This window comes from Dasypus novemcinctus, chromosome 17, assembly GCF_030445035.2.
Source record: "Dasypus novemcinctus isolate mDasNov1 chromosome 17, mDasNov1.1.hap2, whole genome shotgun sequence".
Classification (NCBI taxonomy): domain Eukaryota; kingdom Metazoa; phylum Chordata; class Mammalia; order Cingulata; family Dasypodidae; genus Dasypus; species Dasypus novemcinctus.
In genome coordinates, this window is record NC_080689.1 from 62,712,879 (window position 1) to 62,857,057 (window position 144,179).

General features: G+C 46.6%; 1 long non-coding RNA gene and 3 pseudogenes across 3 annotated transcripts in view; all 4 read right to left on the bottom strand.

Moving 5' to 3' along the window:
- Positions 1-5,829, bottom strand: part of LOC131274005 (uncharacterized) — a 25,160-nt gene extending 19,331 nt beyond the window's left edge. For all 3 annotated transcript variants that reach the window (XR_011646172.1, XR_011646171.1, XR_011646170.1), the window contains exon 1: positions 5,476-5,829. This is a non-coding gene — a long non-coding RNA (uncharacterized lncRNA). The remainder of the gene's footprint in view (positions 1-5,475) is intronic.
- A 29,530-nt stretch (positions 5,830-35,359) lies between these two features.
- Positions 35,360-49,208, bottom strand: LOC131273760 (C-type lectin domain family 4 member F-like; annotated as a pseudogene).
- A 29,021-nt stretch (positions 49,209-78,229) lies between these two features.
- Positions 78,230-100,540, bottom strand: LOC131273761 (factor in the germline alpha-like; annotated as a pseudogene).
- Positions 100,541-105,409: 4,869 nt separating this feature from the next.
- On the bottom strand, positions 105,410-116,792 carry LOC131273762 (C-type lectin domain family 4 member F-like; annotated as a pseudogene).
- Positions 116,793-144,179: the final 27,387 nt, after the last annotated feature.

Here is a 144,179-nt window from a genome sequence, read left to right on the forward strand (position 1 = left end):
AGAACACGCAGCAACTGGACACAGAGATAAGAAAACTGTGGCAGGGGGGTGGGGGTGGAATAAATAAATAAATTAAATTAATCTTTTAAAAAATTAACTTCAATCCACACCTCACACCTTTACACAAACACTAACTCAAAATGAAACATTGACCTAAACTTTAAAATTTCTGGAAGAAAATGGGAGAATATCTTCATGACCTCGGGCAAGGCAAGCAGACTGAGAGAAGATATTTGCAAATCACACATTTGAGAAAGGACTTGTGTCTAGAATGCATAAAGAACTCTCAATATTCAACAAGATGACACACTCATTTTTTATTTAGACAAGAGTTTGAATGGATAAATTTTTTTTCAGTGACATATTTAACTATACGAAGTAAAATGCTCAAAATCATTAGTAATTAGAGAAAGGCAAACTAAAACCACTATGAAATATCACTCCTACCTACTTATTAGCCAGGCTGAAATGAAAAAGACCCATCATCCCAAGTGTTGAAAAGGATGTGAAGGAGAAGGAACTCTCATCTCCGTGGGTGGGACTACAAATCCTACAAACATTTTGCAACTTGGCAGTTTCTTAAAAAGTTAAACATGCACATACCCTATGACCCAGCCATTCTACTCCTAGGCGTTTACCCATGATAAAATAAAGATTATTCAATAAAAGGACTTATAGATGAATGTTCACAGCACCTTTATTTGAAATAAAAAACTGGAAACAATCCAAATTCTGTCAACAGCTAAGTGGGTAAGTCATGGCGTAGCCATTAAATGGATCACTGATCAGCAATAAAAAGGAATGAACTACTGTGCATGCCACGGCATGGGTGAAACTCAGGATAGTTATGCTGAGTGGAAGAAGCCAGAGAAGAAAAAAAAGAGTATGTCCAGTCAATCCCTTATATGTCTATAAGGAGAAAATGTGAACTAATCCACAGAGACAGAAAGTAGAGCCGCAGTTGCCTGGGGAGGAGGGAAAACTGAGCAGAGGGATTACAAAGGTTTACAAACTATGGTGCAGGTAGGGCAGGTGGTGAATGTGTTCAGCATCTTGATTGTGGTGATGGTTTCATGGGTGTACACCTATCAAAACATATTAGACTGTGCACTTTATGTGCACTTTGAGATGCACATTATACTTATAGCTACATTAAAAAGAAAAAGATTATGCCTTCCTCTAAAGAGGTCAGACTCACTGAGGGGCCTGGGGATGGCAGGGAAGAGGCTTGTCCTGGGTTCTGGGCCTCCTGACACCGGCTCCCTTCCCGCCCTCCCTCCCTTCCACCGTGGCTACTCACTGTCTGGTTCCACAGGTGGTGGCCAGGTGGTGTCTCCCAGTTGGGACTGAAACTTCTGGAATGAGGGATCTGCCTGTGTCTGTAGAACAGAAAGACCCCACTCCTGGGTCAACACCACCTCTCAGCCTGGGGCTTGGGGGACACGGTGCACACACCCCCTAGCGGTTGGATTCCAGAAGGAGGGAGTTGGCTCCAAGCCCCTCTCAGGGTCTTCCCTCACGCGCTTTGACTCTCCTTATGGGGCGCACTCCTTCCTCATGGGGCTCGCCTATGCAGGGACACCCTGAATGGCAGGGCACTCCATGCGTGCATCTGGACTGCATGTGGGCCAGCTCCACATGGGTCAAGGAGGCCCAAGGTTTGAACTACAGACCTCCCATTTGGTAGACGGACGCCCTATCCAGTGGGTCAAGTCCGCTTCCCTTTTCTAAGTTTTGACTTTGGTAATACTGACACACACCACACAAAATATGTTGTACAGGAAAATATTAACTTCAAATATGTATTTACTCCATGAAGGTAATCTCATGCCATAATGAAAACCTCTATGAAACCATCCTGGAATGACCACACAAATGATATCAGTACATATTAATGAAAATAGTGATAGGTAAGATATAGTGAACCTTACATATGTTCTACACTTCTCACACATAACTTATTAATCTCCTCATTAATCATGAAATACTGATTTACCAGAAACTAATCTCCACATTAGAAGTGAGACTGAAGAACAGAAAAGTTGAATCACTTGCCCAAAGTCTCACAGCTAGTGAGGAGAAAGCAGGATCTGAAGCCAGGCAGTCTGGCTCCCCTAAACCATTACACCAAACCACCTGCCTCAAGCTACTGGACGCAAGGTCGGTTTTGCAGCATTACTAGACCTGCATTCAATGGAGATCTAACCCATTACTATGGAAATAGCAACAGAAACTTTTTCATTATGCTTTTACTACAAAACCTGCTGCTAGGAAATTACTGCAACTTTCATCCACGTGAAGATAGAATTGGCATCAGACAGCTCCTTTCTTTGCTGATAAGGCAGTGGACACCAGGTGCAGCCTGTGCAAGCCTGGGCACCTCCTCTCCCCCACATGCCTCTATTCATACTCCTCTCCCCTTCACCCTTGCCAGTGAGCCAAGGTCACCAGGTCTGCCCCTGGCTCGACCGGGAAAATAAGCAGCAAATAGAGGCCCCAGCGTCTGCTTTAGGCTTGCCATCAGGGTGATTGAAATGAAGCCACTAATTTGAGAGAATTCACAGACCCCTCGGTAGACATATTCTCAGAACCAGAAAGGGGCTGAGAGATGCTGCCCAATCTGATGGTGCTGCAGGAGGGTAGCGGGAGCTCGTGGAGAGGGACACTATTAAAAAACAACCCTGTGAAACTAATCCTTACATCTGACAAGGAAATGACATGTACCATGCTTGGAAAAAGCATGGTCTTGGAATCAGGGATGGTTGAGCTTCCCTTAGGAAGTGTGTCTTTTTTGTTTTCATCTTCTGGAACATGGTACATTTTGTGTCTCCCTTCATAGCTATTATCACAGAATGTAATTAGAGGATCATTAGAGAGATTTCCTGATGAATGTCTGAAGTGCTATCCGAAGAGACAGTCTGTTTTCTGCCCTATTAAGTGCCATTAGGATGTCTGTCTGCTTCACTGTACCTCTCACAGAACTTGGCACAATAGGCCCTCACCAAATGTCTGTTGAATAAGTGAGTGCATGAGTCAATGAATAAATAAAACATGAACAACGGACTGGTCAATTTCCTTTTTTGTGTGCGCTGCTACAAAATTTACAGTTGAATGATTCCTGTATAACATAACAGGTGAAGAGGATCTTATCCTTGTGTTTTTGTATTAGCCTCCTTCTTAATACTATTTTGTGTCTCTACACTTAATTTCCTTCTTTCTTTTGCATCTTCTTAGTCTGGCTTGCTATATTTTATGAATCCCTATAGATTGCCTTAAAGCCCTTTAGAACAAAGTGATAAATAGATGTTTGCCAAGGTCTTACATATATATTTAAAGTCTTCACAATAAAACCTCTGCCAAACATTTGATCATCTGTGAGCTCTTAAGAAGAGTTGAGGGGAAGCGGACTTGGTCCAGGGGTTAGGGCTTCTGCCTAACACATGGGAGGTCCCGGTTGAAACCCTGGGTCTCTTTGATCCGTGTGGAGCTGGTCATGTGCAGTACTGATCCGTGCAAGGAGTGCCCTGCCACGCAGGGGTGTCCTCCATGTAGGGAAGCCCCACGTGCAAGGAGTGGGCCTTGTAAGGAGAGCCTCCCAGTGCAAAAGAAAGTGCAGCCTGCCCAAGAATGGTGGCACACACATGGAGAGCTGACACAAGAAGATGATGCAAGAAAAAGAAACACAGATTCCCAGTGCTGCTGCTAAGGATAGAAGCAGTCACAGAAGAACACACAGGGAATGGACAGAGAGAGCAGAAAACTGGGGGCAGGGGAGGTGAGAAGGGGGAAAAAAGAAATGAAAAATAAAATCTTAAAAAAAAAAAAAGAATAGTTGAGGTTTGGTAGGTCCAGCACTATGCTAATTCTTAGAGCAAATTTGCTCCAAGCCTAGAAACTACATGTGGTGTGTCATTTCAGTCACTTGTGTGTATTGTGTATGTGACAAGCCCTTTTATAGGAGATCTAGGCAACCTAGTATCTAAGAACCAACATAGAGTTATGGATTTTGGGCCAAAAAGGATCTCGCTTTAGAGGATTCCCAAATATATGGACATCCTAATAGACAGTTTGCTTTCACTTGTGCCCTATTTGGAGGGGGAATGGAGACTGGGGGCAGTGAGGCGGGCTGGGCAAGATCCTGGTCTGGTATCGAGAAGAGTCTGCTCACATTACAAAAAAGAAAGCAGGGCATCATGAAGTAAAACTATTAAATAACTTAAACCCCTTTTTAAAATCTCTACTATAAATTATTTACGTGCTAGTGGGAGGAGATACTTTCAAGTCTGAAATTCTACAATTACTTTCTTTAGCCATATCACTTCAAATCTTGACCAAGTACTTTCCCTTAAAACAATTTCAAAATCCCATAATGAGAACACCTCATGCTGCAGAAGTTAAACATTTCATATCCTCCAACCTGAGAAGAGCTGAGTGCACCCCCAGTGCATTTGCTTCTGTTCGGAGGCCAGACCAGCGCTCCTTAGTGGTTAGTCAGGAGACACAGAACGTCCATTTATGAAACTGAAGTTTGGTTTCTATTATTTATTAGGCTCATTTGAGTCAGTTAAATCTTAGACGACAAACTGGAAGAGGAGGCAGGAGTGGGTGTAAAGAAACACATGACCAATAGTCATATGTTGTAGATAAATGAGAGTTTTGGGAAGAATTGGATAGGGTGTGGGCTGGAGTTTTTTCTTTTTTAGGGGATGGAGATTAGGATCCAGAAGAAAAAAGGCAAGACAATAGGCCAGACCAGAGCGCCTGCTGAGCACCCTAAAGCTGCCTGCCCTTCCCATCCCCCTCCTGCCCCACCCCCAACACCAGGTACTGAGGTCTGGATATGAAAACCAGGAGACCTGGACCCGGACTCCCCGCTGCCTCCCTGGACGGAGGAGGGGAGGGAGGCAGGGAAAGCAAGGAAAGGAGATGGAAGCTGAGATGAACAGACTGTCAAGACCTCCTCAGGGACTGTGAGGTTTTTTGTTTCCCTCCAAAGTGGTTGAGTTGCACAAAAATCCAAATCCACTGGGGAATGGTCACCTGCCAGCTCCCTTTATCAAAATGCTGGCGGCTGCAGAACTCGCACTTGCTCACCAGCAGCTGCAACCGCTCTGCGGTGCCCACTGGGCCCCAAGGGAGCTCGCCCAGGGCGGAGGCCAAGCAGGAAGGCAGGGACCCAGAGGAAAGCCCCACCAGGCAGACGTCGTTCTCCAGACAAACCAGCCCACGGCCCCCCATGCGCAGACCAGCGCCTGGCAGCCCCGATTTCTGAAAAGCCTCCAATGTTACATGAGCAGAAATCAGTAAGTGTGAAATACATACTCTTTTGCTGGGAAGAAATGTAGTACGGATCGAACAAAATCAGAGAGGGCACTCCTCTGTCTGGACCCAGCAGCTCTGGGAAGGGGAGGAATGCTGGAAGGCTCGGGAATTCCATGAAAATTAATAAAACCAAGGCAAGCCTAAGGGTCTTACCTCCTGCGCGGCATCGCATCCATCTCTGGTCTTCGCTGTAGGACTCTCCTCTAAATCAGCTGAATAAATCCACCCAGCTAACCTGCAGGACGATATTTCCTACCCCTCCCGCAGTCCCGCGCTGGTCAGAGCGGCCGAAAGGGTTTCTCTACCCACATCTGCCTGAAATCCCCCAGCCATTCGCTGCTTCTTCAGGTCAGTGGGGATCACAGTCAACAGAGGCTGCTGCTCCTTTACAAAGGTTTCCTGCCAGCGCCTCCCTTACAGCGCTGCCATCAGAACTAAATCCATCTCCCACCCCGGGCTGCGAGGAAACGCGCTCCTCCCCATGCGCGCTGACGACAGCCCGCCCCCCGGCGCCCGCACAGCCCCCTCTAGGGGCCGCGGGGCGGGCGCCAGGAGGGCTGGGGCTGCAGTGCCCGCCCCGCGCTGCCGCAATCCCGGGCCCCCGCGGGCAGCTCCCCTGCTCTCACGCCCACCTTCACCCACTAGGGAGCCCCTCACAGCAGCCCAGAGCTAATAGCAGTAACTTACCAGCGGGAAATCTGAATCCTCCCTGGGGTGAGAAATGAAGCCTCACTTAGAATGTTTTTGTCCAGGAAGTAGGTACATCTTGCCTTGAGAAGTAAAGCTGTTAGTGATTTTCATAGGAATTTTGGACCGTTTAAGTTCAAAGCCAAGATTACCCCTATACTAATTCTGATTCCATTTTCAACTAGGACAAAAATCTTTGTCTTGCTGAGCCCTCTGGGGTTATGGGACTTGTCCAGCTCCCTAAATTCTAGTTACTAACTCGCCTCACCCCTTCATCCTCGGTGACCTCCCACTCCTCAAGAAAAGGTGTGTAGTGAGGAGGAAACTGGATGTAGAGCCAGGACACCTGGTTGCAGTCTGAGTCCTGCCATTAATTCGCTGTGTGACCTTGATAAAGCCAGGACCTCTCTGGGTCTCATCTTCAACCGGAAAATGACACTGTACCTAAAAAGGCAGCTTCGGGGTCTAATACTTGCTGGCAGTGTTTCTCAAGAGTGCCCTCGAGGAGCAGGATATCATGGGTACCTTGGATGTTAGGCCCCCAGGCCCTCTACCAGCTCCTCATATTCCCATCAGTCAGCATTTTCTCTAAGGGGCTGGAAGGCTGTGTCTGCAGGGCAAGCCCCCGTCACAGCCCCCAGATCGTCGCTCCCCAAGGATCTGAGCCACCACAGCCCTCAGACCCCACCATGGGGCCTGCCCTAGCTCAGTCTCTGGAGGTGAGACCAGGAACTGAAGTTTGGAAACAAGCAGCCCACGTGACCCCTTTGCACACTGACCAAGAGAACCCACCACAAGGGCCCCAGAACCACCAGCAGGCGGTCCCTGGCCAGTGCCAGGGAAAGCTCCTTCCTGCTCTAGCGTCCTCACGTCCACTCCTGCACCTTCTCCCCCGACCCAGGGCTTCCCACTCATTCCCATTCCTTCTCCAGAAGCACCGAGTCCACTAGCCCTTGCCCATTCTCCTGTCAAAATCTGCTAGAAGAGTCAGGTCAAACTCCGCTCCCCTCCGAGGCTCCCGTCTGTGCAAAGCAGCGAGGTGATGTGTCTGAGACCCTTCATGGGGCTGTGGCACAGTTAGTGCCAGCGAGCAACAGCAGGGGGAAGGCAGGGCCCAGGAGGCACAGGTAAGCGAAGCCCAATCACAAAATGAGCCCCTAAATGAGGAGTTTTCATTTAGTCCCGAAATACCAGGTCTAAGACTGCATGGCCACACTCCTTCAGATGCCCTCCCTGGTGCATGCAGGGCTCAAGTCACAAGCCGCTGGTGGCTCCTGGCGTTATTCTGAGGCTTTCCCTGCATTTCTACTCATTTAACCCACACAAGAGCTCTCAGGGTGGTACTCTTATTCCCATTTTTCAGGTGAAGAATCTGTGGACAGAGGTTTGGTAACTCATCCAAGGTCACACTACTGGGTGGCCCAGCCAGGATTCACTCAGGGGCCCTGGTTCCAGAGCATTCCATGGCATGGCCTCCCAGAGACAAGAGCAAAGCTGCTCTAGGTTATCTCATTTCTACATGCTGCTGTGTTTCAGATTTAAGGCTGCTACCCTAAGATTTTATTAAATGTGATTTTTTAACAAAAGCAGTGTAACACACTGGCAACACCATACTTTTCTATAAAGGAAAATGAGGGGAAAAGGGGAGCAGTGGTGGAGGAGGGAATGACTGTCCTCTAACAGAACTAGGTATTAAAAAACCTGCATCCAGGGATGCCGATGTGGCTCAAGTGATAAGACCCCTGCCTACCATACAGGAGGACCCAGGTTCACTCCCTGGGACCTCCTGGTGAAAAGAGAAAGCGTGCCTGCAGCCAGCCGAGTGCCTGCCCTACTGGGTCACGCAGCAAGACGACACAACCAGAGAGAGACAAAGGGGAGAGTCAAAGTAAAGCGCAGCAGAGACCAGGAATTGAGGTGGCACAATTGACAGGGAACCTCTCTCCACATCAGAGGTCCCCAGGATTGAATCCTTCTGAATCCTAGAGAAAGATGAGAAGAGAGCAAAGAGGAAATAGATGCACAAGATCACACAGCGAATGGAAACAGAAACAGCAGGGTGAGGGTGGGCGTGGGGAAAAATCTTAAAAAAAAAAAAAGTCCATCCAAATGCTAATACGTACCACAAAATGGGTGAACACCAAAGACATGTTGAGTAAAACAAGCCAGACACAAGAGGACATACTGTACAGTCACTCCCAAAATAACTAGACTACACATTCACATGGAACAATTGCAGGCTACCAGAGGCGGGAGTGGGGAATGGGTTGCTAATCCCTAGCACACAGCTGCTGGTTAGGGGGAGGGAAGTTCTGGCAATGGATGGTGGTGGCAGCAGCACATTGTGTAGTTACTACATACGAGTTATATACGCAGAAGTGGTTCAGATGGGAACTGTTATATGAAATGGCACGAAGTTTTAAAGTGTCCAGCTCCTCCCAGACACCACCTGATTACAGGTGCTGAGAAAGTGGCACAAGTCCATGTCCTTAGGAATTTTTCATCTATGAGACAAGAAATGAGACTTCTTCCTTCTTTGTATTAGTTTTCACACCAGAAAATCTTCCTTGAAGGTCCCATGCCCTCCCCCCGACACACAGACACATCCACCCAATTCCAAACTCACCTTGAAATTCAATGAGAACCATCACTGTTTGGCTCCACAGGGTATACCTGTGAGACCATGAAGATTCAGAGCTCCTAAAGCAGAAAGTGTGAGAGGCCTGGCCTTCAACTAGGCACAGCATAGCACAGAAAAGTAGTATCAGAACCCAAAAAGTCACATTTGACTAGCCACCAAAGGCCAGGTCAGGATTTTAGTGTTACATTTGATTGATTTGCAAGTTTTTCAACCTCCAAATCTTTTTGACAACTGTTTCTAGCCAGGAGTCACTTATGGAGAGTAGATGGAAGTACAGGAAACCCCAGCAGCACCCATGCTAGGTGGTTTCTAAGATGGCTCAGTGGCCCCCACCTCCTGCTCTTCACATCCTTATAGAATCCCTCCCGAGATGCCAGCAGGACCTGTGACTTGCTTCTAACCCATAGAACATAGCAGAGGGAATGGGATGTCACTTCTGTGTAGGTTACATAAAATTCATCATCCTGTCACACTGTAGAGCCTTGTCGGCTTGCATGCCTTGGTTAGGCCAGTGGTCATATTGGAAAGGCCGATGTGGCAAGGAACAGAGGACAATTTCCAGCCATCAGCCAGCTACAAACAGAGGCCCTCAGCCAAAGAGTCCCAGAGGAAGTGAGTTTCCCAGTTACAACTCCCGTCAAGCTTTTAGACAAGACCCCAGCTATGACTGACACCTTGAATTTTGCCTTGTGAGAGACCTCAAAACAGAAGATACAGCTAGACTGCTCAAACAGACTCCTAACCCACAGACACTGAGAAAAATATGTTGTTTTAAGTTGCTAAGATTGTGATTTGTTTCACAGTAGTAGACAATCTTGCCTAGGATCTGAGGGTGACAAGGCCCTACTCTGGCTGGCCTTCCCCCAGGGCAGGCTGGAAGTGCTAGAGGAAGCCACATGCCCTGGGATCTGGCCAAGTTCAATGATGGTCAGGCTTAGTATACACCTGGCTTCCTCATCCCTGAGTGCTGGGGGGACAACGCTGGGGCACGTTCCACAGTGCCTCCCAGAGTTGCCCACAGCAGTAGCCTGCTCAGGTATACATCTTTGACGGGCTTTTCCTCCCTCTGCCCTGTTGGTGCTTCACATAATAACTACTACTTAAAGGTCTGTCTCAGAGTCTGCATTTCAGGGAACTCAATTTAAGATTAAGAAGGCTAGAAGTGTTAATGGGGGGTAGGATATGGGAACTCTTCAGCAGGATGTAAGGCTACAACTTCTCTAATAAGAGGCAAGACAGTGCTTTCAAACCAAGTCAGTGGCTAATTCTATGTCTAGATGTCCTAGAGACACCACCCTCCAGATAAATGAACATTCAACCAACTCTGTGGTGAGGCCTGTGGAAAGAACAGAAAGTCCAGAGCCTGGAGCTCCAGACTCAGTCCCCGTGACTTTATGGCATAAGGAGAAAGGGGTAACAATGCATGCCCTCCTCCTATCCTACACCCCAGGGTTGTCATGCAAATAAAGTGGTACCCCAAGTACTTATGGTCCAATTACTGATTAAAGTGAGACAATGGGCAACTATAACTCCAGCCATACCAGAGGATAACCAACAGACTCAGGGACAGGGGAGCGGGAGTGAGGACCTCCGGATTCCAATTCCCACCTTCATGGAAGCTCTAAATGTCAAGGGCTATAGCTAGAACCGTGTTCAGCCTTGATGATACAAAAGGCTCTCATGGCATTGGGAGTGGGATCCAGGCTACATCATTATTAGTTCCTCCCTCCCAGTCCGGTGGAAGGTACAGGAAGGTTTCAGAACTTTTCCAGTGATGACTTGCCCAGCAGGACTCACTATATTCCAGAGTTGTTATTCTTGGAGTCAGTGTTGAGCCTTAGGGCTAATGCCTCTGAACAAAAGACCAGAGCATTTTGTTCCCAGGACTCTGGTTCTCTTGGTTCCCCAGTGCCCCTCAGTAGCCTAGAACCAGCAGACTGGTCTCATTCCACAGATCCCACTTAGGGCGTATGACGTCAGTAGGGGCCTCCTTGTCCTTGCCCTGAGACCCAGTGATGCACAGTCCCATGATCAAAAGAACTCCCACTTTCAACACCTTGGGAAGTTTTGCAAGTCTTTAACCAACTTAGTCTTATACCATCAGGAGCCCCTAGCCTTCCTCCTCCCTTCCTTTCTTCCGTGGATAGCACCATTTCTTCTCTAATGAAGAAAGTTGGCTCTCCCCGATCCTTCTTCCATTCTTTTCTGTTTCTATTCACTGCCCCCAATGAACAAATGCCCCAAATCCAAAAGATAGAAAGCCAAAAACCCCTCTTTAGAGGTAAGGCTGTAGGGCACATTAAATTTAAGGCAACTGTAGGTATTGCCAGAGATGAGGCATTTGGAATTTTCACCAGCAGGTAGCTGTTACCAAAGTAATTGCCACTTTCTGTGTGACCTTGAGCAAGACCTAAGCCTTTCAGCCTTTCTGTGCCAGTTTGTTCATGTGTAAGACAGGGATAGTGGTACCTACTTCATAGGATTGTAGTGAAAACAAATTAGCATGTACAAAGCATGGTGAACAAAACCCAGCGGACATTAAGTCCTGCATCATTGTTAGTTATTGTAAAAAGTGAAGACTGTCTTCATGGTCAAGGCCCTTGGGTGTCTAACTTGCACAATTGTGCCATATAGCCCTGGCTGCATATTTATTTAGAGAGCCCTAAATTCTCACTCCCTTTGGTCAAAGTGTACAACTATAGCTAACATTTTTATTCCTATTAAAGTTTAGTTTCCCCAGAAGGGTTACAGTCACTTATTCCTAAGTGATGAAAATAGAATAAGATATTAGGTGTAAGTCCTAGAGAAGATAGAGAAGCCCAAAGAGTGGGAGGGGAGCGGGGGGACACTGCAAGGGCTGTAGGCCCTGAAGCTTTTTTATTCAAGTTAGAAAGTTAAGATACAAATAGAGTTGTGTACATTTGTGATAAGCAAGGTCATTTAAAGGGTAATTATTAAATTGTCAGAGACTCTAAAACTTTGAAGACTGAACATACTTTTCTCTAGAAGGCAGCTCTGGGCCTTTTCACTTTTCATACTTGGGGAAGGCTGAAACAGAAGAAAACCAATTGTAAATGGCTAAAGGATAAAAGCAGACAGAAGAAATGTAACTAACCAAAATGTAGTACATTTACCTTCAGCAATAGATGCTTCAATTTAAAGTTACCATTTTGTACCCATTAAAGTCCCATCACTTTAATATATCCTGCTGCTGGCTAGGATGTGAGGAGGTCAGGAGCCTTTTGGTATTAGAAGGTGGTATCGTACATCAAGTCATAGGGCGTACCTACACCCCATGACTCAGGAGTTCCACTTCTCAGGATCTATCCTGAAAAACAAAAGTACAAACAGAGAAAGGGCTAACCATGTCAAGTTATTTGCCATGTTTGAGAAGGAAACAAGCCAATTTAAATGGCAGAGAACTGTCTATTTGGTGGACTACTAAAATTTGTTAGAGAGATTATATAAGTAGTCTCTGAACATGCCAATGATAAAAGAAAACAGGACACAGTGTTATGTACCCTCAGAAAACTTAATTCGGTTGTATAGGGAAAAAAGCAACATTTAGAGTTTTTCCATCAGTGGTTCCACCAGGGTGGTAAGATCACTGAGTCTTCTAAATTTTCTGAAATTTCAACTTCAAAAGTGAATCCATGATTAAAAAGATAGTCACTCAAATCATAATCAGGCAGTTCAGATATTAGAAACCATGAAGAAACTCACTGATTACAATCAAATGCTTTAACTCAAATTTCCTAGTCCACTAGTTTACATTGAGTGGAGCTTGTCAGATTAAAGTATATCAGGAGGTAACATTATTACTACATCCTTTGCCCAACACATCACTGACTCTCATTCCATCCTCTGTGTACATATATTCATCACTGGACTGAGGAAAGACAGAGGATGCTTAAGAGGCAAAGAACCCCCACAAGGATTCAGACATTGACTTTAAATTCTGAACACAGTTCTTTATTTACTCAAAGATGATGGGCCTTAAAGGGGCAAGTTAAAGGTTCCTATCATCTGAATTACGAGGGTTTATCAGGGAACTCTTTGAAAAGCTGAGGATGCTACAGAAAGTAAAGTTACATTTCTTCCCATCTAATCATGTTCATAACTGACAATCATGTTTTGGGTGCATGAAAGTCCAGCAGGAACCAGAGACCAGAACCAGGCATTGTGGCCACAGCCAGGCCTTCGCACATCCAGAGGGAAAGTCACACAAGTGATCCTTCCCCGAACCCCTCATAACAAGTAGGGGTTTGGCCATCAAGCCCGATAGAGCCTTAGTCTCTTCCTGGGCTCCTGGTGCAGATCACACAATGCTGGGGGACTCTGCCACTTGGTTCCTTTCCCCCCAATCCCCCTCAACACAGAGAACAGACAACAGGGTGGGGGGAGAGAAATTTAAAAAAATAAATCTTAAAAAAAAAAAATAGGGTAAATCTTTCCAAAGAGAAAGGAAGTAATACAAAGAGGAAAAGAAGAGTCCCTAAAATAATGTAGTATTTATAACCCTCTACTCTTCCCAGTAAGAGATCTACCATTAACATACTTCTTGGAGTCATTTTGTCCTTGATCTGTTCTGGACACCACAGCTATACCAAACGAGACATGCCTTTTATAAAGCCTCTCCTAGCGTCTCCTAGAAACATTTCCTCTAGAAGTCCACTAGGACAGATGAGGACTAACTTCAGTCAACTTAACCACCAGGCCCACGATGTCAGAAATAGAATTTGTGGCTCTTTCAAATTATGCTCAGCTCACTGACAAGCTTGGGCAGCACACACCAGTGAGAGATCTTGTCCAACATGCCAGACTTCATACCATAAACCTACTTCCACGATTAATTCAATTCCCCCCCATAGAAAAATGAGTTCCAACAAAGGGAATCTCCCTCTTAGGTTCAAGAGATAGAAGCCTGTGTTCCCTCTGACATTTTCTTATCTCAGTCAGATTCAGCCTTAAGAGTCTTCCTTGGGTGTCTGGTTTCATCACTTGCTCAGTGGCCCCAGCCTGGAGAATCCACCACTGGAAGGGGCATCACTCCAAGGTTACTTCCATCCCATCTACATGCTCTGGATCCCCCACCTTTTCAAACTGCCAGAAAAGTTCCAGAGCACATACCACCCCAGCACCAGCCCTTAAACCACCCCCAAGGATTTAGAAACAGTCAAGTCTCAGAGCCCAGTGAACCACTTCCCTCTGAGCCCTAACGTCTTTAGTCCAGGGCACAAAGTTAGATATCTGAACAAGTTAGAATGGGCTAGTGAGATATAATAAGGGGTGCGTGGGGCTCTGCCAAGCCAGAGAACATCTCCATCAAAAGCAAAATTCAGTTTGGAATACTCTTCTAGCCAATCTCCTCAGAATATGCCCTGTGAGCCTCCCGTGGTCAGAGATTCTTAACGTTTCCTGTTCCATGGACTCCTTTGCTAGTCAGGTGAAAACCACAGACCCCTTACTAAGCCCACACTATACTGTGTACTATTTAATAAATATATCACACCCACACTGACATATCCCCACAGGAATGTCTGAGGTTCAAGTTCTCCGCCCCTTGTTAAGAAGCCCTGCCCTGAGGGAACGCTGGAGCAGATGAGCTGCTCCCCAAGCAGAAGCCTAGGGCAGCTTCAGGGGGGAAATTTTCCTGTCACAAGTAGCTCCTACCTGGGGAATAGGAGAGACAGGGAGGCTTCAGGGTGTTTCCAGGGTGCTAATAAGTTTATCCCAACCGTCTAGGCCATCTCATTTCAGAGCTTAAACTGTTCAAGGAAGTTTCCCAGTGATCCAGTTTTATGCACCGATGATCACAACCTGAGGAGGGGGTTAGTGGGACTCCAGCACCCCCAGAGCAGCCTCCTCTCAGCAGCTTTCCAAGGAAGCTCCTGGGACATGCCAACACTTGAATCTTAGACTCTGCCATATCCAGGCCCCACGCAGGGTCTTCACCCATATGTGTCCCCCAGCTCTCATGGCATCTCACTCCAAAACTGAATGGCTTATTTATTTTTTTAAGATTTATTTCTTCCCGCCCCCACGTTCTTTGCACTTGCTCTGTCCTGTGTCTTTAGGAGGCACACAGGAACTGAACCCGGGACCTCTGGTATGGGAAGGCAGTGCCTAATCGCGTGAGCAACCTCCTTTTCCTGCTATGTATGTCTCAATGTTTCTTCTTCTTGTGTCTCTTCTTGCATCATCTCTTTACATCATCTTGTTGCGCCCGCCGGTCACATCATCTTGCTGTCTTGTTCATTTTCTTTGGGAGGCACTGGGAACCTCTGCTCCAAGATTTTGTTGTCTCTCTTATTATGTTTTTATTCTTCTTGTATCTCTTGTTGCATCATCCCGTTGTGTCAAAATCCCCACCTATCCATCACACCAGGTCGTGGTCTTCTACGGTCAACCACAGACCTCCCACGTGGTAGGCGGGAGCTCAGTCGCCTGGGCTACATCCACTTCCTGAGTGACCCTTTTCCAGAGACACAGCCTCGACAACATCAAAGACAATTCTGAACAAAAGTTACACTCTTGAATGATGAGACATACCTCACAGCCATGCGTGACAAAGAATAAATAAAGTGAGGCAGCAAACACCTTTACCACCCAGCAATACCCAACCCCTACACAGTAAAAGCCTCCATCCTGAAACTCCACCAGTTCTACATGAGCCTCTCCTGGACTTTTATTAATCCCCATCTCCAGCAAAACCACATGCTGTGGCTACACACAGCTCTAGTCCCTCTATCAGGACACATCCTTGCCAATTCAGTCCCCAAGTGAACCTGCTCTGGCCACACAAGTCAATCTCCATCCCCGCGATCAGCAAATTCTCATATACTTTAAGGACTTTGCCTTCCAGCGACGTTGATTTTGTACTACCTGTTTTTACCCCAAGCATCCCAAAATAAATGCCCATCCTTGCCAGCACCAGGATTCTACTTCCCAGGTCCTCTCCAAGGGCAGGAAGAGGAAACTACTCTGCAAACTGCCTCCCAAATCTTAGGCCTTTCTGCACACCAGCATTCAGTCTAATGTGGCGTATCAGCTGGCACCGGGTTTCCAGTTAGAATGTCTGACCAGGATCCTGAAAACCGTACATAGCCACCCCCTTCGGATAAGCTGGACAGGACTCTAACCAGAGCCAGGAACCTTTAGTCAAATAAAGGGCAGCCAAAAAAGACGGCAAAGCAGGAAGTTCTGAGAAGTATTAGACAGTAACTGTCTCAATCAACTATTTCCAAACTCTGGAGTCCAGTAGAATGCCGTACAGCATTCAGGGAACAATGGGGAGAAAATGCTCATACATGGAAATAAATGCCAGTGAATCACACGTGCCACACAGCTGTTACAACCATCCCACCCCATTCTCGTGGCAGGCAGCAGAGGGGTCCAGCCCTTGGCATAATTTGCTTATGCCAGAAGGGGACAAAAGCTAGTTCCAAGATCCAGGGGGTGGGAGGAAGAGAATGGTCCAAATGCTCCTTTGGATTAGCTACTTCAAACCACTAGGCACCCAGCGCTGAGAGCTGCCAGTGTTCTAGCCCACGCTGGACAGAAGCAGTAGAAGAGACTTAAAAGACGACATACTTCTCAGAGCTGCAGGAGGACAGTGGAGGGGATGCATTTGGTAGGCAAATGCCAAGTAAAGAAAGCACAGCTTTGGGGAGCCATAGAAGCAGCTCTAGGTACCCACCCTGGCTGCCCCCTCAGGACAGTTTGGAGTGAACCAGTGCTCCCTTTGTGGGGCCCTGGCCTTGCTCCAGCTGGCAAAGACCAACTTAGGATATTCCTCTCTGGTGTACCCCCTGCCTCTTCCCAGAATCTGCCCCCCTGGGAAAAGCAACTGGAGACTACAAAGGCAGTGAGAGAAACCATGGAGGCCAGGGGCCTGGGGCAAAGGCTGCCAAGGCTGGCCTGCTTTACCCCCTGAAGGGGAACATCAGGGAGAGGGAGGATGTCTGTGGCCTGAGAAAGAGAGTACAGGGAGCTTACAAACTCCATAAACAGGGAACCCCTAACACCACTAGCAAGCACAAGCCCAGCACAAGACACAGGCCAGAAAAGACAGGGAGGCCACTGCACTTTGCATTCACCACGGGCTGACCTCCCTGATCAGAAGGCTCACCCCTGCAGAGAGTCCAGCCAATGCATATCCAATTTGCAAACTGCTGAAAGGGTTTCTGCTAAGGTTTATTTGGTTTTCTTAGCTCCTACATACAAGAAAACCTGTCATATCATGAGCTGGATACAAACTCAAGAAACAGGTCAAGGAATAAGTCTGAGCTAACGTTAATATATGAGTATGTATAGTATGCCATGAGAAATCAAAGAAACTGGAAACAATGATCCACTCAAAGAAAAGAGATACAAATCCAGAAGACAATGAAGGTGACCTGACTGTGGTTGTACTAGACAGACTTAAAATGATCTTCAATTTGCACAAGGAGATGAAGGTGGGGGGCAGGGGCGGGAGAAATGAAAGGCTTCTGGGGATTTAAAAAAAAAAAAATGAACATGTGAATCTCAAAGAGTCAGAAGTTTTAAAAAGGAACCAAACAGAACTGCTGAAGACCACAATAACGAATATGAAAAATTCCCAGGAGGCTTTCAACAGCAGATCAGAGCTGGCTGAAGAATGAATCAATGAACCTAAACACAAGACAAGTGAGTCAGGTGAAGAAGAATTCAAAAAAGCAAAAAATAGTCCAAGAGACCTCTGGGATACCATCAGGCATACCAATATTTGCATTCTGGGGGTCCCAGAAGAGGGGACAAGGAAAGTTGAAAGAAACAACAACTTCCTAAACTGAGCAAGAGATGTTAATATGAACATGCAAGATTCCCAGAGAACACCAAACAGGATAAAGTGGAAGAAATACACCCTGTCACATCCTGATCAAACTGGGGAAAGCAAAGGACAAGGAGAATGTTCTGAAGCTGCCTGAGGAAAGCAATGTTATGTGCAATGGAGTCCCAATTAGATTAATTGCGCAGCTCACCAGAAATGGTGGAGGCCAGGAGGCAGTATGTTGAAATACTTTGCATGCTGCAAAACGACAAATACCAACCAAGAATTTTATATCCGGTGAGACTTCCTTTAAACAATGAGGGAGAAAATAAGACATTTCCAGATAAACAAAAGCTGAGGGAATTCACCCCCACTAGACCTGCCCTACAGGCGATGCTAAAGGGAGCTATTTAGAGTAAAAGGGAAGGACAGTAGACAGTGGTTCAAACACACAGAGAAACAGAGACTCCTGGTAGACGTAACCATAGGGGCAGTTACTCCAGTGCTGTCGTGTTTTATGGTATGCAACCCTAACTCTTACTGCAGCAGCTAAAATGCAAATTAATAAGGACAGAGAGATAGAGAATAGATACAGGAATGGTGTATGTGGATGCTAATGAAGTAGGTACCAAATTAAATGACTGTTAGAGTTAAGATGTTAAATTTCAGCTCCACAGCGTAATCACCAAGTAAACACATGAAAAATATCATCAAAGAAATGTTTTTCAAAAGGGCATAGTACCAAAAGCCAAATATGAGTGTAGGCATTAAAAGAATTGAGGGTCAAAAAAAAAAAATATATATATATATATAACTTGCAAATTCAAAATAGGAAAATGGCAAAAGAAAGTTCTGCATTATCAGCAGTTACTTGAATGTAAGTACATTAAACTCCCCAGTCAAAAGGCAGAGATTGGTAAAAGTGGATAAAGTATTACCTAATTATATGCTGTCTACAAGAGACTCATCTTAAATTCAAAAGGCATAAGTAGGTTGAAAGTGAAGTGATAGAGGAAAAAAAAATATGCCATGCAAGAAGTAATATAAAAAAAGAGGAAGGGAGGGAAATGTATGTGATTCAAGTGGTTGACCACCTGCTTCCCTCACGGGAGGCCCCAGTACCTCCTAAAACAAACAAAAACACAAGCAAAATTAAAAAATCAACTCAGGACAGCCAATGAAGCTCAGTGGTTGAGCACTGGCTTCCCCCATACAAGGTCCTGGGTTCAATCTAATACCTCAAAAACAACAACAATAACAACAACAAAACAGAGCTGGTATAGCTATACTAATAACATAAAATAGACCTTAAGTCAAAGCAACTATGGGGGACAAAGATGGTCATTATATACTGGTAAAGGGGTCAAGGCAACTAGACAGTTATAAATACATACATATACTTAGCAGCAGACTCCTAAAATATATTCAGTAAATATTGACAGATTTGAAGGGAGAAATAAACAAAATAAACAGTTCTACATTAGGAAATTTCACAATACAACTTTCTTTTTTTTTTTTTTAAAGATTTATTTATTTATTTCTCTCCCATTCCACCCCATCCCCGCCCCGGTTGTCTGTTCCCTGTGTCTATTTGCTGCATCATCTTCTTTATCCACTCCGACTTTTTATCCACTTCTGTTGTTGTCAGTGGCACAGGAATTTGTGTTTCTTTTTTGTTGTGTCAGCTCTCCGTGTGTGTGGTGCCATTCCTGGGCAGCCTGCACTTTTTTCACGCTGGATGGCTTTCATTGTGGGGCACACTCCTTGCACGTGGGCATCCCCTATGCGGGAAACACCCCTGCGTGGCACAACACTCCTTGCGCACATTAGCACTGCGCATGGGCCAGCTCCACACGGGTCAAGGAGGCCCAGGGTTTGAACCGTGGACCTCCCATGTGGTAGACAGATGCCCTAACTACTGGGCCAAGTCCAACTCCTATACCACTTTCAATAATGTCTAGATCATCTAGTCAGAAGATCAATAAGGAAAGAGAAGAATTGAACTATACTCTCCACCAACTAGACCTAACACACATATACAGAACACTTCATCCAACATCAGAGTATACATTCTTCTCTAATACAAATGTATTATTCTCCAGGGTAGACCATATCTTAGGTCATAAAAGAAGTCTCATTCAAAAATATTGAAGTCGTACAAGGTATCTTCTCTGAACATAATGGAATGAAACTAGAAATATCTGAGGGAGAAATGGAAAATTCACAAATGTGGAAATTAAAGAACCAATGGGTTAAAGAAGAAGTCACAAGGCAAGTTAGGAAGTAATTTGATGTGAATGAAAGGGAACACACATCATAGAAAAACTTAAGGGATGAACAGGCAGGGCTGAGGGAAATGTTTAGCTCTAAATGCTTAAATACAAAGAAAGATCTTAAATCAGAGACCTTACCTCAAAACTGGAGGACCTAGAAAAACAACTAATCTCTAAACAAGCAGAAGAAAGGAAATAGACATTAGAGTGGAGTAAATGAGAATTAAATAGAAATCAACCAGAAGTTGGTTCTCTGAAGGAAAAAAAAAAACCATTTATCTAGAAGGGAGAGGGAAAGGGGCCAGAGAGGGGTAGAAAGAGGGAAAGAGGGGAAGAAAATCAGAAATGGAAAAAGAATACCACTAGCCCCACGGGAATAAATAGGAAAACCTAGATGAAATGAACAAAGTCCTAGAAACACAAACTACCTACACTGACTCAAGAAGAGATAGCAGTGATCCAAAAATTAGTAAAGAAATCAGATCAGTAAGCATCTCCCAAAGAAGAGCCTACCAGCACATGGCTTCAGGGGAATTTTACCAGTGTTCCAGAACAATGAACACCAAACCTGCTCAAACACTTCCCCACACCCCAAAAACAGCTGAAGAGGAAGGAAAACTCCCTAACACGTAGGAAGCCAGTATCATCCTCATGCCAAAGCCAGATAAAGATACTGCAAGAGAAAACTATGCACCAATATCCCTTATTAATAGTGATGAAGAAATCTTCAGAATACTAGCAAGCTGAATCCAACAGCATATTAAAATTATACACCATGATCAAGTGGGATTCCTAACAGGTATGCAAGGGTGGGTCAACATAAGAAAATTAATGTAATATACCACATTAACAGAATCAAGGGGAAAGAGCTAAATGATCATCTTAGTTGGTGCAGAATAGGCGTTTGGTAAAATCCAGCACTCCTTCTTCATAAGAACACTCAAAATTACAAACAGAAGCAAACTTCAACACGAAAGGGGCATCTATGAAAAACTCACAGCTAATATAATTAATGGTGGAAGACTGAAAGCTTTTTCCCCTCTAAGATCAGGAACCTGACAAGGACGTCCACTTCCCCCCTGTTAATTCAACATTGTACTGGAAATTTTAGCTAGTGCAATTAGGCCTTAGAAAGAAAAGCCATCTAGGTTGAGAAGGAATAATTAACTTCCTGATTTGTAGATTGCATTATCCTATATAACAAAAAAATTGAGGTGGGGAGGGGGGAGAGAAGAACCATAGAGCTGCTGGAACTAATAAATGAATTCAGAAAAGCAGTAGGGTGCAAGATCAATATGCAAAAGGCAGTAGTGATTATATGCACTAGTAATGAACAATCATTCAATAGCACCACAAGGATCAAATATCTATGGGAAAGGAAAAAAAAATATCTAAAGAAGGATGTAAAGGACTTCTACAGAAAACTATAAAACATTGCTAAAAATTCCAAGATGGCCAATGGAAGGGCATTCTGTGTTCATGCATTAGAAGACTAAATGTCATTAATATGTCAATTTTACACAAAGAAATTTACAGATTCAAGGCAATCCCAGTCAATTTCAACAGACTTCTTTGTAGACATGGAAAAGCCAATCACCAAATTTATATGCAAGGGTAAAGGCCCTTGAATAGACAAAACCATCTTGAAGAACCACCAAGTTGGAGGACTCACAGTTCCCAATTTTAAAACTTATTACAAAGCTACAGTCATCAAAGCAGCATGGTACTTACAAGAACAAAGACTATGGAATCTAACCCAGTTCAGAAATTAACCCTCACATTTATGATCAACTAATTTAACAAGGATGCCAAGTCCTGTCAATGGGGAAAGAAGAGCCTCTTCAACAAATGATTCTGGGAAAACAGGATGTCCATGGTGCAAGAGAATGAAAGTTCACCCCGATGCCTCATAGCATATACAAAAAAACCCCTCAAAATGGACCATAGACCTAATATAAGAGCCAGAACTACAGAACCCCTAGAAGGAAACATAAGGAAGCATCTTCAGGACTTTGTGTTAGACGAAGGTTTCTTAGACTTTAGACCCAAAGCACAATTAATAAAAGATAAATGAGACTTCATCAAAATTAGTTTTCATACAAAGGCTTTTATCATGGAAGCAAAAACATAAACTAATCAGGGGGACAAAATATTTGGAAGCCATATATCCAATAAGTGTTTAATATCTAGAATATATAAAGAAATCCTACAACTCTAAAAAGACAACCAATTTTTAAAATTGGCAAAATACTTGAATAGACATTTCTCCAAGAAAATATACAAGTGACCAAAAAGCACATGAGATATTCAACATCACCCATTACGAAAATGCAGATCAAAACCATAATGATACACCAATTCATACCCATTAGAATAGCTACTATTAGAAAAAAGCAAAACTCAAAGTACTGATGAGCGGAAATAGGAACAAATTAATTCATTGCTGGTGAGAATGTAAAATGGTGCAGCCACTGGGGAAGACAACTGGCAGCTCCTCAAAGTATAGAGCTACCATGTGACCCAGCAATCTCACTTCTAGGTATATATCCAAAAGAAATGAAAGCAGGGACTCAGATATTTTCATACCAGTGTTCATAGTGGCATTATCGACAGTTGCCCAAAGATGGAAACAACCCAAGTATCCATCCACAGATGAAGAAAAGGGGATATATAAACAATGGAATATTATTCAGGCATAAAAAGGAAATTCTGAATCATGCCACAACATGCATAGCCCCTGAAGGCATCACGTTGAGTGAAAAAGTGAGACACAGAAGAATATTGTATGATCTCATGGATATGAAATAACTAGAATAAAACTCAGTCAATCTAGAATATCCTTTACCAGGGGATTGGGGGGGGTAGGTAATACTAGGAGTTAATGCTCAAGATGTACTCATTTTCTCTGTGGGATGATGAAAAGTTTTGGTAAAGGATGGTGGTGATTGTAGTGATTAGAGCACAACATTATGGACATATCTACATACTTGAAAGTAATTAAAAGGAAACTTAAAATTTTAAGAATATTTTTAAAAGGAGACATTTTATTTTGTATGCATGTTACTAGAATAAGAATTTTTTAAAATCCAAGGAACACAGTGAACCGCAAGTGAAATCATTGACTACAGCAAGGAGAACAATTACATAAGTGTGCTTTCATCTATTTTAAATGGATCACACCAATGCAAGGTGTGAACAGCATGGTAAATTTTCACAAAATTGTTGTAATGTTTGAGCATGGAAATAGCCACACTTCAAGTTATAGACTTTGACACCTAGATGACTTTAAGAAGGAATACTTTACCAGTCTCCTGATGGGGCAGATAACTCTAGTTGTAGACAGCATACTCTGGTGACAAGTGTATGCTGAGTCGCCACTGCCGCCCTCTGCCCAGAGCCTGTCCTCATTCTTCAAGCCCACCATACAGCTGGCAGGCAGGGTGATGCTTCTGGATGATTCTCTAACCACAGATACATGTGATGCAGAAGTATTGTTCTATAGTTCAGGTCTGGGTCTTGTTTCTAGGAAGCATATTTGGTATCGAACAGTATAATATGACAAACTTTGGTGATTTAAATCAATATATTTCAGAGGTTTAACTGACCACAGTTCATTTAAACAGTAATGGCAAAGTTGACGGTATAGAGAAAAAAGTATTACTCAGTCAACAATTCTGATATTCTATAATCTTAAGACCTTCTGTCCTGGGCATCTAAATATTACAGCATAGGAAAATCTTAAGTGCTCTGCCCTTAAGCTGAAAAAAAATCATTTCTGCTGCACAAAACACAAGGAAAACATAAGGCAGCCACCTGCACAAGTCTAAACACTATGACCACACCACAACCCAACCATTCACTTTGGCCGATAGGACAATCCATCCCCATCGCAGGATGTGTCCTCCCAGCACCACCTGACCAGTACTGGGGGACAAGCAGAAGGAAAGAACCAATTCAGCAATACATTGTACACCTGGCTGTTTCTGCCCTAACTTGATGTAATATTTCTCTTCTCTTTTTTCTCTCTCCCCATCTGTCTTTAAATACAAACCTATGACATTCACTTGACCTGACGGCTTTTCTCTTGCTTCCATTCTTTTGATCCCTCTTCTAACAGACTTACAGGTTGACTGGAACTTGAACTCCACCACTTCTCTCTGTTTGATTCCAAATCTTTACCAATAATATTCCCTAAACCCTCTCTGTACAAGTTGACTTCCAGCCCACTCCTCCACTAACAAATGCTGAATCTGGTTGCTTCCTCAGCACCCCTGTAGCTTCTCACAGCTTCCCATGGTGGCCAAAACTCTCTCGTCCTTGATCTTTTACCCCACCTTGGCTCCTCTACCTTCTTTCTCATAGCTCCTCCTTCCTCTAGCCAACAGGTGTTCCCTGGGGCTCACTTCTAAGGTCTCTCTTCTTCCCTTTATTAATCCATTTTCACACCTTCTGTGGAACAAGCCCATAAAACCAGCCCAGCCTTCCAATGCCTTTTGGACACTTCTGAGCTATGACACCCTGATAACGGCGGTGATACCCAGGGTTTCATTTTGCAAAGCAGGCTCTCTACATGCCAAGGTTCACTTAAACATTTAGCAGTTAGGATCCAGGTGCCCTGGACAGTGACAAGAACTAAGTATACAGATGGTTCGGAATGTGACCAAAGCTCATGTAAACCTGGATTCAAATCCCAGCCTTGACATTTCTTAGCTCTGTGGGCTTAATTTTAGTTGCTCCTTCTATAAAACAGGGATTGGAACTAGCCGACAGAATTGTCAGACACGAACTGGAAGTATACATCAAGTACCGGGCACACAGAAAAGGCCCATTAGATGATAGCTGGTGACATTCTGAATTCTTAAGCCTTTACCTCAGCATCTTTGGCTCCTTCCAACACATCACTGAGAATTTGAATGTATTCAGTTGCCCCTTTAAGGACATCAACTTTGCTAGGCTTCCTGCTTTGTGGAGGAATGGCACAAGTGCCTTCAGTTTGGCAAAACCACAATTGAGATTTTTTATCTGGAAAACAAAAAGGTACACACAGAGAAGCTAATTTGTACATATACCTCCCGAACCCATGGAACGGGGCTGTGAAGCTCATTTCTACAGCCCTTTTATCTGGCTGGCGAATCTAAGCAGGCATATTCTGAAGAGCAGTAGTTCTACTGGCAGACACTTTCAGGGAAAAAGGAGCAGCAAAACTCAGCACTGTGGGTGTACAGGGGGTACGTCTACATCGTCCCTTGACTGTCCCCAACCCACTGGAGAGGGCACCCACTGCCCTGTGGTAGAGAAGCACTAGGAAGTCTTTGTCAAAAACTCCAAGTCAACTACACGCAGATGGAAAACCCTCTCCCTCATTCACTACCTTATAAAGCCTGTAGGGTGTTTAATCACTCAGCCTCAGATTGTTTATATGCAAAGAAAGGAACACCACTATTGCAGCTTTTTGTGGTGAATAATGTAATGAACTCGTAAAAATACCTCACCAAGCATCGCAGACTTAGAAAGTCATCAGTAAATTGTACTGATGACTAAAATGGACACACCCTTGTCTACTCAAACACTGTGCCACCAACCCTTCAAGCTTTTATAGCTGAGCTAATGTTTTAGTAGCCAAAGAATCTGTAGTTGATGACACTTGAAATGTAGCTTGAGGTGACTCATTTTTTTTTGTCAGACAGGCCAGAGGCCCTGGGCTACCAGCACCTCATTTCTCTGGAGTGTGACACCTCACCACCCTCTTTTCCAGCTCTAAAGTCCTGGAACTCTGATGACCTTGCCCCCGGAGGACACAGGCCCTGGAAAAACTGGCTCCCCTTGGACACCACCAGGGATTTGCTTAGAGACGGAAATGTAGAGGAAAAGGTGGAAGGGGGCGTCTTTTGCCACCTGAGCACTGGACCAGCACACACGGTCGGGAAACTGAGGCTCAAAGTACATGCACTAATGAGCTCTTTAAAAGCACCTGTCCGCGAGAGACATTTTCGCAGCTTTCGCGAGCCTCCCTTGTCCTCTTCCCGGACCCCGTTCCCGCGTAAGCCCAGGCGGTGAGGAGGCCACCCGTGCGGCACCCAAAAAGCAGCCTGGGGACTGTAAGGTCACCAAAGCCACCGTCTCTCCCCCACCAACCAGGCGAACGAGGCGGACCTCAGGAGGTCTGCCGCCTCGGCGAGCGAGGCCGCCCGGGGAGGCTGAGAGGGCAGGGCCAGCCCGCCCGCGGGAAGGGGTCGGAGGCGGCGGAGCAGCGACGGCCCTGGACGCCTGCGCTCCTTGGCCTTGGCCCCGCGCCGCCGCTCCAGCGCCAACTGCACGTCCTGGGTCGCCGAGGAGTCGCCGAGGGCAGACGCCTGAGCCGGCAGATGGCAGCCAGCTGGGCAGCGGCCCGAACTGCTCCCGCAGCACGTCCTGCAGCACCTCGGCCTCCGGGGCGTCCAGGAAGGCGGCGGCGCCGGGCTGGGCCCTGACGGCTCAGGCGCAGCGTCCATGGCTGAGCGCGAGGCCGGGCCCGCCCCCCACAGCCCCTGCCCTGCTGGGGCAGAGGAGAGGCCGCGCTCAGGGAGAATTGGGCCGCCAGGGTTAAAGGCAGGAGCCCCTCTTTAACTAGCTCTAAGGGTGATTACCAGGAGCCTTGACTAAGGGCACTGGTTCCCGAACTTGACTGCACCTGGAAGGGGGCGGGGGACGGGGGGAAGCAAGTCAATAGTAGACGATTCCAGCCCTATTCCTACATGTGTATTCAAAAAGACACCTGTACATATTCATAAATTCACATGCACGTACACATATGCATAGACACAAATTGACTGCACATGCAACTTTCTAAAAATCCATTTTAACATAAATGTTGTAGAAAAGGTGAAAGAATAATAACAAAGAGCTCCTGCCTCCACTTCTCTCTACTATTTAATCACATTTGCTCCATCACCCTTTTCTATGAATTGTCCCATTTTCATTATTCTTTTTCTGAACTATTTAAGTGGCAGACATGATGTTCCAACAGGGAGGGAGGAAGGAAGAAGAAGAAGAAATCCTCATTGTGTCTGGCCTATGCTGATTCCAGAAATTCATGGGCCCATACTGATACGAATTGGAGAAGGGAAAGTGCTCTCTCACAATAGATGCCACCAATTTGGCCACAATCAGGGAGTGAACAGTGCACACCAAGGAGTTGCTGCTCACGAAATAGTTCTCAATGACAAAAGGAAAACTAGTCAGTTTAGGGTGAAACCACCTGGCAGGCACCCCTTTGACCAGGTGATCAAGGTTAGCATCAGCAGTGGGGGCACAGGTAACATCATGCAACTCCTGATTAGATGCGGAGAAAAGCCGAGCACCGTTTCTATGGGATCCCTGCCAAGAAGGCCTGACCTAAGTCTCCACATGAGGAAAGACTGGGCAGATTCAGCCTACAGAAGGCTTGTGTGCTTACACGTATACACATATATCTACATCTATCTGTGTGAATATCTCATGCATGTGATTATTTTTAAAGCCATGAGTGCACATTAATATTTCCAGTTCCAACCCAACAACTCAGATTTCTCTCTACTCTTCCCCCTTTCCTTATTTTTAATTCCCTTCTCCAACAGTGAAAATCCTGACCCCCATTATCCTCAATATATTGATTTATTTGCCCAGTGCCTGTACATAGCCAATTTCCTAACCACACCAGCCAGTCCCTTGGCTCCCTGCCATCTGCTTGGCCCCACCTCCTGCCCAGCTCCCAGCCATGCCACTCTCTAAGGGAAGGGCAAAGGAAAAAGAAAAGGACACACCAAATTGTAAACCATGGTTCCCGAGCAGTGAGCCTGGGATTGAGGTATGATCTGTGCATCACATCTTTTACATTGTTTGCATTTTTCACAGTAAACATCAGCCAAAAAGAACAAAGGATTTTTTTTAAAGAAAAACAAGTTTGTTTGGCCTAGGTACATTTGATGTTATCTTCTGGTAGGCAGACAGAAGGCAGCAGAAACCATCTGTGTAGGAATGAAGATTAAAATGGAGATAGTTCACCTATTCACTTAGTTTTCCTTGAGAACAGCAAAAATATCATTATTCTAATTTATTGCCAAACCCTTGAGTGGGCAAGCTGGTGTACATCAGGAGTCCAGTGTGAGAACCCCAGAACTTACCCCTTCTTCCTTTCTTTTTTTAAGATTTATGTATTTATTTCTCCCCTCCCCCATTGTTTTTGCATTCCCTATCTTCTTTCGTGTCCATTGGGTGTGTGTTCTTCTGTGTCTGCTTGTCTTCTCTTTAGTCGGCACCAGGAACCAATCCTGGGACCGTCCAGAAAGGGAGATGGTTGCTCAATCTCTTGTACCACCTCAGCTCCCTGTTCTGCTGCATCTTTTACTGTCTCTCCTCTGTGTCTCTTTTTCTTGCATCATCTTGCTTGCATCAGCTCTCCTGGTGGGCCTGCTATCCTACTTGGACCGGGACTCCGCTCATGCCAGCTCACCACACGAACCAGCTTGCCTTCAGCAAGAGACCCCAGGAATGGATCCCTGGACCTCCTATATGGTAGACGGGCACCCAGTCACTTGAGCCACATCCTTCCTGTTATTCCTTCTTCCTCCTGCACCAACCTCAGCTCTAACTTTTGGCCTCTTGTGTGTTAGCCATCTGTTCTGAAGGAAAGCAATCATAAACTCATTTGAGCTAACATGTTAAACATGAGAGTGACTGGTGTTGATACCTTGACACCACATAGCATTTAGTTGACACAAATATTCATCTGTGTAAATCTCATTGGTTCCTCATAATCCTGTGTTAAAGGCAGAACAAGTATAGTTACTCCTAATATATTCATTCACTCAAATATATTCATTGATGACTCATATGACAGACATTGTCTTAGGATCTGGGACATAAAGGACTATTAACTTACTTTTGGCCTGGGACTTGCCATGGAGTAGGTTCTCTGGGGTTGCTTGGCTTTGAACTACAGCAAGAATTGCTAGCAGTAGAGATAGAGCCACTTGGATGTTGTGAGTGGAAAACAAAGACCTACAAAACGGATATGTGTGCTACTTTCCTTGACTGCTTGGAATTTTGCTAAGTCCAAGGGTGGGTATCAGTGCTGTAAGAATTTTAGAGCACCGGAGAGCTGGGGCATTAGTTGGTAGAAGATACTCAAAGTGGCTCACTATAAGCGTGTGCAGATTTTCCTCTAAGCTAGTGATTTCCCTCATCCTCAAAATGCTGTTATATATTTCTCTAGAGTGTGTTTACTTTCTTTCCTTAGAAAGTGCTTCCTAGCCCTAGAAAGCCAGGCCTGAGAGGCCATTTCTGGGCAACTATAAAGACTATGCCTTCCTTCCACCATGTGAGGGTCGGTCTCTCCCCTAAATCACAATATGTGGGACCCCAACCTGCAGTCTGGGTTATTACTCTGAGAAAAACTGAAAAACAGGTCTGAGAGAAAAGTCTTGTGGACACCAGGGTGGTGGCCATTGTCCATCCAGCAATCCAGAGTCATGGAGGGGGAGAGCTGTGCAGGCTTCCCGCAGAGGAGGCAGGGCAGAGCAGGCATTCCACAGCACAAACTGACGACTTCCCTCCAGGTCAGCTGAGCAGTCACTGTCTCCTCAGAAGGCTCCAGTCAGGCTACAGAGAACTTAATTATGCCTTTCTGACATTCTTTTGGGGAATTTTCAGCATTATTCAGAAGGAGCAAAGGGGCCATTCCATGCCTGAGAAGTGGCTCTGGGCGTTAGCAGGTAGGGGGGTTACAGTGGGCGTCCCCTCAGGCCCACCTGCCTCCTACAGGCCACCTCTCCCTGTATCTTTGGAGAGGCCATGGCTAAGGGGGCTGGATTAATGATGAACAGCTGCCTGCTCCTCCAGACTGTCACACCCCCAGATTTCCAGCTCCACAGGACTCCTTCCTGTGGCTCTGAGGAGGGACTTGAGCTGCTCACTACCTCGCCTCCTTATGAAACACAGGCTTCATTGGGGGCGGGGCTTTTTATCTGTTTGGTTCACTGATGAATCCCTAAAACCTAGAAGAGTGTTTGCTACATAGTAGGGATATAATAAATATTCCTTGAATGAATGCATATTGCTTAAAAAGTACAATTCCTGAGTGCAGATTTAGCTTAGTGGTTGAGCATGTGGTTCTCAGATACGATGTCCTGGGTTCAATCCCTGGTACCTCCTAAAAAAAAATAAAGAAGTTTTTAGATTTAGTGGTTATAAATCTTTACATATTAAATAGTAACACTGAAATATATACAGCAAAAGCTATTAGAAATACAAGGAGAAAGTGGCAAAATCATCATCATATTAGGAGAGTTAAAAAAATCAGAGAAATTGACAGGTTGAGTAGACAAAACATAAGTTTTATTGTAGTCTCTTTGAATACTAAAAATTACAATCCTAATCTAATAAATATTTAGCCCATGGAGCAATTTTAGAAAATCAACATGCATTAACCACAAAGAAAATCTCAGTAAATTCCAAAAACATAGGACATGTTATTGAATACTGGCTTCTAATGATGCAAAGCAAGAAAACCCTAAAAAAAACAAAAGAAATACAGGCCAAGAAATCAATAAACACATCTCATTGACAGTTATAAATGACACAAAATAAGAAAACAATGAATAAACTATCAGGAAGTCAAATTCCAGCAACATACTAAGAAAATCATACACTATAACCAGAAAGGTTACTATTCAAGACATGCAAAGGTCATTCATCATGAGGAAATTTTTCATGTGATTCACTATGTTAACAGAGTAAAGGATAAACATTATTATTATTATTTTGATAGACATTGAAAAACCATTCAGTAAAATTCAACATTCAATTGAAATTTTAAAAATACCTCTTTTTGATTTGGAACTGAAGGGAATTTCCTGTACTTTATAAAGGGTAATTATCCCAAATCAACAAGCAATAAGCAATAGCGCAAAACTAGAAATAGTCACATTACTGTAAGGAACAAGGCAAGGATGTCTGCTATTACTGCTTCCAGGCAACATTGTTCTGGAAGCTTTACCAATACAACAACAACAAAAATGTAAAAGATGTAAATTCCAGAAAAGAACAATCATGGTGTTAGACATTTGCCATGATTACCAGGTCATCAGGCTGTGGCTCCATTCCGACTGACTGAGCAAGCTGCCTACGTGTGGAAGACAGCGTCCCCCCCAAGAATGAGCCATATCACTGTGAGTATGGAGCAGAGAAGGACCTTCCTCCCTTCCAGGACACCAAACTCTCCTGCATTCCAAGAAAACCCTACTGCCTAGCCCACCACCCCAAGCCATACACAAGAACACACTCTTACAGCCCTTTATTGACCCAAGGCTGTACTCGGACCCTAACCCCCTCCCCCTGAACTAACATTTCCCCGCCTACTGCTGTGCTGTATAAATTCACATCTGCACCTTCCACGAGGGGGCTGAGGTCTCTCTTCAGACCCCACCATGCTGGTGGGGGTCTGAGGTTTCTCTTCAGACCCCCTCTGTTGGGAGAGCTTCTCAATAAATTCTTTGCTTATGCTCAGTCAGTCTCCGTGTCCCAGTGAACACCATTTTTCTCCAGCATATGCTGCCGAAAGCCCAGGACTGGGGTCCTGTTGAAACTGATTGACTGGTGAGGGTCTCCCCTCCTCCACGGCTGAATGCCCATCCAACAGCGGACATCAGATCTCAGCTGGGTGAATTATGGATTTCTCCACCAGAGGATCCTGCTGTCTCTCTCTCTCTCCTTTCTCCTTGTCCAGGACAACCCACTGGGAAAACCTAGTGGTAGGTCAGGATCCTCACCATTCCCCAAGGGCCACGCCAGGCGGTATGCCTGCGTCCTTGTGGGAAGAAACCCCTTGGCTCCAGGGATGTCTGGCTGCAAGAGCCGTTTCCCATTTCCTTGTAGATATCTGACTGAATCTCGGGGACGCCTGTCTCTCTCAGAATCTCCCCCATTCTAGGGATCCCTGGTCTCACCCAGGCCACCTAAAATAGGGAATTCAAGTTCACCTCCCGCCAAACCACACCTCTAGGCTGTTTCCTTCATAAACTTAAAACTCTGTACCCGAAAGGAGACATGAGACCTAAAAAACTCATTTTCTATTCGACCTCTGTGTGGCCGCAATACTGATATAGGCTTTGGGTGGGGGCTGTTCATATTTTCGTAGATCACCTGAGCGATATGTTTTCTGAGCGGTGCCTTTGGAACAGTAAGAACTGCAGCCCTGCCCTTGGTAACTATGACAACAACTCCAGTCCTGGAGAAGGAGAAACAGTCTATAAACTTTAAATATTCAGGGGAAATGCAAACCAATATGCTAAAAGCTTATCTAGAATGTATAAAGTCCATGCTAAAAGCTTACCCAGGATGTGAAAGATATATGCTAATTCAAGCCTATAGAGCACTGAGACAAAGAACCATTGGCCCTTCCTCTGTATGAAAGGAACTCAAAAATCTTGTTCCAGCTCAGGTTTTGGAATGAGAAGCTCCGAGCCTGGGTGGTTGTAAATAAGTCATTTGTCCTTCCCAAAAATTATTCCTGAGTCCTGGTCTTTCTATATGCAAATACTTGACCCTCTTGACTTCTACAGCAATACCAATTGGACAATAAAAATCAATACATTTTAATTCCCAAGTTCTCCAAAACTTAAACAACTTTATCCAGACCAGTGGCAGACATGCAAGATTCCTTACGCTCAGGCCTTCTCTCATCTTATATCCTGTTCTTCTTTTACACCAAAAAACTCTTCAAAAGCTTTCTTCTTCCTTCTTTCTGCCCCCTAAATCCTCCAAAAGCCTTGACTTTGATCCAGCTGATCAGACTCCCCTGCACTTCCTCCATGTATTCCTGGGACATCACCCCCACCCCCACCCTCCTCATTCTCTGACCTCCCTTCTTCCCCTATTGTAGAAGTCAAGAGAGATTCAATTATTTGGGTATAGAAAGGCCAGGACTCAGGAATGATTTTTGAGAAGGAAAAATGTTTTATTGATGGCCGGCCAGACTCAGGAAATTTCTGTTTCAAACCAGAGCCCTGAACAAGATTTTCAAGTTCCATTTATACAGGGTGGGAGTCAAATGGTGCTTTTATGAAAGAAAATGACCTTCTTTGTTAGTTAAGTGTTTGCCTGAGTACCAGGTAGGTTTGAATTAACATATCTCCCACATTTCAGGTGAGCTTAAATTAGCATCTTGACTACATTCCCTCTAGATGCAACTTTGAAAACGCATTTACCCTTACATCCTTTCTGTACATTCACAGCCTATAGGGTTGATATCACTTAATTGGATTTCTAAAGACTAGGCACACTTGGATACAGAATTAGATAATTTTGAATTTATGCAGAGGCTACGTTATATTTCCCACTTGAGGCCAAGTCCCCTTAAGTTTCGGCATCACCACCATCAGAGTCTCCCTGGACTGACTGGTATGCATATAGAGTTTGCATTGCTAAATTACCTTCACAATTGGCATTGTTGCCATGGTTACCAAGGGCAAGGCTGCAGCTTCTCACTGTCCCACACCCACAAGTCAGGACACACAGCTTAGGTGATCTACGAAGAGATGAACAGCCTCCCACCCATAGCCCACATCAAGCAGGGAAAGCAAAAGTGTGACCAGGAAGCCCTACAACACTCTGGGTTTCTTCCTGGACACTCTTTCCAGATGAGGTCCTGTGAGAAGGGGGTTTCCAAATGGGGCATGACAGTCTCACTGAGCTGAGGCAAGGGCCAAGTGGGATGGGAGCTTCAGGAGACTGAGAGCAGTGGAAGTTGGGGCCAGAGGATACAGAGGAGGAACTTTGCAGAGGCAGAACTCCAGAAATCTGCATAGGGTTCCCTGTGCATGCACAGAATGGTAGACCTCAGACCCAGCAAAGAATGTTCTAGAAATTCTCATTGTATTGTGGTAGCAGAGAGAAGTCAGGTGTAGGTGGTATCCATGGCCAGGACGCGAGAATTCTGAGAAGGAAGATGATTTGTTTCGACTGGCCAGACTCAGCTGACTCTTGTCCTGATAAAAACGGAGACCCAAATAGAATTTTTGTGTCCCTTTTATGAAGACCCTAAGAGTGGGGAGTCAAACGGTGCTTGTATGTAACAGGACTCTTTCTTAGTTTCTTTAAGTGTCTTATCTGAGTATTAGATTATTTCCTCCAGGTCAGCTTAACAAATATCCCCCACATTCCAGGGGGGCTTGACACATTTGCTTGCATCCTCCTTGAGTATCCAAAGCCTATGGAGTTTATACTTCTCAACTGGCTTTCTAGACACATTTGGATATAAAATAAGTATGAATTTATGCACAGACTATGTAGTATGTCTTGCTGAGCTGGCAGACAGCAGAGTCCCTAGAAGGGGGAATGGGGATCATGGGAAGAGGCTGAAGCCAAATATAAATCTTGATAGAGATGAGGAAAGTCCAAAGAATAGGAAAAAAAGGTTTTTGGAGTTGGAATATTGCTAGTAAAATCCAGCCCCAGCCCCCTTTGCACACAAAGGAAATCCGGGGAACCAGAGCAATGGCTAGGACTTCCTGGGGATTTGGATACCCTACAAAGTCCCTATTGAAAAACCTCTACTGTTTTTCAATGCACTAACTAGCTGCAAACCCTGAAATAAAAAATAAAATTGTGCCTATTACAGGACAGACAGACCCTGAGGGCAGGAGAGTGGGGGGGAGGTGGCTATAAGAGAGAAACACGCAAAGGGCTTTCATTCACTCATCAAGTGTTACTGAGGACCTGCTGTGTGACAGCCTGTGCTGGTTGTGGAGGTGGACACTGAGGAGTGCACCAGGGCACACCATTGGTCCCCTGCTTATGTGGTGTCAACGTCTTGAAGTGTGATCAGAGCCAGTACTGAGGTTCTTAGCTTCTTCTTGAGAAAGAATTCAAGGACAAGCCACAAGTTAATTAGGCAAACGAACAATTTATTGGGGTGAAGAAAGAGAAGGAAAGTGCACCTGCAGGGATGCACAGAAGGGGGGAAATGCAAAGTTCTGCCCTGGGGTCCCCTGATATACAGGGGTTCAGGACTCAAGGGGGTGCCCTGATTGGCATACTTGAGACACAGCAGGGGAACTCTACTGGGAGATCCGATTCCCTTAGCAGGTTAGGGGCTGGGTTAGGGGATGCTGGTGGGGGGTGATTGGCTTCTGGCTACTGTCCCCGAACTCTGCAGGGTGTGCTGACCACTGGTGATCAGCCTCTGGTCACTGTCCATGAGGCGTGAGGTAACCTGAAAGTGGGTGGGGTGGGGGTGCTGCCCCCCTCGCCCTGTCCCTCTTTTCCGCCATGTAATGAGGTTGCCTCCTGATCACAGAGCCGCTGGGTGTGTGCTGTGTGCTGTAAGCTGCAGGGTGTGTGCTTCTTAGCTGCCCCTTCCTAATTTGCCCCTGTGCTCAGCACATTCATGCTAGCCAGCAGGCCAGTGCCTCAGTTTCTCTTGCCAGGCTTATTAGGTTTTTCTGCCCCTTCCTCCTTAGGTCCCTATCTATCCTGCCTCCAAAGGGTTAAACAACAGTTCAAGGCAGGACACCCAGGAGGCCAAGTGGAAGCCCCAGAGAGCAAGCAGAGGCCAGAGGCTCGCAGGCAGCATGGAGGCGGCCCAGAGCTGGCCGCCGGGAGGGACCCCTCGGCTCTGCTCTGCACTCAGGCCATATCGTGGCCCACGGATTTCTTCCAGACCCACTGGTAGGTGGCATCACAGTATATGTCATTGCACATCTGCTGAGTATGGACAGTCCTCCGTGTGCCCATTCCCATTGTCCAGTTGTCCAGCTGGTCTCTGCTCAAAAACCTGGAAACAGAGGGACATTATTCAGCTAGATACAGGCAGTGGCCCTTGTCCCTGCTGGGGCACATGGAGCTAAAGTGACACAGCTCCCCAGTCCCCTTGCAGCCCCAGAACAGGGACAGAGCTGCGATGCCCTGCAGGCCTGAGTCTGCTGAGGACATCCTGAGTCACTGATGATCCAAGGATGGGGAGGGTGTCTGTGAAGCAGCAAGTTGGGGAAAGGAGAGGGTAGGGACCTTTCAACTTCCATCCCAGAACTCGCACTCAGATCCCTTTCAGATAGGGCCCCTTGCAACAAGGCCTGAGCAGGTGTAGGAAGGGGGTGTTAAAGGAGAGAACAGGAGGACCCTCTGCAGCCCCAGGCCCTGTCCTGTCCTGACGTCCTCTGGAGGGGCCCAGGCAAGGCTCCGTGCCTCTGTGACACACACGCACTAACACTTACTGGGCAAGGACACACACGCAACTCCAGCCAGGCCTGAGGTGTGTGTCCAGCGGATGGACTCACCTTTGGCTCAAGGCAGCATTGAAAGGCGTCCCATCCACCCAGCGCCAGGAGCCCTCCTGCCCCTGTCAGTGAGGCCAATCCCATGGTGAGGGGCACTCGTGAACTTGGTCAGAAACATCTGTAGAGAGGAGGCAGTGGGTTGTCTGACTCTAGGTGTGAGGAGAAGCTTCTCCAAGATGTATAGAGAGGAGTCTGGGCCATCCCCAACTGGTTCCAGGGCCATGAGGCCCACGTCCCTGCAGAGCTGGATACCCCCTGCTCCTTCCCTGGTGTGTCCAGGGTCTAAGGAGCAGCCAGGGACCTTCGGGGAGGCCCAGCTTCCCATCACATGACTGTCCCTACCTAGTCTGAGCCCTGGATACGAGGTGTGCTGTCCTGGGACAACATCTGGCTAGAGCTTCAGGACGCTTCACAAAGCAGCACGGCCTTTTTCACACCCACAGAACAGTCACAGGAGAGCCCTGTGGGCTGGGTGGTCATGTCAACTGAAATACCAGAGCTAGTGAGGTCTTTTGTTAATAACCTTGACACGTCCTGAGGCCAACCCCCACCAGATGGCCACCCTGGGCCTTGATGGCCTTGGTGCTCCTCAAATCGAATATGAGTGCTTGGCCTTCCCAGGAAGCCTGGGTCTCCTGCTCACGTGCCCTCCACAGCCATGGGATTGATGGACAATAAAATTGAGATTAATCTGCACCCTGTGGACAGGGGCATGTGGGGGGGGGGGCTGGTGCCACTCGGATGCTGTGCAGTGGCCTCCTCTGCTCTCAGTGCAGAAATTCCCAGGCAAGCATGAGCAGATAACAGCAGAAAACAGTGCTGGAACGCGGGACTCGGCAGTTTTGCACAGGAAGCTCAGGGACATATTGTTTACTCTAGTCTTCTCAAAGTTGGGACAAAAGTGAACAAACGACATGAGCTGGGTGCTTCAGAAAGCGCAAAAGCTACTAGCAAACTCTATTCTCCTCTGTTAGGAGAATCAACAGAACTTTCTGAAGTTGTTGCAGAAAATCCAGGACTTGTCAACAAATCTTGGTACCCAGGTGGTTGGTGATCAAGAAGACACTGAGTAAACCTTCAGAACTTGTTCAATATTGGACTGAAGCAGCATTTGAGAAATATGTAAAATCTATTTAGGAATGAAAAGAAACTAATCTGAAGCAATTTAATCCAGAATAGTTATTTTCAATTGTGGCAGATAGAGATTTAAAATGGCAACTTTTTGCAAAATCAATGGAAAAGCTACATGTTGCAGCTATACTATTGAAATAAACTTTGAAATAATTGCACATAAACATAATACAGTATTTTTTTCACAGCACCCTGTGACTTAGGCTACAATCTAGTTATTATATTCAGAATTCACAAAATGACCTGAAAATAAAAACTACTTCTAAAAATTATGGAATTCAAGGGTAACATTGTTATCATAAGCTTTATATGATATTGTAACTATTGCTTATTATCCTACTAATAAAACATTCAACTTTTTCATTTAAAAAAGTCAAGATTGTAGAAGTCGCTGTGGCTCAAACAGTTGAGCTCCCATCTACCATATAGGAGGCCCTGGGTTCGTGTCCTGGGGCCTCCTTGTGAAGGCAGGCTCGCCCGTACCTCACAGAGAGCTGCTGGCCTGCAAGCCCTAAGGAGAGCTGCCTCAGCAAGGTGACACAGCAAAAAGGGAGGCAAGTAGAAACACAGAAAAGCACGCAGCAAATAGACACAGAGAGCAGATCACAAGCAAGCCTCAAGGGGGGGGCAGGATATACTTTAAAATAAATGAATACAGAGACCCAGAAGTACACACAGCAAATGGACAGAGAGCAGACAGCAAGCAAGCCTCATGAGGGGAGTGGGATAAATTTTAAAATGAATGATTACAAAGACACAGAAGAATGCACAGCAAATGGACACAGAGAACAGACGGCAAGCAAGCCTCAAGGGGGGGATAAAAAAAATTTCAAGCCTGATGACTGGAGAGGAAGCCCAAAGGGACCTGAGGGGCTGAGGGAAAGCATGCTCCCTCACGCTCTCAGGGTGCCGCCCCACCACCCACCTCTGCCTGCCCTGCTGCTGGCATCTCTCCACCTCCGGGAATCTCCCCCACTCATTGAGGACAGTAGGGTTTGTTGTCCAGGTTTCCGCCTCCAGTGCAAGATGCTCAGAGGAATTCAATATTGTTCCCTGCCTGACAGGAGACATGAAGGTTATGGGCTGTGCCCTCCCCTAGAGGAGGAAGGTCAAAGCACCAAAGGCCCTTGTCACACACCAACCCTGTCAGAACCACCCCAAGCCCCCAGCTCTGACCTGCCCTTCCTCAGAGGACACCGATGCCAGGTGAGTTCCTTGGGACACACAGAACTGCTCAGCCTCCTCCAAGACTTCTTGACATCAGAAAAGTAATGCAAGCTCCCCCTGAAGAACTTCCAGCCTTGCAGGAGCAGCCAGAGAAGCTGAGCTGCAGCAGAGGTGGGAGGAGAGGGAACCAGGGGCTGATGGCGGATGTCCCAGAGCTGGCCTTCCTGAGCCCACCAGCGGCTGGCTACTGAGGCCCGTGTCCTTGAGGTTTGGTTCCCCAAGGGCAGGTGCTGCTGAGACCATGCCTCCATCCCACTACCCAATTCCCCAGGGAGCGGCAGCTCAAGATGCCTGGCTCAGTGCTCCTGGGACACTCAGCTCTGCTACCCAGAAAAACTCTCTGCTGAGACATGTGTTTTGTGATCATATCACTTTATTTCCCATCTCACTGCTGCCACCGTACAGTCCTCTCCATCTCAATTCCCACCATCTGTCTAGGAAGTTGTCCATCCATCCAGAGACTCCTTTACTTCCTTGACTTGATCTCCATCCACTCTGGCTGCCCACACCCAGGACTATCCCAGAAAATGAAGAGCTGTACAATACAAAGAGTGAACCCTACTCTAAACTATGGACTCTAGTTAATCATATGATTATAATAATATTGGTTCATCGATTGTAACAAATATACCCACTAAGGGAGAACATTAATCATGGGAAAAGCTCTGAACTATCTGCAGGATTTTCCTGTAAACCTACAACTGCTCGAAAATTTAAAATTTTTAATCAGAAAATCACTTTTAAAACTTCAAAAAAAAAAAACCGAGGAAGATTTACCAGGTGACCAGGTCCAAGTAAAGCCTTCCAGAAAGGGGAAGTAGCAGGTACAAAGGCAGGCAGGCATGAAACCACATGGCTGGAGCTGACATGTGCAAACCTGGGCTATGGCCCCCATGCAAGGGGTGGGAGAGGAGCCTGGAGAGGCTTCCGGCACTAGATCTTATGCACATAACAAGGAATTTGGATTTTTCCCTGTGAGCAATGGGAGGCCCTGAAGGGTTTTACCCAATGGCTCAGGTTTACACTGTAAATATTTGAAAGTGATGCAATGTGAAGGCACAACAAGAAAAAAAGTCCATCCCGTTTGGGCCAGAAACATCCATCAGAACCCAAATGCAAAGATCTCAGGAAGACACAGACAGCGTGGACCAGGCGTTCTCAAAGTGCATTCCCTGGACGAGCAGCATAGTGCCTCCTGGGAACGTGGCAGAAATGCCCCTTCTCAGGCCCAGCGCGAACTGCTTTTTCTGAAATTGTTTCTGAACAGTCTGTATTTAACAAGGCCGCGTGTGATTCTTATGCTCTGAGGCCTCAGAACCAGTCATCCAAACCCAACCCAATTAGGGCCCACCAGCAGCCTCTTTTTATAAACAGTGTCACTGGAGCAGCCACGCCCATTCATTACATGTTCTCTTTGGCTGCTTCAGCAGTGCAAGAGGACAGCACTGAGGAGCCCTGACAGAGACTGTGGCCCACAGGTCTCAATTTTACTATTTGGCCCTTTAAGGAAAAGTTAAAGTAATGATACTGCACCCTGAATGCCCATGTTTTAAAACTTCGTGGTGCTCAGGCTAAAGCCCATACCAAAATCCATAAGATTTCTGTACATGAGTCCCAGGCATGTGCTTGGGTGACTCCAATGCACAGCCAGGAAGGAGCACCTCTCAGTCCATACTAAAGCAGGAGGGCAGCAGTGGGGCTCAAGGAGAGGCAGGAAGGAGGAAAGACTTCCAGGCGCTGGTCTGCATGGCCGGTGACTCCTTAGACTCGACTGGAAACAGGGGAAAGAGCAGGGGCTCGGCACTGCCCGCCAAGTCCTCATTTGTCAGCCCCCATCTCTCCAGCAGCTTCTCCCAACCATCCCTTCTCTCCCCCAGCTCCCTACAGGCATCCTCCTCCTTAGCAAGTGACCTCCTATGCCACCCAGAAACAGATGTGGTTAACACTAGCTCTCGCAGTCTCGTGTTCCCACATCTGCACATGGACACCAACTTCCACACCTGCTCCCCTCTGAACTTCAGAGATTCAAGTACCATCCCAACCTCCTTCAAGGCCAGTCATGCAACGTGCATTTGACTCTCCTCCCTATCTTCAGCCTCCACCTCTTTCCTGTTCCCCTTCCTTGAACCTCAGGTGAAGCCTATCTGAATCTAGAAACTCACTCTCAAGTTCACCAAAATATTAGCAAGTGGTTCTGATGGAAAGTAGGCAAATTTTCATGGCAATACTGATGCTTCTTTTCTCATCTTGCAATTTTTTAATATTTGCCACCCTGTCTATAATTAACAGATAGATGTTGTAATGGAGGAATAGCTGATTTGATTTTTACTCCTCCCCCCTTCTCACCTTCCCTCTCAGCTATGTTCCTCGACAGACTCATACACATGATCGATTCACGCCCGACAACCATGATCTGCTTCCACCGAAATTTCATTCCAATGACTTATTAATTGCCTAGCCTCGGTGGATGCTTTTCGGTTATTTTACATGGCCTCTCTGGCATGTGCCAGAACTGACCACTCCCATGTGGAAATTCTCTCCTCTTTTGGCTTTCCCATATGCACATCTCCCAATTCCCTTGTCCTCAGTTGGTTCACACACACGTCTTTCCCTTCTTGACCCCTGAAGCTTGATTCCTGACCCCACCCTCAGCCCTCTTCCGTGTTTTGTCTCATGGAAACCACCCACTCCGACTGCTGCAACCAGAATCAACATACCCAGGGCACCCAAGCCTATGCCTGCAGCCCTGGCCTCTCTCAACTCCAGACAGCCTGCAGGCGACATCCACTTGGATGTCCCCCAAAGCACCACAGCCAGCATGTCCAAATCTTGCTGCTCCTCTTCCTCCTTTATTCCTCAGTTGGGGACCCCTCCATTCAGTCACCCAAGTCAGAACCTCAGGGTTCTCCTTAAAAACCTTCAGTGGCTCCTCATTTTCCGGAGGATGAAAGCCAAACTCACTCAGAGGCCTTCCAATCTAGGCCATGTCTCTCCAGCCCTGGCCACCCCTCTAGCCCAGGGTTTTTCAAATTGCAATCACCAACCCATTAGTGGGTCATAAATTTGGTTTATCAGTTTTGACAAGCTTTGCTCTTTTTTTAAAGAAAAGAATATAAAATGTCAGAGTGAGTTCATGCAGGAAAGGTTTTGCTTTTTGAAAATGCATAGACAGATTACATAGATGATTAGATAGAAAGATAATAGATTTCCTTCCCCCCTTCCACAAAAGATCCCTTCTCCCCTTTCTTTTTGCCTCCCCCTTCTCAGTTCCCAATACTTGCTTCTAACTTAACACCTCTTTCACCAATCTATATGGCTTTGCTTACAGGTCTGTCTCAATCTTGCATCTTGTAACCTTCTCAAGAGCAGGCATCATGTCTTATGCATCTTTAACCCCTGACACGTGGTAGATGTTCATGAAAGTGTCAGACACATGATCGAATGCTGGCTACAAGGTTAAGTGCGTTACCTGTGTAGATTCATTTGATCCTCCCTGTGAAGCAAATCCTACTGCCCCCATTTTGCAGGTGAAGCTCAGAGAAGGTAAGCAACTTGTTCAGGTTCACACCGTTTGTGATAGCTGGAAGTCACAAACAGGTTGTCTGGCCCTACAAGTACACTCTGCCATTACCACATGCCTTCATCACAAAAATCTGGTTTGCAAAAGGAGATATTTTGTGGAGAGATTATAAGCCACCTGAGAGCAGGGACATAGTTTCTCATGTCTTCTGCACTACCGCCTGGGCACAAAAGAGCCGTGTTTATTCAATTTGTCCTCTCTGTACCACCCTTGCTCTTTCCCAGAGGGGACACATGCTTGAGGCTAAATGGGCAGAAACATCCCAGCAACTCTGCCCTCCCCAGGGTGGACCCTCCCTACCACTTACTTTGGGTCCTTTGTAGCTGCTCCTGTGAAGCACAGGCTGCACGGAGGGTCTCCAGGCTGCTCTGCTGCTCCTGGATTTTCACGCTTAGTGAGTTGCTATTGCTCACATTAACTTGTAGCCTCTGGATCTCAGCCTGTGCCTTCTGAAGTCTGTTTTCACACATGTGGGTCTGGGAATTTAAGGCAGCACCCTTCATTCCTTGTGTTAGGGTCTCTAACTCCCCTGGCATTTTCCAATACTCCTCTTATTCCTGGGAGCTCAACTTTTGTCTGCTCCATCCCACCCTTTGCCTTTTGGGTCTGGGCAATGGCAGTTTCCAAATCTTTTTTAACAACTGAATCACTTCACCAGCCCTGTCCAACCGACCTCTTAATAACTGGATCTCAAAAGTGCTGTTGTCACTGCCTTTTATAAAGTTCTGGGTCTGGGAATTGAAAGCACTTGCATTTCCCAGACCTCCCCAGAGCCTCTGGATCTCAGCATTGGGCCCTTCCAAACTGCTGCTTAAAACCTGGTGCTGGGTCCTTAAAACACTGACCTTCTCCAGGTTGCCTTTCAAAAGGTGGGTCTGAACACTGGCATTCTGTAAACTCATATTTGCAAAGTGTAAACCTGCCTTTAACACCTGCATTTCAGCCTTGGCATTTTCTAGGCCTCGGCTTCACATGTGGGGTACAACCCTGGTGTTTTCTGAACTGCTTTGTAAGAAATCTTGGGTCTGGGAATTCAATGGGTTTGCATTCTCCAGAGCTCTCTTTAGGCCCTGGATCTCAGCATCAGCCCCCTCCAAGGAATTCCTTAACATCTGGGTCTGGATATGGCAGGTGCCAGCATCTTCTAGAACTCCTTTGACCATCCAGATGTCAGCACTGGTGTTTTCCATGTGGCTGCTGAGCTTCTGGATCTGAGAACAGACATTGTCCACCTTGTACTTCAGCATCTGCATCTCCACAGCCCAGGTGCTAGAATGCTCTTTAAACAGCTGGAGAGCTTCTTTATCTCGGCCAGTGGGCCAAAATGGTGGGAATCTTCAGGGGAGGAAATGCAGAGGTCGGGCAAAGAGGCCCATTTCATGGGGAAGCATAGAGATCAACCAGCGTGTTCTAAAGATTTCCATGGGGAGATGCCTACACCATGGCCCTGAGAGCACCCCCCGTGGCCTGTCGTCTCCCTGACCCTGGACCAAGCAATAGCCAAAGACCTAATTAGCCATCACACATGAACTAACGGATCCAAAGCATTGAAATTGTTGCTTACTGTAAACTAGTTACCCCCACACACACCAAAATTCATGCTGGTGAGACTTGGATTCTTTTGCTGTTGTAACAGAACTTGAAAATAACTCATTATATAACTTAGAGCTGTTGAAGTTTAATTCCACAAAAATTTCACCATTAGAAGAGTCATAGAGAAAAAGAAGATGTGAATAAGGCCCATGTTTAGTCCTGAGCTATATTTGTACAACTACCATTGAGCCTCTTGACCTATCATTGTTACTCCTGAAAACCATGTAAACCACAAACAAATTTTCTGATTACAAATTCAGGGGGGAAATACAATAGGAACAAAATGGGTGCTCCTGGCAGAAGGCCCCTGTTCAATCCGCAGTGCTATAATGGAGGTGTGCCACACCTTCAGGTCACACGGGGCCTCTGAGCTGAAATCGCCTCTGAAAGGGTTGGGCACCCCTACAGAAAACGGAGGACAAGAGTCCCTTCAGAGCAATTTGGGGATATGAGAGCCCTGAGTGAGAGATCTTGGCCACCAGGGCCGTTCAAGGAAACTGCAGCCCTTTCCTCTGCAGGGTCTTTCCCAGCAAGCCCACCTGCCACTGCCCCTGGTCTTGCCATCACCCTTGGCTCTCCTCATGAGCAAGGACTCAATTTCACACATCCATGGTCACTGCCTGGTTCCATCCTCCCCTCAGGATCCATGCCCTATTCCTCAAGCCCTGGCTAGGGGAAGTGGGAGACCACCTGGCCTTTGGAGGTGTGAGAAGAACAGAAAGGAAGTCCAGGTTGATCTTCAACAAAGAAGCAAAGGCAATTCAGTGGAGAAAGCATAATCCTTTCAACAGATGGCCCTGGAACAACTGAATAGTAATATCCAACAAATAAAAATAAACTTCAAGGAAGCTGCCTTGGCCCAACAGATAGGGTGACCACCTACCACACAGGAGGTGCGTGGTTCAAACCCTGGGCCCCCTTGACCCATGTGGAGCTGGCACATGCGCAGTGCTCATGCGCGCAAGGAGTGCCGTGCCATGCAGAGGAGCACCAAGCTCAAGTAGTGTGCCCTGTAAGGAGAGCCACTCAGCATGAAAGAAAGTGCAGCCTGCCCTGGAGTGGCACTGCAACAAGGAGAGCTGACACAAGAAGATGACACAAGAAAAAGAAAGACAGATTCTCGGTACCGCTGATAAGGATAGAAGTGGTCTCAGAAGAACATGCAGTGAACGGACACAGAGAACAGACAACTGGGGGGGAGGAATAAATAAATGGAATAAATAAATCTTTTTTAAAAAAAGTAAACTTCACACCTCACACCTTTACACAAATAATAACTCAAAATGAATCATTGACCTAAACTTTAAAATTTCTGGAAGAAAATGGGAGAATATCTTCATGAATTTGGGCAAGGCAAGCAGACTGAGAGAAGATATTTGCAAATCACACATTTGATAAAGGACTTGTATCTAGAATACATAAAGAATTCTCGAAGACTAATGCCGTCGAATAGAGAGAACTGTATCTCTCGTGAGAAAGGACGGCTCCCAGGGCATTAGATTGGCAGGCGTTGTGGGCCCTAAGGGGAGGGGAAAATGGACGTGCAATGGATGGAACAAAGGTAAATAAGGGGGCAAAAGAGGAGTTATGTGAGAGTACACGAGGATGAATATAAAACAGCTAATATTACACCAAAAACATATAGGGGACGACAGACTAATAATGAAAACCATAAGACAAAACATAGGATAACTAAAAAATTTAGAAAACTGTACAACCTAAAGTATGGACCACATAGTAAGCACAAATGTTACCTTGTTTGAAAACTATAGTTTCAGAATCTGTACATCAGTTTCAGGAAATATGATATGAATAAGTTAAAAGATTATTGTGTGGAAGGGAAAAGGTTTTATGGTGGATCTGGGGAAATACTGTATATTGTATATATGAATTTTGGTGATCTAAGACTCTTCTGAAGCTGACATTATGTTGGGATTCACTTTACGGGAAGTTTTGGATCACAGAGTGGTTCAACAATGGCAGCGGAGGAATACTGATATGGGATGTTATTGACAGGATATATATGGTTGACAGGGCATATGCCCAGGGTATATGGTAATGTCTATATATACTCATAGTGGAAACAATTAAAAACAACAGCTGGGGTGCGACGGTTTGCTCGGTCGGTAGAGGTGGGGTCTGGCTGCGGACGAGGGGTCGGTCCAGCTCTGGACGAGGGGTCGGTCCCGCTTGGGGCGAGGGGTCGGTCCCACCTGGGACGAGGGGTCGGTCCGGCAGCAGACGAGGGATCGGTCTCACAAGGGGTTGCGCGGTTCGGCTGACGGGGTCGCCCGGCAAAGCCGGCGACGAAGGGGTCGCCCGGAGAAGCAGGCAATGAAGGGGTCGCCCGGAGAAGCAGGCGACAAACTGGGGACAAGGGAGGCCAGGCCCTTGTCGGGGGCTCTCAGGACTGGAGGGCGCACGGCAGAAGAACTACCGCGGAGACAAGGTAAACACGCAAGTCCACTTTACTGAGGGAGAGGCAACAGATTTATAGGGGCTGGGGAAGGCTGATTGGTCAAAGCCACGCCCTGTTCTGATTAGTTGCCAGCGAAAGGTCAGTGGGCGGTACTGGATGGGGGAGGGGTGGTGGTTAGGGATTGGCTGTCGCTGTTGCTGGGGGAAGGGGCAGGGTTTAGGGATTGGTGGCTGCTGTTGCTGGGGTGGAGGGCAGACTTGAGTTTCCCGCCCACGCCTGGCTGTTGCTGCTGTCGGGGGAAGGGAAAAGGGCGGGCTGGAATTTTCCGCCCACACCTGGCTGTTGCTGCTGTCGGGGGAGGGGAAAAGGGCAGACTGGAATTTTCTGCCCTGCGCCTGTGCAGGGAGAAGGAAGAAGAAGGGTGCCACCCCACAAGGCATCGGGTGGCACCATCTGGGAGGAGGGGCGGCCGCGGAAGCATAGCTGCCGAGAAGGGGAGACCCGAGGGCACTCTGCGCCCATGCCGAGCTTCCTTCAGGGGTGGCGGTGGGCCCGACCAACCACCCTATTATGGGGGCAGCGGAATTAGGCCTACCGCGGCCGCTCCCCTGCCAGGCCAGCAAACCACACTTCAGCCCGAGGGGTGACCGCACTGGGGGGGTACTGGGCTCCTGGCCGGGGGGTCACTGTTGTGGGCCCTGGGAGAGCAGCGGCAATCCTCCAGGTGCAACGGCAAGAACCAGGAATGAAGGAGGGCCCAACAGTGGGCTCTTGATACTAATGGCTACACTTTTGAGCCTATGCACCTGCAATAAGAACAAGACCTAGAGAAGCATTGTGCCTGGGGGTTTCCTCCTGACAGCCTTCATGTTACTCAAATGTGGCCACTCTCACAGCCAAACTCAGCGTGTAGATGTGATGCATTCCCCCCAGCGTGGGACACGACACCCGGGGATGAGCCTCCCTGGCACCGAGGGATCACTACCACATACCAGCTGAAGAAGCAACTAGAAAATGACCTTGAATTAAAGATTCAATGCGGAACAGCAGAATATACCTGTCTAGTTATAATAACATGACTTCGGGAAGCGGTTTGACCTAATGTAAGGGGGAAATGGAAAGGAGAAATGAGATTATAAGGCTGTGAGTCTCTAAAAAAGAGTCTGGAGGTTGTCAGAAGGAATAGCCCTATGTACAACTGAACAGAGTCTAAGAGACAGATAAGGTAGATACAACCCCAGGTATTGGTTCTTTTGAGGGATAAAGAGACCCACGGGTTCTATGGTCATGGCAGAAGGGGTTCACTGCCATGACAGATGGCCCTTCTTTGGAGCTGGTGTTTCTGAGTGATGGAAATGGACTCAGAGGGGATCTCTTTTCACAAGACTTGCATGCTACTTTATTGGAATTGTAGTTGGTGCTGGGTTTAAGATATATGTAGGGGATTTGAATCTCTGGACTGATAATATGACACCCAGGCCCAGAGCCTCAACAGACTTCAGCTCCTACACTTTGACTTATTGGACTTACTCCACTCAGCTAACATGGAGTTGAAGAAGGTCAACCACCACAACATGGAGCCTAGAGTGTCTACAACTAGAAGCGGGAAGAGTGCATCCAGTACCCATGTGGAATCTAAGCCCTCACTTGACATAGGTGTGCAATGGACACAACCAATCCAATGTCCACAGAGAAAATGTGGAATGGGTGTGGGAACGGTAGCCATGGGGGCTGCTGGGTGTGGGGAACGGGAGGAAGAGATGAGATGTGGAGGTGTTTTCGGGACGTGGAGTTGTCCTGGATAGTGCTTCACAGACAATTACGGGACACTGTAGATCCCCCCAGGGCCCACTGGATGGAACGTGAGAGAGTCTGGGCTATGATGTGGACCATTGACTATGGGGTGCAGTGATGCTCAGAGATGAACTTACCAGGTGCAATGGATGTATCACGATGATGGGAGAGAGTATTGCTGTGGGGGGAGTGGGGGGCGGGGGCGGTGGGGTAGAATGGGACCTCATATTTTTTTTAATGTAATTAAAAATAATAATAATAAATAAATATTTTAAAAAAACACAAAAAAAATTAAAGAGCTTTTAAGATAAAAAAAAAAAAAGAATTCTCAGTATTCAACAAGACGACAAACCCATTTTTTAACTAGACAGAGCAGATTTGAAATAAAAAACTGGAAACAACCCAAATCCCATCAACAGCTAAGTGGGTAAGTCGTGGCGTAGCCATAAAATGGAACCCAGCTCAGCAATAAAAAGGAATGAACTACTGTGCACGCCACGGCAAGGGTGGAACTCAGGATAATTATGCTGAGTGGAAGAAGCCAGAGGAGAAAAAAAGAGTATGTCCAGTCGATCCCTTATATGTCTATAAGGAGAAAATGCAAACTAATCCACAGAGACAGAAAGTAGAGCCGCAGTTGCTTGGGGAGAATGGAAAATGGAGTAGAGGGATTACAAAGGGTTAAAAACTTTGGTGGGGTAGGGCAGGTGGTGAATGTGTTCAGCATCTTGACTGTGGTGATGGTTTCATGGGTGTACACATATCAAAACAGGTTGTGCACTATATGTGCACTTTGTGATGATCATTACACTCAATATACCTACATTGAAAAAAAATGGATTATGCCCTCCTCTCAAGAGGTCAGACCCACTGAGGGGCCTGGGGATGGCAGGGGAGAGGCTTGTCCTGGGTCCTGGGCCTCCCGACACCGGCTCCCTTCCCACCCTCCCTCCCTACACTGTGGCTACTCACTGTCTGGTTCCACAGGTGGTGGCCAGGTGGTGTCTCCCAGATGGAACTGAAACTCCTGGAATGAGGAATCTGCCCGAGGTTGTTGAACTGAAAGACCCCACTCCTGGGTCAACACCACCTCTCACCTGGGGCCTGGGGACAGGGGGCACACACACCCTAGTGGTTGGATTCCAGAAGGGGGGAGTTGGCTCCAAGCCCCTCTCAGGGTCTTCCCTCATGAGCTTTGGTTCTGGAGAGGAGCCTCCCCCCTTGGATGGCGGCCTCTATCTGCTCCCAGGAAGCATCTGGCCCAGACCTGGGGCTGGAGGTGGAGTGACCCTCTGGGTGCATTCGGGGTCCCCTAGAGGGCTTTATGCAGGACGAGGAGGAAGAGCCACTGGGGTTCAGATGCGCGAGGGGCTCACCCACAACAAGGAGAGCCACGAGGGGGGAGAGCACGGCCACCACCGCCAACACCAGCGTGGCCTCAACTCGCCTCCTCATCTTGGGGCCACAGAAACCACTGCCGCGGGGCCCATCCCTGTGGGAGAAGCCAGTGTCCAGGACGAGCGTGTGCTCCGTGCTCCTGCCCCCTCAGTCTCCTTGTCTGTCCTGTGGGTGAGAACAACGGCCATGCTTATCACACAGGGATTCTGGAGAAGAAAAAGGAGCACCTGAGACGAGAGGGGCACCTGGGGCATTGTAGCATCACACAGCCAGGTAGTCCAGCTGGGAGCACAGCACCCAGAAATGGTGGAGGATGGCAGGGGTGGGGGGACCCACAGAAGAGGAGTTCTGCAAGCCTGTCGGAAGGAAGGATGGAGCAAACGAACAAACAGGAGCAAAGCTGCTTCACGGGTCCTGCCCACAGCAAGCTCTCACCCTGTGGGGCTGCCACCACCCCACGCCCTGGCACAGGGTCCCTGGATCCTGAGAAAGGGCTTCTGCCTCAGAGTGTCAGCCCTAGAGCCTCCCTGCTGGAGGTCACAATGCCCCCTGGGTTGTGAGATGGGCCGGGCCTGCAGCTCTAGCTTCAGAATAAAGCGTGTTCAGGGAAACCCGCTAAGGGTGGAGAGTGAGCGAGTCCCAGGACCCTGAGGTGTGCAGCTGCGATTTAAAACCAGGTCCATCAAGTTTACAGTTCACACCATTCCTCTAACCAGGGTCTCATCCCCAAGGGAATGGGTCTGGGGATTGGGTGTGTGCTCCAGGGTCCTCGGCCTGACCGTGTTTATTCTTCAGGCCAGAAGAGCAACAAGCCGAGCTCTGGCCTGCCAGGGAGGGGCTCAGAGAAATGGCAGCAGGCTGGGGACACCCCAAACCATGGAACAGGCATGTGAAGCTCATGTCCACAGCCCTTTTATCTGGCTGGAGAATCTAAGCAGGCATATTCTGAAGAGCAGTAGTTCCTTCCACTGGCAGAGACTTTCAGGGCAAAAGGAGCAGCAAAATGTAACATGAGGTGCCTCATTTTTTTTGTCAGAGAGGCCAGAGGCCCTGGGCTACCAGCACCTCATTTCTCTGGAGTATGACACCTCACCACCCTCTTTCCCAGCTCTAAAGTCCTGGAACTCTGATGACCTTGTCCCTGGAGGACACAGGCCCTAGAGGAACTGGCTCTCTGTGGACACCACCTAGGATTTGCTTTGAAACCGAATTGTGGAGGAAAAGGTGGAAGGGGGCGTCCTTTGCGTCCAGAGCACTGGAGCAGCACACAAGGCCGGGAAACTGAGGCTCAACGCACGTGCACTAATGAGCTCTTTAAAAGCACCTGTAGGTGGAGACATTTTTGCAGCTGTCGGGAGCCTCAGCTGTCCCCTTCTGGGACCCCGTTCCCGCCAAAGCGCAGGCGCTGAGGAGCCCACACGTGGGGCGCACAAAAAGCAGCCGGTTATGGTAAGGGCACCAAAGCCACCGTCACTCCCCTGCCAACCAGGCGGACGAGGGGGACCTCAGGAGGTCCAAAGCCGCGGGGAGCGCGGCCGCCCGGGGAGGCTGAGAGGGCAGGGCCAGCCCGCCCGCGGGAAGGGGTCGGAGGCTGCGGAGCAGCGACGGCCCTGGACGCGCGCGCTCCTTGGCCTTGGCCCCGTGCCGCCGCTCCAGCGCCAACTGCACGTCCTGGGTCGCCGAGTAGTCGCCGAGGGCAGACGCCTGAGCCGGCAGGTGGCAGCCAGCTGGGCAGCGGCCCGAACTGCTCCCGCAGCACGTCCTGCAGCACCTCGGCCTCCGGGGCGTCCAGGAAGGCGGCGGCGCCGGGCTGGGCCCTGACGGCTCAGGCGCAGCGTCCATGGCTGAGCGCGAGGCCGGGCCCGCCCCCCGCAGCCCCTGCCCTGCTGGGCAGAGGAGAGGCCGGGCTCGGGGAAAATTGGGCCGCCAGGGTTAAGGGCAGGAATCGGCTTTTAACTAGCTACACCGGTGATTACCATTAGCCTTGACGAACAGCACTGGTTCCCGAACTTGACTGCACCTGCCATCCCCGGGCGGGGGGCGGGGGCGGGAGGGAAGCAAGTCCATAATAGACGATTCCAGCCCTATTTCTACATGTGTATTCAAAAAGACATCTGTACATATGCATAAATTCACATGCACGTACACGTATGCATAGACACAAATTGACTGCACATGCCCCTTTTAAAAAATCCATTTTCACATAAATGTTGTAGAAAAGGTGAAAGAATAATAGCAAAGAACTCCTGCCTCCACTTCTCTCTACTATTTAATCACATTTGCTATTACCCTTTTCTATGAATTGTCCCATTTTCATTCTTCTTTTTCTGGACTATTTTAGTTGCAGAAAAGATGTTCCAACAGGGAGGGAGGAAGGAAGAGGAAGAAGAAATTCTCATTGTGTCTGGGCTATGCTGACTCCAGAAATTCATGGGCCCATACTGATACGAATTGGAGAAGGGAAAGTGCTCTCTCACAATAGATGCCACCAATTTGGCCACCATCAGGGAGTCAAGAGTGGACACCAAGGAGTTGCTCCTCACGAAATAGTTCTCAATGACAAAAGGAAAACTAGTCAGTTTAGGGTGAAACCACCTGGCAGGCACGCCTTTGACCAGGTGATCAAGGTTAGCATCAGCAGTGGGGGCACAGGTAACATCATGCAACTCCTGATGAGATGCGCGGAGAAAAGCCCAGCACCGTTTCTATGGGATCCCTGCCAAGAAGGCCTGACTAAGTCTCAACATGAGGAAACACTGGGCAGATTCAGCCTACAGAAGGCTAGTGTGCTTACACATATACACCTATATCTACATTGATGTGTGTGCATATCTTATACATGTGTTATTTTGAAAGCCATGAATGCACATTAATATTTCCAGTTCCAATCCAAGACCTCAGATTTCTCTCTAGTCTTTCCCCTTTCCTCAATTTTAATTCCCTTCTCCAACAGAGGGAATCCTGACCCCCATTATCCTCAATATATTGATTTATTTGCCCAGCCTCTGTGCATAGCCAATTTCCTAGGCACACCAGCCACTCACTTGGCTCCCTGCCATCTGCTTGGCCCCACCTCCTCCCCAGCTCCCAGCCATGCCACTCTCTAAGGGAAGGGCAAAGGAAAAAGAAGAGGACACACCAAATTGTAAACCATGGTTCCCGAGCAGTGAGTCTGGGAGTGAGATATGATCTGTGCATCCCATCTTTTAGATTGTTTGCATTTTTCACAGTAAACATCAGCCACTTTTCTTGAAAAAAAGGATTTTTTTAAGAAAAACTAGTTTTTAAACCTCAGTAAATTTGATGTTATCTTCTGGTAGGCAGATAGAAGGCCGCAAGAACCATTTGTGTAGGAATGAAGCTTAAAATGGAGATAGTTCGCCTATTCACTTAGTTTTCCTTAAGAACAGCATAAATATCATTTTTCTATTTTATTGCCAAACTCTTGAGTGGGCAAGCTGGTGTACATCAGGAGTCCAGTGTGAGAACCCCAGACTTTACTCCTTCTTCTTTTCTGTTTTTAAGATTTATGTATTTATTTCTCCCGTCCTCCATTGTGTTTGCATTCACTGTCTGCTTTCTGTGTCCATTGGGTGTGTGTTCTTCTCTGTCTGCTTGTCTTCCCGTTAGTCGGCACCAGAAACCAATCCTGGGACCGTCCAGAATGGGAGAGGGTTGCGCAATCTCTTGTACCACCTCAGCTCCTGTCCTGCTGCATCTTTTATTATCTCTCTTCTGTGTCTCTTTTTCATGCATCATCTTGCTTGCATCAACTCTCCTTGTGGGCCTGCTCTCCTACATGGGCCGGCACTCTGCTCGTGCCAGCTCACCACATGAACCAGCTTGCCGTCAGCACAAGAACCAAGGAATGGATCCCTGGACCTCCTATATGGTAGACGGGCGCCCAATTGCGTGAGCCACATCCTTCCCTTTATTCCTTCTTCCCCCTGAAGCAACCTCAGCTCTAACTTTCTGGCCTCTTATGTGTTAGCCATCTGTTCTGAAGGAAAACAATCATAAACCCATGTGAGCTAACATGTTAAACCTGAGAGTGATTTGGTGTTGATACCTTGACACCACATAGCATTTAGTTGACACAAATTTTCATCTGTGTCAATCTCATTGGTTCCTCATAGCCCTGTGTTAAAGGCGGAAGAAGTATAGTTACTCCTAATATATTCATTCACTCAAATATATTCATTGATGACTCATATGACAGACATTGTGTTAGCACCTGGGACAGAAAGGACTATTAACTTACTCCTGAAGATTTGACATCTGAGAGAGCCCACTCTCCAACTGATAATAACCCTCTGATATGATGCAAGCTTCTAGTGACGTGAACAAGGAAAGAAGGGACTGATATTCTTTGTGATTAAAAAGAGGTATCATTCAAAATTGACGGTGGGTAAGAACTCAGACACAGGAGTCTGACACTAGCCATGTGACCTTGGGCAAGTCACATCCTCTCACTGAGCCTCAACTTCCTCTTCTGAAAAATATAATCTACTCCACAGAAATTTGTGGGACAATGAACGAGAAAGCATGAATATATGGTGCTTGCAGTGAAACATGTGGAAACAAGAACCTGCTTATTCAGGCAAAATCTTTCACTTTTTTTTGCCATAAATACCTGCCCCCATAATATGTATTTGTTGAGTAAAAGAATGAAAGAATGATTAGGTAGATGAGTGAATTAGACATACCTATAGAATACTGGTGGATAAGTATCCTCTTCGAGACTGATGATATCACTTGGTTGAGGTCCACAGCTCCTATGCCAGTTGCACTCACCTCGCACTGATCTACTGGCCTACCAAGGCTTTTCTCCTTTCCAGACTGCCTGACGTACCTGAGCACCTCTGCACCTCAGAATACATTGCTTTCACTAGGTTTGCTCCTGCCTCCAGCCCTTCCTTTTGGATCCACATTTATGCCATCCTCAAGTGCTGCCATTTTATTCTCTGAGTCCTAACTTCCTTGCTGTCCAGTTAAATGCCAGCTTGCTAGAGTCAGTCGTTGGGATAAGGACGGGACCACACAGCTATGTCAGTGTATGGTGCTGTTGCAGAGAAGGAAGGGCTGCCTAGTTGGCTGATGGTACAGGTGCCAGGTCTCTGAGCAAAGGGGACAAGGGTGGGAAGCTGTGGCCTAAACTTTTACCTATTTCTTTTTTTATTTTTTTTTATTTTTATTGACTTTGTAATAATATTACATTAAAAATATATATATATATGAGGTCCTATTGAACCCTACCACCCCCACCCCACCTCTCCCCCCCAGCAACACTCCCTCCCATCATCATGACACATCCATTGCATTTGGCAAGTACATCTCTGGGCACCCCCGCAACCCATGGTCAACGGTCCACACGATGGCCCACACTCTCCCCCATTCCATCCAGTGGGCCCTGTGAGGATTTACAAAGTCCAGTGATTGCCCCTGAAGCACCATCCAGGGCAGCTCCATGTCCCAAAGAGGCCTCCACCTCTCATCTCTTCCTTATTGGACACAGTTGCTCTGTTTCAAAAAGCAGGGTGTCCACTTGTTCCACATCATGCTTCTCAGGCCTGCTCCTGGGGTATGGTAGGTAGGGGTAGAACTTCTCCAGCAATGGAGTCACTCCTGCGTGAGTTTCCACTGCTGCTGCAAGCTTTGTCTTTTCCTCTCTCTTCCTAGCTACCTGAGAGGTAAATGAGAAGACCTCGAAGCACGTGCCATTTTAAACAGAGTGCCCCTAGTAGGCACTTTCCATGAGACATTTTTTGTTCCACTTAAAGCTAAAAAAGTGAGAGTTATGCAGGCAACAAGAAGTAACACCCAGCCTCTCCAGGGCTGAGATGCACTGGGACTTGGCACATGGTAGGCACTAAAAAATGTTGTCATTGCCATTATTTCTCCTGCCAGATGGGCCTGTGGACATCTAAAGGAAGGTCAGGCCTGCTCCCCTTACTCAGGAACAAATAACTGGCACTCCTCACACCTCCCCACTCTCTACCCAGAAGGAGGACTCGTGCTCTGGGTAGAGGTTTCCCTCAGGTCAGAGTAGCAGAAGCTTTGAACAATTGGGGAACTGAACACCTGGATTTGGAGAAATTGGATTTTGGTGATTTAGTTTTGTATTTCTGTTTCCCTTAGGCTTTCAATAACTGTGGCCTCTAATCAGTCAGAGTGGACATCATCCCAAATCCCTCAAGACTGAGAAATGGAGAAACATATGTGCCTCAACCAATTGGGCTCCCATCTACCATATAGGAGGTCCTGGGTTCAATGCCCAGGGCCTCCTGGTGAAGGAAAGCTGGCCCTGTGGAGTGCCGCCCACGTGGGATTGTGGACCCACGCAGGAGTGCCAACTAACATGCAGAGCTGATGCAGCAAGATGATGCAACAAGAGACAAAGAGGACAGATAATAAGAAGATGAAGCAGAATAGTGACATGAGGTGGCACAAGAGAGTAAGCAGCTCTCTCCCACTCTGGAAGGTCCCAAAGCCACCTAATGAGAACACAAGCAGATGCAGAAAACTCACAGCAAATGGACACACAGAGTAGACAATGGGGGGGGGAACAGGTGGGGGCTGAGGGGAGAAATAAAAATAAATCTTTTTTAAAAATCAAGTAAAAAAAATGACTGAGTAATGAACAAAAAGGGGTGATGGGGGAACCACTGAGCAAACCGGATGTACTGTTATTGCAGCTATCTTGTGTAAACTGAGTAATTTTTCACAGTTACATAAAAATAAATTTTTAAAGTTATAGGCTATTTTATTTGTACATAAGGGACAATGGATTCTATCCCGAATCCCAGGAATGGGGTGACCATGTCGAGCAGAGGGAGATTATCCCAGGGTTTTGTTTTCTTTCAGGCAGAGCCTCCTTAACAGGCTCCACCTCCTTCATCAAACTGGAGCCCCTACCCCGGGTGTCCCCACCTCACCAGCACTTTGGGAAGGGGTTGAGACGACCATGAGGTGATTTGGGACCATTTCCAAAACTGGTGCTGTCCCGCTAGAGGGTCTCCTGCCACCCAACAGCAAAGTCTTCAGCCACTCATCCCAGCTGAGAGTCGATGCAGGATCAGAACCTAGTCTGGCTGTTCCAAGCAGAATCCAAGAGCTTTCCAAGGGCTTTCTGTGCTCAGTCATGGGGAGGGTGGAGGCGCCGGCTCCTGCAACACCCGGCTCTCTGATCAGCCCCACAACACCAGCCAAATGACCTGCCCTGGAGCACCTGTCTGTGATGTTGTTACTGGAGCTCTGAGCTCAAGGACATACCACCAACGCTGCGCTCCGTGTTCAGGAAGCTTCTGCCACTACAGCTGCCACCTGACACCCACAAAGCTAGTGAGTGGATATGGCGAACTTCACATCTCCACCACCTTGCTGGTCCACAGAAAATAGACAAAAAGGCAGAAAGATGAGTCCTGCCTGCATTCCACCGCCTCCTCAGTCTCACACAACTGCTTCTACTTACATCATCTTGACTGGTGTCCGGAATCCTGGACACATGGGATTCTGGGAAATGAAGCTGGGCCTTCCTGCCTCTGCAGTGGAGAAAGACACGCTGGATGGGGCTAAGTGGCCCAAGCCACATCATTCTCCTCTTGGAGACTCAGCAGAATTGCCCTCTCTCCTGCGCATGCTTCAGCGGATCCACCTCAGGTGTCTTTCCTCCATCTGTTGCCCTGGGACCCAGCTGAGATGACCAACCCCCTCAGGCACCACCCCTCCCACTGATCAGGTTTGGCTCAGACACAGGTCTGATTCTCTCCTCGTATCAGGGAAGGCATGAAAGAGTTTCCACAAAGCAGACTTAGTAAGAGAAGGCAAAGAGTGATGTAAAGAAAGGATCAAGGGGAGCAGCTGTGGCTCAAGCAGTAGAGCTCCCGTTTACCATGGGGAGGACTGGGCTTTGATCCCAGGACCTCCTGGTTAAAAAAAGAAAGGCTTCCCAGGCCTGCCAAGAGGCACAGGCCCCTGTGCAGCAAAGTGACACACCAAAAGATGATGAGGGAACAAGATTTATATAAATTTAAAAAAAAATTTGTCCAGAATACCTATGTCTAGAACTCAGGTCTGCCACCTCCACTGCAGTTCTTTTCCCATGAGGTATGAGGGGACTCCCCACAAAGCTGCCCCCCAGTCACACATTCCTGGTCCACCCATCCCTGCAGGTGGTCCTGCTTACCAGGCTCCATATTTCACTTTGCTTGGGGCCCCTCCTGCCCTGCCCCCATGGGAGGAGCCAGGGTTATTCTCTTGGTGACACTAGTAGAGTCAACAGAGGTCAAACATGCCTCTAGGCAAAGACCAAAGAAGAACAGCAGACAAGCAGGCGCTCCCATAGGCCATCATCCCAGGAAACCGAGAAAAGCTCAGTTCCCCACAGAGACCCTCAGGCCAAGACCTTCCTGTGCTGGAGCAGCCAGTAGGCCTCGAGCCCTGCCAGGATGCAGAAAGCTACCTGGCCAATTCCTGGCACCTGCATGGCCTAGCAGAAGAGCAGACGTTTAAGCAGGGTCTGGGGGCTACAGGCAGAGGGTGGACGCCTTCGTGGTCAGAGGGGAAAGAGTGTTTACAGCACCGGGGTTCATATGCACTTTGAGCAAGTCATCCAAATTCTTGGCCTCAGCTTCCCATCTGTAAAATGGGGTTGAATTGTTTAGAGAAGTAGGGTGTATGTGGTTGAGAAGTTGGGTGTATGCAATATCGAAGGCCAGGACACAAGGACTCTGAGAAGGAGGTTGATCTATTTCGATTGGCCAGACTCAGCAGACTCCTGTCCTAATAAAAACTGAGCCCCAAATCAAAGTTTTTGGTCCCTTTTATACAGAGGAAATAAGAGTAGGGAGACAAATGGTGCCTGTATAAAAGACGTTTTGTTAGTTTCTTCAAGTGTTTTATCTGAGTATTAGATTATTTCTTCCAGATAAGCTTGATTTAACACATATTCCCCACATTCCAAGCCAGCTTGGATTGAGCATATCCTCCACATTTCATCTGGATCCAACCTTGAATCCACTTTCAGTCTTACATCCTTTCTGAGCATTCAAAGACTGTAGGGCCTTTATTACTTATTTGGATTTCTAGAGACTAGGTACACTTGGAAACAATTTTGAATTGATGCACAGGCTATATTATATTCCCCCCTTTGAGGCCAAGCTTAAGTTATTAAGTTTCAGCATCACTATTGTCTGAGTCCCTCTGGACTGACTGGTATGTATATAGAGCCATGAGATGGGCAGCTGTTTGCCTTGTTACTATACCATTTATTAGGGTGCACAATCTGTTTACGATGAAAGGGAGGAGGCAAGGAAGGATGGTGCATGCTCCTATGAGGAAGGCAATTATTCCCAGTAGAAGCTTGAAATTGTTTACTATTGACTGCCAGCTTCCAAAGGGATTATTTAAATTCCAACCAATCCAGGTTTGCACTGGGACATGAGCAATTTTTTCTATTTTGCTTGTAAATTCATCAGTAACCTTTTCAGTGCTATCTAATTCAAGGCAGCGATTAGAGAGATTGAACTTTTCACAAACTCCCCCTTCAGCTGCCAAGAGATAGTCTAGGGCAAGACGGTTTTCATAGAGAGCATTTCTGAATTTAGTTTGCTGTTGGGCTAGTAAGTTTAGTGCATGGGCAGTTTCATTAGTTATTATCTCTGCCACAGTTTGTAGGTGGATGATTCGGTTTAGCATATAGATAGGGTTTTGATAACCCCACATGCCATTCTCTGCCCAAATATAGGATTATATGCTCAGGGGGCCGTTCTTCACTTCCCTAGGTAATGACAGCCCTTTTTTCTCTTATGTTTTGATATACTGGCTGGCTTAGCTCTTTCCCTTCTGTTTAAGGGAATAAGGGTGAAGGAGGGTTTTATTGTACTGAGCATACATGTACCACACCAGTTTCGCAGAAGTTCTACCCAGCAACCGTCCCACAAATCCAGTACAAACCATTTGGGGCAGTAAAGGGGCCCTTTGTGGTGGAGTTCCACACTGCGATAAATTTGGGGAAAGTACGATTTATGAGAACAAGGTCAGATTCGTTCCATATTCCCCAAGGCTCGGTTGTATTTGTGGTATAATTTTGGAAGTTTCCCCCTGTACATGTTAGGTTTCCAACAGCTATAGAGGAGCTTAGGCAGGCCCTTGAAGCACAATATTTTCCTCTGACAGAAGTTTGCAAGGGCCACATACTATCTCGGGGGACAGCCGGGAGTTCAGTTGCATTATATGGTTGGCGGTAATTGTATTCCCTGGTTTCCCAGGGCCATTGGTCTCCCATATTAGTACCTCCACATACGTAGCATGAGGAGACATTTAAGGCTGCCCCCACCACTTCAGCCAGGCTTATACAGAGGTTTCTTGCTGCTTGTGGGATGGAACAGGGCCTTTCGATTTCTTCATAGAAGGAGTGGAACACAGAATGGGCTTGACTTGTGAGTGGGTATTCCCGATACCCAACCCAGATGTCGGCTCCTGGGTCTATTCCTTTACCATCAATGCCGAGGCCCATTTGGTCTCCCTGAGTCTGCCAGGATTCAGGTTTAAGGATGGTGAGGTTTAAGGGGTTACATGGACCACGTGGACAGTTAGCCGGGGCCATACCCCTTGGTGAGGATGGCTGTTTGTTTAGCTGTGTCTGTGTTGCAGGTGGCCCAGGTGACACAGGACCAGGAGGGGCAGTAGCATGCACCTATGTATTTCCACCAAAAGCCCCCCTCCTTGGGCTTCCCTTTACATTTCCACATATACTTTTTGTTATGAGTACAGGTCTGCTCCCAGCTGAGCCCTCCACAATCTGTGTTCCATGGTATCCCGGAGTCTATAACTTGACATGCGTCAAATAGGAGGGACGCTCGTTGCTTCTGGCTAGTGACTGAGGTAGAGGAAAGTAGCTGCCCATGTTGATCAAGCACTCTTATTTCCCATTTATGGGAGACTGTTGGGGGTCTAGGGTCATAGCAGGTTATTTGGCCAGACGCGTTACAGACACTACAGGAGATTCCCTGAAACTGACAGGTGGTTACCTGGCCCTTGCAGGTGTAATGGCTATGACATATTAATGTGGTATTGACATGGGTCCCTGTACGCACCTTTTGAACACAAGGCTCACACTCTGTGGTGTTGACCTGGAATCAGGGGAGGGTCAGGGCTAGAAGTAGGAAAAATAGCCAAAGGAGCATTGTAATCGATTAAACCGGATTCCTATTCTTCGTGTGTGTAGACCAGTCAGCTTCCAGGGTGTGATTGGAGCAGGGCAGGGTGTTCCATCCTCAATCTTCAGCAGTGCGTGAACCAGTCAGCTTCTGGGGTGTGACTGGAGCAGGGCTTGGTGTTCTGTTTTTTTTCACAAGATGAGTTTGGTTGAGCTGTGGGTATCTGGAATACAGGTCCAGGACTCTGGGGCAGCTCGCTTGACTCGGCTATGCTGTATCCACGGGGTGATTTCAGCTACTTTAACTGCAGTGGGGGTGGATAAAATGACAAGATGGGGCCCTTGCCATCGAGGGGCTAGTGGAGCTGACTTGCAGTCCTTGACCCAAACTGCGTCTCCTGGCTCGTACGGGTGTACAGCACTGCTTAAGCTAATGGGGCCCTTTTTTGGACCCAGTGATGCAGGCTCTGTAGGGTTTTTCCTAAGCTGGTCATCTGCTGAGCTATTGATAAGTTTCCTCTTTCTCTAAGATCCCCTTCTATATTTCTGATTAAGGGAGGGGCCTCCCAAAGAGGATTTCATAAGGGGTTAGGCTTAGTTTTCAGCTTGGGCTGTCTCTAACTTATAGGAGAGCACTTGGAAGTACTTGCACGCATGTTAGCCCAGGTTCTTGGCAAATCTTAGCAATATAAGTCTTTCTGGTATGGTTCACGCACTCTACTTTTCCTGAGCTCTGAGGATGGTAAGCCGTGTGCAGTTTCCATTGGATGCTCAGTGTCTTTGCAATCTTTTGTGTGATTTCTGAGATGAAGGCACGTCTCCTATCAGAGCCAATTGAGAGGGGTAGCCCATAGCAAGGAACGATTTCGCTGAGGAGAACCTTGGCTACTTCTTCAGCTTTCTCTGTTCACATGGGAAAGCCTTCCACCCAGCCAGAAAATGTGCAAACAAGGAGTAGGAAATATTTATAGCTTCCAGATCGTGGCATTTCACTGAAATCAACTACTAGATCTTCAAGAGGCATACTGCCAATTCTCTGGACTCCTGGGGCTCCTATGGGCCCCTGGCAAGCGTTATTTTTTGCACATGCCACACACCACTGGTGTACAGCATGGGTGATAGCGACTAGTCTTGGGATGTAGAAGAATCTTTCTAACACTTCCTTAAGATGGGTTTTTCCCAAGTGTGTGTTCTTATGGTCGTCTTGAACTACAGGTGCTGCTAATACTTGTGGCACAACTATTCTGTGATCAGGCCATGTCCACCATCCATTTTCTCCTTGTGTGCCACCCTCAGAGAGTATCCACTCTCTCAGCTTGAGTATATTGTGGCTCTCAGTGACTCAGAGGCTGCAGGCCGAGAGCATGCAGTGTATACTGGAGGTTCTGACAATTAAGAGGTTGAGAAATGAGAGCAGTGGCCAGGATTTCAGATAGGGATCCTTCCCATGCCACTCTTTTTGCTTCAGCATCCGTCCTCCGATTTCCCTGGGCATTGGGGCTGTGGCTTGCCTGGTGTCCCTTACAGTGCATTACAGCCACTTTGACAGGTTTCCAAACTGCTTCTAGTAGTTCCAGAATCTGTGTGCCTTATTTAATGCCCTTCCCTCCCAAGGTAGTGAGTCCTTTTAGTTTGTAAAAGGCTCCATGCACATGCAGGGTAAGGAAGGCGTATTTGGAGTCTGTGTGGATGTTAACTTTGGCTCCAGCTGCAAGTTGCAGGGCTCCGGTGAGGGCAAGGAGTTCAGCTTTCTGTGCTGATGTGTTATCTGGGAGGCGCTGATCCTCTACTGTGGTCTCACATGTTACTACAGCTTATCCTGCTCAGCTATTGCTGCCCTGCATAAAGCCACTCCCATCTGTGAAGAACTCCATGTCAGGATTTGCCAGTGGCTGGTCTTGGTGGTCTGGCTGGAATATGCTTCTTGCAATGTTTCCAGGCAGTTATGGGCTGGAACACCTGGCTCCACGGGTAGCAGGGTGGCGGGATTTAGGGTTTATACAAGTTCCAGCTGGATGGATGGATTTTCACATCATAGGGTTTGATATTTCACCAGGCAGCTGTTAGCAAGCCAATGTGTTCCTTTGGCTTCTAAGTTTGTGATTACTGCATGCGGAACCCAGACAATTATAGGCTGCCCGAGAGTTAATTTTATAGCTTCTACTGTAAGCATGGCTGCAGCTGCTATGGCTTGCAATCACAAGGGCCATCCCTGGGCTACAGTGTCCAGTTGTTTGGATAGATACGCTACAGGTCTTTGCCAGGAACTGAGGTATTGAGTGAGTACTACTACTGCGATGCTTTGGTGGCTGTGAACATAGAAGTAGAATGGCTTAGTGAATTCTGGAAGTCTGAGGCTCAGTGCTTCCATTAGAGCTTGTTTGAGAGCAGTGAAAGCATTTTTCTGTGGGCTTCCCAGAGCGGGGGATCATGATCTCCCTCCTTTGCAGCTTCATATAAAGGGCGCATGAGAACCCCAAAATTGGGGATCTGATTGCAGCAGACTCCAGCCACCCCAAAGAACTCTCACAGCTTCTGGTGGGTATTGGGCTCAGGGAGACTACAGATCACTTTCTTTCTTTCAAGGCCCAATTCATGGCACCCCTGTGTTATTTTATAACCTAGATATTTGACCTGAGGTAGGCAGACTTTGGCTTTTCTCTTAGACACCTGATAGTCTTTTTGCTGTAGATGATTTAAAAGACCACGGTCTCCACCAGCGCAGTCTTGGTAGGTGGAACTTCCAAGAATGAGGTCATCTACATATTGGAGGAGAAAACAGCTATGGCTTTCTGCTTTAAAGGATTTGAGATCACTGACCAGGGCTTGTCCAAAAATAGTGGGTACATTTTTCAATCCCTGAGGCAATCGCATCCATGTAAGCTGCTGCTTTTCACCTGAGTTTGGATTTTCCCATGTAAAGGCAAAAATTGGCTGGCTCTGGGGTGCTACCCAAATGCAGAAGAAGGCATCCCTGAGATCTAGGCATGAAAAGTAGATTGCTGATGAGGGTATTAACCTGAGAAGAGTGTATGGATTAGAAACCGCAGAATGAAGGGTTATTACTGCCAAATTAACTGCTCTTAAGTCCTGGTCTGGGTGGTAATCCCCATCAACCTTTTTAATTGGGAAGAGTGGGGTGTTCCATGGAGACTGGCATGGCCTCAATATGCCTTCATTCAGTAATCTCTGAATATGTAGCTGGACCTTTTCTTGCACTTTGAACGGAACTGGATATTGCCTTATGCTTACTGGACTGGCGGTAGCCTTTATTTCAATAATGATTGGAGGAATGTCACTTGCCATCCCTGTTGGGTTACCCTTTCTCCCTACTTCAGGCACATCTTCAAAGGGGAGCTGTGTGGCCATGGATTGGCCAGTCTCACTGAGGCAAAACAGTCTCCATTCCTCCTGCAGAGGAAGGGTTAGTGCTATTTTCGGAGGGTCCTATGGCCCCAGTGTCAGTGTGGATTTCCCTGTGGCATCAAAGGTAATTTGAGCCTGCAGTTTTGACAGCAGGTCTCAACCCAGGAGGGGGACTGGGCATTCTGGAAGGTAAAGGAATTTGTGAGTGACCTCCATACCCACAATGTGCAGGTCCTGGCTTGAAGGAAGGGCCGTTGGGGACTTTTGCCAGCTGCCCCTACGATAGTGGCTTGTCTCTTTGATAGAGGCCCAAGAGGCTTGGTCATGACAGAATGTTGAGCCCAGTGGCAACCATCATATGTATGGTGTGGCCCCCAATTTGGACTCCGACCATAGGCCCTTTGGGGCTGAGAGAATAGGAACCCGGTCTGTCCTAATAATCTCTATCAGAGTCCTCCATTCCTGCCAGCCCAATGATCTGATTTGCAGGGTTTTTTCCTGAACCTTTAGGGACCCAGCGTTCGGGTTGTGATGCCCCACTAGCCTTTCAGGCTAATGTTTTCACTGCAGAGGCCGGGTCAAGTGGCCGGCTGGACACTCTTCCTTCCAATGCCCATCCTCTTTGCAGTATGCACACTGATTTTGCCCTAGACGTGGGCCTTTCCCTCTCCTTGGGGCTGGGGCTTGCCAGGTTACTCTCCTTGACACAGGAATGGATTTTTCCACCATTGCTGCTTCTAGAAGATCTGCCTATATTTTCATCTTCTGATTTTCTTCCCTTCTTGTTTCTACATCACAGTTGACATAGACCTTAGTAGCTACTTCCAAGAGCTGAGAGATATTCATTCCAGCAAACCCATCCAACTTCTGCCGCCTTCTTTGGATGTCAGTCTGTGACTGGGCAGTGAATGCTGCATTGACCATTGTTTGGCTCTCAGGAGCATCTGGGTTAAAGGCGTGTATACATGAAACGCTTCACACAGTCTCTCATAGAACTGAGCTAGACTATCATCCAGAGCCTATAGAATTTGACTGGTTTTTACCATATTCACTGCCTAGTGGCTCCCTGCCCTGAATCCTTCAACTAAGGCCCTGTGCAATGTTTCTAGTTGGCTGAGCCTGGCAGCACTCTTCGGATCCCGCAGGGGTCCTCCTCTGGGAACTGCAAGCGGGCATATTGATCACTGTCCAAAGTTCCCTCTGGTGGGTGCTCTCTAAGCCAGGTTAGAGCTCCCTGTGTGACATGCATTCTTTCTTCAAAGTTAAATAAAGTCATTATAAGTTGTTTACAATCAGCCCAGGTGGTTGTGGGTCTGTGTGATGGACTGGAAAAGGTCTGCCATGGCCTGAGGCTACTCCGAGAATGGTGGGGTATGGCTTTTCCAGTTAAAGAGGTCCGTTGTCCTAAAGGGCTAATAGATGAATGTGTGGTTCCCCCTTGAACCTGGTCATCTGCATAAAAAATTGAGGTCGGGGTTCAAGGAGAGGTAGCTGGAAGGCACCCTTTCTCTCTGCTCCCTCAGCCCCTGGGGCTCCCCGTGGTTTGAGCTGCCACCTCTCAGTGTCTCCCTCCTGACTGATGGGCAGCGCTGCAGTGGTGTTGCCAGGGGCAACCGGCCATAAAAGCAGCTGGTCTGCATTTTACATTGTGGAAAGTGCCAAAGACCAATGCGGAGACGGTAAAAGTTGCTGCAGGGGTGGCGTAGGGCTCTCAGGTGCCGATGGCGGTAAAGGCAACTGCAGGGATGGTATAGGTGCCCTCTCTGATGGTGATAAAAGCAGCGGCGAGGATGGTGTGGGCGTCGCACTTCCCCAATCGGATGATGACAACGTGGCACTGGCTCAGGAGCCTAGCTCATTTTCATTCCTTAGTACTGCCAGGGCAGGAGTCATCGCATAAGGCCGTGGGAATTCATGTTCATATGTCCCTTCTAAGATGGGCGGATTGGCACTGGACTTGGGACACACTTTCTCTGGGCCTTTTGCATGGTGATTGTTTGGTCTGGTGCCTGGGACGGCACTCCTCAGTTTTTGTATTAGGCAAAGTCTAGCTTCCTTAGTCATGCACTTCCCTAACCAAGGTGGGTTTTAGCTCACAGCATTTTCCCAAGCATCGATGTTGGGGAATTGGCCTGGATGCCCTGGATTTCCAGTTACTGCATCGTGGACTTTATGGATGATCCAGGGATCTAAAGTGCCCTCCTGGGGCCAGCCCACGCTGAAAGTTGGCCATTCTACTTCACAAAGCATCCTAAGCTTTCCTGGCTGGAACCTTATGCCATACACATCTTCACAGAATGCACGGGGGAAGTTTTTCAGCATACAACGTAATGGGGTTTTACTGTGCCTGTTTCCCATTTCCACCCTGTGCTGACGGTGTACAACAGTCACTCAAGCCTTACGCTTCATATGTCTCTGGCCAAGTCCCTTGCAGGAGTTTTCGGTGCCTCTTAAACTTAGCGGATTGGTATAAGACCCAATTTGGAAGAGGGCCCCTTTGCAGGGACCCCCAAACCACCCTTGATCATATGAGGTCACCGCGGATCAGGACTCCTCACTCAACCTGCAGAAGTGATTTTCTGCATCACACTCAGTTGCCGCAAGCACACGCACACAACCACCCCCCTTTCCTTTCCTCAGACCTGGAGAGGAGATGGCTTCCTCCTGTATTCTCAGGAGTACTAGGGCCTCCCCTTTTAGAGAGTTGATCAGGCTCCCTCCTAATTTTAGAATTAGGATTTTCCTGCACTATGTCCCCCGGGGGTCTTACCAGTCTGACTTGTAGAGCTCCTTGTTTCTTTCTCAGGGTCTCTCAGACCCTCTGGTGCCTCCGGTTCATCCGGGAGGGCTCCAGTGAAGATCACAACTTCTTTCTGGACTCAAATGGGGTGTCCAGGGGCGCCCAGGGCTGAGCTTTGCCGAGGCCCTCCAGGCCTCCTCAGAGATGTCTGGGAGGGGCAAACAACTGTTCCTGCCTCTTACCTTCTCAGGACAATCCCACACAAGCCCCCAGAGATGCAGTAGAGAAGTCGGGTGTACACGGTGTCAAAGGCCAGGAAATGAGAACTCTGAGAAGGAGGTTGATTTATTTCAATTGGCCAGACTCGGCAGACTCCTGTCCTAATAAAAACCAAGCCCCAAATAGAATTCTTTTGTCCCTTTTATACAGAGGAAATAAGTAGGGAGACAAACAGTGCTTCTATGCAAAAAGACTTTTGTTAGTTTCTTCAAGTGTTTTATCTGAGTATTAAGTTATTTCCTGCAGGTAAGCTTGATTTAACACATATTCCCCACATTCCAAGCCAAGTTGAATTTAGCATATCCTCCAAATCTCCTCTGGATGCAAGCTTGAATACACATTCAGTCTTACTTCCTTTCTGAACATTCAAAATCTATAGGGTCTATATTACTTATTTGGATTTCTAGAGATTAGGTACACTTGGAAACAATTTCGAATTTATGCACAAGCTATTACTGATAGAACTTTCCTCAGAGAGTCGTAGCAGAGTCAATTAAACCATGGAATGAAGACACCGAATGCTTATTCAAGGGATGCATGTGCCAGGCTCTGTTCCAAATTCATCATATAAGTTAACTTTCTTAATCATTATAACAGCCCTATGAGGGAGGAACTATGATTATCCCCATTTCACAGAAGAGTAAAGTGAGGTAGGCCAGTCAAATGGCTGGCTTTCCCAGCCAGTAAGAGACAAACCTGGGACTGGACACAAACAGACTGACCTCAGAACCTGGGTATATGACCATCCACCTCCCTGCCTCACAGAACTCCCACCATATTGCAAGTGACAGCACAATGGTAATGATGGCCGATCAGTCACACAGAAAGCCCAGAAGCTCTTCTACTGTTTTGAGAAATCCTAGAGGACATCAGAGCTGGTTAAGGGGACACTTAGGTGGAGGGCTAAGTTCCAGTGGCCCCCACAGAAGAAGTAGAGCCACCTTGAAAAGGGCCTGGCATCCAAGCCCTGGAACCTATACAGCTGGCATTGGGAAATGCTTGTTAGATCTAAAAAGGCAAGATTGCAACAAAAACAGGGCTTTGGGGGCAGATTCGAGTTAGTGAAGTGTAGATTGCTTTGGGAAGGACAGTGGGGAGCTAAGAGAGCCTTTCTGTGGACACCCTTATGCTTGGGGCCTTGTCCTGCAGAAGGAGGCTGGCATGCCCTCCTGTGAGATGCAGCTGGCAGGGCCCTCCTCTATCCTGAATCGCATGGGCCCTCATGCCTCCCAAGACCTTCTCAGACTGCCTCGGGTTTCCATGATTCTCACCGGGGCCTGAGACTTGCCATGGAGTAGGTTTTCTGGGGTTGCTTGGCTTTGAACTACAGCAAGAAATGCTGGCCGTAGAGATAAAGCCACTTGGCTGTTGTAAGTGAGAGCAATACAAAGACCTACAAAAAGGATAAGCATGCCAGTGTCCTTGGCTGCCTGGAATTTGCTCAGGTCCAAGGGTGGGTATAAGTGTTGTAAGAATTTTAGAGCACCAGAGAGCTGGGGCATTAGTTGGTAGAAGACACTCAAGGTGGCTGACCATAAGCAAGTGCAGATATCCCTCTAAGCTAGTGATTTTGCTCATCCTCAAAATGCTGTTATACCTTTCTCCAGACTGTGTTTACTTTCTTCCCTTACAAAGTGCTTCCCACCCTAGAAAAGCAGGCCTGAGAGACCATTTCTTGGCAACCATAACGTCTATGTCTTCCTTCCCCCATGTGAGGGTCAGGCTCTCCCCTATATCACAATGTGTGGGACCCCAACCTGAAGATTGGGTCATCACACTCAGAAAGACTGAAAAATAGGTCTGGGAGAAAAGACTGTGGACACCAGGATGGTGGCCTATGTCAATCCACCAATGCAGATTCACAGAGGGTGACAGCTGTGCAGGCTTCCCACAGAGGAGGCAGGGCAGAGCAGGCATTCCACAGGACAAACTGATGACTTCCTTCCAGGTCACCTGAGAGGTCACTGTCTCCTCAGACGGCTCCAGTCAGGCCAGAGAGAACTTAATTATGCATTCTGGACATTCCTTTGGGAAATGTTCAGCATTCTTCAGAAGGAGCAAAGGGGCCAGTCCAGGCCTGAGAAGTGGCCCTGGGCATTAGCAGGTAGGGGGTGTATGGTGGGCATCCCCTCAGGCCCACCTGCCTCCTACAGGCCCCCTCTCCCGGTATCTTTGGAAAGCCCCTGGCTAAGGGGGCTGGGTTAATGATGCACAGCTGCCTGCTCCTCTAGACTGTCACACCCCCAGATTTCCATCTCCACAGGACTCCTTCCTGCGGCTCTGAGGAGGAACTTGAGCTGCTCACTACCTCGCCTCCTTATGAAACACGGGCTTCATTGGAGGTGGGGCTTTTTATCTGTTTGGTTCACTGATGAATCCCTGAAACCTAGAAGAGTGTTTGCTACATAATAGGGGTAAAATAAATATTCCTTGGATGAATGAATATTGGTTAAAAAGTAGAATTTCTGAGTGCAGGTGTAGCTCAGTGGTTGAGCCAATGCTTCCCATATACGAGGTCCTGGGTTCAATCTCTGGTACCTCCTAAAAAATATAAAGAAGTCTTTAGATTTAGTGGTTATAAATCTTTACATATTGAATAGTAACACTGAAATATATACAGCAAAAGCTATTAGAAATAGAAGGACAAAGTGGCAAAATGATCATCATACTAGGAGAGTTAAAAAAATTCTCAGAGAAATTGATTCATTGAGTAGACAAAACATAAGTTTCATTTTAGACTATTTGAATAATAAAAACTACAATCTGAATCTAATAATATTTAGCCTATGGAGCATTTTTAGAAAATGAACATGCACTAAGCCACAAAGAAAATCTCAGTAAATTCCAAAAAGGTAGGACATGTTATTTAATGCTGGCTTCTAATGATGCAAAGCAAGAAAACCCTAAAACAAAAAAAAGAAATACAGGCCAAGAAATCAATATACACATCTCACTTATGGCTATTAGGATGTGGGCTATGGGTGGGAGGCTGTTTATCTCTTTTTTTTTAAAGATTTATTTATTTATTTAATTCCCCCACCCTCCCCTGGTTGTCTGTTCTCTGTGTCTATTTGCTGCGTCTTGTTTCTTTGTCCGCTTCTGTTGTTGTCAGCAGCACGGGAAGTGTGGGTGGTGCCATTCCTGGGCAGGCTGCACTTTCTTTCGCACTGGGTGCCTTTTCCTTATGGAGCGCACTCCTTGCATGTGGGGTGCCCCTACATGGGGGACCCTCCCTACCACTTACTTTGGTTCCTTTGTAGCTGATCCTGTGAAGCACAGGCTGCACAGAGGGTCTCTGGGCTGTTCTGCTGCTCCTGGATTTTCACATGTAGCATGTTGATATTACTCACATTAACTTGTAGCCTCTATATCTCAGCCTGTGCCTCCTGCAGGCTGTTTTCTCACATGTGGGTCTGGGAATTTAAGGCAGCACCCTTCATTCCTTGTTTTAGGGTCTCTAACTCTCCCCTGGCATTTTCCAACTCTGCTCTTACTCCTGGGAGCTCAGCTTTTCTCTGCTCCATATCGTCCTTTGCCATTTGGGTCTGGGCAATGGCAGTTCCAAATCTCTTTTTAACAACTGAATCACTTCATCAGCCCTGTCCAACTGACCTCTTAATAACTGGATCTCAAAAGTGCTGTTGTCTACACTGCCTTTTATAAAGGGCTGGGTCTGGGAATTGAAAGCACTTGCATTTCCCAGACCTCCCCAGAGCCTCTGGATCTCGGCATTGGGCCCTTCCAAACTGCTGCTTAACACCTGGTGCTGGGTCCTTAAAACACTGCCACTCCCCAGACTGCCTTTCTAAAGGTAGGTCTGAACACTGGCATTTTGTAAACTCATATTTGTGTAGTGTAAACCTGCCTTTAACACCTGAATTTCAGTGTTGGCATTTTCTAGGCCTTGGCTTAACATGTGGAGTGCAAAGCTGGTGTTTTCTGAACTGCTTTGTAAGAAATCTTGGATCTGGGAATTCAATGGGTTTGCCTCTTCCAGAGCTTTCTGTCGTCCCTGGATCTCAGCATCAGCCCCCTCCAAGGAATTCCTTAACTTCTGGGTCTCAATATAACAGGTGCCAGCATCCTCTAGAACTCCTTTGACCATCTGGATGTCAGCACTGGTTTTTTCCAGGTGGGTGCTGAGCATCTGGATCTGAGAACAGACATTGTCCACCTTGTACTTCAGCATCTGCATCTCCACAGCCCAGGTGCTAGAATGCTCTTTAAACAGCTGGAGAGCTTCCTGTACATCAGCCCCCTGGCAAAACGGTAGGAATTCTCAGGGGAGGAAATGCAGAGGTCGGCCAAAGAGGCCCATTTCATAGGGAAGCATATAGATCGACCAGCATGTTCTAAAGATTTCCATGGAGAGATGCCTATTCCACAGCCTGTGGCATTCTTGACCCTGGACCAAACAATAGCCAAAGACCTAATTAGCCATCACACATGAACTAAAGGGCCCAAAGGATAGAAATTCTTGTTTACTGTAAACTAGCTACACCCCCCACGCACTAGGAGTCATGCAGATGAGATTGGATTCTTCTGCCATTGTAAATGAACTTAAAAATAACTCATTATATAGTTTAGAGCTGTTGAAGTTTAATTCCACACAAATTTCACCATTAGAAGAGTCATTGAGAAAAAGAAGATATGAATAAGGCCCATGTTTTGTCCTGAGCTATGTTTGTACACCAACCATTGAGCCTCTTGATTCATCATTGTTACTCCTTGAAACCATGTAGACCACGAACAGATATTTTCTGATTACGAATTCCAGGGGGGGAAAAAACCATAGGAACAAAATAGGTGCTCCTGGCAGAAGGCCCCTGTTCAATCCACAGTGCTATGATGCAGGTGTGCCACACCTTCAGGTCACCTGGGGCCTCTGAGCTGAAATCGCCTCTGAAAGGGCTGGGCACCCCTACAGAAAACAGAGGACAAGGGTCCCTTCAGAGCAATTTGAATATGAGAGCCCTGAGTGAGAGATCTTGGCCACCAGGGCCGTTTAAGGAAACTGCAGCCCTTTCCTCTGCAGGGTCTTTCCCAGCAAACCCACCTGCCACTGCCCCTGGTCTTGCCATCACCCTTGGCTCTCCTCATGAGCAAGGACTTAATTTCACACATCCATGGTCACTGCCTGGTTCCATCCTACCCTCAGGACCCCTGCCCTATTCCTCAAGCCCTGGCTAGGGGAGGTGTGAGACCACCTGGCCTTTGGAGGTGTGAGAACAGAAACAGGAAGTCAGGGTTGATCTTCAACAAAGAAGCAAAAGCAATTCAGTGGAGAAGGCATAATCCTTTCAAGAGATGGCCCTGCAACAATTGAATAGTGATATCCAAACAAATAAAAATGAACTTTAGGGAAGCAGACTTGGCCCAACAGATAGGGTGACCACCTACCACATGGGAGGTCTGTGGTCAAACCCTGGGCCTCCTTGACCCGTGTCGAGCTGGCACATGCGCAGTGCTCATGGGGACAAGGAGTGCCGTGCCATGTAGAGGAGCACCAAGCTCAAGGAGTGTGCCCTGTAAGGAGAGCCAACCAACATGAAAGAAAGTGCAGCCTGCCCTGGAGTGGCACTGCAACAAGGAGAGCTGACACAAGAAGATGACACAAGAAAAAGAAACTCAGATTCCCGGTGCAGCTGATAAGGATGGAATCGGTCACAGAAGAACACGCAGCAACTGGACACAGAGATAAGAAAACTGTGGCGGGGGGGTGGGGGTAGAATAAATAAATTAATTAATTAAATTAATCTTTTAAAAAATTAACTTCAATCCACACCTCATGCCTTTACACAAACACTATCTCAAAATGAAACATTGACCTAAATTTTAAAATTTCTGGAAGAAAATGGGAGAATATCTTCATGACCTCGGGCAAGGCAAGCAGACTGAGAGAAGATATTTGCAAATCACACATTTGAGAAAGGACTTGTGTCTAGAATACATAAAGAACTCTCAATATTCAACAAGATGACACACTCATTTTTTATTTAGACAAGAGTTTGAATGGATAAATCTTTTTTCAGTGATGTATTTAACTACACGAAGTAAAATGCTCAAAATCATTAGTAATTAGAGAAATGCAAACTAAAACCACTATGAGATATCACTCCTACCTACTTATTAGCCAGGCTGAAATGAAAAAGACCCATCATCCCAAGTGTTGAAAAGGATGTGAAGGAGAAGGACTCTCATCTCCGTGGGTGGGACTACAAATCCTACAAACATTTTGCAACTTGACAGTTTCTTAAAAAGTTAAACATGCACATACCCTATGACCCAGCCATTCTACTCCTAGGCATTTACCCATGATAAAATAAAGATTATTCAATAAAAGGACGTATAGATGAATGATCACAGCAACTTTATTTGAAATCAAAAAGTGGAAACAACCCAAATTCTGTCAACAGCTAAGTGGGTAAGTCATGTCATAGCCATTAAAAGGAACACTGCTCAGTAATTAAATGGAACACTGATCAGCAATAAAAATGAATGAACTACTGTACATGCCATGGCATGGGTGAAACTCAGGATAGTTATGCTGAGTGGAAGAAGCCAGAGAAGAAAAAAAAGAGTATGTCTAGTCAATCCCTTATATGTCTATAAGGAGAAAATGCGAACTAATCCACAGAGACAGAAAGTAGAGCCGTAGTTGTCTGGGGAGGAGGGAAAACTGAGCAGAGGGATTACAAAGGGTTACAAACTATGGTGCAGGTAGGGCAGGTGGTGAATGTGTTCAGCATCTTGATTGTGGTGATGGTTTCATGGGTGTACACGTATCAAAACATATTAGACTGTGCACTTTATGTGCACTTTGAGATGCACATTATACTTAATATAGCTACATTACAAAGAAAAAGATTATGCCCTCCTCTAAAGAGGTCAGACCCACTGAGGGGCCTGGGGATGGCAGGGGAGAGGCTTGTCCTGGGTTCTGGGCCTCCCAACACCGGCTCCCTTCCCGCCCTCCCTCCCTTCCACTGTGGCTACTCACTGTCTGGTTCCACAGGTGGTGGCCAGGTGGTGTCTCCCAGGTGGGACTGAAACTTCTGGAATGAGGGATCTGCCTGCGTCTGTAGAACTGAAAGACCCCACTCCTGGGTCAACACCACCTGTCAGCCTGGGGCTTGGGGGATAAGGTGCACACACCCCCTAGCAGTTGGATACCAGAAGGAGGGAGTTGGCTCCAAGCCCCTCTCAGGGTCTTCCCTCACGCGCTTTGGCTCTCCTTATGGGGCGCACTCCTTCCTCATGGGGCTCCCCTATGCAGGGACACCCTGAATGGCAGGGCACTCCTTGCGTGCATCTGGACTGCACGTGGGCCAGCTCCACACGGGTCAAGGAGGCCCAAGGTTTGAACTACGGACCTCCCATGTGGTAGACAGATGCCCTATCCAGTGGGTCAAGTCCACTTCCCTTTTCTAAGTTTTGACTTCATTAATACACACACCACAAAAAATATGTTGTACAGGAAAATACTAACTTCAAATATGTATTTACTCCATGAAGGTAATGTCATGTCATAATGAAAACCTCTATGAAACCATCCTGGAATGACCACACAAATGATATCAGTACATACTAATGAAAATAGTGATAGCTAAGATATATTGAACCGTACATATGTTCTACACATCTCACACATAACTTATTAATCTGCTCATTAATCATGAAATACTGATTTACCAGAAACTAATCTCCACATTAGAAGAGAGACTGAAGAACAGAAAAGCTGAATCACTTGCCCAAAGTCTCACAGCTAGTGAGGAGAAAGCAGGATCTGAAGCCAGGCAGTCTGGCTCCCCTAAACCATTACACCAAACCACCTGCCTCAGGCTACTGGACGCAAGGTCGGTTTTGCAGCATTCCTAGACCTGCATTCAATGGAGATCTAACCCATTACTATGGAAATAGCAACAGAAACTTTTTCATTATGCTTTTACTACAAAACCTGCTGCTAGGAAATTACTGCAACTTTCATCCACGTGAAGATAGAATTGGCATCAGACAGCTCCTTTCTTTGCTGATAGGGCAGTGGACACCAGGTGCAGCCTGTGCAAGCCTGGGCACCTCCTCTTCCCCACACGCCTCTATTCATACTCCTCTCCCCTTCTCCCTTGCCAGTGAGCCAAGGTCACCAGGTCTGCCCCAGGCTCAACCGGGAAAATAAGCAGCAAATAGAGGCCCCAGCGTCTGTTTTAGGCTTGCCGTCTGGATGATTAAAATGAAGCACTAATTTGAGAGAATTCACAGACCCCTCGGTAGACATATTCTCAGAACCAGGAAGGGGCTGAGAGATGCTGCCCAATCTGATGGTGCTGCAGGAGGGTAACGGGAGCTCGTGGAGAGGGACTCCATTAAAAAATGACCCTGTGAAACTAATCCTTACATCTGACAAGGAAATGACATGTACCATGCTTGGAAAAAGCATGGTCTTGGAATCAGGAATGGTTGTGCTTCCCTTAGGAAGTGTGTCTTTTGTGTTTTCATCTTCTGGACATGGTACATTTTGTGTCTCCCTTCATAGCTATTATCACAGTGTGTAATTAGAAGATCATTAGAGAGATTTCCTGATGAATGTTTGAAGTGCTATCTGAAGAGACAGTCTGTTTTCTGCCCTATTAAGTGCCATTAGGATGTCTGTCTGCTTCACTGTACCTCTCACAGAACTTGGCACAGTAGGCCCTCACCAAATGTCTGTGAAATAAGTGAGTGCATGAGACAATGAATAAATAAAACATGAACGGACTGGTCAATTTCCTTTTTTGTATGGGCTGCTAGAAAATTTACAGTTGAATGATTCTTGCATAACATAACAAGTGAAGAGGATCTTATCCTTGTGTTTTTGTATTAGCCTCCTTCTTAATACCATTTTGTGTCTCTACACTTAATTTCCTTCTTTCTTTCCCATCTTCTTAGTCTGCCTTGCTATATTTTATGAATCCCTATAGACTGCCTTAAAGCCCTTTAGAACAAAGTGATAAATAGATGTTTGCCAAGGTCTTACATATATATTTAAAGTCTTCACACTAAACCCTCTGCCAAACATTTGATCATCTGTGAGCTCTTAAGAACAGTTGAGGGGAAGCAGACTTGGTCCAGGGCTTAGGGCTTCTGCCTAACACATGGGAGGTCCCGGTTGAAACCCTGGGTCTCTTTGATCCGTGTGGAGCTGGCCATGTGTAGTACTGATGCGTGCAAGGAGTGCCCTGCCATGCAGGGGTGTCCTCCATGTAGGGGAGCCCCACGTGCAAAGAGTGGGCCTTGTAAGGAGAGCCTCCAAGTGCAAAAGAAAGTGCAGCCTGCGCAAGAATGGTGCCGCACACAAGGAGAGCTGACACAACAAGATGATGCAAGAAAAAGAAACACAGTTTCCCAGTGCTGCTGCTAAGGATAGAAGCGGTCACAGAAGAACACACAGGGAATGGACAGAGAGAGCAGAAAACTGGGGGCAGGGGAGGGGAGAAGGGGGAAAAAAGAAATGAAAAATAAAATCTTAAAAAAAAAGAATAGTTGAGGTTTGCTAGGTCCAGCACTATGCTAATTCTTAGAGCAAATTTGCTCCAAGCCTAGAAACTACATGTGGTGTGTCGTTTCAGTCACTTGTGTGTATTGTGTATGTGACAAGCCCTTTTCTAGGATCTAGGCAACCTAGTATCTAAGAACCAACATAGAGTTATGGATTTTAGGGCAAAAAGAATTTCGCTTTAGAGGATTACCAAATATATGGACATCCTAAGAGACAGTTTGCTTTCACTTGTGCCCTATTTGGAGGGAGAATGGAGACTGGGGGCAGTGAGGAGGGCTGGGCAAGATCCTGGTCTAGCATTGAGAAGAGTCTGCTCACATTACAAAAAAGAAGGCAGGGCATCATGAAGTAAAACTATTAACAAATAATTAAACCCCATTTTAAAATCTCTACTATAAATTATTTATGTGCTAGTGGGAGGAGTACTTTCAAGTCTGAAATTCTATAATTACTTTCTTTAGCCATATCACTTCAAATTTCGACCAAGTACTTTCCCTTAAAACAATTTCAAAATCCCATAATGAGAACACCTCACGCTGCACAAGTTAAACATTTCATATCCTCCAACCTGAGAAGAGCTGAGTCCACCCCCAGTACATTTGCTTCTGTTCGGAGGCCAGACCAGCGCTCCTTAGGGGTTAGTCAGGAGACACAGAACGTTGATTTATGAAACTGAAATTTGGTTTCTATTATTTATTAGGCTCATTTGAGTCAGTTAAATCTTAGACGACAAACTGGAAGAGGAGGGAGGAGTGGGTGTAAAGAAACACATGACCAATACTCATATGTTGTACATAAATGAGAGTTTTTGGAAGAATTGGATAGGGTGTGGGCTGGAGTTTTTTCATTTTTAGGGGATGGAGATTAGGGGCAAGAAGAAAAAAGGCAAGACGGTAGGCCAGAGCAGAGCGCCTGCTGAGCACCCTAAAGCTGCCTGCCCTTCCCATCCCCCTCCTGCCCCCACCCCAACACCAGGTACTGAGGTCTGGATATTAAAACCAGCAGACGTGGACCCGGACTCCCCGCTGCCTCCCTGGGTGGAGGAGGGGAGGGAGGCAGGGAAACTGAGGAAAGGAGACAGAAGGTAAGATCAATAGACTGTCAAGACCTCCTCAGGGACCGTGGGGTTTTTTGTTTCCCTCCAAAGTGGTTGAGTTGCACAAAAATCCAAATCGACCGGGGACTGGTCACCTGCTAGTTGCTTTATCAAAATGCTGGTGGCTGCAGACCGGGCACCTGCTCACCTGCAGCTGCAACCGCTCTGCGGTGCCCCCTGGGCCCCAAGGGAGCGCGCCCAGGGCGGAGGCCAAGCAGGAAGGCAGGGACCCAGAGGAAAGCCCCACCAGGCAGACGTCGTTCTCCAGACAAACCGGCCCACGGCCCCCCAAGAGGAGACCAGCGCCTGGCAGCCCTGATTTCTGAAAAACCTCCAATGTTACATGAGCAGAAATCAGTAGGTGTGAAACACATACCCTTTCGCTGGGAAGGGCTGCAGCGCGGATGCAAACAAAATCAGAGAGGGCACTCCTCTGTCTGGACCCAGCAGCTCTGGGAAGGGGAGGGATGCCGGAAGGCTCGAGAATTCCATGAAAATTAACAAAACCAAGGCAAGCCTAAGGGTCTTACCTCCTGCGCGGCATCGCATCCATCTCTGGTCTTCCCTGTAGGATTCTCCTCTAAGTCAGCTGAATAAATGCACCCAGCTAACCTGCAGGACGATATTTCCTACCCCTCCTGCAGTCCCGCGCTGGTCAGAGCGGCTGAAAGGGTTTCTCTACCCACATCTGCCTGAAATCCCCCAGCCATTCCCTGCTTCTTCGGGTCAGTGGGGATCACAGACAACCGAGGCTGCTGCTCCTTAACAAAGTTTTCCTTTCCGCGCCTCCCTTACAGCGCTGCCATCAGAACTAAATCCATCTCCCACCCTGGGCTGCGAGGAAACGCGCTCCTCCCTGTGCCCGCTGACGACAGCCCGCGCCCCGGCGCCCGCACAGCCCCCTCTAGCGGCCGCGGGGCGGGCGCCGGGAGGGCGGGGGCTGCAGTGCCTGCCCCGCGCTGCCGCAGTCCCGGGCCCCCGCGGGCAGCTCCCCTGCTCTCACGCCCACCTTCACCCACTAGGGAGCCCCTCACAGCAGCCGAGAGCTAATAGCAGCAACTTACCAGGGGGAAATCTGAATCCTCCCTGGGTGAAAACTGAAGCCTCACTTAGAAGGTTTTTGTCCAGGAAGTAGGTACATCCTGGGCTTAGAAGTAACGCTGTTAGTGATTTTTATAGGAACTATTGGACAATTTAAGTTCAAAGCCAAGATTACCCCTATACTAATTCTGATTCCATTTCCAACTAGGACAAAACTCTTTGTCTTGCTGAGCCCTCTGGGGTTATGGGACTTGTCCAGCTCCCTAAATTCTAGTTACTAACTCGCCTCACCCCTTCATCCTCGCTGACCTCCCACTCCTCAGAAAAAGGTGTGTAGTGAGGAGGAAACTGGATGCGGAGCCAGGACACCTGGTTGCAGTCTGAGTCCTGCCATTAATTCGCTGTGTGACCTTGATAAAGTCAGGACCTCTCTGGGTCTCATCTTCAACCGGAAAATGATAGTATACCTAAAAAGGCAGCTTCGGGGTCTAATACTTGCTGGCAGTGTTTCTCAAGAGTGCCCTCGAGGAGCAGGACATCAGTGGGTACCTTGGGTGTTAGGCCCCCAGGCCCTCTACCAGCTCCTCATATTCCCCTCAGTCAGCATTTCTCTAAGTGGCTGGAAGGCTGTGTCTGCAGGGCAAGCCCCCGTCACGGCCCCCAAATCGTCGCCCCCCAAGGATCTGAACCACCACAGCCCTCAGACCCCACCATGGGGCCTGCCCGAGCTCAGTCTCTGGAGGTGAGCCCAGGAACTGAAGTTTGGAAACAAGCAGCCCACGTGACCCCTTTGCACACTGACCAAGAGAACCCACCACAAGGGCCCCAGAACCACCAGCAGGCAGTCCCTGGCCAGTGCCAGGGGAAAGCTCCTTCCTGCTCTAGCGTCCTCACGTCCACTCCTGCACCTTCTCCCACCACCCAGGGCTTCCCACTCATTCCCATTCCTTCTCCAGAAGCACTGAGTTCACAAGCCCTTGTCCATTCTGCTGTCAAAACCTGCTAGAAGAGTCAGGACAAACTCGGCTCCCCCCTGAGGAGCCCGTCTGTGCAAAGCTAGGAGGTGACGTGTCAGACACTTTGGGGGGCTGTGGCTCTGTTAGTTCCAGCGAGCAACAACAAGGGGAAGGCAGGGCTCTGGCATCACAGGTAAGTGAAGACCAATCACAAAATGAGACCCTAGAATGAGGAGTTTTCATTTAGTCCAGAAATACCGGGTCTGAGGCTGCATGGCCACACGCCTTCAGATGCCCTCCCTGGTGCATGCAGGTCTCAAGTCACAAGCCGCTGGTGGCTCCTGGCATTATTCTGAGGCTTTCCCGGCATTTCTACTCATTTAACCCACACAAGAGCTCTGAGGGTGGTACTATTATTCCCATTTTTCAGGTGAAGAATCTGTGGACAGAGGTTTGGTAACTCGCCCAAGGTCACACTAGTGGGTGGCCCAGCCAGGATTCCACTCAGGGGCCCTGGTTCCAGAGCATTCCATGGCATGGCCTCCCAGAGACAAGAGCAAAGCTGCTCTAGGTTATCCCATTTCTACATGCTGCTGTGTTTCAGATTTAAGGTTGCTACCCTAAAATTTTATTAAATGTGATTTTTTAAAAAAAGCAACTAATAACACACTGGCCACACTGTACTTTTCTGAAAAGGAAAATAAGAAAAAAAAAAAGGGAGGTGGGGGAGGGACTGACTGTCCTCTAAGCGAACCAGGTCTAAAAAAATGGGCATCCAGTGAGGCCAATGTGGCTCCAGTGATAAGACCCCTGCCTACCATAGGGGAGGACCCAGGTCACCCCCTGGGACCTCCTGGTGAAAAGAGAAAGCGTGCCTGCAGTCAGCCATGTGCACATGCCACTGGGTCTCGCAGCAAGATGATGCAACAAGAGAAAGATCAAAGGGAGTGTCAAAGTAAAGCGCAGCAGAGACCAGGTACTGAGGTGGCACAATTGACAGGGAACCTCTCTCCACAGCACAGGTCCCCAGGATCGAATCCTTCTGAATCCTAGAGAAAGACGAGAAGAGAACAAAGAGAAATAGATACAGAAAAATCACACAGCGAGTGGAAACAGACAGCAGAAACACCAGGGAGGGGTGGGGAAAAGTCTTAAAAAAAAAAAAAAAAAGGTACATCCAAATGAAGCTCTGATACATACCATAAAATGTGTGAACACCAAAGACATGCTGAGTAAAACAAGCCAGACACTAGAGGACATACTGTACAGTCACTACCAAAATAACTAGACTACACATTCACATGGAACAATGACAGGCTACCAGAGGCGGGAGTGGGGAATGGGTTGCTAATCCCTAGCACACAGCTGCTGGTTAGGGGGAGGAAAGTTCTGGCAATGGATGGTGGTGGCAGCAGCACACTGTGCAGTTACTAACTGCAAGTTATATACGCAGAAGTGGTTCAGATGGGAAGTGTTATATGAAATGGTGCAAAGTTTTAAAGTGTCCAGCTCCTCCCAGACACCACCTGATTACAGGTGCTGAGTAAGTGGCACAAGTCCGTGTCCTTAGGAGTTTTTCAAGTGTCAGACAAGAAACAAGACTTCTTTCTTCTTTATGTTAGTTTCCACATGAATAACCTGTCAGAAATTCTTCCTGAAGATCTCATACCCTTCCACCCACCCACCCAAATCCAACTCACCTTGAAATTCAATGAGAACCATTAAGTATTTGGCCCCATAGTCTATCCCCGTGAGACCATGAAGATTCACAGCTCCTACAGCAGAAAGTGTGAGAGGCCTGGCCTTCAACGAGGGACAGCAAAGCACAGGAGACTCAATGTCAGACCCCAAAATTCACATTTGGCTAGCCACCAAGGACCAGGTCAGGATTTTAGTGTTACAGTAGACTGATTTGCAAGATTTTAAACCTCCAAGTCTTTGTAACAAGTGCTTCTAGCCAGCAGTCATCTCTGGAGAGCAGGTGGAAGTATGGGAAACTCAAGCAGCATGAATGCTAGGTGGTTTCTAAGGTGGCTCAGTGACCCCCACCTCCTGGCCTTCACATCCTTACAGAATCCCTCCCGAGATGCCAGCAGGACCTGTGACTTGCTTCTAACCCATAGAATGTAGCAGAGGGAATGGGATGTCAATTCTGTGTAGGTTACATAAAATTCATCATCCTGTCACACTCTAGAGCCCGTTGGCTTGTATGCCTTGGTTAGTCCAGTGGTCATATTGGAAAGGCCGATGTGGCAAGGAACAGAGGGTGATTTCCAGCCATCAGACAGCTGGAATCAGAGGCCCTCAGCCACAGAGTCCCAGAGGAAGTGAGTTTTCCCATTTACAACTCCAGTCACCCCTTTAGACGAGACCCCAGCTAAGACTGACACCTTGAATTTTGCCTTGTGACAGATCTCAGAACAGAGGATGTAGCTAGACTGATCAAACGGACTCCTAACCCACAGCAGCTGAGATAAATCACATTGTTTTAAGCTGCTAAGATTGTGATTGATTTCAAAGTAGTAGCTAATCTTGCCTAGATCTGAGGGTGACAAGGCCCTACTCTGGCTGGCCTTCCCCCAGAGCAGGCTGGAAGTGCTGGAGGAAGCCACATGCCCTGGATCTGGCCAAGTTCAATGACGGTCAGGCTTAGTACACACCTGGCTTCCTCATCCCTGAGTGCTGAGGGGACAACGCTGGGGCACGTTCCACAGTGCCTCCCAGAGTTGCCCACAGCAGTAGCCTGCTCAGGTATACATCTTTGACGGGTTTTTCCTCCCTCTGCCCTGTTGGTGCTTCACGTAATAACTACTACTTAAAGCTCTGTCTCAGAGTCTGCATTTGAGGGAACTCAATTGAAGGTTAAGAAGGCTAGAAGTGTTAATGGGGGGTAGTATATGGGAACTCTTCAGCAGGATGTAAGCCTACAACTTCTCTAATAAGAGGCAAGACAGTGCTTTCAAACCAGACAGTGGCTAATTCTAAGTCTAGATGTCCTAGAGACACCACCCTCCCGATAAATGAACATTCAACCAACTCTGTGGTGAGGCCTGTGGAAAGAACAGAAAGTCCAGAGCCTGGAGCTCCAGACTCAGTCCCCGTGACTTTATGGCATAAGGAGAAAGGGGTAACAATGCATGCCCTCCTCCTATCCTACACCCCAGGGTTGTCATGCAAATAAAGTGGTACCCCAAGTACTTATGGTCCAATTACTGATTAAAGTGAGACAATGGGCAACTATAACTCCAGCCATATCAGAGAAAAACCAACAGGCTCAGGGACAGGGGAGCAGGAGTAAGGACCCCCAGATCCCAATTGTCACCCTCATGGAAGCTCTAAATGTCAAGGGCTACAGCTAGAACTGTATTCAGCCTTCAAGACACAAAAGTCTCTCATGGCATTGGGAGTGGGATCTAGGCTAAGTCATTATTAGTTCCTCCTTCCCAGTCCTTTGGAAGCTACAGGAAGGTTTCAGAAAGGAGACTTTTCCAGTGATGACTTGCCCAGCAGGACTTACTATTCCAGAGTTGTTACTCTTGGAGTCAGTGTTGAGCCTTAGGGCTAATGCCTCCGAACAAAAGACCAGAGCATTTTGTTCCCAGGACTCTGGTTCTCTTAGTTCCCCAGTGCCCTCAGTAGCCTAGAACCAGCAGACTGGTCTCATTCCACAGATCCCACTTAGGGCATATGACATCAGTAGGGGCCTCCTTGTCCTTGCCCTGAGACCCAGTGACACACAGTCCCATGATCAAAAGAACTCCCACTTTCAACACCTTGAGAAGTTTTGCAAGTCTTCATCCAACTTAGTCTTATACCATCAGGAACCCCTAGCCTTCCTACTCCCTTCCTTTCTTCCGTGGACAGCACCATTTCTTCTCTAATGAAGAAAATTGGCCTCTCACCAATCCTTCTTCCATTCTTTTCTGTTTCTATTCACTGCCCCCATGAAGACAAAGGCCCCAAATCCAATAGATAGAAAACCAAAAATCCCGCATTACAGGTAAGGCTGGAGGGAATGTTAAATTTAAGGCAACTGTAGGTATTGCCACAGATGATGCATTTGGAAATTTAAACAGGGGGTAGGTGTTATGAAAGAAATTGCCACTTTATATATGACCTTGTGCAAGTCTTTCAGCATTTCTGTTACCATTCTGTACCCATTAAAGTCCCATCACTTTAATATATCCCGCTGCTGGCTAGGATGTGAGGAGGTCAGGAGCCTTTTGGTATTAGAAGGTGGTATCGTACATCAAGTCATAGGGCGTACCTACACTCCACGACTCAGGAGTTCCACTTCTCAGGATCTATCCTGAAAAACAAAAGTACACATGGAGTAAGAGCTAAACATGTCAAGTTATTTGCCATGTTTGAGAAGAAAACAGGCCAGTTTGAATGGCAGAGAACTGTCTATTTGGTGGACTTCTAAAATTTGTTAGCGAGGTTACATAAGTAGCCTCTGAACATGCCAATGATAAAAGAAAACAGGACACAATGTTATGTACCCTAAGAAAACTTAATTCTGTTGTATAGGGAAAAAACCAACATTTAGCATATTTCCATCAGTGGTTCTACCAGGGTGGTAAGATCACTGAGTCTTCTCAATTTTCTGAAATTTCAACTTGAAAAGTGAATCCATGACTAAAAGGACAGTCACTCAAATCATAATCAGGCAGTTCAGATATTGAAACCATGAAGAAACTCACTGATAACAGTCAAATGCTTTAACTCAAATTTTCTAGTCCACTAGTTTACACTGAGGGTAGTTTGGCAGAATAAAGTGGTTCAAAGGTGTAACATGATGACCACATCCTCTACCCAACACATCACTGACTCTCATTCCAGCCTCCGTGTACAAATACTCATCACTGGAGTGAGGAAAGAGAGAGGATGCTTAAGAGGCAAAGAACCCCCACAAGGATTCAGACATCGAGTTTAAATCCTGAACATGGTTCTTTATTTACTCAAAGATGATGGGCCTTAAAGGGGCAAGATAGAGGTTCTTATCATCTGAATTATGAGGGTTTATTAGGGAACTCATTGACAAGCTGAGGATGGTACAGAAAATAAAGTTACATTTCTTCCCATCTAAGTCATGTTCATAGCTGACAATCCTGCTTTGGGTGCATGAAAGTCCAGCAGGAACCAGACACCAAAACCAGGCATTGTGGCCACATCCAGGCCTTCGCACATCCAGAGGGAAAGTCTCACAAATGATCCTTCCCCAAACCCCTCATAACAAGTAGGCATTTGGCCACCAAGCCTGATAGAGCCTTAGTCTCTTCCTGAGGTCCCGGTCCAGATCTCACAATGCTGGGGGACTCTGCCACTTGGTTCCTCTTCCCCCAAGTCTCCCCAACAAAGCAGATGCCCCAGGCCTGTCTTCCACACCTGATTTGCCTGAAGGACACATTCCAAAAGGGAAAAGTGGGAAGAATATTTGGCTCAAAGGATAGAGCGTCCACCTACCACATAGGCGGTCCAGGGTTCAAACCCCGGGCCTCCTAACCTTGTGGTGAACTGGCCCATGTGCAGTGCTGATGCCCACAAGGAGTGCAAACCATAAAGAGAGCTGCCCTATGCAAAGAAAGCGCAGCCCGCCCAGGTGTGGCCCTGCACACATGGAGATCTGATGCAGCAAGATGACAGAACAAAGAGAGACAGAGGTTCCCGGTGCCGCTGACAAGAATACAAGCGGACACAGAAGAACATATAGCAAATGGACACAGAGAGCAGACAACAGGATAGGGGGAGAGAAATAAAATAAAATAAATAAACCTTTTATTTAAAAAAAAAAAAAAGGGAAAATCTTTCCAAAGAGAAAGGAAGTGATACAAAGAAGACCAGAAGAGTTCCTAAAAGAACCCACTTTTTATAAACCCCTTCTCCTCTCATTAAAAGATCTGCCATTAACATGGTCCATGGAGCCATTTTGTCCCTGATCTGTCCTGGACACCACAGCTATACCAAATGAGACATGCCTTTTATAAAGCCTCTCCTAGTGTCTCCTAGAAACATTTCCTCTAGAAGCCACTAGGATGGATGAGGACTAACTTCAGTCAACTTAACCACCAGGCCCAGGATGTCAGAAATAGAATTTTTGGCTCTTTTGAATTATGCTCAGCTCACTGACAAGCTTGGGCAGCACACACCAGTGAGAGTTCTTGTCCAACATGCCAGACTTCATACCATAAACAGACTCCACAATGATTTCAATTTTTCCCCATAGAAAAATGAGTTCCAACAAAGGGAATCTCCCTCTCAGGTTCAAGAGATAGAAGCCTGTGTTCCCTCTGACATTTTCTTATCTCAGTCAGATTCAGCCTTAAGAGTCTCCCTTGGGTGTCTGGTTTCATCGCTTGCTCAGTGGCCCCAGCCTGGAGAATCCACCATTGGAAGGGGCATCACTCCAAGGTTACTTCCATCCCATCTACCTGCTCTGGATCCCTCACCTTTTCAAACTGCCAGACAACTTCCAGAGCACATACCACCCCAGCACCAGCCCTTAAACCACCCCCAAGGATTGAAAAACAGTCAAGTCTCAGAGCTCAATGAACCACTGGAATAGCCTTCCCTCTGAGCCCTAACGTCCTTCATCCAGGGCTATAGAGATAGACATCTGAACAAGTCGAATGGGCTAGTGAGATACAATAAGGGGTGGGTGGGGACTCTGACAAGCCAGAGAACATCTCCATCAAAACAAAATTCAGTTTGGAGTACTCTTCTACCCAAACTCCTCAGAATATGCCCTGTGAGCCTCCCATGGTCAGAGATTCTTAACTTTTCCTGTTCCATGGACCCCTTTGCTAGTCAGGTGAAAACCACAGACCCCTTACGAAGTCCACACTATACTGTGTACTATTTAATAAATATATCACACCCACACTGACATATCCCCACAGGAAGGTTTGAGGTTCAAGTTCTCAGGCCCCTTGTTAAGAAGCCCTGCCCTGAGGGAACGCTGGAGCAGATGAGACACTCCCCAAGCAGAAGCCTAGGGCAGCTTCAGTGGGGAAATTCTCCTGTCACAAGTAGCTCCTACCTGGGGAAAATTAGAGACAAGAAGGCTTTGGGGTATTTCCAGGGTGCTAATAAGTTTATCCCAACTATCTAGGCCATCTCATTTCAGAGCTTAAAATGTTAAAGGAAGTTTCCCAAGTGATCAGTTTTATGCACCGATGATCACAACCTGAGGAGGGGGTTAGTGGGACTCCAGCACCCTTCTCTCAGAGCAGCCTTCTCTCAGCAGCTTTCCAAGGAAGCTCCTGTGACATGCCAACCCTTCAATCTTTGACTCTGCCTTATCCAGGCCCCACACATGGTCTTCACCCATATGTGCCCCCCAGCTCTCATGGCATCTCACTCCAAAACTAATAGGTTTTATTTATTTATTTTTGTTGAGATTTATTTCTCCCCACTCCCACACTGTTTGCACTTGTTGTGTGCTGTGTCTTTAGAAGGCACACAGGAACTGAACCCGGGACTTCCGGTATGGGAAGGCAGTGCCTACTCTCTTGAGCCACCTCCATTCCCTGCTTTGTCTCTCTTAATGTTTTTTCTTCTTGTGTATCTTGTTGCATCATCTCATTGCATCAGCTTGCTGTGCCCACCAGTCACGTCATCTTGTTATCTTGCTCATTTTCTTAGAGGCAAAGGGAACCTCTGCTCCAAGATTTTGTTGTGTCTTTTGTTATGTTTTTTTCTTCTTATATCTCTTGTTGCATCATCTTGTTATGTCAGCCAGCCCCGCCTATCCATCACACCAATTCCTGGTATTCTGCAGTGAACTACAGACCTCCCATGTGGTAGGCAGGAGCTCAGTTGCCTGGGCCACATCCACTTCCCACGTGTCCCTTTTCCAGAGACACAGCCTCAGCAATATCACAGACAATTCTGAACAAAAGATTCACACTCTTGAATGATGAGAAATACCCATGTCATAGCCCTGCACAACAAAGAAAAACAAAGTGAGGCAGCAAACACCTTTACCACCCAGCAATACCCAACCCCTACATGGCAAAAGGCTCCATCCTGAAACTCCACCAGTTCTACATGAGCCTCTCCTGGACTTTTTTAAATTCCCATCTCTAGCAAAACCACATGCTGTGGTTACACACAGCTCTAGTCCCTCTATCAGGACACATCCTTGCCAATTCAATTGCCAAGTGAACCTGCTCTGGCCACACAAGTCAATCTCTATCCCTGCCATCAGTAAATTCTAATATACTTTAAGGACTTTGCATTCCAGGGATGTTGATTTTGTACTACCTGTTTTTACCCCCAGCCTCCCAAAATAAATTCCCATCCTTGCCAGCACCAGGATTCTACTTCCCAGATCCTCTCCAATGACAGGAAGAGGAAACTACTCTGCAAACTGCCTCCCAAATCTTAGGCCCTTCTGCACACCAGCATTCAGTCCAATGTGTCATATCAGCTGGCACTGGGTCTCCAGTTAGGGTATCTGACCAGGATCCTGAAAACCTTACATAGCCACCCCCTTTGGATAAGCTGGACAGGACTCTAACCAGAGCCAGGAACCTTTAGTCAAATAAAGGTCAGCCAGAGAATTGTGGGAAGATGGCGAAGCAGGAAGCTTCTGGGAACTATTAGAAAGTAACTGTCTCAATCAACTATTTCAAAACTCTGGAGTCCAGTAGAATACCATACAGCATCTACGGAACAATAGGGAGAAAATTCTGGTACATGGAAATAAATGCCAGAGAATCACATTTACAGCACAGCTGTTACAACTACCCAACCCCCAATCTCGTGGCAGGCAACAGCGGGGTCCAGCCCTTGGCATAATTTGTTGGTGCCAGAAGGGGACAAAAGCTAGTTCAAAGATCCAGGGGTTGGGAGGAAGAGAATGGACCAAATGCTCCTTTGGAGGGCGGTGGACTTGGCCCAGTGTTTAGGGCATCCATCTACCACATGGGAGGTCCGCAGTTCAAACCTAGGCCTCCTTGACCCGTGTGGAGCTGTCCCATGCACAGTGCTGATGCGCGAAAGGGGTGCCCTGCAACACCGATTGTTCCCCGCATAGGGGAGCCTCATGTGCAAGGAGTGCGCCCTGTAAGGAGAGCCGCCCAGTGCGAAAGAAAGTGCAGCCTGCCCAGGAATGCTGCCGCACACACGGAGAACACACAAGATGACGCAAGAAAAAGAAACACAGATTTCCTTGCCTCTGACAACAACAGAAGCGGACAAAGAAGACGCAGCAAACAGACACAGAGAACAGACAACCGGGGTCGGGGAGGGGGATGGGGAGAGAAATAAATAAATAAATCTTTAAAAACAAAAAAGAAATGCTCCTTTGGATTAGCTACTTCAAACTGCTGGGCATCCAGTGCTGAGAGCTGCCAATGTTCTAACCCACGTTGGACAGAAGCAGTAAAAGAGACTTGAAAGACGACATACTTCTTCAGAGCTGCGGGAAGACAGTGGAGGGGATGCATTTGGTAGGCAAATGCGAAGTCAAGAAAGCACAGCTTTGGGGAGCCATAGAAGCAGCTGAAGGCACCCAACCTGGCTGCCCCCTCAGGGCAGTTTGGAGCCAGCCAGTGCTCCCTTCCAGGGGCCCTGACCTTGCTCCAGCTGGGAAAGACTAAATTAGGAAATTCCTCTCTGGTGTTTCCCTACCTCTTCCCAGAATGTGCCCCCCAGGGAAAAGCAACTGGAGACTACTAAGGCAGTGAGAGAAACAATGGAGGCCAGTGGCTGGGGCAAAGGCTGCCAAGGCTGGCCTGCTTTACCCCCTGCAGGGGAACACCAGGGAGAGGGAGGATGTCTGTGGCCTGAGAAGTAGAGGACAGGGAGTTTTCAAACTCCATAAACAGGGAACCCCTAACACCACTAGCAAGCACAAGCCCAGCACAAGACACAGGCCAGAAGAGACAGGGAGGCCCCTGCACTTTGCATTCACCACGGGCTGACCTCCCTGATAAGAAGACTCACCCCTGCAGAGAGTCCAGCCAATGCATATCCAGTTTGCAAACTGCTGAAAGGGTTTCTGCTAAGGTTTATTTGGTTTTCTTAGCTCCTGACACACAAGAAAACCTGTCCTATCATGAGCTGGATAGAAACTCAAGAAACAGGTCAAGGAATAAGACTGAGCTAACATTAATATATGAGTATGTATAGTATGCCACGAGAAATCAAAGAAACTGGAAACAATGATCCATTCAAAGAAAAGAGATACAAATCCAGAAGACAATGAAGGTGACCTGACTGTGGATGTACTAGACAGACTTAAAGTGATCTTCAGTTTGCTCAAGGAGATGAAGTTGGCTGGGGGGGGGGGGGGGGGGAAGGAAGGAATGAAAGGTTTTCAGGGATTTAAAAAAAAATGAGCATGGGAATCTCAAAGAGCCAGAAATTTTAAAAAGGAACCAAACAGAACTGCTGAAGACCACAATAATGAATATGAAAAATTCCCAGGAGGCTTTCAGCAGCAGATCAGAGCTGGCTGAAGAATGAATCACTGAACCTAAACACAAGACAAGTGAGTCAGGTGGAGAAGAATTCAAAATAAAATAGTCCAAGAGACCTCTGGGATACCATCAGGCATACCAATATTTGCATTCTGGGGGTCCCAGCAGAAGAGGGGAGAAGGAATGTTCAAAGAAACAACAACTTCCTAAGCTCAGCAAGAGATGTTAATATGAACATCCAACAAGCTCAGAGAACACCAAGCAGGATCAAGTGGAAGAAATACACCCTGTCAAATCCTGATCAAACTGTTGAAATACTTAGCGGGCTGCAAGATGACAAATGCCAACCAAGAATTTTATATTCAAAAATGAGGGAGAAAATAAGACATTTCCAGATAAACAAAAGCTGAGGGAATTCACCCCCACTAGACCTGTCCTACAGGCAATGCTAAAGGGAGCTATTTAGAGTAAAAGGGAAGGACATTAGACAGTGGTTCAAAGCGGCATAGAGAAATAGAGACTCCTGGTAGAGGTAAGCATAGGGGCAGTTACTCCAGTAGTGTTGTATTTTATGGTAGGCAACTCTAAATTTACCGCGGCAGCTAAAATGCAAATTAATAAGGACAGAGTGGGAAGTGGACTTGGCCCAGTGGTCATGGCATCCTCCTACCACATGGGAGGTTCACGGTTCAAACCCCAGGCCTCCTTGACCCATGTGGAGGTGGCCCATGCGCAGTGCTGATGCACGCAAGGAGTGCTGTGCCATGCAGGGGTGTCCCGTGTAGGGGAGCCCGATGCGCAAGGAGTGTGCCCTGTAAGGAGAGACACCCATCACAAAAGTAAGTGGAGCCTAAGAATGGCACCGCCCACATGGAGAGCTGACACAAGATGACTCTACAAAAAGAAACAGATTCCCATGCCACTGACAATAACAGAAGCGGACAAAGAAGAAGACACTGCAAATAGACACAGAGAACAGACAACTGGGGTGGGGGATGGGGGAAGGGGACAGAAATACATAAATTAATAAATCTTTAAAAAACAGTAAGGACAGCGATCTAGAAGATAGATACAGGAATGGTACATGCGGATGTTATTGAAGTAGGTACCAAATTAAATGATTGATAGGGTTAAGATGCTAAATTTCAGCTCCACAGGTAATCACCAAGTAAGCACATGGAAAATATCTTCAAAGAAATGTTTTTCAAAATGGCGTAGTACCAAAAGCCAAATATGAGAGTAGGAATTAAAAGAATTGAGGGTCAAAAAAGTATATATATATAAAACTTGCAAATTCAAAATAGGAAAATGGTAAAAGAAAGTTCTGCATTATCAGCAGTTACTTTAAATGTAAGTAGATTCAACTCCCCAGTCAAAAGGCAGATTGGCAAAAGTGGATAAAGTATTACCTAACTATATGATAGCTACAAAAGACTCATCTTAAATTCAAAACTCATGAGTAGGTTAAAAGTAAAGTGACAGAGGAAAAAATATGCCATGAAAGTAGTAATATAAAAAAAGGGGGAGGGAGGAAAATATCCGTGATTCAAGTGGTTGACCACCTGCTTTCCACATGGGAGGCCCCAGGTTCAGTACCCAGTACCTCTTAAAACAAACTAAAACTCTAGCAAAACAAAAAGTCAACTCAGGACAGCCAATGAAGCTCACTGGTTGAACATCGGCTTCCCACATACAAGATCCTGGGTTCAATCTCTGATACCTCAAAAAAAAACCAAAAACCAAAAAACAAAAAAAACAGAGCTGGTATAACTATACTAATAACATAAAATAGACCTTAAGTCAAAAGCAGTTATGAGGGACAAAGATGGCCATTAGATACTGGTAAAGGGGTCAACGCAACTAGACAGGTATAAATACATACATACACTTAGCAGCAGACTCCTAAAATATATTCAGCAAATTTTGACAGATTTGAAGGGAGAAATAAACAAAATAAGCAATTCTACATTAGGAAATTTCAATATACCACTTTCAATAATGTCTAGAACATCTAGATGGAAGACCAATAAGGAAATAGAAGAATTGAACTATACTCTCAACCAACTAGACCTAACACAGATACAGAGAACACTTCATCCAACATCAGAATATACATTCTTCTCAAATACAAATGGATTATTCTCCAGGGCAGGCCATGTCTTAGGTCATAAAAGAAGTCTCATTCAAAAATATTCAAGTCATACAAGGTATCTTCTGTGAACATAATGGAATGATACTAGAAATATCCGAGGAAGAAATGGCAAATTCACAAATGTAGAAATTAAAAACCAATGGGTTAAAAAAGAAGTCACAAGGAAAGTTAGGAAGTATTTTGATGTGAATGAAAGAGAACGCACGACATACAAAAACTTAAGGGATGCAAAGGCAGGGCTGAGGGAAATCTTTAGCTCTAAATGCTTAAATATGAAGAATGGTCTTAAATCAGAGAACTTACCTCAAACTCGAGATCTAGAAAAACAACTAATCTCAAAACAAGGAGAAGGAAGGAAATAGACATTAGAGTGGAGTATATGAGAATTAAATAGAAATCAACCAGAAGTTGGTTATCTGAAAAAAAAACCCAAAAAAAACATTTATCTATAAGGGGGAGGGCAAGGGGGCAGAAAGGGGTGGAAAGAGGGAAAGAGGGGAAGAAAATCTGAAATGAAAAAATACCACTAGCCCACAGAAATGAATAGTAATACCTAGATGAAATGAACAAAGTCCTAGAACACAAACTACCAACACTGACTCAAGAAGAAATAGATAGCAGTGAACCAATAACTAGTAAAGAAATCGGATCAGTAAGTGTCTCACAAAGAAGAGCCTAGGAGCAGGTGGCTTCAGGGGAATTTTACCAGTGTTCCAGAACAATGAACACCAAACCTGCTCAAACTCTTCCCCACCCCTCCAAAAAAAGTGAAGAGGAAGGAACACTCCCTAACACATTGGAAGCCAGTATCATCCTCATATCAAAGCCAGACAAAGAAACTGTAAGAGAAAACTATAGACCAATATCCCTTATTAATATTGATGCAGAAATCCTCAAAATACTAGCAAGCTGAATCCAACAGCATATTAAAACAATTATACACCATGACCAAGTGGGATTCCTACCAAGTATGCAAGGGTGGGTCAACATAAGAAAATTAATTGAATATACCACATTAACAGAATAAAGGGGGGGAAGCTAAGTGATCATCTTAATTGATGCAGAAAAGACATTTGGAAAATCCAGCACTCCTACTTCATAAGCACACTCAAAATTAGGAATAGAAGGAAACTGCGACACAAAAGGAGGAATCTATGAAAAACTCACAGCTAATATAATTAATGGTGAAAGACTGGAAGCTTTTTCCCCTCTAAGATCAGGAACAAGACAAGGATGTCCACTTTCCCACCTGTTAATTCAACATTGTACTGGAAATTTTACCTAGAGCAATTGGGCCTTAGAAAGAAAAGCCATCTAAGTTGAGAAGGAAAAATTAACTTTCCTGATTTGTAGATTGCATTATCCTATATATAAAAAAAAAAAAAAAAACTGGGGGGGGGGGCAGGGGAGAGAAGAACCATAGAGCTGCTAGAACCAATAAATGAATTCAGCAAAGTAGTAGGGTGCAAGATCAATATGCAAAAGGCAGTAGTGATTATATACACTAGTAATGAACAATCATTCCATAGCAGCCACAAAAATCAAAAATCTATGGGAAAGGAAAAAAAAATATCTAACCGAGGATGTAAAGGATTTATGCAGAAAACTTTAAGACACTGCTAAAAAATCCAAGACGGCCAATGGAAGGGCATTCTGTGTTCATGCATTCAAAGACTAAATGTCATTAATATGTCAATTTTACACAAAGAAATTTACATATTCAAGGCAACCCCAGGCAATTTCAACAGACTTCTTTGTAGACATGGAAAAGCCAATTGCCAAATTTATATACAAGCGTAAAGTCCCCTGAATAGACAAAACCATCTTGAAGAACCACCAAGTTGGAGGACTCACAGTTTCGAATTTTAAAACTTATTACAAAGCTACAGTCATCAAAGCAGCATGTTATTTACAAGAATAAAGACTATGGAATCTAACCCAGTTCAGAAATTAACCCTCACATCTATGATCAACTAATTTGACAAGGATGCCAAGTCCTGTCAATGAGGAAAGAAGAGCCTCTTCAACAAATGATTCTGGGAAAAGAGGATGTCCATGTGCAAGAGAATGAAAGTTCACCCCGATACCTCATACCATATACAAAAAAAACTCAAAATGGATCATAGACCTAATATAAGAGCCAGAACTACAGAACCCCTAGAAGGAAACATAAGGAAGCATCTTCAGGACTTTGTGTTAGACGAAAGTTTCTTAGAATTTACACCCAAAGTACTAAAAGATAAATGGAACTTCATCAAAATTAGTTTTTGTACAAAGGACTTTATTATGAAACTAAAAATATAAATTAGTCAGGGTATAAAATATTTAGAAGCCACATATCCAACAAGCATTTAATATATAAAATATATAAAGAAATCCTACAACTCAAAAAAGACAACCAATTTTTAAAATGGGCAAACTACTTGAATAGACATTTCTCCAAGAAAATATATGAGCGATCACAAAGCACATGAGATATTTAACATCAGCCATTAGGAAAATGCAAATCAAAACCATAATGACATACCATTTCATACCCATTAAAATAGCTACTATTAGAAAAAAGGAAAACTAAAAGTATTGATGAATGAAAACAGGAAAAAATTAATTCACTGTTGGTGGGAATGTAAAACGGTGCAGCCACTGGGGAAGACAACTGGCAGTTCCTCAAATTACAGCGCTACCATATGACCCAGCAATCTCACTTCTGGTTCCATAACCAAAAGAAATGAAAGCAGGGACTCAGATATTTTCATACCCGTGTTCATAGTGGCATTATTTACACTTGCCCAGAGATGATAGCAACCCAAGTATCCATCCACAGATGAAGAAAAGGGGGTACATATACAATGGATTATTCAGCCATAAAAAGGAAATTCAGATACATGCCACACACGGATGGCCCCTGAAGACATCATTTTGAGTGAATAAGCCAGACACGAATGAATATTGAATGATCTCATGGATATGAAAAAATTAGAATAAAACTCAGTCAATCTAGAATATCCTTTACCAGGGGATGGGGTGGGGGTAGGTAATACTAGGAGTTAATGCTCAAGATGTACTCATTTTCTCTTTGGGATCATGAGAAGTTTTGGTAATGGATGGTGGTGATTGTAGTGATTAGAGCACAACATTGTGGACATAAATACATACTTGAATGCAATTAATAGGAAACTTAAAAATTAAAGAATAAAAATTTTTAAAAGGAGACGTTTTAGGTTATATGCATGTTACTAGAATAAGAATTTTTTAAAATCCAAGGAACACAGTGAACCCCAAGTGAAATCATGAACTACAGCAAGTAGAACAATAACATAGGTGTGCTTTCATCTATTTTAAATGGATCACACCAATGCAAGGTGTGAACAGCATGGTAAATTTTCACAAAATTGTTGTAATGTTTTAGCATGGAAATAGCCACACTTCAAGTTATACACGTTGACACCTAGATGACTTTAAGAAGGAACACTTTACCAGTCTCCTGATGGGAGAGAGAACTCCAGTTGTAGGCAGTATGCTCTGGTAACAAGTGTATGCTGACTCACCACTGCCACCCTCTGCCCAGAGCCTTGTCCTCGTTTTTCAAGCACACCATACAGCTGGTAGACAGGGTGGTGCTTCTGATGATTCTATAAGCACAGATATATGGGGTGCAGAAGTATTGTTGCTATAGCTCAGATGATCTGGGTCTTGTTTCTAGAAACCATAGTTGGTATCAAACAGTATAATATGAGAGACTTTGGCGATTTAAATCAATATATCTCAGATGTTTAACTGACCAAGTTTCACTTAAGTAGTTAGGGCAATGTTGAAGGTATGGAGAGAAAAGTATTACCCAGTCGACTATAAACTTAAGATCTTCTATAGTGGACAACTAAATATTATGGTAGAGGAAAATCTTAATTGCTCTGTCTTTAAGCAGAAAAAAATATAAATCATTTCTGTTGCACAAAACACAAGGAAAACCTCAGGCAGCCACCTGCACAAGTCTAAATACTGTGACCACACCACAACCCAACCATTCACTTTGGCAGATAGGACAATCCATCCCCATCGCGGGATGAGTCCTCCCATCACCACCTGACCAGTACTGCGGGACAAGCAGAAGGAAAGAACCAATTCAGCAATACATTGTACACCTGGCTGTTTCTGCCCTAACTTGACATAATATTTCTCTTCTCTTTTTTCTCTCTCCCCATCTGTCTTTAAATACAAACCTATGACCTTCACTTGATCTGATGGCTTTTCTCTTGCTTCCATTCTTTTCATCCCTCTTCTAACAGACTTGCAGGTTGACTGGAACTTGAATTCCACCACTTCTCTCTGTTTGATTCCAAATCTTTACCAATTATATTTCCTCGACCTTCTCCCTACAAGTTGACTCCCAGCCCACTCCTCCACTAACAAATGCTGAATCTGGTTGCTTCCTCAGCACCCCTGTAGCTTCTCACAGCTTCCCATGGTGGCCAAAACTCTCTCTCCTTGATATTTTACCCCACCTTGGCTTCTTCCTCATGGCTCCTCCTTCCTCTAGCCAACAGGTGTTCCCTGGGGCTCACTTCTAAGGGCTCTCTTCTTCCTTTTATTGATCCATTTTCACACCTTCTGTGGAATAAGCCCATAAAACCAGCCCCAGCCTTCCAATGCCTTCTGGACACTTCTGAGCTATGCCACCCTGATAACAGCGGTGATACCTGGGGTTTCATTTTGCAAAGCAGGCTCTCTACATACCAAGGTTCAGTTAAATATTTAGCAGTTATCATCCAGGTGCCCTGGACAGTGGCAAGAGCTAAGTGTATAGATGGTTAGGAATGTGACCAAAGCTCATGTAAACCTGGATCCAAATCCCAGCCTTGACATTTCTTAGCTCTGTGGTCTTATTTTTAGTTGCTCCTTCTGTAAAACAGGGATTGGAACTACCCGACAGAATTGTCAGACACGAACTGGAAGTATACATCAAGTACCAGGCACACAGAAAAGGCTCATTAGATGATAGCTAGTGACATTCTGAATTCTTAAGCCTTTACTTCAGCATCTTTGGCTCCTTCCAACACATTACTGAGAATTTGTGTGTATTCAGTTGCCCCTTTAAGGACATCAACTTTGCTAGGCTTCCTGCTTTGCGGGAGGAATGGCACAAGTGCCTTCAGTTTGACAAAAACACGACTGAGATTTTTATCTAGAAAACAAAAAGGTACAGTGACACAGAGAAGGTAATGTGTACATATACGTCCCCAAACAATGGAAAGGGGCTGTGCAGCTCATTTCTACAGCCCTTTTATCTGGCTGGCGAATCTAAGCAGGCATATTCTGAAGAGCAGTAGTTCCACTGGCAGAGACTTTCAGGGCAAAAGGAGCAGCAAAACTCAGCACTGTGGGTGAACCAGGGGGTACGTCTACATCGTCCCTTGACTGTCCCCCACCCACTGGAGAGGGCACCCACTGCACTGTAGTAGAGAAGCACTAAGAAGTCTTTGTTAAAAACTCCAAGTCAGCTACACCCAGATAGAAAACCCCCTCCCCCATTCACTACCTTTATAAAGCCTGTAGGGTATTTAATCACTCAGCCTCAGGTTGTTTATCTGCAAAGTGGAGAACACCAACCTTGTGGCTTTTTGTGGTGAATAATGTAATGGACAAGTAAAAATACGTCACCAAGCATCACACACTTAGAAAGTCATCAGTAAATGGTACTGATGACTAAAATGGACACACCCTTATCTACTCAAGCACTGTGCCACCAACCCTTCAAACTTTTCTAGCAGAGCTAATGTTTTAGTAGCCAAGGAATCTGTAGTTGATGACACTTGAAACGTAGCTTGAGGTGCCTCATTTTTTTGTCAGACAGGCCAGAGGCCCTGGGCTACCAGCACCTCATTTCTCTGGAGTGTGACACCTCACCACCCTCTTTCCCAGCTCTAAAGTCCTCGAACTCTGATGAACTTGCCCCTGGAGGACACAGGCCCTAGAAGAACTGGCTCCCCCTGGACACCACCAGGGATTTGCTTAGAGACCGAAATGTAGAGGAAAAGGTGGAAGGGGGCATCCTTTGCGACCTGAGCACTGGACCACCACACACGGTCGGGAAACTGAGGCTCAAAGTACATGCACTAATGAGCTCTTTAAAAGCACCTGTACGCGGGACACATTTTCACAGCTGTCTGGGGCCTCCCCTGTCCGCTTCCCAGACCCCGTTCCCGCACAAGCCCAGGCGGTGAGGAGGCCACCCGTGCGGCGCCCAAAAAGCAGCCTGGGGACTGTAAGGTCACCAAAGCCACCGTCTCTCCCCCGCCAACCAGAAGCACGAGGCGGACCTCAGGAGGTCCAAAACCACGGGGAGCGAGGCCGCGCGGGGAGGCTGAGAGCGCAGGGCCAGCCCGCCCGCGGGAAGGGGTCGGGGGCGGCGGAGCAGTGACTGCCCTGGACGCCCGCGCTCCTTGGCCTTGGCCCCGCGCCGCTGCTCCAGCGCCAACTGCACGTCCTGGGTCGCCGAGTAGTCGCCGAGGGCAGACGCCTGAGCCGGCAGATGGCAGCCAGCCGGGCAGCGGCCCGAACTGCTCCCGCAGCACGTCCTGCAGCACCTCGGCCTCCGGGGCGTCCAGGAAGGCGGCGGCGCCGGGCTGGGCCCTGACGGCTCAGGCGCAGCGTCCATGGCTGAGCGCGAGGCCGGGCCCGCCCCCCGCAGCCCCTGCCCTGCTGGGCAGAGGAGAGGCCGCGCTCAGGGAGAATTGGGCCGCCAGGGTTAAGGCAGGAGCCCCTCTTTAACTAGCTCCACCGGTGAATGCCATGAGCCTTGACTAAGGGCACTGGTTCCCGAACTTGACTGCACCTGGAGGGGGGCGGGGGACGAGGGGAACCAAGTCAATAGTAGACGATTCCAGCCCTATTTCTACATGTGTATTCAAAAAGACATCTGTACACATGCATAAATTCACATACGTGTGCACATATGCATAGACACAAATTGACTGCACATGCAACTTTCTAAAAATCCATTTTCAAATAAATGTTGCAGAAAAAGGTGAAAGAATAATAACAAAGAGTTCCTGCCTCCACTTCTCTCTACTATTTAATCACATTTGCTCCATCACCCTTTTCTATGAATAGTCCCACTTTCATTATTCTTTTTCTGGACTATTTAAGTTGCAGAAATGATGTTCCAACAGGGAGGGAGGAAGGAAGAGGAAGAAGAAATCCTCATTGTGTCTGGCCTATGCTGATTTCAGAAATTCATGGGCCCATACTGATACGAATTGGAGAAGGGAAAGTGCTCTCTCACAATAGATGCCACCAATTTGGCCACCATCAGGGAGTCAACAGTGCACACCAAGGAGTTGCTCCTCATGAAATAGTTCTCAATGACAAAAGGAAAACTAGTCAGTTTAGGGTGAAACCACCTGGCAGGCACCCCTTTGACCAGGTGATCAAGGTTAGCATCAGCAGTGAGGGCACAGGTAACATCATGCAACTCCTGATGAGATGCACGGAGAAAAGCCCAGCACCGTTTCTATGGGATCCCTGCCAAGAAGGCCTGACTAAGTCTCAACATGAGGAAACACTGGGCAGATTCAGCCAACGGAAAGCTTGTGTGCTTACACGTATACACTTATATCTACATCTATCTGTGCGAATATCTCTTGCATGTGTTTATTTTTAAAGCCATGAGTGCACATTAATATTTCCAGTTCCAACCCAACACCTCAGATTTCTCTCTAGTCTTCCCCCTTTCCTTATTTTTAATTCCCTTCTCCAACAGTGAAAATCCTGACCCCCATTATCCTCAATATATTGATTTATTTGCCCAGTGCCTGTACATAGCCAATTTCCTAAGCACACCAGCCAGTCCCTTGGCTCCCTGACATCTGCTTGGCCCCACATCCTCCCCAGCTCCCAGCCATGCCACTCTCTAAGGGAAGGGCAAAGGAAAAAGAAGAGGACACACCAAATTGTAAACCATAGTTCCTGAGCAGTGAGTCTGGGAGTGAGGTATGATCTGTGCATCACATCTTTTACATTGTTTGCATTTTTCACAGTAAATATCAGCCACTTTTGTAAAAAAAAAAAAAAAAAGAAAAAATGACTTTTTTAAAGAAAAACAAGTTTGTTTGGCCTAGGTACATTTGATGTTATCTTCTGGTAGGCAGACAGAAGGCAAAAGAAACCATCTGTGTAGGAATGAAGCTTAGAATGGAGATAGTTCACCTATTCACTTAGTTTTCCTTGAGAACAGCAAAAATATCAGTATTCTAATTTATTGCCAAACCCTTGAGTGGGCAAGCTGGTGTGCATCAGGAGTCCAGTGAGAGAACCCCAGAATTTACCCCTTCTTCCTTTCTTTTTTTAAGATTTATGTATTTATTTCTCCCCTCTCCCATTGTGTTTGCATTCCCTATCTGCTTTCGTGTCCATTGGTGTGTGTTCTGTGTCTGGTTGTCTTCTCTTTAGTCGGCACCAAGAACCAATCCTGGGACCGTCCAGAAAGGGAGAGGGTTGCTCAATCTCTTGTACCACCTCAGCTCCCTGTTCTGCTGCATCTTTTACTGTCTCTCCTCTGTGTCTCTTTTTCTTGCATCATCTTGCTTGCATCAGGTCTCCACGTGGGCCTGCTCTCCTACTTGGGCCGGGACTCCGCTCATGCCAACTCACCACACGAACCAGCTTGCCTTCAGCAAGAGACCCAAGGAATGGGTCCCTGGACCTCCTATATGGTAGATGGGAGCCCAGTCGCTTGAGCCACATCCTTCCTGTTATTCCTTCTTCCTGCACCAACCTCAGCTCTAACTTTTGGCCTCTTGTGTGTTAGCCATCTGTTCTGAAGGAAAGCAATCATAAACTCATTTGAGCTAACATGTTAAACATGAGAGTGACTGGTGTTGATACCTTGACACCACATAGCATTTAGTTGACACAAATATTCATCTGTGTAAATCTCATTGGTTCCTCATAATCCTGTGTTAAAGGCAGAACAAGTATAGTTACTCCTAATATATTCATTCACACAAATATATTCATTGATGACTCATATGACAGACATTTTCTTAGGACCTGGGACATAAAGGACTACTAACTTACTTTTGGCCTGGGACTTGCCATGGAGTAGGTTCTCTGGGGTTGCTTGGCTTTGAACTGCAGCAAGAATTGCTAGCAGTAGAGATAGAGCCACTTGGATGTTGTAAGTGAGTGCAATACAAAGACCTACAAAAGGATATGTGTGCCACTTTCCTTGACTGCCTGGAATTTGCAGTCCAAGGGAATAGGTCCAAGGGTGGGTATCAGTGCTGTAAGAATTTTAGAGCACCGGAGAGCTGGGGCATTAGTCGGCAGAAGATACTCAAAATGGCTCACTATAAGCATGTGTAGCATTTCCTCTAAGCAAGTGATTTCCCTCATCCTCAAAACACTGTTATATCTTTCTCTAGAGTGTGTTTACTTTCTTTCCTTAAAAAGTGCTTCCCAGTCCTAGAAAGCCACGCCTGAGAGGCCATTTCTGGGCAACTATAAAGTCTATGCCTTCCTTCCACCATGTGAGGGTCGGTCTCTCCCCTAAATCACAATATGTGGGACCCCAACCTGCAGTCTGGGTTATTACTCTGAGAAAGACTGAAAAACAGGTCTGAGAGAAAAGTCTTGTGGACACCAGGGTGGTGGCCATTGTCCATCCAGCAATCCAGAGTCATGGAGGGGGACAGCTGTGCAGGCTTCCCACAGAGGAGGCAGGGCAGAGCAGGCATTCCACAGCACAAACGGACGACTTCCCTCCAGGTCAGCTGAGCAGTCACTGTCTCCTCAGAAGGCTCCAGTCAGGCTACAGAGAACTTAATTATGCCTTTCTGACATTCTTTTGGGGAATTTTCAGCGTTCTTCAGAAGGAGGGTAAGGGCCAGTCCAGGCCTGAGAAGTGGCCCTGAGTGTTAGCAGGTTGGGGTTGGGTCTGGTGTCCCCTCACACTGGCCTGCCCCTGTTCGGCCACCTCTCCTGGTGTCTTTGGAGAGCCCCAGGCTAAGGGGGCTGGATTAATGATGCACAGCTGCCTGCTCCTCCAGACTTCCAGATTTCCAGCTCCACAGGACTCCTTCCTGCGGCTCTGAGGAGGGACTTGAGCCGCTCACTACCTCGCCTCCTTATGAAACACGGGCTTCATTGGGGGTGGGGCTTTTTATCTGTTTGCTTCACTGATGAATCCCTAAAACCTAGAAGAGTGTTTGCTACATAGTAGAGGTAAAATAAATATTCCTCGAATGAATGCATATTGCTTAAAAAGTAAAATTCCTGAGTGCAGATGTAGCTCAGTGGTTGAGCTCGTGGTTCTCAGATACGAGGTCCTGGGTTCAATCCCTGGTACCTCCTAAAAAAAATAAAGAAGTCTTTAGATTTAGTGGTTATAAATATTTACATATTAAATAGTAACACTGAAATATATATAGCAAAAGCTATTAGAAATACAAGGAGAAAGTGGCAAAATCATCATCATATTAGGAGAGTTAAAAAACAATCAGAGAAATCAACAGGTTGAGTAGACAAAACATAAGTTTTATTGTAGTCTCTTTGAATACTAAAAATTACAATCCTAATCTAATAAATTTAGCCCATGGAGCAATTTTAGAAAATCAACATGCATTAACCACAAGAAAATCTCAGTAAATTCCAAAAACGTAGGACATGTTATTGAATACTGGCTTCTAATGATGCAAAGCAAGAAAACCCTAAAAAAAAGAAAAGAAATACAGGCCAAGAAATCAATAAACGCATCTCATTTACAGTTATAAATGACACAAAATAAGAAAACAATGAATAAACTATCAGGAAGTCAAATTCCAGCAACATACTAAGAAAATCATACACTATAACCAGAAAGGTTACTATTCAAGACATGCAAAGGTCATTCATCATGAGGAAATTTTTCATGTGATTCACTATGTTAACAGATAAAGGATAAAGATTATTATTATTATTTTGATAGACATTGGAAAACCATTCAGTAAAACTCAACATTCAATTGTAATTTTAAAAATACCTCTTTTTGATTTGGAACTGAAGGGAATTTCCTTTACTTTATAAAGGGTAATTATCCCAAATCAACAAGCAATAAGCAATAGTGCAAAACTAGAAATAGTCACATTAATGTAAGGAACAAGGCAAGGATGTCTGCTATCACTGCTTCCAGGCAACATTCTTCTGGAAGCTTTACCAATACAACAACAACAAAAAAGTAAAAGGTGTACATTCCAGAAAAGAATAATCATGGTGTTAGACATTTGCCATGATTACCAGGTCATCAGTCTGTGGCTTCATTCCTACTGACTGAGCAAGCTGCCTACATGTGGAAGACAGCGTCCCCCCCAAGAATGAGCCATATCACTGTGAGTATGGAGCAGAGAAGGACCTTCCTCCCTTCCAGGCCACCAAACTCTCCTGCATTCCAAGAAAACCCTACTGCCTAGCCCACCACCCCAAGCCATACACAAGAACTCACTCTTACAGCCCTTTATTGACCCAAGGCTGTACTCGGACCCTAACCCCCTCCCCCTGAACTAACATTTCCCCGCCTACTGATGTGCTGTATAAATTCACATCTGCACCTTCCACGAGGGGGCTGAGGTCTCTCTTCAGACCCCACCATGCTGGTGGGGGGACTGAAATCTGTTCTTCAGACCCCCTCTGTTCTGAGAGCGTCTCAATAAATTCTTTGCTTATGCTCAGTCAGTCTCCATGTCCCAGTGAACAGCATTTTTCTCCAGCATATGGTGCCGAATGCCCGGGACTGGGGTCCTGTTGAAACTGATTGGCTGGTGAGGGGTCTCCCCTCCTCCACGGCTGAATGCCCATCCAACAGCGGACATCGGATCTCGGCTGGGTGAGTTACGGATTTCTCCACCAGACGATCCTGCTGTCTCTCTCTCTCTCCTTTCTCCTTGTCCAGGACAACCCACTGGGAAAACCTAGTGGTAGGTCAGGATCCTCACCATTCCCCAAGGGACACGCCAGGTGGTATGCCTGCATCCTTGTGGGAAGAAAGGATGTCTGGCTCCAAGAGCCGTTTCCCATTTCCTTGTAGATATCTGACTGAATCTCGGGGACGCCTGTCTCTCTCAGAATCTCCCCCATTCTAGAGATCCCTGGTCTCACCCAGGCCACCTAAAATAGGGAATTCAAGTTTGCCTCCCCCCAAACCACACCTCTGGGCTGTTTCCTTCATAAACTTAAAACTCTGTACCCGAAAGGAGACATGAGACCTAAAAAACTCATTTTCTATTCGACCTCTGTGTGGCCACAATACTGATGTAGGCCCTGGGTGGGGGCTGTTCATATTTTCATAGATCACCTGCGCAGTATCCATGGCCAGGACGCGAGAATTCTGAGAAGGAAGATGATTTTTTTTGACTGGTGAGACTCAGCGGAATCTTGTCTTGATAAAAACGGAGACCTGAATAGAATTTTTGGGTCCCTTTTATGAAGACTCTAAGAGTGGGTAGTCAAACGGTGCTTGTATGTAACAGGACTCTTTCTTAGTTTAAGTGTCTTATCTGAGTATTAGATTATTTCCTCCAGGTCAGCTTAACAAATATCCCCCACATTCCAGGGGGGCTTGACACATTTGGCTTGCATCCTCCCTGAGTATCCAAAGCCTATGGAGTTTATACTTCTCAACTGGCTTTCTAGACACATTTGGATATAAAATAAGTATGAATTTATGCACAGACTATGTAGTATGTCTTGCTGAGCTGGCAGACAGCAGAGTCCCTAGAGGGTGGAATGGGGATCATGGGAAGAGGCTGAAGCCAAATATAAATCTTGATAGAGATGAGGCAAGTCCAAAGAATAGAAAAAAAAGGTTTTTGGAGTTGGAATCTCGCTAGCAAAATCCAGCCCCAGCCCCCTTTGCACACAAAGGAAATCCGGGAAACCAGAGCGATGCCTAGGGCTTCCTGGGGCTTTGGATACACTACAAAATCCCTATTGAAAAACCTCTACTGTGTTTCAATGCACTAACTAGCTGCAAACCCTGAAATAAAAAATAAAATTGTGCCTATTACAGGACAGACAGACCCTGAGGGCAGGAGAGTGGAGGGGAGGTGGCTATAAGAGAGAAACACGCAAAGGGCTTTCATTCACTCATCAAGTGTTTACTGAGGACCTGCTGTGTGACAGCCTGTGCTGGTTGTGGAGGTGCACACCAGGGCACACCATTGGTCCCCTGCTTACGTGGTGTCAACGTCTTGAAGTGTGATCAGAGCCAGTACTGAGGTTCTCAGCTTCTTCTTGAGAAAGAATTCAAGGACTAGCCACAAATTATTCAGGCAAGCAAACAATTTATTGGGGTGAAGCAAGAGAAGGAAAGCACACCTGCAGGGATGTACAGAAGGGGGGAAATGCAAAGTTCTGCCCTGGGGTCCTCTGATATATGGGGGTTCAGAACTCGAGGGGGTGCCCTGATTGGCATACTTGAGACACAGCAGGGGAACTCTACTGGGAGATCCAATTCCCTTAGCGGGTTAGGGGCTGGGTTAGGGGATGCTGGTGGGGGGTGATTGGCTTCTGGCTGCTGTCCCCGAGCTCTGCAGGCTGTGCTGACCACCGGTGATCAGCCTCTGGTCACTGTCCTCGAGGCGTGAGGTAACCTGAAAGTGGGTGGGAGTGGGGGTGCTGCCCCTCTGGCCCTGACCCTCTTTTCTGCCATGTAATGAGGTTGCCTCCAGATCACAGAGCTGCTGGGTGTGTGCTGTGTGCTGTAAGCTGCAGGGTGTGTGCTTGTTAGCTGCCCCTTCCTAATTTGCCCCTGTGCTCAGCACATTCATGCTAGCCAGCAGGCCAATGCCTCAGTTTCTCTTGCCAGGCTTATTAGGTTTTTCTGTCCCTTCCTCCTTAGGTCCCTATCTATCCTGACTCCAAAGGGTTAAACAACAGTTCAAGGAAGGACACCCAGGAGGCCAAGTGGAAGCCCCAGAGAGCAAGTGGAGGCCAGAGGCTCGCAGGCAGCATGGAGGAGGCCCAGAGCTGGCCACCGGGAGGGACCCCTCAGCTCTGCACAGCACACAGGCCACATCGTGGCCCACGGATTTCTTGCAGACCCACTGGTAGGTGGCATCACAGTATATGTCATTGCACATCTGCTGAGTATGGACAGTCCTCCGTGTGCACATTCCCATTGTCCAGTTGTCCAGCTGGTCTCTGCTCCAAAACCTGGAAACAGAGGGACGTTATTCAGCTAGACACAGGCAGTGGCCTTTGTCCCTGCTGGGGCACATGGAGCTAAAGTGACACAGCTCCCCAGTCCCCTTGCAGCCCCAGAACAGGGACAGAGCTGCGATGCCCTGTGGACCTGGGTCTGCTGAGGACACCCTGAGTCACTGATGATCCAAGGATGGGGAGTGTGTCTGTGAATCAGCAAGTTGGGGAAAGGAGAGGGAAGGGCCTTTCAACTTCCACCCCAGAACTCGCACTCAGATCCCTTTCAGATAGGGCCCCTTGCAAGAAGGCCTGAGCAGGTGTAGGAAGGGGGAGGGGTTAAAGGAGAGAACAGGAGGACCCTCTGCAGCCCCAGGCCCTGTCCTGTCCTGACGTCCTCTGGAGGGGCCCAGGCAAGGCTCCGTGCCTCTGTGACACACACGCACTAACACTTACTGGGCAAGGACACACACGCAACTCCAGCCAGGCCTGAGGTGTGTGTCCAGTGGATGGACTCACCTTTGGCTCAAGGCAGCATTGAAAGGCGTCCCATCCACCCAGCACCAGGAGCCCTCCTGCCCCTGTCAGTGAGGCCAATCCCGTGGTGAGGGGCACTCGTGAACTTGGTCAGAAACATCTGTAGAGAGGAGGCAGTTGGTTGTGTGACTCTAGGTGTGAGGAGAAGCTTCTCCAAGATGTATGGAGAGGAGTCTGGGCTGTCCCCAACTGGTTGCAGGGCCATGAGGCCCACGTCCCTGCAGAGCTAGACACCCCCTGCTCCTTCCCTGGTGTGTCTAGGGTCTAAGGAGCAGCCAGGGACCTTCGGGGAGGCCCAGCTTCCCATCACGTGACTGTCCCTACCTAGTCCCAGCCCTGGATACGAGGTGTGCTGTCCTGGGACAACATCTGGCCAGAGCTTCAGGACGCTTCACAAAGCAGCACGGCCTTTTTCACACCCACAGAACAGTGTCAGGAGCACCCTGTGTGCTGGGCAGTCATGTCAACTGAAATGACCAGAGCTAGTGAGGTCTTTTGTTAATAACCTTGACACGTCCTGAGGCCAACCCCCACCAGATGGCCCCCCTGGGCCTTGATGGCCTTGGTGCTCCTCAAATCGAATGTGAGTGCTTGGCCTTCCCAGGAAGCCTAGGTCTCCTGCTCACGTGCCCTCCACGGCCATGGGATTGATGGACAATAAAATTGAGATTGATCTGCACCCTGTGGACCAGGGGCATGTGGGGGGGGGGCACCGGTGCCACTTGGATGCTGTGCAGTGGCCCGCTCTGCTCTCAGTGCAGAAATTCCCAGGCAAGCATGAGCAGATAACAGCAGAAAACAGTGCTGGAACGCGGGACTCGGCAGTTTTGCACAGGAAGCTCAGGGACACGTTGTTTTCTCTAGTCTTCTCAAAGTTGGGACAAAAGTGAACAAACGACATGAGCTGGGTGCTTCAGAAAGCGCAAAAGCTACCAGCAAACTCTATTCTCCTCTATTAGGAGAATCAACAGAACTTTATGAAGTTGTTGCATAAAATCCAGGACTTGTCAACAAATCTTGGTACCCAGGTGGTTGGTGATCAAGAAGACACTGAGTAAACCTTCAGAACTTGTTCAATGATGGACTGAAGCAGCATTTGAGAAATATGTAAAATCTATTTAGGAATGAAAAGAAACTAATCTGAAGCAACTTAATCCAGAATAGTTATTTTCAATTGTGGCAGATAGAGATTTAAAATGGCAACTTTTTGCAATATCAATGGAAAAGCTACATGTGACTTAGGCTACAATCTAGTTATTATATTCAGAATTCACAAAATGACCTGAAAATAAAAACTACTTCTAAAAATTATGTAATTCAAGGGTAATATTGTTATCATAAGCTTTATATGATATTGTAACTATTGCTTATTATCCTACTAATAAAACATTCAACTTTTTCATTTAAAAAAGTCAAAATTGTGGAAGTGGCTGTGGCTCAATCAGTTGAGCTTCCATCTACCATATGGGAGGCCCTGGGTTCGTGTCCTGGGGCCTCTTTGTGAAGGCAGGCTCGCCCGTACCTCACAGAGAGCTGCTGGCCTGCAAGCCCTAAGGAGAGCCGCCTCAGGAAGGTGACACAGCAAAAAGGGAGGCAAGTAGAAACACAAAAAGCACGCAGCAAATAGACACAGAGAGCAGACCACAAGCAAGCCTCAAGGGGGGTGGGCAGGATAAACTTTAAAATAAATGAATACAGAGACCCAGAAGTATGCACAGCAAATGGACACAGAGAACAGACAGCGAGCAAGCCTCATGGGGGGAGTGGGATAAATTTTAAAATGAATGATTACAGAGACACAGAAGAATGCACAGCAAATGGACACAGAGAACAGACGGCAAGCAAGCCTCAAGGGGGGGATAAAAAAAATTTCAAGCCTGATGACTGGAGAGGAAGCCCAAAGGGACCTGAGGGGCTGAGGGAAAGCATGCTCCCTCACGCTCTCAGGGTGCCGCCCCGCCACCCACCTCTGCCTGCCCTGCTGCTGGCATCTGTCCACCTCCGGGAATCTCCCCCACTCATTGAGGACAGTGGGGTTTGTTGTCCAGGTTTCTGCCTCCAGTGCAAGATGCTCAGAGGAATTCAATATTGTTCCCTGCCTGACCGGAGACATGAAGGTTATGGGCTGTGCCCTCCCCTAGAGGAGGAAGGTCAAAGCACCAAAGGCCCATGTCACACACCAACCCTGTCAGAACCACCCCAAGCCCCCAGCTCTGACCTGCCCTTCCTCAGAGGACACCAATTCCAGGTGAGTTCCTTGGGACACACAGAACTGCTCAGCCTCCTCCAAGACTTCTTGACATCAGAAAAGTAATGCAAGCTCCCCCTGAAGAACTTCCAGCCTTGCAGGAGCAGCCAGAGAAGCTGAGCTGCAGCAGAGGTGGGAGGAGAGGGAACCAGGGGCTGATGGTGGATGTCCCAGAGCTGGCCTTCCTGAGCCCGCCAGCGGCTGGCCACTGAGGCCCGTGTCCTTGAGGTTTGGTTCCCCAAGGGCAGGTGCTGCTGAGACCATGCCTCCGTCCCACTACCCAATTCACCAGGGAGGGGCAGCTCAAGATGCCTGGCTCAGTACTCCTGGGACACTCAGCTCTGCTACCCAGAAAAACTCTCTGCTGAGACATGTGTTTTGTGATCATGTCACTTTATTTCCCATCTCACTGTTGCCACCGTACAGTCCTCTCCGTCTCAATTCCCACCATCTGTCTAGGAAGTTGTCCATCCAGCCAGAGACTCCTTTACTTCCTCGACTTGATCTCCATCCACTCTGGCTGCCCACACCCAGGACTATCCCAGAAAATGAAGAGCTGTACAATACAAAGAGTGAACCCTACTCTAAACTATGGACTCTAGTTAATCATATGATTATAATAATATTGGTTCATCGATTGTAACAAATATACCCACTAAGGGAGAACGTTAATCATGGGCAAAGCTCTGAACTTTCTGCAGGATTTTCCTGTAAACCTACAACTGCTCTAAAATTTAAAATTTTTAATCAGAAAATCACTTTTAAAACTTCAAAAAACAACCGAGGATGATTTTCCAGGTGATCAGGTCCAAGTAAAGCCTTCCAGACAGGGAAAGTGGCAGGTACAAAGGCAGGCAGGCATGAAACCACATGGCTGGAGCTGACATGTGCAAACCTGGGCTATGGCCCCCATGCAAGGGGTGGGAGAGGAGCCTGGAGAGGCTTCCGGCACTAGATCTTATGCACATAACAAGGAATTTGGATTTTTCCCTGTGAGCAATGGGAGGCCCTGAAGGGTTTTACCCAATGGCTCAGGTTTATACTGTAAATATTTGAAAGTGATGCAATGTGAAGGCACAACAGGAAAAAAAGACCATCCTATTTGGGCCAGAAACATCCATCAGAACCCAAAAGCAAAGATCTCAGGAAGAGACAGACAGCGTGGACCAGGCGTTCTCAAAGTGTGTTCCCTGGATGAGCAGCATCGCGCCTCCTGGGAACGTGGCAGAAATGCCCCTTCTCAGGCCCAGTGCAGAACTGCTTTTTCTGAAATTGTTTCTGAACAGTCTGTATTTAACAAGGCCGCATGTGATTCTTATGCTCTCTGAGGCCTCAGAACCAGTCATCCAAACCCAACCCAATTAGGGCCCACCAGCAGCCTCTTTTTATAAACAGTGTCACTGGAGCAGCCACACCCATTCATTTACATGTTCTCTTTGGCTGCTTCAACAGTGCAAGAGGACAGCACTGAGGAGCCCTGACAGAGACTGTGGCCCACAGGTCTCAATTTTACTATTTGGCCCTTTAAGGAAAAGTTAAAGTAATGATACAGCACCCTGACTGCCCATGTTTTAAAACTTCGTGGTGCTCAGGCTAAATCCCAGACCAAAATACATAAGATTTCTGTACATGAGTCCCAGGCATGCACTTGGGTGACCCCAATGCACAGCCAGGTTGGAGCACCTCTCAGTCCATACTAAAGCAGGAGGGCAGCAGTGGGGCTCGAGGAGAGGCAGGAAGGAGGAAAGACTTCCAGGCACTGGTCCACATGGCCAGTGATTCCTTAGACTCGACTGGAAACATGGGCAAAGAGCAGGGGCTCGGCACTGCCTGCCTAGTCCTCATTTGTCAGCCCCCATCTCTCCAGCAGCTTCTCCCAACCATCCCTTCTCTCCCCCAGCTCCCTACAGGCATCCTCCTCCTTAGCAAGTGACCTCCTATGCCACCCAGAAACAGATGTGGTTAACACTAGCTCTCGCAGTCTCATGTTCCCACATCTGCACATGGACACCAACTTCCACACCTGCTCCCCTCCCAGCCTCAGAGATTCAAGTACCATCCCAACCTCCTTCAAGGCCAGTCATGCAACATGCATTTGACTCTCCTGCCTATCTTCAGCCTCCACCTCTTTCCTGTTCCCCTTCCTTGAACCTCAGGTGAAGCCTATCTGAATCTAGAAACTCACTCTCAAGTTCACCAAAATATTAGCAAGTGGTTCTGATGGAAAGCAGGCAAATTTTCATGGCAATACTGATGCTTGTTTTCTCATCTTGCAATTTTTAAATATTTGCCACACTGTCTATAATTAACAGATAGATGTTGTAATGGAGGAATAGATGATTTGATTTTTACTCCTCCCCCTTCTCACCTTCTCTCTCAGCTATGTTCCTTGACAGACTCATACACCTGATCGATTCACACCCAATAACCATGATCTGCTTCCACCGAAATTTCATTCCAATGACTTATTAATTGCCTAGCCTCGGTGGACACTTTTCGGTTCTTATTTTACATGGCCTCTCTGTCATGTGCCAGAACTGACCACACCCATCTTGAAATTCTCTCCTCTTTTGGCTTTCCCACATGCACATCTCCCAAATCCACTGTCCTCAGTTGGTTCACACACACGTCTTTCCCTTCTTGACCCCTGAAGCTTGATTCCTGACCCCACCCTAAGCCCTCTTCTGTGTTTTGTCTCATGCAAACCCCCTACTCTGACTGCTGCAACCAGAACCAACATACCCGGGGCACCCAAGCCTATGTCTGCAGCCCTGGCCTCTCTCCTCAACTCCAGACAGCCTGCAGGTGATGTCCACTTGGATGTCCCCCAAAGCACCGCAGCCAGCATGTCCAAACCTTGCTGCTCCTCTTCCTCCTTTATTCCTCAATTGGGGACCCCTCCGTTCAGTCACCCAAGTCAGAACCTCAGGGTTCTCCTTAAAACCCTTCAGTGGCTCCTCATTTTCTGGAGGATGAAAGCCAAGCTCACTCAGAGGCCTTCCAATCTAGCCCGTGTCTCTCCAGCCCTGCCCACCCCTCTAGCCCAGGGTTTTTCAAATTGCAATCACCAACTCATTGTGGGTCATAAATTTGGGTCATAAGTTTTGACAAGCTTTGCTCTTTTTTTAAAGAATAGAATATAAAATGTCAGAGTGAGTTCATGCAGGAAAGGTTTTGCTTTTTGAAACTTGCATAGATAGATTACATAGATGATTAGATAGAAAGATAATAGATTTCCTTCCCCCCTTCCACAAAAGATCCCTTCTCCCCTTCTTTTTGCCTCCCCCCTCTCAGTTCCCAGTACTTGCTTCTAACTTAACACCTCTTCCACCAATCTATATGACTTTGCTTACAGGTCTGTCTCCATCTTGCATCTTGTAACCTTCTCAAGATCAGGCATCATGTCTTATTCATCTTTAACCCCCTGACACATGGTAGATGTTCATGAAAGGTTTGTCAGACACATGCGCGAATGCTGGCTACAAGGTTAAGTGTGTTATGTATGTTGATTCATTTGATCCTCCCTGTGAAGCAAATCCTATTGCCCCCATTGTGCAGGTGAAGCTCAGCAAAGGTAAGCAACTTGTTCAGGTTCACACCGTTTGTGATAGCTGGAGGTCACAAACAGGTTGTCTGGCCCCACAAGTACAGTCTGCCATTACCACATGCCTTCATAAAAAAGATCTGGTTTGCAAAAGGTGATATTTTGTGGAGAGATTATAAGCCACCTGAGAGAAGGGACATAGTTTCTCATGTCTTCTGCGCTACCGCCTGGGCACAGAGGAGCTGCTGAGTTTATTGGATTTGCACTCTCTCCATCAACCTTTACTCTGTCCCAGAGGGGACACATGCTTGAGGCTAAATGGGCAGAAACATCCCAACAACTCTGCCCTCCCCATGGTGGACCCTCCCTACCACTTACTTTGGGTCCTTTGTAGCTGCTCCTGTGAAGCAAAGGCTGCACTGAGGGTCTCCAGGCTGCTCTCCTGCTCCTGGATTTTCACGCTTAATGAGTTGGTATTACTCACATTAACTTGTAGCCTCTGGATCTCAGCCTGTGCCTCCTGCAGTCTGTTTTCTCACATGTGGGTCTGGGAATTTAAGGCAGCACCCTTCATTCCTTGTGTTAGGGTATCTAACTCCCCTGGCATTTTCCAATACTGCTCTTATTCCTGGGAGATGAACTTTTGTCTGCTCCATCCCGCCCTTTGTCATTTGGGTCTGGGCAATGGCAGTTTCTAAATCTTTTTTAACAACTGAATCACTTCACCAGCCCTGTCCAACCGACCTCTTAATAACTGGATCTCAAAAGTGCTGTTGTCTACACTGCCTTTTATAAAGTTCTGGGTCTGGGAATTGAAAGCACTTGCATTTCCCAGACCTCCCCAGGGCCTCTGGATCTCAGCATTGGGCCCTTCCAAACTGCTGCTTAAAACCTGGTGCTGGGTCCTTAAAACACTGACCTTCTGCAGGTTGCCTTTCAAAAGGTGGGTCTGAACACTGGCATTCTGTAAACTCATATTTGCAAAGTCTAAACCTGCCTTTAACACCTGAATTTCAGCCTTGGCATTTTCTAGGCCTCAGCTTCACATGTGGGGTACAACCATGGTGTTTTCTGAACTGCTTTGTAAAAAATCTTGGGTCTGGGAATTCAATGGGTTTGCATTCTCCAGAGCTCTCTTTAAGCTCTGTATCTCAGCATCAGCCCCCTCCAAGGAATTCGTTAACATCTGGGTCTGGATATGGCAGGTGCCAGCATCCTCTAGAACTCCTTTGACCATCCGGATGCCAGCACTGGTGTTTTCCAGGTGGCTGCTAAGCGTCTGGATCTGAGAACAGACATTGTCCACCTTGTACTTCAGCATCTGCATCTCCACAGCCCAGGTGCTAGAATGCTCTTTAAACAGCTGGAGAGCTTCTTTATCTTGGCCACTGGGCCAAAATGTTGGGAATCTTCAGGGGAGGAAATGCAGAGGTCCGGCAAAGAGGCCCATTTCATGAGGAGGCACAGAGATCAACCAGCGTGCTCTAAAGATTTCCGTGGGGAGATGCCTACACCATCGCCCTGAGAGCACCCCCCGTGGCCTGTCGCCTCCCTGACCCTGGACCAAGCAATAGCCAAAGACCTAATTAGCAATCACACATGAACTAATGGAACCAAAGGATTGAAAGTCTTGCTTACTGTAAACTAGTTACCCCACACACACACCAAAAGTCATGCTGGTGAGATTTGGATTCTTTTGAAAATAACTCATTATATAACTTAGAGCTGTTGAAGTTTAATTCCACAGAAATTTCACCATTAGAAGAGTCATAGAGAAAAAGAAGATGTGAATAAGGCCCATGTTTAGTCCTGAGCTATATTTGTACAACAACCATTGAGCCTCTTGACCTATCATTGTTACTCCTGAAAACCATGTAAACCACAAACAAATTTTCTGATTACAAATTCAGGGGGGGACATACAATAGGAGCAAAATAGGTGCTCCTGGCTGAAGGCCCCTGTTCAATCCACAGTGCTATGATGCAGGTGTCCCACACCTTCAGGTCACTCAGGGTCTCTGAGCTGTGATTGCCTGTGAAAGGGCTGGGCACCCCTACAGAAAACGGAGGACAAGAGTCCCTTCAGAGTAATTTGGGGATATGAGAGCCCTGAGTGAGAGATCATGGCCACCAGGGCCGTTCAAGGAAACTTCAGCCCTTTCCTCTGCAAGGTCTTTCCCAGCAACCCCAGCGGCCACTGCCCCTGGTCTTGCCATCACCCTTGGCTCTCCTCATGAGCAAGGACTCAATTTCACACATCCATGGTCACCACCTGGTTCCATCCTCCCCTCAGAACCCCTGCCCTATTCCTCAAGCCCTGGCTAGGGGAAGTGGGAGACCACCTGGCCTTTGCAGGTGTGAGAAGAACAGAAAGGAAGTCCAGGTTGATCTTCAACAAAGAAGCAAAGGCAATTCAGTGGAGAAAGCATAATCCTTTCAACAGATGGCCCTGGAACAACTGAATAGTAATAGCCAACAAATAAAAATGAACTTCAGGGAAGTGGCCTTGGCCCAACAGATAGGGTGACCACCTACCACACAGGAGGTCCGTGGTTCAAACCCTGGGCCCCCTTGACCCATGTGGAGCTGGCACATGCGCAGTGCTCATGCACGCAAGGAGTGCCGTGCCATGCAGAGGAGCACCAAGCTCAAGGAGTGTGCCCTGTAAGGAGAGCCACCCAGCATGAAAGAAAGTGCAGCCTGCCCTGGAGTGGCACTGCAACAAGGAGAGCTGACACAAGAAGATGACACAAGAAAAAGAAACACAGTTTCTCGGTACCGCTGATAAGGATAGAAGTGTTCTCAGAAGAACATGCAGTGAATGGAAACAGAGAACAGACAATTGGGGGGGGAGGGAGGAATAAATAAATAAAATTAATAAATCTTTTTTAAAAAAAGTGAAATTTATACCTCACACCTTTATACAAACAATAACTCAAAATGAATCATTGACCTAAACTTTAAAATTTCTGGAAGAAAATGGGAGAATATCTTCATGACCTTGGGTAAGGCAAGCAGACTGAGAGAAGATATTTGCAAATCACACACTTGATAAAGGACTTGTATCTAGAATACATAAAGAATTCTCAATATTCAACAAGACGACAAAACCCATTTTTTAACTAGACAGAGCAGATTTGATATAAAAAACTGGAAACAACCCAAATCCTGTCAACAGCTAAGTGGGTAAGTCGTGGCGTAGCCATTAAATGGAACACTGATCAGCAATAAAAAGGAATGAGCTACTGTGCACACCACGGCAAGGGTGAAACTCAGGATAATTATGCTGAGTGACAACTGATGTGTCACACTGGTACTATTGCAAAGTTATTCATAGGGAAATCCGTGTGTGTGTGTCAAGTGGGGGTGTGGGAACTCTACTTTATGCACACTTTTTCTGTAAACATAAAACTGCTTTTAAAAAGTCTTTTTAAAAAATAAATAACAAGAGATAGTTTAAAAAAAAAAAATTATGCTGAGTGGAAGAAGCCAGAGGAGAAAAAAAGAGTATGTCTAGTCCATCCCTTATATGTCTATAAGGAGAAAATGCAAACTAAGACAGAAAGTAGAGCCACAGTTGCCTGGGGAGGATGGAAAATGGAGTAGAGGGATTACAAAGGGTTACAAACTTTGGTGGGGGGAGGGCAGGTGGTGAATGTGTTCAGATTCTTGACTGTGGTGACAGTTTCATGGGTGTACACATATCAAAACAGGTTGTGCACTATATGTGCACTTTGTGATGCTCATTACACTCAATATACCTACATTGAAAAAAAAAGGATTATGCTCTCCTCTAAAGAGGTCAGACCCACTGAGGGGACTGGGGATGGCAGGGGAGAGGCTTGTCCTGGGTCCTGGGCCTCCCGACACCGGCTCCCTTCCCGCCCTCCCTCCCTCCACTGTGGCTACTCACTGTCTGACTCCACAGGTGGTGGCCAGGTGGTGTCTCCCAGGTGGGACTGAAACTCCTGGAATGAGGGATCTGCCCGAGGTTGTTGAACTGAAAGACCCCACTCCTGGGTCAACACCACGTCTCACCTGGGGCCTGGGGACAGGGGGCACACACACCCTAGTGGTTGGGTTCCAGAAGGAGGGAGTTGGCTGCAAGCCCCTCTCAGGGTCTTCCCTCATGAGCTTCGGTTCTGGAGAGGAACCTCCCCCTTGGATGGTGGCCTCTGTCTGCTCCCAGGAAGCATCCGGCCCAGACCTGGGGCTGGAGGTGGAGTGTCCCTCTGGGTGCATTCGGGGTCCCTAGAGGGCTTTGTGCAGGACGAGGAGGAAGAGCCATTGGGGTTCAGATGCGCGAGGGGCTCACCCACAACAAGGAGAGCCACGAGGGGGGAGAGCACGGCCACCACCGCCAACACCAGCGTGGCCTCAACTCGCCTCCTCATCTTGGGGCCACAGAAACCACTGCCGTGGGGCCCGTCCCTGCGGGAGAAGCCAGTGTCCAGGACGAGCGTGTGCTCCGTGCTCCTGCCCCCTCAGTCTCCCTGTCTGTCCTGTGGGTGAGAACAACGGCCGTGCTTCTCACACAGGGATTCTGGAGAAGAAGGAGGAGCACCTGAGATGAGAGGGGCACCTAGGGCATTGTGGCATCACACAGCCAGGTAGTCCAGTTGGGAGCACAGCACACAGAAATGGAGGAGGATGGCGGGGGCGGGGGGACCCACAGAAGAGGAGTTCTGCAAGCCTGTCGGAAGGAAGGATGGAGGAAATGAACAAACAGGAGCAAAACTGCTTCACGGGTCCTGCCCACAGCAAGCTCACACCCTGTGGGGCTGCCACCACCCCACACCCTGGCACGGGGTCCCTGGATCCTGAGAAAGAATCTCTGCCTCAGAGTGTCAGCCCTAGAGCCTCCCTGCTGGAGGTCACAATGCCCCCTGGGTTGTGAGATGGGCCGGGCCTGCAGCTCTAGCTTCAGAATAAAGCGCGTTCAGGGAAACCTGCTAAGGGTCGAGAGTGAGCGAGTCCCAGGACCCTGAGGTGTGCAGCTGCGATTTAAAACCAGGTCCATCAAGTTTACAGTTCACCCCCTTCCTCTTACCAGGGTGTCATCCCCAAGGGAATGGCTCTGGGGACTGGGTGTGTGCTCCAGGGTCCTCGACCTGACCCTGTTTATTCTTCAGGCCAGAAGAGCAACAAGCCGAGCTCTGGCCTGCCAGGGAGGGGCACAGAGAAATGGCAGCAGGCTGGGGACACCCCAAACCATGTAACGGGCTTGTGAAGCTCATGTCTACAGCCCTTTTATCTGGCTGGCGAATCTAAGCAGGCATATTCTGAAGAGCAGTAGTTCCACTGGCAGAGACTTTCAGGGCAAAAGGAGCAGCAAAACTCAGCACTGTGGGTGAACCAGGGGGTACGTCTACATCATCCCTTGACTGTCCCCCACCCACTGGAGAGGGCACCCACTGCACTGTAGTAGAGAAGCACTAAGAAGTCTTTGTTAAAAACTCCAAGTCAGCTACACCCAGATGGAAAACCCCCTCCCCCATTCACTACCTTTAGAAAGCCTGTAGGGTATTTAATCACTCAGCCTCACGGTGTTTATCTGCAAAGTGGAGGACACCAACCTTGTAGCTTTTTCTGGTGAACAATTTCATGGACAGGTAAAAATACCTCCCGAAGCATCCAACACTTAAAAGTCATCAGTAAATGGTACTGATGACTAAAATGGACACACCCTTGTCTACTCAGGCACTGTGCCACCAACCCTTCAAAGTTTTCTAGCTGAGCTAATGTTTTACTGGCCAAAGAATCTGTAGTTGATGACACTTGAAATGTAGCATGAGGTGCCTAATTTTTTTGTCAGACAAGCCAGAGGCCCTGGCTACCAGCACCTCATTTCTCTGCAGTGTGACACCTCATCACCCTCTTGCCCAGCTCTAAAGTCCTGGAACTCTGATGACCTTGTCCCTGGAGGACACAGGCCCTAGAGGAACTGGCTCCCTGTGGACACCACCTAGGATTTGCTTTGAGACCTAATTGTGGAGGAAAAGGTGGAAGGGGGCGGCCTTTGCGACCTGAGCACTGGACCAGCCCACAGGACTCAACGCACATGCACTAATGAGCTCTTTAAAAGCACCTGTCGGTGGAGACATTTTTGCAGCTGTCAGGAGCCTCAGCTGTCCCCCTCCGGGACCCGGTTCCCGGGAAAGCCCAGGCGATGAGGAGCCCACACGCGGGGCGCCCAAAAAGCAGCCTGGGGACTGTAAGGTCACCAAAACCACCGTCTCTCCCCCGCCAACCAGGCGCACGAGGGGGACCTCAGGAGGTCCGAAGCCGCGAGGAGCGAGGCCGCTGGGTAGGCTGAGAGGGCAGGGCCAGCCCGCCCGCGGGAAGGGGTCGGAGGCGGCCGAGCAGCGACGGCCCTGGACGCCCGCGCTCCTTGGCCTTGGCCCCGCGCCGCTGCTCCAGCGCCAACTGCACGTCCTGGGTCGCCGAGTAGTCGCCGAGGGCAGACGCCTGAGCCGGCAGATGGCAGCCAGCTGGGCAGCGGCTCGAACTGCTCCCGCAGCACGTCCTGCAGCACCTCGGCCTCCGGGGCGTCCAGGAAGGCGGCGGCGCCGGGCTGGGCCCTGACGGCTCAGGCGCAGCGTCCATGGCTGAGCGCGAGGCCGGGCCCGCCCCCCACAGCCCCTGCCCTGCTGGGCAGAGGAGAGGCCGCGCTCAGGGAGAATTGGGCCGCCAGGATTAAAGGCAGGGATCGGTTTTCAACTAGCTCCAGCGGTGATTACCAGGAGCCTTGACTAACAGCACTGGTTCCCGAACTTGACTACACCTGCCATCCCCCGGCGGGGGGCGGGGGCGGGAGGGAAGCAAGTCCATAATAGACGATTACTGCCCTATTCCTACATGTGTATTCAAAAAGACATCTGTACATATGCATACATTCACATGCACGTACGCGTATGCATAGACACAAATTGACTGCACATGCAACTTTTTAAAAATCCATTTTCACATAAATGTTGTAGAAAAGGTGAAAGAATAATAACAAAGAGCTCCTGCCTCCACTTTTCTCTACTATTTAATCACATTTGCTCCATCACCCTTTTCTATGAATAGTCCCATTTTCATTATTCTTTTTCTGAACTATTTAAGTTGCTGAAATGATGTTCCAACAGGGAGGGAGGAAGGAAGAGGAAGAAGAAATCCTCATTGTGTCTGGGCTATGCTGATTCCAGAAATTCCTGGACCCATCCTGATACGAATTGGAGAAGGGAAAGTGCTCTCTCACAATAGATGCCACCAATTTGGCCACCATCAGGGAGTCAACAATGGACACCAAGGAGTTGCTCCTCACGAAATAGTTCTCAATTACAAAAGGAAAACTAGTCAGTTTAGGGTGAAACCACCTGGCAGGCACCCCTTTGACCAGGTGATCAAGGTTAGCATCAGCAGTGGGGGCACAGGTAACATCATGCACCTCCTGATGAGATGCGCAGAGAAAAGCCGAGCTCCGTTTCTATGGGATCCCTGCCAAGAAGGCCTGACTAAGTCTCAACATGAGGAAACATTGGGCAGATTCAGCCTACAGAAGGCTTGTGTGCTTACACGTATACACTTATATCTACATCTATGTGTGTGCATATCTTATGCATGTGTTTATTTTTAAAGCCATGAGTGCACATTAATAATTTCAGTTCCAACCCAACACCTCAGATTTCTCTGTAGTCTTCCCCCTTTCCTTATTTTTAATTCCCTTTTCCAACAGTGATAATCCTGACCCCCATTGTCCTCAATATATTGATTTATTGGCCCAGTCGCTGTGCATCGCCAATTTCCTAAGCACACCAGCCACTCCCTTGGCTCCCTGCCATCTGCTCGGCCCCACCTCCTCCCCAGCTCCTAGCCATACCACTCTCTAAGGGAAGGGCAAAGGAAAAAGAAGAGGACACACCAAATTGTAAACCATGGTCCCCGAGCAGTGAGTCTGGGAGTGAGGTATGATCTGTGCGTCATATCTTTTACACTGTTTGCAGTTTTCACAGTAAACATCAGGCACTTTTGTAAAAAAAAGGATTTTTTTTAAGAAAAACAAGTTTGTTTGGCCTAGGTACATTTGATGTTATCTTCTGGTATGCAGATAGAAGACAGCAAGAACCATTTATGTAGGAATGAAGCTTAGAATGGAGACAGTTCAGCTATTCACTTAGTTTTCCTTGACAACAGCAAAAATATCATTATTCTATTTTATTACCAAACCCTTGAGTGGGCAACCTGGTGTACATCAGGAGTCCAGTGTGAGAACTCCAGACTTTACTCTTTCTTCTTTTCTGTTTTTGAGATTTATATACTAATTTCTCCCCTCCCCCATTGTTTTTGCATTCACTATCTGCTTTCTGTGTCAGCTGGGTATGTGTTCTTCTGTGTCTGCTTGTTTTCTCCTTAGGCCTCATGGGGAACCAATCCTGGGACCGTCCAGAATGGTTGAGGGTTGCTCAATCTCTTGTACCACCTCAGCTCCCTGTCCTGTTGCATCTTTTATTGACTCACCTCTGTGTCTCTTTTTCTTGCATCATCTTGCTTGCATCAGCTCTCCTTGTGGGCCTGCTCTCCTAATTGGGCTGGCACTGCACTTGTGCCAGCTCACCACACTAACCAGCTTACCTTCAGCAAGAGACCCCAGGAATGGATCCCTGGACCTCCTATATGGTACACGGGAGCCCAATTGCTTGAGCCACATCCTTCCCTTTACTCCTTCTTCCTGAAGCAACCTCAGCTCTCTTTCTGGCCTCTTGTGTGTTAGCCATCTGTTCTGAAGAAAAGCAATCATGAACTCATTTGAGCTAACATGTTAAACCTGAGAGTGATTTGGTGTTGATACCTTGACACCACATAGCATTTAGCTGACACAAATTTTCATCTGTGTCAATCTCATTGGTTCCTCATAACCCTGTGTTAAAGGCAGAAGAAGTATAGTTACTCCTAATATATTCATTCACTCAAATATATTCCTTGATGACTCATATGACATTGTGTTAGCACCTGGGACATAATGGACTATTAACTTACTCCTGAAGATTTGACATCTGAGAGAGCCCACTCTCTAACTGATAATAACCCTCTGATATGATGCAATCTCCTAGAGACATGAACAAGGAAAGAAGGGACTGATATCCTTTGTGATTAAAAAAAGTATCATTCAAAATCCATGGTGGGTAAGAACTGAGACACAGGAGTCTGACACTAGCCATGTGACCTTGGGCAAGTCACATACTCTCGCTGAGCCTCAACTTCCTCTTCTAAAAAATGAAACCTACTCCACAGGCATTTGTGGGACAATGAATGAGAAAGCAAATGCATGAATGATGCTTGCAGTGAAACATGGGGAAACAAGAAACTGCTTGTTCAGGCAAAATCTTTCACTTTTTGCCACAACTACCCTGACCCCATAATAGGTATTTGTTGAGTGAATGAATGAAAGAATGAATGATTAGGCAGATGAGTGAATTAGACATACCTATGGAATACTGGGGGATAAGTATTCTCTTCCAGCCTGACGACATGACTTGGTTGAGGTACACAGCTCCTATCCCAGTTGCAGTCATCTCACACTGATCTAATGGCCTACCAAGGTTTTTCTCCTTTCCAGACTGTCTGAAGTATCTGAGCACCTCTGCACCTCAGAATACATTGCTTTCACTGGGTTAGCTCCTGCCTCCAGCCCTTCCTTTTGGGTCCAAACTAATGCCATGCTCAAGTACTGCCATTTTCCCTGAGTCCTAAATTCCTTGCTGTCCTTTTAAATGCCAGTTTACTAGAATCAGCCCTTGGGATAAGGACAGGCCCACACAGCTATCTCAGTGTATGGTGCCACTGCAGACAAGGAAGGGCTGCCTAGTTGGCTGATGGTGCAGGTGCTGGGTCTTGGGGCAAAGGGGAGAAGGGTGGGAAGATGAGGCCAAAACTTTTACCTCTTTCTGATTTGGCAGAGTTGCTCTGTTTCAAAAATCAGGGTGTCCACTTTTTCCAAATCATGCTTCTTATGCCTGCTCCTGGGATATGATAGGTAGGGGTACAAGTTCTCCTGTGTGAGTTTCCACTGCTCACTCCTGTGTGAGTTTCCACTGCTGCTGCCAACTTTGTCTTTTCCTCTATCTTCTTAGCTACTTGAGAGGGAAATGAGAAGACTTTGAAGCAGGTGCCATTTTAAACAGAGTGCCCTAGTAGGCACTTTCCATGATACATTTTTTTTTTTCCATTTAAAGCTAAGAAAGGGAGAGTTAGGCAGGCAGCAAGAAGTAACCCCTGCCTCTCCGGGGGTGAGATGCGCTGGGACTTGGCACATGGTAAGCACTAAAAAATGTTGTTGTCATCACCAATGTTTCTCTTCCCAGATGGGCCTGTGGACATCTAAAGGAAGATCTGGGCTGCTCTCCTTATTCAGGAACAAATAACCAGTGCTCCTCATGCCTCCCCAGGCACTGCCCTGGAAAGAGGACTCGTGCTCTGGGTAGAGGATTCCATCAGGTGAGAGAAGCAGAAGCTTTGAACAATTGGGGAACTGAACACCTGGATTTGGAGAATTTGCATTTTGGTGATTGGGTTTTTTATTTCTGTTTCCCTTCGGCTTTCAAAATCTGTGGCCTATAATCAGTCAGAGTGGACATCATCCCAAATCTGTCAAAACTGAGTAATGGAGAATGGGTGTGGCTCAACTATTGGGCTCCCATCTACCACATAGGAGGTCCTGGGTTCAATGCCCAGGGCCTCCTGCTGAAGGAAAACTGGCCCTGTGGAGTGCCGGCCCACGTGGGATTGCAGCCCCACACAGGAGTGCCAGCTAATGCGGAGAGCTGATGCAGCAAAATGATGCAACAAGAGACAGAGAGGAGAGAAAATAAGAAGACCAAGCAGAATAGTGAGATGGGTGGCACAAGAGAGTAATCACATCTCTCCCATTCCGGAAGGTCCCAGAGCCACCAATGATAATACAAGCAGACACAGAAAACACACAGCAAATGGACACACCGAGTAGACAATGGGGGGACAGGTGGGGACTGAGGGTAGAAATATAAATCTTTTTCAAAAAATCAATTAAAAAAATGACTGAGCAATGAACAAAAAGGGCTGATGGGGGAACTGTTGACTAAACCAGATGTACTGTTATTGCAGCTATCTTATGTAAACTGAGTAATTTTCACAGTTACATAAAAATAAAATTTTAAAATTATAGGCTATTTTGTTTGTACATAAGGGACAATGGGCTCTATCCCAAATCCCAGGAATGGGGTGACCATGTCGAGCAGAGGGAGATTATCCCAGGGTTTTGTTTTCTTTCAGGCAGAGCCTCCTTAATGGACCCCACCTTCTTTCCAACTGGAGCCCCTACCCCGGGTGTCCCTACCTCCCCAGCACTTTGAGAAGGGGTTGAGATGTCCATGAGGTGATTGGGGGCCATTTCCAAAACTGGTGCTGTCCCCCTAGAGGGCCTCCTGCCACGCAACAGCAAAGGCTTCAGCCACTCATCCCAGCTGAGAGTCAATGCAGGATCAGAACCTAGTCTGGCTATTCCAAGCAGATTCCAAGAGCTTTCGAAGGGCTTTTGGTGCTCACTCATGGGGAGAGTGGAGTGCCGGCTCCTGCAAGACCTGGCCCTCTGATCAGCCCCACAACACTAGCCAAATGACCTGCCCTGGAGCACCTATCTGTGAGGCTGTCACTGGAGCTCTGAGACCAAGGACATACCACCAACGCTGGGCTCCGGGTTCAGGAAGCTTCTGCCACTGCAGCTGCCACCTGACACCCACAAAGCTGATGAGCGGATATGGGAAACTTCACATCTCCACCACCTTGCTGGTCCACAGAAAATACACAAAAAGGCAGGAAGATGAGTCCTGCCTGGATTCCACCACCTCCTCAGTCTCACACAACTGCTTCTACTTAACTCATCTTGACTGGTGTCCGGAATCCTGGACACAAGGGATTCTGGGAAATGAAGCTGGGCCTTCCTGCCTCTGCAGTGGAGAAAGACACTCTGGATGGGGCTAAGGGGCCCAAGCCACATCATTCTCCTCTTGGAGACTCAGCAGAATTGCCCTCTCTCCTGCACATGCTTCAGCGGATCCACCTCATGTGTCTTTCCTCCATCTGGTGCCCTGGGACCCAGCTGAGATGACCAGCCCCCTCAGGGATCACCCGTCCCACTGATCAGGTTTGGCTCAGACACAGATTTGGTTCTCTCCTCTTATCAGGGAAGGCATGAAAGAGTTTCCACAAAGCAGACTTAGTAAGAGAAGCAAAGAGTGATGTAAAGAAAGGATCGAGGGGAGCAGCTGTGGCTCAAGCAGTAGAGCTCCCGTTTACCATGGGGAGGACTGGGCTTTGATCCCAGGACCTCCTGGTTAAAAAAAGAAAGGCTTCCCAGACCTGCCAAGAGGCACAGGCCCCCGTGCAGCAAAGTGACACACCAAAAGATGATGAGGGAACAAGATTTATATAAATTAAAAAAAAAAAAACTATGTCCAGAATACCTATGTCTAGAACTCAGGTCTGCCACCTCCACTGCAGTTCTTTTCCCATGAGGTATGAGGGGACTCCCCACAAAGCTGCCCCCCAGTCACACATTCCTGGTCCACCCAGCCCTGCAGGTGGTCCTGCTTACCAGGCTCCATATTTCACTTTGCTTGGGGCCCCTCCTGCCCTGCCCCCATGGGAGGAGCCAGGGTTATTCTCTTGGTGACACTAGTAGAGTCAACCAGAGGTCAAACATGCCTCTAGGCAAAGACCAGAGAAGAACAGCAGACAAGCAGGCGCTCCCATAGGCCATCATCCCAGGAAACTGAGAAAAGCTCAGTTCCCCACAGAGACCCTCAGATCAAGACCTTCCTGTTGCTGGAGAAGCCAGTAGGCCTCGAGCCCTGCCAGGATGCAGAAAGCTACCTGGCCACTTCCTGGCACCTGCATGGCCTAGCAGAAGAGCAGATGTTTAAGCAGGGTCTGGGGGCTACAGGCAGAGGGTAGACCCCTTCGTGGTCAGAGGGGAAAGAGTGTTTACAGCACTGGGGTTCATATGCACTTTGAGCAAGTCATCCAAATTCTTGGCCTCAGCTTCCCATCTGTAAAATGGGGTTGAAATGTTTAGAGTAGTTGGGTGTAAGTGGTAGGGAAGTCAGGTGTACACAGTATCGAATGCAGGGACACAAGGACTCTGAGAAGGAGGTTGATCTATTTCAACTGGCCAGACTCAGCAGACTCCTGTCCTGATAAAAACTGAGCCCCAAATGAAAGTTTGCGGTCCCTTTTATACAGAGGAAATAAGAGTAGGGAGACAAATGGAGCTTGTATAAAAGACTTTTTGTTAGTTTCTTTAAGTGTTTTATGTGAGTATTAGATAGGTTATTTCTTCCAGGTGAGCTTGATTTAACACATATTCCCCACATTGCAAGCCAGCTTGGATTGAGCATATCCTCCACATTTCATATGGATGCAACCTTGAATCCACTTTCAGTCTTATATTCTTTCTGAGCATTCAAAGACTGTGGGGCCTATATTACTTATTTGGATTTCTAGAGACTAGGTACACTTGGAAACAATTTTGAATTGATGCACAGGCTATATTATATTCCCCCCTTTGAGGCCAAGCTTAAGTTATTAAGTTTCAGCATCACTATTGCCTGAGTCCCTCTGGACTGACTGGTATGTATATAGAGCCATGAGATGGGCAGCTGTTTGCCTTGTTACTATACCATTTATTAGGGCACACATTCTGTTTATGATGAAAGGGAGGAGGCAAGGAAGGATGGTGCATTCTCCTATGAGGAAGGCAATTATTTCCAGTAAAAGCTTGAAATTGTTTACTATTGACTGCCAGCTTCCAAAGGGATTATTTAAATTCCAACCATTCCAGGTTTGCACTGGGAAATGAGCAATTTTTACTATTTTGCTTGTAATTTCATCAATAACCTTTTCAGTGCTATCTAATTCAAGGAAGCAGCTAGAGAGATTGAATTTTTCACAAACTCCCCTTCACCTGCCAAGAGATAGTCTAGGGCAAGACAGTTTTGATAGAGAGCAATTCTGAATTTAGTTTGCTGTTGGGCTAGTAAGTTTAGTGCATGGGCAGTTTCATTAGTTATTATCTCTACCACAGCTTGTAGGTGGATGATTTGGTTTAGCATATAGATGGGTTTCGATAACTCCACATGCCATCCTCTGCCCAGGTATTGGATTATACACTCCGGGGGCCATTCTTCACCTCCCCAGGTAATGACAGCCCTTTTTTCTCTTATGTTTTGATATACTGGCTGGCTTAGCTCTTTCCCTTCTGTTAAGGGAATGAGGATGAAGGAGGGTTTTATTGTACCGAGCATACAAGTACCACACCAGTTTCGCGGAAGTTCCTGGAATGCAACGGTCCCACAAATCCAGTACAAACCATTTGGGGCAGTAAAGGGACCCTTTGTGGTGGAGTTCCACACTGTGATAAATTTGGGGAAAGTACGATTTAGGAGAACAAGGTCAGATTCATTCCATGTTCCCCAAGGCTCGGTTGTATTTGTGGTATAATTTTGGCAGTTTCCCCCTGTACATGTTAGGTTTCCAACAGCTATAGAGGAGCTTAGGCAGGCCCTTGAAGCACAATATTTTCCTATGACAGAAGTTTGCAAGGGCCACATTCTATCTCGGGGGACAGCCAGGAGGCCAGTTGCATTATATGGTTGGCTGTAATTGTATTCCCTGGTTTCCCAGGGCCATTGGTCTCCCATATTAGTTCCTCCACACACCTAGCATGAGGAGACATTTAAGGCTGCCCCCACCACTTCAGCCAGGCTTATACAGAGGTTTCTTGCTGCTTGTGGGATGGAACAGGGCCTTTCCATTTCTTCATAGAAGGAGTGGAACACAGAATGGGCTTGACTTGTGAGGGGTATTCCTGATACCCAACCCAGATGTAGGCTCCTGTGTCTATTCCTTTACCATCAATGCCGAGGCCCATTTGGACTCCCTGAGTCTGCCAGGATTCAGGTTTAAGGATGGTGAGGTTTAAGGGGTTACATGGACCATGTGGACAGTTAGCTGAGGCCACACCCTTGGTGAGGATGGCTGTTTGTTTAGCTGTCTCTGCATTGCAGGTGGCGCAGGTGACACAGGACCAGGAGGGGCAGTAGCATCTACCTATGTATTTCCACCAAAAGCCCCCCTCCTTGGGCTTCAATTTTCATTTCCAGAGTGCACATATACTTATTGTTATGAGTACAGGTCTGCTCCCAGCTGAGCCCTCCACAATCTGTGTTCCATGGTATCCCAGTGTCTATAACTTGACATACGTCAAATAGGAGGGACACTCGTTGCTTCTGGCTAGTGACTGAGGTAGAGGAAAGTAGCTCCCCATTTTGATCAAGCACTCTTATTTCCCATTTATGGGAGACTGTTGGGGGTCTAGAGTCATAGCAGGTTCTTTGGCCAGATGCGTTACAGACACTACAGGAGATTCCCAGAAACTGACAGGTGGTTACCTGGCCCTTGCAGGTGTAATGGCTGTGATATATTAATGTGGTATTTACATGGGTCCCTGTACGCACCTTTTGAACACAAAGCTCACACTCTGTGGTGTCGACCTGGAATCAGGGGAGGGTCAGGGCTAGAAGTAGGAAAAATACCAAAGGTGCATTGTAATGGATTAAACTGGATTTCTACTCTTCGTCTGTGTGTAGACCAGTCATCTTCCAGGGTGTGATTGGAGCAGGGCTGGGTGTTCCATCCTCAATCTTCAGCCATGTGTGGACCAGTCAGCTTCTGGGGTGTGACTGGAGCAGGGCTTGGTGTTCTGTTTTTTTTCACAAGATGAGTTTGGTTGAGCTGTGGGTTTCTGGAATACAGGTCCAGGACTCTGAGGCAGCTTGCTTGACTCAGCTACGGTGTATTCACGGGGTGATTTCAGCTACTTTAACTGCAGTGGGGGTGGATAAAATGACAAGATAGGGTCCTTGCCATTCAGGGGTTAGTGGAGCTGACTTGCAGTCCTTGACCCAAACTGCATCTCCTGGCTTGTACGGGTGTACAGCGCTGCTTAAGCTAATGAGGCCCTTTCTTGGACCCAGTGATGCAGGTTTTGTAGGGTTTTTCCTAAGCTGATCATCTGCTGAGCTATTGATAAGTTTCCTCTTTCTCTGAGATCCTCTTCCATATTTCTGATTAAGGGAGGGGGCCTCCCAAAGAGGATTTCATAAGGGGTTAGGCTTAGTTTTCAGCTTGGGCTGGCTCTAACTTGTAGGAGAGCCCTTGGAAGTACTTGCACCCATGTTAGCCCAGTTTCTTGGCAAATCTTGGCAATATAAGTCTTTCTGGTATGGTTCACTCACTCTACTTTTCCTGAGCTCTGAGGATGGTAAGCCGTGTGCAGTTTCCATTGGATGCACAGTGCCTTTGCAATCTTTTGAGTGATTTCCGAGATAAAGGCACGTCTGCTGTCAGAGCCAATTGAGAGGGGTAGCCCATAGTGAGGAATGATTTCCCTGAGGAGAACCTTGGCTACTTCTTCAGCTTTCTCTGTTCCTGTGGGAAAACCTTCCACCCAGCCAGAAAATTTGCAAACAAGGACTAGGAGATATGTATAGCTTCCAGAATGTGGCATTTCAGTGAAATCAACTACTAGATCTTCAAGAGGCATACTGCCAATTCTCTGGACTCCTGGGGCTCCTGCGGGCCCCTGGCGAGGGTTATTTTTTGCACGTGCCACACACCACTGGCGTACAGCATGGGTGATAGCGACTAGTCTTGGGATATAGAAGAATCTTTCTAAAACTTCCTTAAGATGGGTTTTTCCCAAGTGTGTGTTCTCATGGTAGTCTTGAACTACGGGTGCTGCTAATACTTGTGGCACAACTATTCTGTGATCAGGCCATGTCCACCATCCATTTTCTCCTTGTGTGCCACCCTCAGAGAGTATCCACTCTCTCAGCTTGAGTATATTGTGGCTCTCGGTGACTCAGAGGCTGCAGACCAACAGCATGCAGTGTATACTGGAGGTTCTGATAATTAAGAGGTTGAGAAATGAGAGCAGTGGCCAGGTTTTCAGATAGGGATCCTTCCCATGCCACTCTTTTTGCTTCAGCATCCGCCCTCCAATTTCCCTGGGCATTGGGGCTGTGGCTTGCCTGGTGTCCCTTACAGGGCATTACAGCCACTTTGACAGGTTTCCAAACTGCTTCTAGTAGCTCCAGAATCTGTGTGCCTTATTTAATGCCTTTCGCTCCGAAGTTAGTAAGTCCTTTTAGTTTGTAAAAGGCTCTGTGCACATGCAAGGTAAGGAAGGCATATTTGGAGTCTGTGTGGATGTTAACTTTGGCTCCAGCTGCAAGTTGCAGGGCTCGGGTGAGGGCAAGGAGTTCAGCTTTCTGAGCTGATGTGTTATCTGGGAGGCGCTGAGCCTCTACTGTGGTCTCAGATGTTACTACAGCTTATCCTGCTCAGCTATTGCTGCCCTGCATAAAGCCACTCCCATCTGTGAAGAACTCCATGTCAGGATTTGCCAGTGGCTGGTCTTGGAGGTCTGGCTGGAATATGCTTCTTGCAATGTTCCCAGGCAGTTATGGGCTGGAACCCCTGCCTCCACAGGTAGCAGGGTGGTGGGATTTAGGGTTTATACAAGTTTCAGCTGGATGGATGGATTTTCACATCATAGGGTTTGATATTTCACCAGGCAGCTGTTAGTAAGCCAATGTGTTCCTTTGGCTTCTAAGATTGTGATTGCTGCATGCGGAACCCAGACAATTATAGGCTGCCCAAGAGTTAATTTTATAGCTTCTACTGTAAGCATGGCTGCAGCTGCTATGGCTTGTAAACACGAGGGCCATCCCTGGGCTACAGTGTCCTGTTGTTTGGATAGATATGCTCCAGGTCTTTGCCAGGAACCAAGGTATTGAGTGATTACTCCTACTGCGATGCTTTGGCGGTTGTGAACGTAGAGGTAGAATGGCTTAGTGAGGTCTGGAAGTCCGAGGCTTGGTGCTTCCATTAGAGCTTGTTTGAGAGCCATGAAAGCATTTTTCTGTGGGCTTTCCCAGAGCAGGGGATCATGATCTCCCCCCTTTGTGGCTTCATATAAAGGGCGCGTGAGGACCCCAAATTTGGGGATCTGATTGCAGCAGACTCCAGCCGCCCCAAAGGACTCTCACAGCTTCTGTTGGGTATTGGGCTCAGGGAGACTACAGATCACTTTCTTTCAAGTCCCAATTCATGGTGCCCCTGCCTTCTTTTATAACCTAGATATTTGACCTGAGGTAGACAGACTTGGGCTTTTCTCTTAGACACCTGATAGTCTTTTTGCTGGAGATGCTTTAAAAGACCACGGGTTGCGCCAGCGCAGTCTTGGTAGGTGGAACTTCCAAGAATGAGGTCATCTACATATTGGAGGAGAAAACAGTTATGGCTTTCTGCTTTAAAGGATTTGAGATCACTGACCAGGGCTTGTCCAAAAATAGTGGGTACATTTTCAATACCTGAGGCAATCGCATCCATGTAAGCTGCTGCTTTTCACCTGAGTTTGGATTTTCCCATGTAAAGACAAAAATTGGCTGGCTCCGGGGTGCTACCTGAATGCAGAAGAAGGCATCCCTGAGATCTAGGCATGAAAAGTAGATTGCCGATGAGGGTATTAACCTGAGAAGAGTGTACGGATTAGAAACCGCAGCATGAAGGGTTATTACTGCCAAATTAACTGCACATAAATCCTGGTCTGGGCGGTCATCCCCATCAGCCTTTTTAACTGGGAAGAGTGGGGTGTTCCTTGGAGACTGGCATGGCCTCAATATGCCTTCATTCAGTAATCTCTGAATATGTAGCTGGAACTTTTCTTGTGCTTCGTGCAGAACTGGATATTGCCTTATGCTTACTGGACTGGCCTTAGGCTTTATTTCAATAATAATTGGAGGAATGTCACTTGCCATCCCTGTTGGGTTACCCTTTCCCCATACTTCAGGCACATCTTCAAAAGGGAGCTGCGTGGCCATGGATTGGCCAGTCTCACTGAGGCAAAACAGTCTCCATTCCTCCTGCAGAGGAAGGGTTAGTGCTATTTTTGGAGGGTCCTGTGGCCCCAGTGTCAGTGTGGACTGCCCTGTGGCATCAAAGGTAATTTGAGCCTGCAGTTTAGACAGCAGGTCTCGACCAAGGAGGGGGACTGGGCACTCTGGAAGATTAAGGAATTTGTGAGTGACCTCCTTTCCCCCAACGTTGCAGGTCCTGGCTTGAAGGAAGTGCCATTGGGGACATTTGCCGGTTGCCCCTACAACATTGGCTTGTCTCTTTGATAGAGGCCCAACTGACTTGGTCATTACAGAATGTTGAGCCCCAGTGTCAACCATCATCTGTATGGTGCGGCCCCCAATTTGGACTCCGACCATAGGCTCTTCAGGGCCGAGAGAATAGGAACCGTGTCTGTCCTAATAATCTCTATCAGAGTCCTCCATTCCTGCCAGCCCAATGATCTGATTTGCAGGGTTTTTTCCTGAACTTTTAGGGACCCAGCGTTTGGGTTTTGATGCCCCACTAGCTTTTCTGGCTAATGTTTTGGCTGCAGAGGCCGGGTCAAGTGGCTGGCTGGGACAATCTTGCTTCCAATGCCCATCCTCTTTGCAGTATGCACACTGATTTTGCCCTAGACGTGGGCCTTTCCCTCTCCTTAGGGCTGGGGATTGCCAGGTTACTCTCCTTGACACGGGAATGGATTTGTCCACCATTGCTGCTGCTAGATCTGCCTATTTTTTCATCTTCTGATTTTCTTCCCTTCTTGTTTCTACATCACAGTTGACACAGACCTTAGTAGCTACTTCCATGAGCTGAGAGATATTCACTCCAGCAAACCCATCCAACTTCTGCTGCCTTTTTAGATGTCAGTCTGTGATTGGGCAATGAATGCTGCATTGACCATTGTTTGGCTCTCAGGAGCATCTGGGTTAAAGACGTGTATACATGAAACGCTTCACACAGTCTCTCATAGAACTGAGCTAGACTATCATCCAGAGCCTATAGAATTTGACTGGTTTTCACCATATTCGCTGCCTTGTGGCTCCCTGCCCTGAATCCTTCAACTAAGGCCCTATGCAATGTTTCTAGTTGGCTGAGCCTGGCAGCACTCTTCGGATCCCGCAGGGATCCTCCTCTGGGAACTGCAAGCGGGCATATTGATCACTGTCCAAAGTTCCCTCAGGTGGGTGCTCTCTAAGCCATGTTAGAGCTCCCTGTGTGACATGCATTCTTTCTTCAAAGTTTAATAAAGTCATTATAAGTTGTTTACAATCAGCCCAGGTGGTTGTGGGTCTGTGTGATGGACTGGAAAAGGTCTGTCATGGCCTGAGGCTTCTCTGAGAATGGTGGGGTATGGCTTTTCCAGTTAAAGAGGGCTGTTGTCATAAAGGGCTGATAGATGAATGTCTGGTTCCCCCCTGAACCTGGACATCTGCATCATAAAAAATTGGGGTCCGGGCTTCACGGAGAGGTAGCTGGAAGGCAGCGTTTCTCTCTGCTCCCTCAGCCCCTGGGGCTCCCCGGTTTGAGTTGCCACCTCAGCGCTGCAGTGGTGTTGCCAGGGGCAACCGGCCATAAAAGCAGCGGGTCTGCATTTTCCATCGTGGAAGGTGCCAAAGACCACTGCGGAGATGGTAAAAGCTGCTGCTGTGATGACATAGGGCTCCCTGGTGCAGATGGTGGTAAAGGCAACTGCAGGGAGGGTATAGGTGCCCTCTCTGATGGCAATAAAAGCAGTGGTGGGGATGGTGTGGGCGTCGCACTTCCCCAAGTGGATGATGACAACGGGGCACTGCTTTTGAGGCCTAGCTCATTTTCATGCCTTAGTACTGCCAGGGCGGGAGTCATCACATAAGGTGGTGGAAATTCATGTTCATATGGCCGTTCTAAGATGGGCGGATTGGCACTGGACTTGGGACGCACTTTCTCTGGGCCCTTTGCATGATGATTGTTTGGTCTGGTGCCTGGGACGGCACTCCTCAGTTTTTGTATTAGGCAAATTCTAGCTTCCTTAGTCACGCACTTCCCTAACCAAGGTGGGTTTTAGCTCACAGCATTATCCCAAGCATCGATATTGGGGAATTGGTCTGGATGCCCTGGATTTCCAGTTACTGCATCGTGGACTTTATGGATGATCCAGGGATCTAAAGTGCCCTCCTGGGGCCAGCCCACGCTGAAAGTTGGCCATTCTACTTCACAAAGCATCCTAAGCTTTCCTGGCTGGAACTTTATGCCATACACATCTTCACAGAATGCATGGGGGAAGTTTTTCAGCATACAATGTAATGGGGTTTTACTGTGCCTGTTTCCCATTTCCACCCTGTGCCGATGGTGTACCACAGTCACTCAAGCCTCACGCTTCGTCCGTCTCCGGCCACGTCCCTTGCAGGAGTTTTCAGCGCCTCTTAAACTTAGCGGATTGGTATAAGACCCCAATTTGGAAGAGGGCCCCTTTGCAGGGACCCCCAGACCACACTTGATCATGAGGTCACCGCGGATGAGGACTCTACACTCACCCTGCAGAAGTGATTTTCCGCATCTCACTGAGTTGCCGCAAGCACACGCACACAACCACCCCCCTTTCCTTTCCTCAGACCTGGAGAGGAGACAGCTTCCTCCTGTATTCTCAGGAGTATTAGGGCCTCCCCTTTTAGAGAGTTGATCAGGCTCCCTCCTAATTTTAGAATTAGGATTTTCCTGCACTATGTCCCCCGGGGGTCTTACCAGTCTGACTTGTAGAGCTCCTTGCTTCTTTCTCAGGGTCTCTCAGACCCTCCAGTGCCTCCGGGTTCATCCAGGAGGGCTCCAGTGAAGATCACAACTTCTTTCTGGACTCAAATGGGGTGTCCAGGGGCGCCCAGGGCTGAGCTTTGCTGAGGCCCTCTTGGCCTCCTCAGAGATGTCTGGGAACAGCAAACAACTGTTGCTGCCTCTCACCTTCTCAGGACAACCCGCACAAGCCCACAGAGATGCAGTAGAGAAGTCGGGTGTACACGGTGTCAAAGGCCAGGAAACGAGAACTCTGAGAAGGAGGTTGATTTATTTCAATTGGCCAGACTCAGCAGACTCCTGTCCTAATAAAAACCAAGCCCCAAATAGAATTTTTCAGTCCCTTTTATACAGAGCAAATAAGAGCAGGGAGACAAACAGTGCTTCTGCAAAAAGACTTTTGCTAGTTTCTTCAAGTGTTTTATCTGAGTATTAGGTTATTTCCTCCAGGTAAGCTTGATTTAACACATAATCCCCACATTCCAAGCCAACGTGAATTTAGCATATCCTCCAAATCTCCTCTGGATGCAAGCTTGAATACACATTCAGTCTTACATCCTTTCTGAACATTCAAAAACTATAAGGTCTATATTTTTATTTGGATTTCGAGAGATTAGGTACACTTGGAAACAATTTTGAATTTATGCGCAAGCTATTACTAATAGAACTTTCCTCAGAGAGTTGTAGCAGAGTCAATTAAACCATGGAATGAAGACACCGAATGCTTATTCAAGGGATGCATGTGCCAGGCTCTGTTCCAAATTCATCATATAAATTAACTTTCTTAATCATTATAACAGCCCTATGAGGGAGGAACTATGATTATCCCCATTTCACAGAAGAGTAAAGTGAGGTAGGCCAGTCAAATGGCTGGCTTTCCCAGCCAGTAAGAGACAAACCTGGGACTGGACACAAACAGACTGACCTCAGAACCTGGGTATATGACCATCCACCTCCCTGCCTCACAGAACTCCCAACATATTGTACGTGATGGCACAATGGTAATGATGGCTTATCAGCCACACAGAAAGCCCAGAAGTGCTTCTACTGTTTTGAGAAATCCTAGAGGACATCAGAGTTGGTTAAGGGGACACTTAGGTGGAGGGCTAAGTTCCAGTGGCCCCCACAGAAAAAGTAGAGCCACCTTGAAAAGGTCCTGGCATCGGAGCCCTGAAACCTACACAGCTGGCATTGGGAAATGCTTGTTAGATCTAAAAAGGCAAGATTGCAATAAAAACAGGGTTTTGGGGGCAGATTCGAGTTAGTGAAGTATAGATTGCTTTGGGGATGACAGGGGGAGCTAAGAGACAGAGCCTTTCTGTGGACACCCTTATGCTTGGGGCCTTGTCCTGCAGAAGAAAGCTGGCATGGCCTCCTGTGAGATGCAGCTGGCAGGACCCTCATCTATCCTGAATTTCATGGGCCCTCATGCCTCACAAGACCTTCCCAGGCCACCTCAGCTTTCCATTATTCTCACTGGGCCCTGGAACTTGCCATGGAGTAGGTTTTCTGGGGTTGTTTGGCTTTGAACTACAGCAAGAATTGCTGGCAGTAGAGATAGAGCCACTTGGCTGTTGTGAGAGCAAAACAAAGACCTACAAAAAGGATAAGCATGCCAGTGTCCTTGGCTGCCTCGAATTCGCTCAGGCCCAAGGGTGGGTATAAGTGTTGTAAAAATTTTAGAGCACCAGAGAGCTTGGGTATTAGTTGGTAGAAGATACTCAAGGTGGCTGACCATAAGCAAGTGCAGATAACCCTCTAAGCTAGTGATTTTGCTCATCCGCAAAATGCTATTATACCTTTCTCCAGAGTGTGTTTACTTTCTTCCCTTACAAAGTGCTTCCCACCCTAGAAAAGCAGGCCTGAGAGGCCATTTCTTGGCAACCATAACGTCTATGTCTTCCTTCCCCCATGTGAGGGTCAGGCTCTCCCCTAAATCACAATGTGTGGGACCCCAACCTGAAAGTTGGGTCATCACACTCAGAAAGACTGAAAAACATAGGTCTGGGAGAAAAGACTGTGGACACCAGGGTGGTGGCCTATGTCCATCCACCAATGCAGATTCACAGAGGGTGACAGCTGTGCAGGCTTCCCACAGAGGAGGCAGGGCAGAGCAGGCATTTCACAGGACAAACTGACGACTTCCCTCCAGGTCACCTGAGAGGTCACTGTCTCCTCAGATGGCTCCAGTCAGGCTAGAGAGAACTTAATTATGCCTTTTGGGCATTCCCTATGGGACAGTGAGAAGCTGCAATCCTGCCCTTGGTACCCATGGCAATGACTCCAGTCCCGGGAAACAATTTAGCAATGAAAACTCCGTATACATATCAGTCAGTCCAGAGAGATTCTGAAAATAGTGATGCCAAATCTTCAATAAACTTAAACTTGTCCTCAAGGGGAAATATAATATAGCCTGTGCATGAATTCAAAATTATTTAATTCTGCCACCACAAGTGCATAGAAATCCAAAGAAGTAATACATACCCTGTAGACTTGGAATGTTCAGAAGGGATGTGTATTCAAGGGTGCATCAAGTTCCAATGTGGGTGATATGTTAGTTCAAAACCTATCTGGTACTCAGGCAAACACTTAGCTAACAAAGAAAGTCTTTTCCTTTCATAAAAGCACCATTTGTCTCCCCATCCTGTATAAAAGGAACTTGAAAACCTTGTTCAGAGCTCTGGTTTTGAACAGAAATGTCCTGAGTCCTGCTGGCCATAAATCTTTTTCCTTCCCAAGATCATTCCAGAGTCCTGGTCTTTCTATATGCAAATAATTGAACCTCTCTCCACTTCTACAATATTTTGGGGGGCTTGTCTGGAATTGCAAATGAAGGCCAGAGATGGTAACATTTCACTACCCCATCCGGATCCCTGAGGAAGCTGGTAGGACTCAGGAGAACCCCAAATCTGGGTGCCCCTGGGTTAAATTTAGTACAGAAAAGATGTGGGCTCCACTGGAATTTTCCTGATGAAAATTGAGGGCAATGGAAGGTCTGAAGAAAATTCTGGGAACGAAAAAGACTCCAAACATGGAAGTAAGTAAGACTCCCCGGGGGAGCTTAGTCAGGAAAATCAGGGCTTTAATTGCTAAGTAGTGGAACCTGATCACCTGAGAGACAGCCCCAGGACCTCCGGAAATGTAGGGGGAAGCCATTCTCTTTAGGTCTGAAAAAAAAAAAAGGAAAAAAGCATGGTGTTTGGGTTTTGTCTAACTGCATGTTAGAATATGGTACTGGTCTTGTCTCCACTGAGGTAACAAAGGCTTAATTATAATAGGAAGCGATGTTTATAGGTTCGAGTCCCAACATACTGGAACTTGGTCTGGATTTTGAAAAACTTGGTTACAGGAAAATGAATCGGCCCTTTTTTTAGTGGTACTTGGTCTGGGTGTAAAATTAAACAGTGGAAAAGGTCTAGCTAGAAACTTTTGATATGGTGCTGAATTGCAAATGAATTCGCTTTATATCAGATGTTAATGTTAGGTGTTCTCTCTTTCTAAAGTTTGTAATGGCTGTGGGGCAGCCATGCTGAAGAAGATATATATAGAACTTATGGGTCAGATTAATGAGGTTTGTGCTTCTGTCTGTGTCAGCTCAGTGCTGGTGTTGGAGTTGTGTGGTTATGTAAAGTGGAATCTGGTTGAGCTGGAGCCCTCCCTTGCCGTTGGTGGACGAGTGAAACGATTGTAGCTTGTGAAGCAAAACCGCATGCAGAACCAGGTTCTTTTGGGCTAATTTTAGCAACTGGAGCTCACCACCAGGATCTTCTCTCCCCTGGTCCCTGGGAAGGGGGAGCAGCTTGCCCCTTTCCAGTCAGTCCACACCTTCTATTCATAACCAACATTCCTATCAAGTCACTGACCAACTTGGAAGGGGGGAGGTAGGGGAAATATCTCTCTTTGTAAGTCTATGCTTTGAAATGTTTAAACTCTAAATGGGTAAAAAAACCTTGGTCTAAGGAAGGAGGTTATTGCTTGAAAACGATAAACCTTTAATTACTTGATAGCCCTTTTGAAGGTTTGGATAAAAGCAGTCAGCAGTAAGGGTTGTAAAACTGCAGGGAAAAAAAAAGGGATAAACCTCAAATTTAAAATATGTGTTGGACTTTTGTCAGTTGCTTGTACCAAAGAATTCAAGGTAAAAGGTAGTTTAAAAATGAATCTTTAGATGCCAATACTCTGGTATTGCTGGTAAATTAAATGCATAACTCGCATATGAGAATTTGTTCTGTTACTAGGAAAAGGCAGAATTTCACAGAATTATTACTGATAAAATTCTTGTAACTTAATAAAGGTGTCCAATTCGCCTTAAGGTTAAAACATAATGAAAACTGTAACTAACAATTAAGATCATTTATAGATTCATTTATATTATAAAACAGTATAAGGATAATAACTGAAATTATAACTGGGTGAATTTAGCCTGCACCTACTATTCTAAGTGTACATTCTAAACTAACCATACCTTCGTTTATGATCACTTCAAGCCTCGCCTCACCCCTTGCCTTTGCTTATGGTTATTTCATAAGAGCTTCTACCCCAAAAGTCCAGGGAAAAGCAGGTATGAGACATGCCTGTCTCCTGTCCTGCTGGTATTAGTAACCCTGCTTTCTCTCACGACTCCAAGGGTGAACTAAATTGCTGCCTGGTGGAATTCTTGACCCTCAGGGTTGAATGTCCACTGGGATCTTTTGATCTTCTTCCTTGACTGTCAGGGCTCCTTAGAGTGGTGATTCATGAGAGAAACCAGTCTCCATGAAGCTCCAATAGCCTAGGTGAATAGACATAGAATCAGTCTTGCTCATCCAAGAAATCTACTAAAGTCAAAGTAAAATAGAAAGTTCTGAAACACAAGAAAATTCTATTAAAGCATTGGGAACATTCTGGTCACAACCATTAGTTAAGAAGCAAAATTCTTGTGCAAAACTGCATGATCATAGTGCAAATTTAGAAAAAACTTTTCAGGAGTCTTTGATTTCTTTTGCAGTCACACTTATTTTGTAAAGAAAATTAAAGTTTTAAAGTGACTAAGTTGTATTTCTGTGTCAAACTATTCACGTCTGCCTATTTGCTCCAATTGTTGGGGTTAAATATGCAGTTATATAAGTAATATGTATTTCTAAAACCCAAATTAAACTAAACAGTATATATTGTAAATTATAAGTAACATCAGTGATTTGTGTTGTATGCCTAACTCTATTTGGGTCTGCCTTATTTGCTCAGTGTACATTTTCATACATTGGGATAATAATATCAAATTAACAAATGAAAATTCTGAAAAGAGCTCTATTCAAATGGTTAAAAATTAAGTATGCAGTTATATATATGACTAAATATTCCTGGAGTCCAAATTAGACTAAGCAGGATGGAAAGATCATATAGAAATCTGAGTATAGGAACTATTGGGAAAGGGCCATCTCTTTGCAAGAGTTTTGAGGGCAGGACTAGGTGTGGCAGATAAAAATTATATTCTAAGCTGGGGAATTAAGAATCAGTTTGCCCTGTAATTCCCCAGTTTAAACCTTTTAACAGCCTTAAAATAAGGGTTGTTAATAATTCTATTACTAAATCTGAGTAAGTAAAAGAAAGTCCATAAAAGTTATGGAAAGATCTATGCTAAATTATGATTAAACAAATTAAGCAATTATAATATATTTTGGAACCTAGTAGTCATAATGCCTTTAAAATTATTCACAGCTTCAGAACTTAAACAAAGAAAAGAGGTTTTAGCCTCCTGTAAAGAAAGGAAAGAGAACATTCCTTGTATAAACTGTAATGGTTTCAATTTTATTCAGCTTGGGCATAATCTCTCTTAGTTTATAAATTACTCATTAAATAAATTAACATTATATGTACAAAACCTTTGGGGTAATGAAAATTGTTAAGTTCATGTGAATGAAATTAAGATAAAGAAAATTGTAGATATGCTCTCTTAAATGAATAGAGTAAACTTCTTTGGTTGGTATTTGTAATTTAATAAGTGTATTTAAATGTAAGGTAAGTAGTCTATGTGGTTGTGATTAATTGCAAAAAAGTTTGTAAAAACATCTTCCAAACTGAAATATCTAAATGGTTCTAGTTTTAGAAGTCATTGGAACTAAAAACCTAGATTGGTATTGATGGCAAAAAGTAACCTGGTGCTAATAAAACCTGTCTGAAAGTCACCGCAAGGCGCATATTTAAGTAAATGGTAATGTAAAGTTATCTTGATTCCATCAGGAATCTTCCGTTTTCATTTTAACAATGAGAAATAGTTTTTTTTCCTTTATTACTATGGTACAATACCTACTATTTTCTTCATGGTAAAATTGAATAAGTAGACAAATTCATTTGATATATGATATACAGATCAGCAGATCTAAGCATCTGTTCCTGGGCCTCTTGGCTGCCAGAGGTGAGGCCCCGCCAGTGGAGTCCAAGACTGCTTAAACAGCAGGGCGCGCCTCCCCGTCGTCCACCCCAGGGGTCCGCTCTCTGAAGCCTCAGAATCCCGGAGAAGCCCCCAAAGCTGTTAGAAAGAAATCTTCTTCTGGAAGAAAATAAGGCTCACCCGATTGTGGAGAAGAAAAGAATTTATTCTCAATCTTGCAAGAAGGGGCGCACAACCAGAAAACGTGGCTGGTGCAACAAGCAAAGAAAAATGATACAATTTATAGCCCTAAGCTTAGCACGCAAGCCCTTCCTCTGTTTCTCCAGATTGGATACTTCAGAAGTTACAGCCTATCCGAGAAGATCTAACTTTCCCGCGCAAAAGTTTGTGATTCACCGCTTCATCCATCACATTCCAACCATTTTAGTTTTTACCTGCTCCCCTTTGCCAAATAAGGAGTGGAATTTAGTGCTGAATTGGTATTGACTTAGCTCTTTCTTGGGCATCTTTTTGACTGCCTGTAGGACTGGCTTAAGCTGGTTTCCTTTGTTTCTGCTTAACCCGGGAGTGGGAGACTGAGGCAGTAGGCTGCCATGTTACATTAAAAAATATTTTCTTCATGTGGAAACTAAACTAATCTTCATTTCTTACATTAGGTAATGACTACAACCCATGGCCAGCAGGAAGTAGTTATAGAGAAGAGAGCATCGCCCTTCAGCACCTCTTTAAGACTAAAGGTATAAACTCTTTAAGGGTAAAATAAAATTAATAGATGGATCTGGAGCGACAAGAAATCAGTGGGCTTTGGGTGGGAGGCTGTTTATCTCTTTGTAGATAACCCGAGTTGTCCCTATGGGACAGTGAGAAGCTGCAGTCCTGCCCTTGGTAACCATGGCAATGACTCCAGTCCCAGGAAACAATTTAGCAATGCAAACTCTATATACATATCGGTCAGTCCAGAGAGATTCTGAAAATAGTGATGCCAAATCTTCAATAAACTTAAACTTGGCCTCAAGGGGAAATATAATATAGCCTGTGCATGAATTCAAAATTATCTAATTCTGTATCCAACTATGCCTAGAAATCCAAGTAAGTATTATAGGCCCTTTAGACACTGAATGTTCAGAAAGGATGTGTATTCAAGGTTGCATCCAGACAGAATGTGGGCGATATGTTAACTCAAAACCTATCTGGTACTCAGGCAAACACTTAACTAACAAAGAAAGTCATTTTCTTTCATACAAGCACCATTTGACTCCCCACCAAGGTTTTAAAAGGAACTTGAAACCTTGTTGGGGCTCAGGGTTTGAACAGAAAGCTCTGAAGTCCACTGGTGTAAAAAAATCTTTTTCCTCCCCAAGATCATTCCAGAGACCTGGCCTTTCTATATGCAAATAATTGAATCTCTCTCCACTTCTACAACAATAAATGAAAAAACAAAAAACAGGAATGACTAAACTATCAGGAATTCAAATCCAGCAGCATACTAAAAGAATAATATACCATAACCAAATAGGTTGCTATTCAAGAATTGCAAGGATAATTAATCACTATGAAATTATTAATGTGATCAAGTATGTTCACAGAGTAAAGGATAAAGATTATTATTTTCATAGACATTGAAAAACCATTTGGTACAATTCAACATTCAATCCTAATTTTAAAAATACACTCTTATTGATTTGGAACTGAAGGGAATTTTCTTTACTTTATAAGGGGTAATTATCCAAAATCAACAAGCAATAAGCAATAGTGCAAAACTAGAAACAGCCACATTAGTGGAAGGAAGGAGACAGGAAGGTCTGCTCTCCCTGCTGCCAGGCAACACTGTTCTGGAAGCTTTACCAATGCAACAACAAAAGGAAAAGGTCTAAATTCTGGAAAAGAACAATCATCATTATCATTATTGGCATAGAATTTTATTTATAAAGAAAACTCAATGCAATTAACTAGAAACAAATAAGAGAATGAATAAGAATTATGATGTCTATATTGGTTAAAGTGAGTACATATGAGATACACAAAAATCACTAGCTTTCCCTAGTATCCTAATATCTTATTAGAAAATATCATGAATTTCCAGTTAAAAGGGCTAGATTAAATATATACTTCATACCTGCTTCCTCCCAGAAACAATTATAATGACAGTAAAGGAATAAAGAAGAGAATACACCATAATGATGAAGACAATGGGAGAGGAATCAACAGCAGACAAGAAATGTCAACAAAAGTTTGGAGGCTAGCAATGGGTAAATGAATGGTAAGTGATTTAGCAGTAATGGGGGGAGTGAATAAAAAGTGGGACAATCCATGCTATAGAACACTGGCAAGCTCACAACTCACAAGTACCCATTACCTCTAAAGGCAGGGTAGGCTGAAAACAGGAAAATTGTTTATAAGAGTTTTATGGAGACCATTGAGACATACCCATCCCCTCCTCTACCTCCCATAACCAGGCATTAGCCCCTTACAGAAGAGAAAGGAGGTTTATACCAGGAGAGGTTTGCACAGCCAGGCTGAAAGCAGAGGGATTCAGGAGACATCTCTATACCAAACGGTAAAATGCCGCATTTCCTTACCCCACTAGGCCAGTAGAAGACTGGCAGCTGAGCTTCTATCTTTCTAGCAAAAGACTGGAGGACTCCTTTGTGATGAAACTGACAGACTTAAGAAAAAGGAGCAATAAAGAATAACATGTAGGAAGGTTCCAGCCAGCCACCTGTGGCCCTTCAGTGAAATTCAGCAGTCACCAAGACCTAAACCCCAGTGGAATCTAAGCCTCCTCTTGACATCGATGTGCAATGGACACAACCAATCCAAGGTCCACAGAGAAAATGTGGCATTGGTGTGGGAAGTGGCCATGGTGGCTGCTGGGTGTGGGGGAATGGGAGGAAGAGATGAGATGGGGAGGCGTTTTCGGAACTTGGAGTTGTCCTGGGTGGTGCTTCAGGGACAATTACGGGACATTGTAGATCCTCCCAGGGCCTACTGGATGGAACGTGGGAGAGTATGGGCTATGTTGTGGACCATTGACCATGAGGTGCAGCGATGCCCAGAGATATACTTACCAAATGCAATGGATGTGTCCTGATGATGGGAGAGTGTGTTGCTGTGGGGGGAGTGGTGGGGTGGGGGCGGTGGGGTTGAATGGGACCTCATATTTTTTGAATGTAATATTTTTAAAAAATGAATAAAAAAATTAAAAAAAAAAGAATACTTTAAGAACAAAAAAAAAAAAAGACCTAAACCCCAAACAGAGCTAGAAAGTTTTGAAAAAGCCAAAGGGGCTTGCCCCAGGTGATAACAAAACATAAAGCTACGATAATGAAAATAGTGTGGTTCCAATAAAGAAAAAGTGAGCTCAATGAAATGCAGTCAAGAATCCAGAAACAAGCTCATGCATTTCCTATTAGATAGAGTTAGTGTTGGAGAAAAACAGTGCTCACTGGGACACGGAGACTGATATGACCACAGGCAGAAAATTTACAGAGGAGCTCTCCCATCGGAGGGGGTCTGAAGAACAGACCTCAGCCCCCACACCACCATGGTGGGGGTCTGAAGAGAGACTTGAGCCCACTCCTGGAAGGGGGGGAGTTGAATTTTTGAATTGATACAGAACTTTCCTAGGTGGGGAAATGATGGTCAGTGGGAGAGGGTTGAGGGA